Raw genomic sequence first — 116,498 nt, forward strand, 5'->3', positions numbered from 1 at the left:
TATTTACTCTGTGCACTTGAAGTATAAATCTCTAATTACATGGTGGATGGGTGGGAGTGTTTTTGCTTGCTTGTTTGTTTGTTTTTTTTGTTTGTTTCTTGTTGTATTATTTATGTTACAGACAGAATGTGACCTCACGTCATGTCCTGATTTATTTCATGTGACAAGTTGTCCAAATCACAAATACAAATGCTAAACATGCTTAAAATACTTTTTGAACCTGATTTTTGTTATTTCATGTATTTTACTTGTTCATAATACCAGTTCTTAATGGACTAGATCTTTTTTTTATATGAAATCTACTTTTTTTTAATGAATATTATCTATGTTTCATATTGTTTATTAAAGAAATTTCTCTGTATTGTAGTTCTTTGTGACTAGTTGATTTCACTAATCCTTTTGATTTTTCATTCCAGTATGCTTTGTTCATGTGTTACAATTTCTAATTTTTAAGGAAAGACAGATTTACACTAAACTGATAGATAAATGCGTATATTGCAATGAATGTACATGGGTAAATAGATACATGTACTACAAGGGAGAAAATAGAAAATACAGTATCAAATATCATTTAATGTTAAGGGGAGTAATTCTGACCCATTCTTTTGGGTTCATGGTGTTTTTGTCACCCTAAGTTATGTCACTATTTTAATGGGACCATTATAGTTGAAGTACGTTAGGGACAGATCAAGGAGTTCCATTTTTTTTTAATTAGGTGGGGGATCACAAATGACAACAGAATCTTCCAAAAGTTAAATACTGTCTTATGGTTGTTGTTTTTTTAAATTTAGCAAGGGGTGCCTTCTTAAATGGTAAAATCCCCCATTTAAATGTTCCTATTTTGTATTATTTCTGGCAACTTAAAAGGTGAAATAACAAACATTAAATAGTCATATAAATTCAGAAAACAAAACGACTCACAAAGCAAAACCACGTAACTCCAGAAACACCAAGATGGGATCAGGTCCCAAGGAGAATTAAGTATGCCTTGTCGATCGGACACGCCGACATGAGCCTTATAGATTGATCAGGTAGACGCTATACTTCGTTGTCAAATTTATTAAACTAATTACACCATCACGATGACCAGATTTTTTTTTAAATTCTGACTGCTAAAAACATAAGTATTGCTACAGCCAGACTGACGGTCATTCTTTTAAAAAGTGTGATAAATTTATTGAGTGCATATGTCAAGCTTTCCGAATAGTACAATTCTTTTTTTTTTTTCGACGCAAACTTTTAAATGGACTACTTTTTATGTTGGGTATGCTTTAACATTGTTCCTCAGACTTTTTGCACTTTTTGCTTGAAAAAGAAGATATCCTGGTGGCTGCGAATAAAGCTTTTGCTTTCAGTCGGCTAATAAAATGACATTCTAGAACACCCGTGGACAAAAAATGGACAAAATAATTCAGTCTTTTATGGCAGATACTCTACTGTACTTGCATGTGTGGTGTCAATCCTGAAAAAGGCGACAGTCATTTTAAATTATTATAAACTTTCACGCCTGTATCACATAAACGTACTCAAACCCACATTGGGAGATTCCTTTCGCGTGGTTAGAAACTAAATAATTCAAAACATCACTAGAAACAGTTGAAAAAGCTTGAGTGTGATGTTGTAAAATTTCCGCTGCAACCATTAGGAGTTAACTTGCGTGACCTCAGATACAACGTTTTCGAATGTAATTGATTATTTTATACCTTATTAACGATAAATGCTTGGAAACGAATTAATAAATAATGGTTGTGTTGTTACCTTCCCAACAACATTATTTGAATGAAGGCTGCCGTGCGGTGAGTACGTATCTTAACTTTTATCTGACATTTTCTAAGGAACTACCATGTTTCAATCAAATCCAATTACTTCGGCCCTTAAACCAATTTAAGGAGGGGGTCCTATATTCTCCTTTTAATCAAGGGTTAGTAGTGTAACTTTATTTTGTATGTGAACATACGTTACTTATATTTTATTGTCATTTGTGTATTAATCAGTGTAACCTTTTAATGAAAATATGCAGTTTTAAGCTGAACTGTACAGTGTTAGATGTTTTTCTTCTTTTTTTTTTTTTTTGGAAAATAAGATTATTTATTCATAATTTCTTATTCGTTAATTATTCAACAAGACTGACCTTGAATCTACTCCTACAAGTAAGACCCTTGGATAACGTTCCTACTGTCGCCCAGTCAAAAATTTCTCTCTGTGAACCTGCAGCATGCTGGTGAAACCATATTATGAATCCTGCCTGTTTTTTAAAATGTTATTTTGTGTCATACTATAAAATATATGAAATTTTCCTGCCAGGTAACACATTTGCATATATACATGCTTTCTTTTTTTTTTCTTAATCTTTTTTTGTGGCGAGCATTAATACAATATGTCTTGATTTTTTTGGAGGAGAGGGGGGGGGGGGGTATTTATATTTCAATGTTTTCACGGGTAAGTCAAATATTAATCTATAATTAAATTACCTGTATCTGATGATCAATCAGTAATACCAATGAAGTGAACTAGTGGTATCTATATAATTTATAAGTACACGTACTTCAGACTGATAAATTCTCTATTTACTCTAATCTTGAATTTATGGACATTATTTGTTTTCCCGCGAAATAATGGTTATGAACATCTATGTAGGGTTCATGCAAAATCGATATACAAATATCACTTAAGTATAGATATTTATTGATTTTCTCGTGCTAATCATCTTTTCAAATGCGACAAAACACTCTTTTATATCCCCAATAAAAGACGTATTGTGGTATTTGACAGACAAAACTTTTAAAAAATGAAATTTTGATAGGCGCTTATCGTCCAAAATAAAACAAGATTCCAAAAGCACTTTAAGAACAGTCAAGAAATCAGCCAACATTAAATGGAAGTTCATTGAGACATACGGCACTGGTAATGTTTAAATCGACTTGCTTGACAACGGGACTCGGGGCTTTAACGACAGCAAATCATATGGTTCAGTTGTACAATTCCTGTTTACAATGTAAAAATGGCGACCCTAGCATACTATCGGAAACCTGTGAATGCCATCCCTATGCCCAGGGTGGAATATGCTAACACCGAGACACGGGTAAGTTCCTCCCGACCCCACCCAGAGACAGTGCCCCCGGGGTTAGGTCAGGTCGCTGTTAATTGGCGTTTATTCCATTTATACATAGGTTGGAGACGAGTTGGTGGTCCCGGGGCTTCAGAAAGATCTACAAGCATTCTATGATAAAGCGGAGACTGAAGCAGACCGCTCTAAAGCTTTAGAACTCCTAGCGTCATTTCATCTGGGAGGGAGCGAACCTCCACCCCCGCGCCCCGCCACTGCCTTACCGGCATATGGTAAGATTGATACGTCATAATGATAAGTGAATCGGGATTTTTTCTACTTTTAGGAAGTACATGTGTAAAATAATATTCTTTTATGTTCTTTTTTTTATTTGTCACTCCTATGTAGAAGTATATGTTTCAGAATCCGATGATGATGATAAAATCGAAACTGAAGGTAACTTGTACAGTCATTTAGGGTATTCCGAATCACCCCGCATTTCGCGATACTCGGTAATTTACCTTATCGCTGTATCTTATACGAGACATGCAGACGTGTGACAACTAAATAGTCATTAACAACATGGTTCATGCTTAATACATACAATAAATAAAGAGGTAAACTTAATGCGTTAATTAAAAAAATAATTAATTCATTCGTTAACTTGCTTTCCTTCTCGAAGAAAATTTCCGTGTATAAACGTTGCAGAATATTTCTCATCGATGTCGTGGCGTTGGTGGTGTTTGAAACCTGGCATATTAGGTATTGATAGAACGGCAATTTTATGAGCTTTTATGAGCATTAATAATTTTTTATTACATCTCAAAAATTTGTATGTTACAACCGCATTTGTAGCCCCCTATAATTTGGTGTATTTCGAATCACGTATGTACATAACCGCAACTGAATAAATTGCAGGCTGCATATACTTGTTATATGCCCGATATTTCGAAAACATCGTTTTCTGTACATGCAAGGGACCTATGAAAATTATGAAATGGGAAAGCTGTGAAGAGTAAATGAGTAGCTTGACCAGTGGTTATCCTTTTGTCATAATTTTTTAAATATGGACTTGCACGCATGTACATGTACACATACATATATGTGCACATATGCAGTGATTTATGTCATATTTAATAATTGTGATACATATATCTAAACAGGAGCTAGTTTTTATTCCTTTTCATACATTTTTTATCACCATTATCATTATACATGTATGATTTTTTTTTTCGTAGCCGATTCTTAGAATTATGATATTTTCAATGTTAATTGTTATGCAGCGAAAAAAATATCCCAGGTGCAAAAAAGTGACATAATTATATTTACAGGACAACAATTTACAGTCATGTAATTTCTGAAACCCCTATTTTCTTGGTAATAATTGCTTTTCTGCATGATCCGCCTCTGAAAAGATGTTTTTAGTGCGAATAAAGAGGGGGGTGCTGAAAACTTTCAAATAAACAAGGACAATCAAGAAAATTTTAATTCTTTTTATTCTTGGAGCTTTTTATAAACAATACTAACTAGTTCATCAATTATGATGATGTTATCTGACCGTTTTCAACCCATTTACCTGGTGATTCGAAATACCCGGAAGTGATTCGCAATACACTAAAAAGGTGATCCAAATATAACCCCCGTCAAGGTTGCTGTATTGAAGATAGACTCGTTCTGTAAAGTAGATCTGATTTTTCACTAAATTGGCTTTCCTTTGATACCAAACAACCATGTGAAAAGTTTTTAATAAAAACATCTGCAGTCAAAATGTAAACGGTGATTCGGAATACCCTAAATGACTGTATTAAAGTTCTGTTTAATCATGCCTTGTCCATTAGATTTATGACTCAGTGTGCATTGCATGAAAACAACTTTAACAAATGTAATTTAGATATTAATCTGACGTTTTTAAAAAGTATGGATTAAAGAGTGAGCTTGGGGCATGGTGCATGAATTATACTGCATTGTTTTTGTGTAGAGTGAGAAAAATTAACCATAGATGAAATAGGGATCTGGAGAGTTTTTATACGGGATTGAAAAAGATCGGATAGAGAATACAATGTTCATACACCTACACCCGACAAGTGATATTTTTTTGTGTAAAAAATGTAAGGACAGATTCCTTTTCTGAACCTTTATATGAACAAAATTAGTTCTGCTGTGACTAACATGCTTGTTTTTTTAATGATGTACAATGTACTAGTATTTGCCGTTCTACAAGTTTACCCAGCTTTTACCGCTCATCAAAAAATCGAGAGAATTTCTTACATTTTCATCTCGAAGAATTAATTCAATTCCTTTATTCTACAACCCAATAAATTTACAACCCACTCATAAACCAAACTGTTTGTAAACAAATGTTTACAGCCTTCCCCCAGCTGATTGTAAAATTTTGCAAAGTTAATGATTTCGTTTAAAAACAGCAAGCATAAAAGTATCATTTCTACATACCTTTTTTTAAAAAAAAAGATTAAAACCATTTTCTATTTAATATAAATAAGAAAGTTATAAGCAGAATTACATTTTGGTCTAATTCGTAAATTCTTTGGTAAAAGGGGCCCAGCTGGTGACGTTTGTGATTGTGACGTAAGAGAATTGCCTATTGTGACGTCACAATAGCAGTCTGTTATCACGTCATTAGGTAATGGAGGTTTTTTTTTATTTTAGGTAGGAAAGAAAACTACTACACGATGAATCCATATCAAACCACCTATGGCAGGGACTACCCAGTCAAGGAACCAAAAGACACCATAGCAATCAGGTATTTCTTGCAATATATATCCATACAGCATATATAAAAAACTTAACGATTCCAAAAAATCAGACATAAATGAAGGCATATCTGAAAGAGAATCCACACTTTTGAGATGGTTAAAAATTATTATAATGAAACCCCCTTCTTTATCCTCGGAAGAGTTTCCAATTTGTATTTGACTATAAATAGAAGCGCAAAAATGATCTGATCTTCAAATGACTTGTCCACAAAACAATTTTTCTAATGCAGATTGTGCACATCTTCCCCTAACTGATATGGAGTTGTTAATTTAGGGTGCATCAGTGGTAGAACCCCTTAACCCCCCCCCCCCCCCTCCAAAACTTCACTAAACTATCATGTTAGATGTCCATATCAGATCGCTCAAAAGTCACCCAGAGCCCAGACATAAATATCTGGTCCATCACACTTCCGGTTGAAACATATTTACGGTACAACCTTGCACGGTTTGTGGTGCGTATTGAATGCCATGGACACACATAGAAGACATTTGTTCATTTTCAAAATCTAGTCGCAGCACTTTTTTATGAGGAGAAATAGAAATATTTAATTTCTCTACCATATTAACTCTCCTACCACACGTTTTTATTGTAACTAAATTATGAACAGGATGTCACATTTTTTTCTGGGTTTTTAATGTTTGCAAATTTATAAAGTACACAAATTGAAGGAAACATAGATATTAATTCCTTCTTAAAGTTTAAGCACGATTTTTGGTGCTTTTCTTCATTTAATATTGCAAGCATTAATTCATTATACACAAGTAATGAAATATTATGCTGCATGGTTCGTTAGAACTTTTGTCTATCCAGTGTATTTCTCGATCTTCATTTGTAATCGTATACTATCCATTGAACTTATTTATTTATTTTTTTTTTTTTTTTGCATTCCTATTCCTAATATAAATGTCAACACAGGTCTAAATGAACAAGTCTTTTTAAATGTTTATCTGTATAGGAATTATCAATCTAATATACTTTGTTTTCTCTATACATTGATACATGTGTATTTTAAATTGACCACAGAGATAATGGTGTTTGTTATCCAGATGGCTTTCTAATTTGTTACATTTTTAATGTATTTTATCAAAATGATTTCATGCTACAATTGAAACCATTACCCTCTAATTTTTGCTTACTCTCTAAATTTAAATTATTTTTGCGACCCTTGTACGTATTGAATGCTTATAAAAACTTCATATCAGTACAAATAATTCTCATTGAAAAGGATTTTTTCAAATGTGAACATACACATGTACATGAATTTACTTCAAATGATATACATACATAAACTGTATATTTTTGTAAATTATAAAAATTTCGTTTCCTGTTTTAATATTTCGTTTCGAGTTTTAATACACATATCTATTTACATGTACTTAATTTATTTGGAAAAATGTTAGCTGAACATCAGATAACTTTAGACCATTTATAGTGCATTATTAAAAAAAACTTTTGTACTTTTTAATAGTAACTATAATTATGTGTTTCTTTGCTTACTGAAAAAAGAACGAAAGATGTAGTCCTAGTAAACTAGAAAATTAACCTTAAACATGTATACTTCGTGGGCCAGTCTGAAGATAAAGTTTTCTGTTTAAAATTTTATTCAACAGCTAATACACATGCACATCAAAATTTGTGTTAGTGTGTCATAAAAAAGGTGTTGTATGTTAATACATGCATATGTTGTAATTTGCGAATGAACTGCATATTATTTGTGACCTAAATTTTGGAGGATAGTTATGAATGTTAATTCCAAATATTTGAATAATGATTGAAAAATTGTTCAGGTACGTTCAACAATAACCTTGTTTAAAACCTTTGGTGTGAAATGAATGTCCATTGTAAACCTTTCAAAGGGTCAGTAAATAGAATATCGAATTGAGTGTTTATCAAGCAATTACTCAAAACCTGAAGCTTCTCGTATAACCTACAAACCATAAGAATTATCCCCACTTACATGTTAGATTACTCCACCTAACCAAGTTATAGTCCCCTAATGATACCTATGCGAAGTTTTGAGAGAAAGAGAGAGAGAGACTACATGTAAAAGATACAAGCTATTGTTAAAATCTGTCAAAAATGCTCTAAGATAAGGAATCCCTGTACTATTTAACCTCATATATTTTAAAAGATTTTTTTATTTTAATTGAATTTTGAAAACAAATTAAAGGGATTGATTTTTTTAAATTTGCAATTCGGATGTAAACTTCCATGAAATATAAATATTGCAATCATTTTCCTTTTTGCAGACCCCAGAGTTCACAAGGTTTTACAGCTTCACATCCCCTTGAAGGTCCAATTGGTGAAACACACTACACTGAAGAATTTCATGAGAAGCCCAACAGACCCGCCACACCTATTAGGAGTGGAACAGCATCAGGTGCTAGAAGAAATAAACCACATCCTTTGGAAGTAAGTCGACTAAATCTCATGTATAATTTGAATAAAAATCGTATTAAATGAAAAAAAAAGCCTTCCATTGGTTTACGGATTGTGTAAAATCAAAATTCATGAAAAATAATTTAAAAAACGTTTAACGCTGCGAGCAGGGTTCGAACCTGCGCGGGGAGACCCCATTGGATTTCAAGTCCAACGCCTTAACCACTCGGCCATCACAGCTGTTAATGTGAACATTTAAACTTCCGACAGTAGTGTAAGCAGGAATTTAAATCCATATTAAAGGTAATCCTATTTACCTGAGAAAAAATTAATAAATGCAAATAATGTAAAATAAATGTATACAACATTTATATAATGTTTTAGGCTAAGATTTACTAAAAATGTAAATGCTCATAAATTTATATACACTGTTTATAAGATTAATATTTTATAACATCATAAATAAATATTAATTAAAAAATTATGTACACACAGGAGGGAGGGAGGGAAATTATTTTATTTTTTTAAATTCTAAATTTTAAATTTTTGATAAAAGATACAACAACCCCTGGACACTATATTTCTAATTTTGAATTTAAATTTAAAAAAACTTCAGTCAATAACATTTTAGGGGGCATATTTAAATTTTAATTTATTTACCTGAATACAAAAATAACAACCCCTGGTTTTCTAATTTTGAATTTAAATATTAACTTCAGACATTTTAGATATTTAAGAATTTATTTACCTGAATTAAATTCGTTCGTTGATCTTATTTAAGAATTTGGGGAAGAAATTGTATATAATATTTTTTTTACAAAGAAAAACAATAATTTTTTACTTCTGAAATAACACATTTTTAAAAGGTATATAAAATTACAAACTGTACCATGTCTCTGCTAGTATCAATAAATAGTAATAGAGATTAAAGAAATCGTAATGCCTATTTTTAAATATCGATTAATAATTAAAGGGACATGCTGGGGAAAGATTAAATCTAAAATTCGGCACCTCTTCCTAGATTCAAGACCCTCCGCGGTGTAGGAAGAGAAAATGAAAACCAAACATCTCAAATAAATTGATTTTCTTTTTTCACTGAGCAACGAATCATTGGTTTGAAGTAGAGTTTATTGGTTTTTATACCATAATCCAGAGAGATAAGAGCCTCTTAAGGAAACAATGGATTTCTTTTTCAGTCTTTTCTAGTCTGGCGGTTTCCGTCCAATGCTAAGGGTGAGCAGCAATCTAGTCCCTGGTCCGAGGAGTTGACGGACGAGATGATAGGTCAGGTCCATAAACGACTGTGTCAGTCCACCTACCAGAACGACTACCTAGGGATACCGCAAGGTAGGTCATCCGATTATTACATATTTGTACCATTTCTTCATTTTGTCTTGTGGAAATAAATTGTATGAAGTAGTGTTGGATTCTCTAAATTTGGTCGCAAACAGCGGCCAAAATGTACATACTCTCCTATTCTGGAGAGGAGCTATGTGCGGACTCCGAACCGTGGCTTGAGACGATCAGTGCTGATGTATTTGCATTTACATATGTATAAATCTCATCTTAATATTGATGAGGAAAATTAATGCAAAGACAACGAGGGGATAATAGTTTTTTATTCAACGTTAAAAGACCCCTTTCCCTTCACACTTCACCAAAAATGTCAAGAAAAAACAACATTATTTTGTTAATTTGACTTCCAATGATTACCTGTTAGACGATTTTTTTTACAAAAATGTTTCAGTACATTAATTATATATTTTTCATTTTATTATATTTTTGTACTTTAAAAAAACTATAACAAACGTAGAAAGAGATTTGCTTTATTATCAGATTTAGGAGTAAGAGTTATCTTTCTTTTATCTGTTTCATTTCCCTAGGCTTTCAAGTGAAGCGGGCTTACACGCTGCCCCCGGACTGGAAGGCTAACGTTCCCTACACCCTGGACACCGTGGCCAGGTACTCGTACCAGAAACCCAACCAACAGGAGGAACTACAGGTCCCCATCAACAGATACGGGAGTAATAGGAAAAAGCCAGTAGCCGCTACAGGCACAAGTAAGGCCTTTTAATATTTGTATTGTAAAGTCTAATAATAGTTTTTGAATTATAACCTTGGTTGCCATGGAAACGGGATTCAAACTTTCTTATTTTCATAAATCTTTGAAAAAACATATCTATGTATTTTAATTGCCTTGAATATAACTAATTTATATAATTACTTATTAATCATTAAATTGTTTCAAATTGTGTAGTTTTCAAGAAAAAAAATTGTCCAATTCTAATTTCATTTTTTTAACATCTAGTACCTACCGCTTCAACACGATTTTACCATATCAAAGGAAGAACAACATATGATCGTCATTTTAACGACAACGCCGAAAATGTCGTCTCACAGATCAAGGAAGTGGGTCAAAAACTGGAACACGAAGCACTGCAGAAATATATGGAAAAAGCTGAAAGTCAAGGTCGGTATCTTAGCAACGCTACTGTGTGGTGATGTGGTATTGCCAGCAATTTTAAAACTGTTTGCACCTTGCAATATGCAAGAATTAAACAATTTTTCTGCCAAATTTCTGAAACATTGAAAACTTACGGCAAAAATACTTATTTTGTTTCAATATCTGTCAGCTTCCTATATACAGTTAAGAAAATTAAGATAGATTGTTGGTCAGTCGTAATTGACATGACTTTTTGTGCAAGCCAATTGAAATGCCACCATTTCTTCTTTGTCAATGTACCTTTGAAACTTGTGGTATCACAAAATCAGTTTCAAGTTATGAATTAAAACATATAATGGTGATATTTCTGGAGATAATTGATGATGTATTTTCTACCAAAAAAATGAAATGGGAGGAAGGGAAATTGCGCTATTGGAACACCGATTTTTGTAGATTACTTGGTAGTAAAGATAGACTATGATACGCTGATTTTCCCCCTATATTTTGTCGTTTGGATTTCAAGGCTGAAAATTACATTAAATTTTCGTGATAAATTTCTTTTAGCACTGCAATTCAGCATTTTTGCACGTTTTCTGCATGATGCAAAGATTTGAAGCACTTCTAGTGCACCATACATTTTGTAGCAGTTACTGAACACACTTTTATAAGCATGGTAATGTTTAGCATCATTCGTCAAAAATCTTCATAAATAAATACAAACACCTTTAAATAAATATATTAGTTGCTGTGATCCAAAAGACGTCATTCATTTAAAGAGGTGTGATTCATTATCATAAAAAAATCGCACGTAAATTTAGTGTAGTTTGAATTTTTAACCTATCTACACTCGATCTATTTAGCGCGTGTCAATGACCTAAATTGAAATACTTCCAGTAGTATATATAGAAATGTATATTAAAGAATTAGTTTATTATAATATTCAGTCAATAATCGAGGTTTAAATTGACTATTGATTGGCATCTGTTTACTTACTATGTAAAATCATAAATTTTCTCTGCAAGGGCGTAGAAAGTAATTAAAAAATGATAAATTGTTTTTCCGCTTTCATAATATTTTTCCTCTCTGCGTATGTCCTTGGTAACTGAAAATTATGAATTGTATTCACATGTTATCTAACTGTTCCGCGTCATATCAGCAATATTTTCAATGATTTAGAAACTATAGAAATGTAAAATTGATTGTGTTGCTAGAATTTGCTAACCTCTTTAGTTGTTTGATTTTTGTCTATTTTGCTTTCGATCATTTTATTTCAGAAAAGGACACAATAAACCGACTTCTGAACGCGTACCAGAAGGGTGACGGGATCACCCCTCGTCCCCCTTCACGCATGAACATGCGCTCAGAAGTCCCACCCGTTAGCACACCTTCCTCATTTGCTAGTAAAAACCTTCCTCGCACTCCAAGTTCTGTGCGGTCGGACACAAAACCTCCCACCCATCCACTGTACAAACAGCCGAAACACATACCAGTAAACAAACCACGTGGAAAGTACCCGGATCTAAGGCATCCAGCACGATCTCCGTCAGCCACAGCAGCAACGCCTGTGACGTCATTCAAGTACACCAAACGAGAGTCTACCTCCTCCACGGGAATAAAGACGCCGCCCCAAATCACAGACTTTGATATTGATGTTGCTTTACACACGCTTCAGAACCCGGATACACCAAAATCATTGCCTCTCAACTGTTATTCCCCTGGATACAATCTCTCTTAAAAAGCACCTTGCACAAAAAACTCTCTTCATTTAATAGAACACTCTTATTTGAATACTCCTTAGGGGCAATACACAAATTCATTCAATTTCATTTTATTCAAGATTGTTTTTTGTTGGTTTGTATAGAGCTATGAAATTTGTAGTTGAAGCTTGCATATTTTTTTATTTAAAGAATTGGTGCCAATTTTTACATCTGTGATATATATTATACAACATGTACAAATATGAAGGAGATATATTTATTGTGAATAAATAACGTTTTAATTTTCAATGACATTTCATCTTTAAAAATGTTCTTTCAAAAGTATCCTACGTCTGAACTTATTCGAATTACTCTTGATATTCAAATGCTTTTATGAGACACTATGTTTTTGCAGAACATATCAAGAACATCAATTCTGAATTTCCCGCTCATCTGCAGAGGTCCCGAACATCTTTTCCACGACTTACCCATAGGAATAAGTCCGCTCACCTTAAACGGGTGACCACATGGTCTGGACCAGACCACATATCTGCTTAGTTATTCCGAATTAGCTCTGCCTTCTCTGTTTTCGTTGCTTTGTTATTGAGAGGGAAAATGTCATTTTGATTATTGTCATTTTTACGAGAATCATTAGTGTAATTTTCAAGAATTTTGGGATAATTTAAGGGTCCATATTCAGCAATCTAATGTTGCATTTAGGAAACTAGTCTGCATTTAGTTACAAAGTTGACAGTTTATATAGATATATCTAGAACATGACACTCTTATATGCTGCTGTATTCATGTCTTTTGTCTCATTCATTTAAGTATTTAATTGCTTACAGTATTATAAAAATCTAAATATTGCTCAATAATTTAAGGGCTTATAATGGGAATGTTTTGGATCTATGACATATATATTTATGGGTACAAAAGAAGTACATGTACGCAAAACACAGAAATAAATTTACCTTGAATCTTGTTTGTTTTCTGTGTATGGAGTTATGCGTATTTACATTAGACTTCGACGCCAATTAAGTCAATCTTTCCAAAACTATGGGAAAGTTGCCTCCCTTGTTCAATCTGATCGAAAAATATATTTGTAAATTACTAGTATGCTCATTTTTATTAAGTTTATTAACAAGTATGAAAAACATATTTTTGAATTCCTGTTTGGTTTTAAAATCATCACTGTAAAGTGGTCTTGTACGCAGTGAAAAAAAAATGAAAGCTCCACTCCGCGTTTATCAAAGAGTGAGTACATTTCAAATATTCAAGGTGTATATTGAGAGCGATAGACATGTATCTCTCTCGTAAGTAAGGACCATAATGCCGGTATTCAAACTTTCCACGAGATTTCATGAACAATTTATAAATTGATAATCCAAAAAAAAGTAGTTTATATTCACGTTGGGAGTGTCAAAGTAGTTTTGAAGTATGGAACAAAACATTAGTAAATCCAAATAGACACACAAAGTCGTGCAAAAATTCCAGTTTATATCATGATACTTATTTCGTTCTAAAACTACCTTTTTTTAAAATCATATACTCCTTAAAAAAATACAAACGCAAATTAATTTGTCACTGGGATTCAGGAAACGGACTTACATTTATACCACCCTTCTCTGTTTTGTACTGAGTCTTTCTCTGACTCGTATAAGATATACGCTGCTATCGTTTCAACTTTGTCAGGTAAATAACCGCTGGTAAGTCACCAATTGTAAATAAACAACAAAACCACCGTGCGAGCAAATGTAACATCAACAACATTCCAAAATTAATTATTTTTCCTCGACCTATAACAATACTCTCCCTGAATAACACTAATGTCCCTTCAAGACCACCATCAACAGGGTCAACTTTGACCAAAAGCTTTATTCCGAGGCGACCATTTTCCCCAAAGAAATTCCAGATGTGCATTTGCTTTCCTTGATAAGCTTGTTGCATCAAAGCGTCTGTAAGATAAAGGAAGAAAGGGAGAGAGACGCTTGTTGCTTTCGCCTCCGTCTTGGGTTACCGTTGGTGCCTTATTTGTAGCGCATGACGTAGGGCAACAATTCTCAAAAAATATCATGGCGGAAAGGTACATGTTATGGTTTTCGAAGAAAAAAATATTGAAATTATAACATGTAGCTATTTATTATAAAAATCTTCATGTCGTGGGATTAAACATGTGACTTTTATTTTGAACGAAAAATCTGTTTCACAGTTTGCATTGCCATGGTGATTAGGCTAACGTGAACTTTACTATGCAGCAAAATGTGATTTACTAAAATTTTCCCGTAAACCACAAGTTTTTGTTGATTTTAAAATCTTGAACGTTTGCTATATGCTTAATGGAATATTGCTGTTAATTCTGTGATGTTAATGAAAACCATCTCCAATGGGATTTATGCGGCCGGACCCCTGCGATTTTCTTACCAGCAGTAACAGTAAGTACCCCTGTACTATATCACTAGCTATACTGACGTATACAGATCAATTGATATTATATTATAGCAAAATCTGAGTTATATATGACGGTGTTTACGTAAATACGACTGACAAAAAGACTAGACCTATAATTTAATTGGGGGAATAATACTTTTATGAAGCACTGACCCAACAAGCCAACAACTGGACACAACTTTGGTCATTCAAAGCAAATGCAAAAGGATGGGACACAATTCTGGAAAACTGCAGGAAAATGACACTGGGAGCATTAGTTGGATATATGCGGAAGTAAAATGGCGCTCACATTCCAGGCGAACCTAAGATGTCTCTGCAGTAGAGAATTCGCTGGAAAATGCAACCTGTTGGAAGTAAGGACATAAAGCGGGGTTATAAATGTAATGTTTATATCGCTATAGATGTCATTGAGCCGAAAAACCTTCAGGAGTATTAGTAGCACCATGGATACCCTTGCACTTCTTTTTTGATGCAGAGGATCAAGGAAAATCAAAAATTGCGGACATAGAGATGCAATATTCCTTTGCCCATTAATAAAACAATGAATTACTTGATATCATGGCAATATGTAAGATTCTCTCTCTCTCTCTCTCTCTCTCTCTTGCGTTCCTGCCAACACTTTGCCTTGACTGTTAGGAAGCCTACTTCGATGACTCATCGGTTGTCTGTAGTTCTGTAAAACCAATATAGAAAACTTACATTCCGCCGCCCCAGCAGTTTTTTAACTTTTAAAAAAGTCTTGTCATGATCTCTACATTATCTTAGTTTCAGTCTTGCTTTCGTTCAACTTTTTGAATCATTTTTCATGATTTTAAACACCTTTTGAAAGAGGGTAATCCGAATAATCCAAAAAATGCATAATATAATTATATTTATACATTCAGTGACTTATTTTCTTAAGTGCAAATAAAAAAAAAAAACATTGATTGCGAGCAAGATATAAAGATCAAAAAAGTCTATGCATGCGTGTGCCCTTAGTTTCAAATTTCAGGATCAAAGGTTCAAACATGCACATGCCAATTACATTTAATGTAGTACTTAACATTTCTATTTTATAATAGGGAATGATTAATTAGAAAATGATTAATTAGAAAATGTGCAAACATTGAAATCCTAAATATATTCTTCCATGATTGCAAAAATTCTTAGTACATGTATGTGATTGTATTTGCATAATATATTAATACTGAAAATGAATCGTATTGATTGTTCATTAAAAGGTCCTTAGCAACAAGAAATAAAAGGTTGCACTTCTAAATATACGTTATTAATAATTAAAAAAACATGTATTGTTTCATATCTAGGATCATGTGATATTAAAACAAGCTAAAGATCTGTAAAAGCATAGAAATTTGGGCTGTTCTTAAATTTAAAAAAAAAAAGCAACAGATCGATTAAATACTGAGTATTTCTTTCAATTAAAATTCTTTCTAGGGTAAAAATCAAACGGATTCTAAGAAACAATCTATTGCATGGGGTTATATATGGGGAATTCCCCTGTAACTGTTCCTCCGCGTGTAAGAATGATAATATCTGTTGTATGATTTCCAAAATACCTGACATTTGTCAGTGATAACAATGTGTACTACTCATGCGGTAGTAAATTCTTGTGCATGAACCGAGCGCTAACTAGAGTTCCATCTCGGTATGCCTGCTATTACTGAGCTATAGTTACGAAGAATAAATTGATATACAATTATCTCCCCCTCTTTTCTTGATCATAAAATCCTTAGGGTGTAAATTCTAGTGAGTTACTGATACGATCAAAATATTAATATAAGAGACATGATATTATTTTTAAGTGCTTAATGATATAAAAATAAAATCCAAAAAGCTTTCAGCGCAGTTTCTCCTTTTTTTAAAAATGCACATTAAACTGTGTGACGGTTAAAATTTAAGGGCAAAAGAAAGTTATAATCGAAGCAGGTTCTTTCTGGTAAATTGTTCAGTGGAGACACGTGACTTGCTGGAGAGATTTAGTCTGTTTGATGACGCAGGTGTTGCTATGGATATTTGTAGTAATTAGCCGAGAGTGCAAGAGTAATTGTAAGTTTCTTTCGTGGATTATCGTCCTGTGTAACAATTATTTACAGCAGCTTAAAGCACGCGCAAAACGAGATAATCCGTAGCAACTATCGTTTCAGCGGTTGTGTTGGCGAGCAAAACATGCAAAATGCAGGTTTTATTTGTATGCAGGATCTTTAAATAGAATGGGAGGAATAATCCCCAGGTGAAGCAGCTGTCAATGGTCATGATGAGAGCTATCTGTGTACAGAAAAGAATCTATTGTTTATATTCTTTATTTATTTTATAGCGAATGTTGCCGTTAAAAATAGCAGCAAATCTTTTCCAGCGAGACCCGTATGACGTCATTGGTGCCTGATGCTCAAAACTCAGAATTGAATAACCTTAGTATAGGTGGACAGGTTCCACGTGTTCACAACATTATTTGCTTAAACCATACAAAGACAAATCACTTGAAATGATCTGCTAAATCTCATTCTCTCTCTGTTACCTTTATGCACTCAAGAGTTTTGTTTTTGAAATGTTCAATTTTTCGTTCTTGGTTGGTCTCGAAAACCTCTTGCACGCCACTTGATATGGTTTTATTGTAAAAGATAATATGTGCGGCACACGGTTACGATGTAACCTGCCAATAATATGTCACGATGCATTCTGTTCAAGAGTTTCCTTGTCAATAAAACCTGTTTACGCCGAACCTGTCACTTTCCGCACTGTTGTATGCATATCAAATTGACGGCGCACGCGAAACACATCGCAATTTTCTCATGTTTTTAAATACCAATAGACATTTGTGGTTCCAAATTCCAAATTTTACTACTGTGTGGATGTAATATATTTATCAGATGAAAAAAAGACTATCTGGCGACAAAGTTCTGAAGACTACTGCGTATATGTACATGAGACTTCGATTGTTGCTCTAGCTTCTGTATGCGCGAGTGATGAGCATAATCCCCCCCATTAGATTTGGATAATTTCATTTTTAAAATGCGATATTCAGAAAACTTATTGATTGAAATTTTGAAGTATTTAAACTCATTTTGACAATTCATCGACAGTGATATATATGCAAATACCCCATATATCGAGAAGCGTCCCATAAAATGCGACATCCATGAGACTGTATAACACCTGATCAGGACAGTTGACAAGAAAACATATGCAAATATATTTTTTAAATGTTCTTGATTTTTGGATCCATTCAATTGCTAAGTTTTTTTTTTAAAGAAAAAAGTTTAATATTCTACAAATATGTCATCTGATTGAAGATGAGCTCGGAATGAACGACGCATAAAGCTGTTATCTCGCAATATTCATTCATAAAAATCGGTTAATAATAGGTCCCTGTGTTATTAATCACAGAGGTTGTATTGAAGCCCTACAATCAAATGATGCACCCCGTCAAAATTTATCAAGGCAGATTCGCCTGAGAAACACGATCGGCCGATTAGATTCTGCGACTGCACAAACCGACAGAAAAGTACTTGCTGCACTTCACGAGTATATACAGTATATAAAATCAAATTCTTTTTATTGCATCAAAAATATAAGAATTATAAAACAAAATGTCATAATGTTATGTAATTTTAGACTAAGGCCGCATAAATTAATTTAAGTTTTTTTGTCATGGTATACGTTTGAGTCATAAAGTTGTCATGAGGCTGTCAAAAAGACAGTTCCTGCAGGTATTGTCTGGTGAAATATAGTTTATGGTTTTTTCAGTTGATGGTCGAACTGTTCGGCAGTGAAAGTTTATTGAGTGCAATTATATCAATACTTTGTTCTAAAGAGCGTTTGAGTTTTATCCTTATTACAAATTATATCTGTTTTTTTTAAAATAAAATTTCATTTTTAATAAACTGTTGATGCTGTTTTTAAATTCAAAATAGCCAAATTAATTTTTACTATACATGTATTTTAATTTCCTGAATCGTACGTAAAAAAAAAATCATATGTCGTCGGATCTGTTGGTGACCCATGAGTTACAATGACACAGTCGTCATGTGTTTGTAATCCAGGACACGCCCACTTCTCTCTCCTCCTCAGGGTTACTGATGTTTATCTTGTATGTGACGTCGGACGGACTGAACCGTGTGCCCCATTAAACCAAAAATATCGAAAGGCCAATGACACCGAATATATTATAAAGTCTCGGTTTTCTTCATTATAAATATGGATGTATGTGTAGGTAGAATAGCATTCCAGAAGACTTCATCCTGGATTATAATGTAGTAAAGTATTGTTTTAATTGGTGACTTTGCAAAAATAACTTGGTCTGGAATGGTCACGAGTTTATAGAGAGTTCCTGTTTCTTAAGTAGATAATCTTCACATCGTGAAAGTCCTGCATGGTATATTTGGGTTAAAAATGCACATGAATAAGGCTGGTTTCTGTGTTAATTCACGATCATCTCTTCATAACACAGAAATGCAGGTGCTCTGTGTTAGTGCTCTGTGACGACCTCTAAATGCCCTCATATTACAATAATACATACAGTATCCTAGTGATCGACGCTTTTTCTTCCAGCTTCTAGGGTTGGTTGACGTATTACTTTCTCTTCTCATTTTTCTAACTTGTACATCACCGATTATGTCGCAATTACTGTCCTCATTCAAAGACTCCGCCATTTTGTTTCTTTTGAGGAAGCGTCCGAAGCCATTTTTAAAGAATTAAAAAAAGTCAAACTTTTTTTTTACCTTTTAGAATTGGATGTCTTTAACTTAAAGACCTCAAATTCTAATAGGTAGATGATATAAGGTTATAAGATGGCGCCAATATGATGTTCCGGTCGAATATTGTGCTAGAATTACCCCGTCCATCAATCATGCGTTGCTCAATCATGCGTATTATTTCCGGACACGGTGGAGTTATCAAGTATACAGCTAGTGGACAGTTAGGGTGTAAATTTTCTAACAAGCAGACGAATTTTTATGACTTCACGGTGACGTATGCTCCTTTGATCCTCACCTCGAGAAAACATTGTAGCATGTCGTCATTTACTCAGATCATAAACTGTATGATAAAAGTAACCAAAAAATTAATATATACAGAATATAAGGGAAAAAAATGTTAAGCTCAAAGATAATAAAAACTTTTACATTTCAATTCACAAAAAATGTTCTACCAGTGTCTTTCATAAACTGACTTTAATAATTAAAATAAAAGGTTTTTCATGGAAATTTACAAAAAGAGAGAGAGAGAGGGAGATTTAAAGTAAATTTTTAAAAATGGCAATTTTATAAAGTAATGATCGTTCAAGTAGTTTATTATACAATTTATTTTTAATCTTATTTTTTGTTTCTAAATAAGGTGCAAGCTGAATTTAAATGCGTATACTCTCTCTTGCTTCTAGGATATGAACCTTATCTGATATGACACTTTCTTTTCTTTCAACCACTTGAACGATCATTGCTGTATAAAGTTGTCACTTTTTAATTTACTTTAAATCTTTTTGTTAATTTCTCGTGAAAATAAAAAATACTTTAATTGTACTAAGTTCAGTGTAAAGGAAAGTCACTTATAGGGCATTCACAGTGAACTTAAATGTACATCTTGTTGAGCAAAACGATTTTAACTAATAAATTATTAATTAATTGGAATATTCACAACATGGTAATAGAAATCTTGTTAAATTTTGTTTTACCTCCATCCATATTTTACGCTTTGATAGATAGCACTCGTGTCGTGTACATAAAACTTGTGTCTTTTGTGGTTGTGTAATTGTGGCAAAAGTATAACCCATTAGGAGTTTAAAATTGAATTCATTTACATTTTTTGGAAGAAAACATATTACACATTTAGACAAAAAATTAATTTATATAAATTCATATCACGTATGAATTTAGACTTGTTTAAGACATCAAAAACAAAATCAATGTGTCCTTTTCGTAAATGCCCTCTCAACTTCTTTTCACCAAATGGTCAAAATAACATTTATTCTTTCATCAAATAAAGAAATATTTATCACCAAAGCAAAAAAAAGTTGATGATTAATGTAGTTTTTAATATTGAAATGTTACGGAAAAGGTTAAGCTACTTTTTAACAAAGAAAAAGTTTCAATTACTACAGTAGATCGTCTTTAAAAACTCTATTCGTTTTGTACAATTAATTAAATTAAACCTTTCTTTTCTTTTACTCTTTAAAAATGGCAATTAAAGAAAGCCAGGTCTAATAAATTATTCATGACCAGAGCACGGCTTTATTTTTGTTCAACATTCATTTAGGAGACGTTAGGCGACACTTCATTAATTAATACCACACCGAAAATAGCCTGTAAAATAAGTAGATGCTCTAAGTGTATTCAGAAAATGTAAAATTATGCATGAATTCTTTTAAAAAATTCTTTACTTCAGTTTCCGACATTCAAATTATGAATAGATGAAATATTATATTATTTCTTTTCCTTATTGATCTATATTATACAGTACATGTATTGGTATTTGGTAGGGGTTACGATTTTTAACGGTCTGTTGATTGCAAACAACAAATTTCAAATTAATTCAATTATCCCTTAATTGACTATTAATTACACAATCCATGAAAAAAGCTTCCGCCAGAAGAAGGTGAGAATGGAATGTGATAGGTGGCCGGGAGAGATCAGCGGAAAAAAGCGGTCCTCGCTTTGTACATACAGTTGTTAGAATCGGCCATCAATAGATAATAATTGTCCAGAACGATGAATGTCTGTGAGATTTTTCTACTGTTCTGTTTTGTTTGCAAACACTGGTTTACATCACTATGATCTGTTTTGTCCTGTTGACAATCTATTGTGCCGGACTCTAATCGGATCACAGAATTCCGGACATGGTTCGTTTAATCTGTGGCGGTCGGATTTAGGTTGGGATTGGGTTTTGTATAAAGAAAGTTTCAATAGGGAAAATGATACAGGTGGTACGAATTCCCTCGTCTTACATACGGCAGACAAACTCAATTAGTGGACTAGTTACACCAGACTCTGCCCCCACACAATTATCAAACATAGGTTTTATTTATCAGAAACAATTAAAACATCTGTCTGACTTGATTACTATGTCTCCAGCATTTGATATAAACAGATAAGCAAAAGCAAATTTGTTTATTTTCATATTTCTTTTTTTTTCTTTCTAAATCTACTCCTAATTTCTAATACCCCCTTATGATATAAGTTGCTGAAACTTTGGCACTCATGTCAATTTATTCTAATATATTTATGTTGTTTTCATTTCTGTCATATTTACTCCACATAAGAACCTTTTTGTCAGTTCTTTCTATAGCAAAGTGTTAAGTAGCTTTTTATGTCAACAAAGATAAAAATCTAACAGAGTAGAAATAATTTCTTTCCCTACGGGGTTCCACAAAATCCAGCGGACCTGAAACAAGATACCTGTTTATTGCCCTATAATGACTCGATTCGGTTGGTTGATCCGCTGTGACAGGCCCGTTTCACAGCTTGGCGCGGTAACTCCGCCCACCAAAAATAAACCACTTGTCGCTCCATATACGAGAGAAATTATCTGTACTTCATATGTAGGTCGAATAGGGACCACTATCGGTTGGGGATATTATTTACATAGTTAAAATTTTGTGTACAAACCATATACTGGATTTTACTTATTTACATTTTGTGTATTGACTTTTTCAACGCAAGGAATAATGTCTCAAGGATTGCTTTACTAAAATTCGTTTTTTTAAAAAAAAGATTTATGTGCACATGTTGTAAATTATATTAAAAGATTGGAAGAGACATAGGAAGACTGCTGAGGGCTCATGTGTAAGTGAAAGCAAAAATGACAGTCCACGGGCAGTGGTCGAGTGCCCAAAACAAAATGAAGATGCTACCCTCCAATCAAAACGGGTACATGAACTCAGCAGCGTACCCCCAGGACTCTCAACTGAGTGTGAGTAGGTCCTGGAATGGACTCGTCTTCCAAGTATCCCCCATCAGAAATGGATACACAAATGGACATACAATGGTCTCTCCATTGGTGTGCCAGGAAAACGGCTCAGATTCGCCAAGGTCTGGGATGTCCACCCCGGATAAAATGTTGGACTCTCCATTCGTTCCAGTTTCCAAACCCCGGTTTTCCATAGGATCAGACGATGTTGAGGAAGCTTCCTATTATTCCCAGTTTGATTATTTAGAACCAGAACAGGAATATGTGACTTTGGACAATAACTACCTCGTGACTACCACTAGTACGCCAGCATATACAAGACATCTTTCCATGCTGGACTTCAAAAGAAATCAGCTGAACAATTCTACGAGATCGGATAAATCCCGACAAGTTCCTTTTAGTGCTCACAATCAAGTGTTCATTGACAAAAACCTAGATCAATCTTATAGCAAACAGAAATCCCTTAAAAGAAAAAGTCTTAAGAAAATAGCGGAGAACATTGGGTCAGTGCTAAGTTTGTCCCCCAGAAAAGATGGAAATCCAAAGTTGTTTTCTCCCCGTGAGGAGACAGTTTGTGTCAAGAGGGAGAGAAGTAAATCAGTGGGGGACCTAGAAATGTTTGAGGACCTAATGGGACAGAGGACTGTGGGTCAGGAGGGTGGGGACGGGGAGGGACTGGGACATTATAGTGATGACGATGTGGACGGTGATGATTATGGATTTCTTAGTTACCCATTTTCTTCCTCCTCCTATCTTTCTGTAGCAATGAACAAGACGAAATCCCCCACACCCTCCCACCGTATCCTGCCGCGGATACGGAGAAGCAAGACCAAGCCTCTCCCTGGGGCCCAGCACGCATGCATGTGGAGCTCACAGGTGAGTCAAACTATTCTAATATTTGCATTAACATTTCATATTTGCTGTGTGCGCATTTGCATCTTTGCATAGAAAACGCGTTCTATTTGACATCCCAGAAAATATGCAATCGATTTACGTTGGACATAAGACAGCTAAAAATATCAGGTTTGGTAATAAATTAAATTTCTGTACATAATTTATTGATGAGGTTTAACAGATGTTTAGATATATATCTTGTCACAATTTCCATAGCAAATTAATAGATCAAGTTGTTTTACGTAAGATGTAGATGATGACGACATGATATTGGGACTTCTCGTGTCTCGCATTACGCCCTCACCTTAACGGTTACATCCGAAAAGTGCACTAGGGGGTAAACGGTTTTCGTAACTGACTATTTTCCACTAGGGGGCCGGGGTCAGTCTAAGTTAAAAATTCACGTTACACATGTAAGGGACATCTTTATCTATAGTAATGCTCTCTACAACATTACATTTATGGCCAGGTGAACTATATTTAATTTCTTTGGAACGCGGATAATGTTTGTGATTATGGTAGTATAAATCATAATCGCCCCTATTTAGCCTAAGCCTCTCGTATACACAGGCCCAATTTCGGGATTTGGGGAAATAGACCAAACTGTTTATTTATTTCATGCCAAGAGAGTTTAGATGTAGCAACTATTGGACCGGAATTAAGTCATTCCTTGCATGACGAAGGGGATTACATTCTGATTAATTCAATTTTTGTCTCTTGGAATTCTTCGCAATCTATCTTCTCCTACCGTGACCTCAATTATTTCATCATTTGTCGTTAATTCGTTGGGGGTTTATCTAACCTGTGTCAATATTAGAATTTGTCAACTGTTGACAAGAGACTCTACAACTGTTTACAGTTTTATCTACAGCTCTGGGTTTTCTATTGTTAATATGTAACATCCTCCTTCGCTATTACTTCAATAGAACTTATTCAACAAGTGAATCAAGATACCGTCTCCATGTCGGGAACGTCAAACTGAAGGTGTCAGATCTGGTTCAATCTTTTTGTTTCCTCACCTCATGGCTCTGGTCGCGTGGGCAACTGCAAATCGATCTATTCTTTGAATATATTCTGTTTGTAATTGAAAATATCTCAGCTTATTCATTTCCAGAAACGCACTTCTGCACCCTTCATAATTTATCTTTTTATTCTTAGTTGTAATGTGAATGTCTTCGTCCCACCCGTATTCGTATTAATGGTCAATGTAGCGTGGAATATTTCTCACAAATCTTTGAAAAACTGTGTCACCCTTGCATCGTCTTTAGTTTCCAGTAGGCTTCAGGAGCCCATGAGCTTCTTTGTGAGATGATAAACGAGTATTTTATCTTTGTGTTTGATCTTAGACATCTTTGTTTTTACACTGTTGAACAAAAAGGGGTGTTGTTAGCAGGTTACCTTGGCGTAAACCGGGATAAAACAATCTCCCTGTTAAGATCAACATTTCCCCTCTCATTTCATGTTGACAAAGTTGTCTAAGAATGATAAAGAATTAGTTTAAATCTTTAAGGTTGGGCTTTATATCAGAGGACTCCTAGCAGATGTGCTGTAAACGGTCTTTAAATAGGACTTGAAGTAGATGTCCCCCCATCTCTCTACATGTTTGTTGACACAAAAGAGACACACCAGCCGAAAACCAACACTCCTCTGCCTTTAAAGTTAATTTTCGGTGTGAATTTTCGAGGACCGTAACTTATTTAGGTGTTTCATGTCTATAAAAGGTTAAAATACTAAATGATGTTTACTTAAATTAACTGCCAAGATGCCAGCCATGTCATAAACTAACATTCAAGGCCAGATTCCGGCCAGGGCTTGTTTGGGTCGGGCTACAGGATGAATGGGAATCCATTAATCTTAGAAGGAAATTAAAGGTGTGTTACACTAATTAGTTCTCATAAATATTACCCTTGTCCCGCACCGAACAAATTGGAATATTAAAAGGTCAACTGACCGTAGCCAGTGCAGGTTCAATCTTGTCCAAATGATTAGACCCACACCGCAAAAGAGATTTTCGTTTAAATTTTTCTTTTTGGGCTGAATAACTTTTATTTATTCAAAATTTAAGCATGCGGCATGAAACGGTACTGTATGCAACGCATGTAAATGTATTTTTGGAATCATTAGTGTGCACGAATAATAGTAACATGACATATGCAATCTGCTTAAATTGTTGGAAGGAAACGTTAAGAAAGATTTATGAGATTTATGAGCATAAATTTAGGTTTCAAAAGAAGATAGAAACATTGACCGAAAGATTGTTTGTTCTGTATTGAAATGCAAAGTACCTGGGGTTCAAAAACCCAGGAATACAAACGACTTGAATAACGCTTTAGAACAACATTTATATAGGGATGAGAGTGGGGGCCAACACACCTGTTTTTCCAGAGAAAAGAAAGCTAGAACTGAGAGAGAGATTCTTCTAGCAAAGAAGTACTCTCCTTTGGTCCTCTAAAGGGTAGATGGGAATATTGTATAGGGACCATAGAGTATAGGGACCATAGATTCCTCTAGTGAAGAAGTACTCTCCTTTGGTCTTCTTCAGGGTAGCTGTGAACATTGTAGGAACCATAGATTCTTCTAGTAAAGGGACTACTCTCATTAGGTCCTCGGAAGGGTAGCTGTGAACATTGCAGGGACCATAGCACACCTGCCTGTATTGGATAACATGTCGAAATCTGTCTCCAAGCGTCAGCTTGCCTCTGGTGGCAATTGTAACCTAATACACAATGACTGGGTTGGTTTCTGGATACTAAGTAGCTAATTCTAACAGGGGGCATTCTTATGTTAATTGTCAAAACCTTAATTATTTATGTCGATCCAATAAATTAAAAACTGACTTTCTCAACCACAGTGATATCGTTCTCACAGATGGTGTTCGAGGTGGAAAATTGGAATCGAATCCCAATATCCTACATCTATACCAGCGGCATTTGATATGTATGACTTAAAATTAAGCATTATTAGGTGGTGTCGTGTTCTCTATTATCTTCGAATAATCAAATATCGTTTTATAATTCCAAAACAGAGGAATTAACACATAATTACACGCGACCATGAAACTGAAAGCCTTGACTCAACAACTGGGTATATCGTTTAGAATTTTTCAAGTTTATCGAGGGGGCAATCTTAAATCATTTTCTCACGCACGTGGTAAAATATAGCAATACACATTCTACAACCAATAGTCATTCCACGCGATAAGGCACCCAGCACCTCTTTCTGGAATCCCGGCTTTGGAATGAGTTCACCCTTTGTCACCGATATCGAGGGTATTTATCGCGATACGAAGGGGGGTCCCTCTGATCTCGTTAAACATTCAGTTCCTATTGAAATACCTGACAAGAAGATTGGGGCTCAAATTATACGAAATTTACAAACACTATAATTGCAAATCACCATTTCATGCGAATTAAGTTACGATCCCGCCTTTTATTTGGAGGTTAATATCTCTTTCCAATTTACTTATCTTTACTTATCTAAAACAGCAGGGATAGGGGAGAAAATATTCCCGGATTACGTGGTCTTGTGTTGTGTATCGCCATCTACATCTTGACCAAAGGGACATGTTAAGGTCCGATTATTAGGGTGACATTCTAGACAGATATTTGGATAATTGTGTAATCTTCGCGTCTGTTTCATAACCCTATACTGTACAGCTCAATGATCATCAATGTTACTAGACAATAAAAAGGTGTCTGGTTTGTAAATAGATTTAACGATATAGGCAACAAACATTTTTGTGTTTTTTTGGTATAAAAATGATTTCCACAGGTTTAGAGTTATTGTAGAAAGAAATGAGAGGTCGTTCATCAAATTTCGTGATACAGTTCACACGCAATCAATCAACAGGTTGTATTATCATGCAAAAAAAGAAATCTTAAAAATGTTTGAGTTACTTGGATCGTTTTCATATATCACAACACCTGTTTTTAATGAATTTTTCTTCTACGAAAACAAAAAGGGAAGATGTAAGATGTCAGTTATTTTTTTTGATGAATTTATGAAAACAAATTTCTTGACAACCGTGCATATTAAAATGAATGCTGGATGTGTCTCATGACAAAAAATGGCCACCGGTAAGGCACGCCAGATCATGCTTTACTCCCTGGGACTGGTTCATTTATTTAATGACTAAGTGGGTCATCTAAGATTCAGGGACGTGTGTTCTATCAAATACCACAAAAAAGCTCGAGTAGGAACATAGTCAAAAGAAATCCTTAGGTCCATGCATGAGTAAACGGTCAATTTTCCCCCGGGGTTAACTTATTTTCCCGCGAAATTGTAGCGTGAGTAATCAAGCATGGATTGCTCTGAGATGGAAAGTTACAAATTGCCCAGGCAATTTTGTGCTTGGTGCGTTCTGATCAGATGACTGTTGTTACTACACAAAATTCAGATCATACAGATCTATTACAATGTGAATCCACAATATCATCACTAATAGAAGGATTGTATAAAATATCTTCACGATTTGGAAGGCCACTAGTAAACGGATTATCAGAATAAATACAAAAATAATAAATGTAACAATTCAAAATATGTTTAAAAGAAAACAGAATATTTTACGTGATACACTAATTAAGTATAGTTGTGCAGTAGCATAATATCGTGACAAAGGTGTAAAGCAGGGAATGTCGATATGTGCATTACTGTCCCTGTTAACAATGACTTAATGGAGTGATGTAACATATGTCGTGTTTGAATAATATCGCATTCAACACATAAATATGCCATACTTACACATGTCATTGCTGTGGGGTCAGGCCAAATGAGATTCTTGGTGTCTGCGCCCTTGTCCAGCTGTCTGTTAGAATCATTAGAAAATGTGCATGAACATAATGAATTATTATTGATACATTTATCATTAACAGTTGGGAAATTCCCTTCTGATGAGCACAGACCCCCTGCTTAGAAAAATAACTTTTTGTGGTTAACATAATTGTATAACAGCCATGTCTTTAACTGAATTATCTGCATTTGGTATGAATTGGATTTTTTCTTTGTATAATTTTCTGATATCTGACCAATACACAGAGTCAGTGAAACACCCGGAAAGAAAATATTCGTGTTATATGGTTCCCTCGGGCAATGCTTGGCTTATTTGTGGCAGAACACACTTGTTTCTGAATGTTTGCGGGATTCCTATCAAAATTAGTATGCAGTTAGATCAATCTGCCTTGTGGCTGTCCTTGCTGGTCGTGTATTGCGATCAAGGGCCTTGTATGTAATACTGTGTATTTAAAAATTATATGTATCACAGAACAAATGGTGGCAGAGGTGGGAGGGGGAAAGGATAAATTTGAAATAAATCAGAGGGGGGGAATTAAATGAGGAAGAGAGGGAGAGATGAAGTATTAAGGAATATATAGATAGAGGGGAAGGATAGAATAGGGTTAATCTTTAAATAAATCAGAGGGAGATCGGAGAAAGGTGAGGAGAGACAGAAATATAGCTAGAGGAATCGGTGCTCTCAATTTTGGTAGTAAAGGATAAATTGACTTTACTTTGGGTCAATCAGTCCTCTAATTCTCTAAAGATGTCAAATTTTATTACAAAGTCGTGTTAATTTACAACATTGCAAGAATTATTAAAGTCTCAAATTCAACAACACAGTTTATCATATATGCATAGGAAATTCAAGATGACACACTGAATTCAACTTGTAATGGAACACACTGTACCCAATGTATTAAGAAGATAATCTCTGGAACATTAATTTATCCTTGTCCAAGGGCATATTATAGCAAAGACTGTTTGAAGGGTATTCAGAAATAGAGCACTGTCATTCGTTGCCCGAGCATTCTCTTCAAGGTCGACATCTGAGCTGTCAAATCCGAATCGTATTTAACGATGAAATAAAAGAAAGCAAAGAAAACTGTCTCTAGTGAAAACTGAACCATGCAGGGGTCGCGTATGAATACTAATGATGTACAATGGCTGAAATGACAAAAGAAAAAAAGTACCTGGCGACAGGAGTTTAGCAGCGAACAAGAAAACTCCGAGGTCATTAAGAATTGTGAAATATGGGCTAAAAATTATCTGCGCAGTGTTAATTGCACGAGTGACTAGGTAATAAATGAAAAAAAAGAAATGGAATAGAATTTTTTGGAACCTCTTGTAAAATATGGGCGGTTGCTCAAGAGGCAATAAAAGAATTAAGTTTAAGTACTTGTTGAAAGTTCTACTCTAGCATTAACACTGAAAACCTCGATCAATTTCATTCAATGATTGTCTACTACTAGTTGAGAGCACCCTGACTCCATTTACAATACTTGTTTGTGTGTGAAATAATTCATATTTTCCCATCTACGTACCACCAAGGGAGACATCCTTTCTAATGTTTCTTTGTCTCCGGGTCAATATTTCAGAACTAGGTTTAATAGCGACCCGCTCTCCTACCCATAATGCCAGCTTCAATGTAAAATGATAGATAGCCTGCTCTCAATAGTTCTCATTTCATTTATAAAGAATTTTTATAGAATTTAATGTAAATTTTATACGAACTTAAAGAAAATGTAAACATATTTTTAACTGATCTTATCTGATACCCCAAAAACATATTTATTATGTGGAGCAAATAAAAAGTTGTATTATTTTGCATTGCCATGCAGAGCTCAAATTATGCCCTTTAAAGCGAAGGAGACTCAGAGATAATAAGATCCGTGGGTACCAAGCCTCCGTCTCCCCGTGTACCAAAATCTCCATACAATGCATCCATTTTACGACACATGACTCGTCAATGGATTTTTATGACAGTCTGTCAGAAAAAAAAAATTCTCGAAGATTTATAACTTTATGAATCCCTGGTTTTATTTTTATGGTTTATGGACTTTCTAACAGTAATCAGGCACAGAAGAGGCACTTTGACATGCAGTGCCTTTGTATAGAACAGAGATAAAGTCTTTATGAGAACTACTGTCAATATGACCTGTTTAGCAGTTTTATTGCATGCTTTGCAGTTTTAATTCATCCATTATACAAATAAATATTGAGCAAAAATAACCGTCACTTTTGAAAAAGGAACGATAAAATTAGTAACAACGAAGGGGGTGCTTTCCTCCTTTACTGCCGCAAAAATTTCCCAGGATTAGGCTCCGGACAATGCATGTTTTTATTGCAGATTTTTCATTTGATTCCTCGGGGAAGGTTTTTTCATAAGACCGAGACAAGGCGCCAGTCGTCTTAGCTTCCACTGTCCAAGATAAACAATCAGGGGATAATCCCATGCATCCACTGTCATATTTTACATGCCGCATGATGTGTTTTGCCATTTATTTAACTAAATATGTTACATCATATAAAATTCGCTATTGAAATATTTAATACATAACACAGGTCAAGATTTAATTGTTTGGATAAAAGTTAAAACACATTTTTTTAGTATTTTACACGTGATTTTTTGACTGTTGCAGGGACATTGCACGTGGACCAGTTTGAGTGGCCGTCGGGTGGAACTTCGGCCGTTCTGTCTTCTACAGATTACGGATGCTGAGAGGCACGTTTTACATAAAATCGCCTTATCTCGACTACAGGCGCTCAACCTAGGCTGTCCAATAGTTATCCCAAAAGGTAAAAACTCTCACGCTACTTTGTGCTCTTTCCAAAGAGATGTCTACCCCACCAAAAGAATGTAATTTTTCGTTTGTTAGATGTTTCAGGGTTATATAAGTGGTTCCTCCATTTCCATCTTTATTTAACCATAAGACTCAAGTAAAGAAATTCAACATTTCTCTAGTTAATAATTTAATAAAAATACATTTTAGTCAGTATTTTGTTGAAAATGAAAAGTTCTTATTATAAGAAAAAACTGCAAAATATGGTTTTTATTAAGGCTAGGGTTCAATGGTTCGTATAAGTTATACCTGTAAATCTTGCAATTTTTTCGGCCATCAAAAGTCTGTCACATCTTGGATGTAATTTCCCCCCAAATTTTGTTGGCTATTCAACATAGGTGTGGTTTGATAGAACCTCTTTGAAGCATTTTCGAATAATCAAGTGTGAAATTCCACGTAATGAACTTAAACTGACCTTAATGAAGGTTTATAGACAACAATTCTGAACTATATCGGGGTATGAACTTTTGGTTTGAAATTTAAGGAGACATAGAGATACAAGGCGTCTGCAAAAACAAATTAACTTTAAAAGAACTCCATTTTCGCACAATTGTAGTCGGTCGTGTTTCAAATGAACGATCAAATGAGTTGAACATGCCTTCTCATAATCACATCGTAAATTATTTAGCGTCTTCAGCTTTAATGCTCATTTTTCGTACGTTTGTCGGAGCAGAACTGGTTTCAGATGAATAAGATGATTTCTAAGGAATTCCATTGTAAGACCCGGTAAAGGGGTAGAATCTTTTACACAGAAACATGAATGGCCCCAGATAATTCGGAGGAATATTTTTTCATCCTAACCACACAGAAACAAAACCTAGATGCAATGAACTGTGCTACTCTATGAAAAATCGGTCAATGGTAATATCAAGGAACAAAAAGTTAAGATTTTTATCGTGAGATACGATCGACCTTTAAATATTTTTGTTGTTTAGAAAACAAATAAATATAACAATTATCTAAATTAACATAATTTGGGATAGGTGTTTTTCTATCATTTTAAAGTTTAAAGGCATTTCTCTGACTAAAATCTATTTGTTTTCAAATGTGCTTAGATTTAAAATTTTCGCATTTAAATTAACACGACGTCGTGGATTCTAGTTTATTTTCGGGTTCATATCTTATTCTGTACGAAATCTGTCTAAATCAATATATTCTACACACAGGTGTTTCATACACAAATTGATTTTAGTAATGACATTTTGTCACCGTGATATATTGCTGCAAGTATTATGGTAATTTAAACAGAAATATGTTCACAACACAAATATTCCAAATGATCCAAACAGTCAGAAATGGCAATATTTTACAAGGACACGTTAGACCAATATCTGTTTATTTTCACTTATTGTCAGATAGCGATTGTTTTGCTGTCCGATTCTTGTTATGTTGTAAGGCTATGAAATAGATAGTCTAATCACCCACCAAAACTACAGTCATAAAATTCGACATAAAAACGTGGACAGTCCCACAAGATTAGTGTGTAGACAGTGGCCTTAGACCGCATATCGGGAATCCCTGGGCCATAAAAAATCGACAGGCCCGTGAGGCCGAAGGGGGGTAGTGACTCCCACGTGTCCAAGTCCACATGGAACCCACAAAACACAAAATTTTAAGACTCTGAAAACTACAGATCTTAAAAGAGATATTCAAACTTTTAATATTTTCCTAATGATAATGAGATGCTTGGAATTTTTCCATTCTTCCCAGGGGTTAATTGCATTAGCTAATTTACGGATTTTTCAAGTCCGTCCGAGCGATAACTGGGACTAGAATGCCTTTCATGAACCCGAAGTTGTCCAAACAATGAACATAATTTGCAATATTCTTCCAAGTTAAATATGTATTGTACCAATTGAATTTCGAGTTATCGCGTTCTGGCATATTTTAAGAAGAAAATCGTAGCATGAGTCATTGACTAAACATTCCAAAATTAGTAATTAAGCCGGGAAAGATTTGCTTAAGATTATTTGCTATAATATGCTTATTAAATAAACTATGGAATATTATATGCATTGTCTGAACAGGCGATTCAACTCTAAACTGTTTACTTTTACATGATTATGAATGGAGAACTTTTAAGAATGGTGACCATGGAACGTTGTTATGTCATCACATAGTACGGTCAGCGTTAATGCCAACAAAAGATTCAATTAAATGACCACAACAAAGACTGCTCGAAGTGTACAATAAACTAAGTCAAAATTCAAAAATTGGTCCCATTCATAATTCTGTATTAAATCTAGAATGTAATCATGCACTTTATTGCGTTAAAACTTGATAGATTTGTGTACATGTACTTTTGTGCAAAACTAGCATGCACAGGTTTCTTGTTTTTGATCCTATTCCCGGCAAAGATTTTATTTCAGGCTGAATTTGTCCAAAGATGGGATACCCCCGCTGAAAAAAAAGATTCTATTTCTAATTGACAGTCCATTAAAATAATAAAGGTATAAATAATGGAAATAAAAATCATTAACGTTTAGTGCTATACCTATAATTTTTAACAATATACCATGTACGTGTGAGGTAAAACCCCGAAAAAAAGAAACTATATGTCCGTAATGATGGAAAATACCCTTTAAAATTTAATGACATATTCGTTTCTTATTGAGAAGCATATAAGCTATAAAAGCGGGAGATGGTATCAAAATGATATTGCATTAAAATAATTTTTCATGATTTCGATCAAAGGGAAAAAAATAAACATTCCTCCAGCAATTGGGGCGCATCTTGTTATTTCCGGAACGAAAGGGAACCCCTCATCCATCACGTTACAGTACATTCCAAAGTTACTAATGACGCCAACTCACTAGGGTGACGACGTAGCCACCTAATTATCTCATTCATATCGTGATCTACATAATTTGATATCAGTTGCCAACATTTTTTTATTTATATCAGCATCACGGAAGTTGACATCGTCTGTCGCCCACAAAAATATTTTTTCACCACCCAATGCCCATAAATAACATTATTTATAAAATTTTACAATGTATATCATTAATAAACTTGCATTTCTGATGAGATGTCATATATTTAATTTATTCATTGTATACATCAATTTAAAATAATACATATTTGTCATTTATAGTGTATTTTAATTGCAAAAATGGATGTTTATTAATGTTTTATGTCAATTTATGTTTCTTCCAGAATCTACTGACTGTCGGCGACCAAAACGACAAATCTTGTCGTTTAAAAGGAGTAAATCTGCAAACTTAGCTTCCATCATCGACAAGGTCAAATCAGATGGTGATAACAAAGGTAAAACACCGTTAAAGATCTCGGTCTTTTATTTTGGGGCAATATTTTAAAAGAATGTCAGAAGTAGATTTTGGCCAAAAAAAAATTCTAGAAACAATTACGGTTCTTAAAAGTGATAACGCATGATGTCTTCTAGCATAAATTCAATTGTTTTATTTTAATAAATGTCTGTTGCCTATTTTCAATGAACTAGCTACATGCATGCATTAAAATGTTTTTCCCTTCACTAACCCCTATTTTATTCTTTGTAGAGCATCAACCCGTCGGATTGGTTTTCGGAATACCTTTGGCGAAATGCATTGCAAACGATATTGACTTGCAGAAGAAAAGAAGTGCTAAAAATGAAAACAATGACGTCATTATTCATCGTAGAGAACCAAGGTATGCCACTTCAATTTAAAATATCAATATATATACAAATACATATACATTTTAGTAATTCAAATCTATTTTTAAATACTTATCTGAAAATGTTTTACATATATATACATGTGTAATTTCAGGAAATCCAGTAGTTCGTCACAGGGTTCCACAGATAACTTGAATCAAAATGGAAATACTCTGTCACCCGCGTCAATAAGCAAGGTGCGCTATTAAATATCAATTCTGAAACCAAGGAATAAATGGAGTCGTTCTTGTAGTTTGTCTACACCAATGCTGAATCTTAAATAGAAATTTGCAATAGTTTATGTATACACCATTGCTTCACTTTGAGTTTAAACGATGGCATTCTTGTTTTCAGAGAGTCCCTAGTACCGATTCTTTGTCGGAGTCCGACTGTAGTCGACACACGACAAATTCTAGTCTTGTCGATGCGCTGTCGCTATCGACACGTCCGGAGAGTCTGAAGAATGACCAGCTCTCTTCTTATCCCTCAAGCCAGCCACGTGTTCCAAAAATAGTGCAGACCTGTTTTAAATATCTTGAGGCTTATGGTACGTATATTCCTAATTGCATACCATACTTCTTACAAACTATTTGTATTTCATAAAAAAAATGAATTTAAAAAATGCTAGTACAACAGGTTAATTAGAGATTTCAAATATTCAAAGATGTTTTGTTAAGAAAATCTCGTTCCTCTTTTTCCAGGACTTCAAGTTCTAGGAATTTTTCGTGTTGGGGCATCCAAAAAAAGAGTAAAACAGGTATGACAAAAACTTTTCCATTAAAAGAATTTTAAATAGATGTAAAAATATATTTTGAATGACTTGCTTGAAGAATGTCTTTTATTGTATTTTTACATGGTTAAATGCGTTAATTATGGCATGGTAGATGATTTATAACGATTCAAATATACTCTGTTATTGTCTTGGATATTCCTAAAATAAATGATCTCTTCCTAAAATAGATCACTAAACTCACAAGAACTTCTGTGAATGTAAACAATTGTGCGTTTTGCAAGAAATCTTATTTCTGTAAAGTCATAGCCCTTATTACAATAAATGATATTACAGGGAAAATGTATTTTAAAAAGGGACACAATGTACACATGTAATTTAGTTTCATTATATACCGGTATATATACTGTATATTAAATAAAATGAGTTGACTAATACGTACATGTCCCATGGGGAATAAGAATCATGTTTTAATTACTAATACGATTTTGCTTTATTGCAGCTGAGAGATGAGTTTGATAGCGGCAAAGATGTGAACCTAGACGAATCACAAAACTGTCATGATGTAGGTGCTCTGCTTAAAGAGTACTTCCGGGACCTTCCGGAAGCACTTCTTACACGTGATCTGTATTCAGCATTTGTGGCTACTCGAAGTAAGTGTTTCCTTTCACTCACCTTAAATATTTACTGTCCTCTATGAAAAAATGGATAACTTGACGATAATAGAAATAACTTTTTTGTAAAAATTATTTTTTTTATTTTCAGAATTGCCAAGTAAAGAGGCACGATTAGAGGCTCTTAGTTACCTTGTTTCTCTACTTCCGGTCTCAAACAGAGACACTCTCTGGGCACTTCTCAACTTCCTGTCCACAGTAGATCAACATTCCATGGATAAAGTCGGAGAAGATGGACAAACTGTAAGTTGAATAGAAAAAATATTCAATGAATATTAATTGCAAATGTTTTCTATTGTAAAATTGTTATTTTTTGAATTTGTTTATTAATTGAAATTTTAACCATCAGTTGCCAGGAAACAAAATGGATTCCAACAATCTCGCCACTTTGTTTGGGCCAAACATTCTACACAAGGTGAAAGCTTCTGAAAAAGAATATCAGGTGGAGAGTCTGGAGCGTGCAGAAGAACGGAAAGATGTCATTGACGTCATCAAAGACATGATTGAAAATTACAATCAAATATTCCAGGTGAGGACTCTATCAGATTTCTGAACACCTGCACTTAATGTATTTAATTTTTGTAATTGTTTGTTATTTCTGTTTGAATTCTGATGATTGGTTTGGGTTTTTATAGGTTCGACCGGAAGTGCATGATGAAGTGATTAAATTGTTGGTGGAAACAGACCCTGAAACTGCCGACGATTTGCTCAAGGCTATGTCAAATGACATGGGGTATGTAGGATTTAAATTAGTTTTGAATTTTATAGATATCTCATTATAATGAAATACCTTAAACTGCATGGAGACAACAACATACTATAGTACTCAATATCAATATAACTCAATGTACTCAAAGTATTTTCTTTCTTTTACAGAATTGAACCTGATCCTGACACTACTTCAAGTAGCATTTTTGAGGACAGCGATACAGCCTCACTGCCACGTTCACCCTGTAGTGAAGGGGACTTTAATGCATCTGCAACAAGAGATAGTGCTCTACATCCGCCTCTAAGGAATACTCATAGTGAGGATATAATGACTCCTAAAACGAGGCGGAGATTCTTTTTTTCTAGTAGTGATAGTGACAAAAGTAAAAATAAAACTGACAATAACAATACGGAGAAGGAACGTCCCAAGTTCCGGTTACGCATGGACCGGAGTCCAAGTCCCGGAAATAGAACGAAAATGAGGCCACCGAAGGTGAAAATCTCCTCAGACAGTTCAAGTCCAGAAATTTCAGTCCGTCGTTCTCGCTCAGAATACGTAGATAGACCTCGATCCGAAAACTATTCGAACAGTCTTGCCATTCCAAAACCAAACTACGTCAGACAGAATAGTGCCACAAGTTTTGGTAGTTATGCTAATACCTCATCTAGTGACAGTGTGCCCGACCCCGAGGTATCAGGACAATATTTACTGCCAACGCCTGTATCCACAGATAACTCGCCTTTGTCTAAGAGAATATCCCCGTCCCAGCGCAGGCCGTTAGGGGTGCGGCGTAATGCGTACTCCGGTTGGGAACGTGAGCGGTGGCGGCAATGGGAAATGTTAGCGGCGGAGGGAGGGGACGAGGGGTTTGAGAAAGAGACTCTTGTATGATCCATACTGAACTATGCAATTTATAAACGTTTAGTATGCGTGATAAGTGGAAATATTTATACATTTTGCATTAAACGGGTAAATATCTATGTTCAAATCAGTGCTCTGCAATATATTTGGAAATTATTTCCTGTGCAATATGCATTTGGATTGATGCAATACGATTAGTTTTTGTATTTTATGTTTCTCATTTTGTTCACCCCATGCATTTAGATGTCTCTTCATTGTCTTCCATAATACATTGTTGAAGTTTGAGATTTTTGTCTATGCAAATAAATAGATAAAACTGTTAAGGAAATTTGAACGTGTTCGGATAAAATGTCACATACAAATATGGTTCCTAAATACCAGGAAATGATATATTGTCTTTTTGCAGAAGAGAGATATCAGATGTTCTTTATATTCATTGTTATATTGTTTATGCTTAGTACTTGTTTATAAAATCACAAAATAAATTATTTTACATACGGAAAAAAATGTTCACTATTTTATTGGGACTCTTCAATTTCACACACGTCAACAAAACTAGTATATTTTGTCGAAACAAGGCGGGTAAATATTGAGTAAAAGTACACTCATTTATATGTTAATGGAAAGGAAATCAATTAACTTTCAATCCGATTTTGTCGTAAAATCAGCGTGAAATTATATAGTCCTTTGATGTGGTGGTTACTTCATGCCGGAATATTGAATATTTTGTTTCGGTTGAGTGTTACCTATACAAAACTCTGATGTAGGTTGTACAACTGTGTATCATTACTCCGTTAGATCCCGTTACACTAGAGCTACATACCAAAAACATCTCCGGGGTATTTTCATATCTGTACATCACAACTATTTACAGGAGAGAAATATTTTATAGAGGAAGGTCACAGTGACACAGTTATAAATACTTGTGCATAATTTGTACAAACATTACCTAGAAAAGGTGTAAGAATGTTTTTTTTTTTATTAAGGGTACTAGTATTTGAATTCGTGTACGAATATCAAAACAATTTTAACAAATCAACCCAGATTAAGTAAATGTTTCCACATTATTAAATTAAAGAGGCCATATTTTTGTGTAACAATTTTTAAATACAATTCAAATAAGAATACCCACATTTAAAGAAAGTCATTTTCTTACAATCATAATCTTTAAATATTTGAATGTTTGGTTTTGCACGGTGTTTCTGAACGTCCCTTCGAGAATATTGACATCACCAGTGTCTTGTGGAAGATTGTATTTACATTTGTAGTGCGATTATAATACGCAACGATTCAATTCTAGTAGTTTTTGGCCTGGGGGGGGGGGGGTAAATGTAAAAGACACGTTTCTTTTTTTTTTTTTTACTTTTCCTAGAATGTTAAATATTACACTATTCAGCAAGAAGAAAGAGTAACCGACGGTGAACATACTATAAAGTGCAATTAGTGCACCCACGGGTTTACCAAATGATGTGACATTAATACATTACTTATGTTTTATAACGTGTTCAAAACTGCCTATACGATATATTTTTTTAAAATGTCAAAAATTGTCAGCATGTACATTATGTCATTCAAACCAAGGTAAAAACAAAACTATTTATTATCACAACGAACAACAATGATGGTGCTTGGTACGCGAGTTATCTAATAATTACGACTCTAGAAATACGACGTTTGTCAATATTTTTAGTTAAAGGAATGATAATGGAAAATGGCATCTCCAAAAGTAACAGTTTACATTTGTACATATAGTGACTTAAGCCGCACCTTAAGAAAATTTTTGACAGGTCTTTTCATAAACCATTTACACACTGTACAATAAATATTTATAATTCTATTGTTTATGCAATGTACCCCTAATGATTTGAAATACATGTAGTAGCATACTGGTAATTATTTTTCAATATCAATTAAAGCATTCTTTAAAATATAATTTTGAATCTGTTGGAAATTCGATGGGAACTTTAAATAATTTTGACAGATGGAATGACTTCAGCTTCTCCATCGCGTAGTTATGAGCATCACCTGCATATATGGTGTTTGATCTCCCAAATGATTCGACATTGTTTGCAAACACAACCTTTAGTTTGGATCGTATTTTGTCATAGTAACTATGTAGACAGTCATTGTTTTATATTAACTACTACAAATTACTCTACCTATCTGATCAATGCCTAAGGCCCGCGGCAGGTTACCGATCGACAGGGGATGGTTATTCCTTCTAGGCACCTGATCCCATTCCCAGTGTTTCCAAGGGTCTACATTTTCCCTTGTTCAGATTTGTTTTCTTTACTAAATTTATTAACTTGATCATCATTTGTTATATTTAACATTTACAAGATGTATGTTATGACTAGATACTTTATTTGAATGTATTTCCAGTTTTCTACTGTAATTTTTAGTATACTAAGTACTTAACTTTTCAACATATTTACTGGGAGTAAATGCTTGGTATTTTATGTTGAAAATACAATAGATTATCTTATCATTTACATTCCTATTCAAATTAATTTTTCTCAAAGATTCCAAACTTTTCCTTTCGTGAAATCAGGACCCTTTAATCTTTCAGTTATATTATATACTGTAGTCTTAATTGAAGTCTCTTTTCAATTTGTTGAAACCTATAACAAAACAATGGATGGTGAAATAGTAGATAGGAGAGTACAAATATTCTTTGATCTTCATCCTAAATATACATTATTCAGGATCACTAAACATTTTCGTCAAAACAAAACGTGTGGATTGAGCAAATTATAGAGGAGGGTGCGATTAACTCCTGATAAACAGTCCTGGACAGAGAAAAAAGGACAGTCTTGAAAAAAAGTCAGAGTTTGCATTCTACCACACAATTATACATTTTTTTTTAAGTTTTAAAGCAATCATTATCGTAGAATTCTTTGATTTATTCTTCTTTTTAAATCCTGCAAAATACTTATTTTATTTTATAATATTATCTTAGATGTAGCTTTCCTAGTTCTTATAAAAAGTTTTCAATGGTTTTAAATCAATGGTTACGTCTGAACCGGAGTAAGGCTTCTGTACAATAATACGCAAGTTCAATCAAAGAGAGATAACTCTTATTCATAGCCATTCTTCAAAACATCTGTATGTTTAACGTCCTTTCGAAAATATCACACTTACCAGTGGGGATAATTGTAGAACTGCAGTTAGGCCGAGGACTGCAAATTTAGACCTGTGCTCGGCACTTGGGGACTTTCAGCAGTAATGGATATTTTTCGTGCCAGCACCTATTGCGACAAGGGATTTCGTTTTACACTGCCCCATCCGTAGGACCGGTCCCCATGTCCCGTAGCGACCGTTTGTGTATAAATTTGACTATATGTTCAAACAGAACCTTCAAAGACATTTAAAATGTATATATTTAGGTAAAAGTTGGGATCTCTATCGTGGAAACACACTCAAAGTTCAAACTTTTTCCCAACAGTCCTATTCCATTTTTCTGCTTCAAACAAGTGATCTGATATCACCTTAACTTGACAAGTATAATAAGACCAAGTTGGAATTAACCATAGGTAAATCTTCACCTAATAGCTCATTAATTCAACAGATGTAGAAATGATGCACATCCATTTCAGTCCATCTATGAAAACCCCACCTCCCCTTTTTTCTACCTCATCAAATTTCATACACTGTGGCAAACCAAGAGAACGTTCTCTCTTTGTTCCACATTTGATTACTCTAAAGCAGGCATCTTTCACCTGGATATCTACTAATTCTTTACTTCAACCACACTGAACCCTCTTTACCTGAAGATGCAATGTTGAAAGGGTCAACAGGCATATACAAAGATGTTCTGCTCATGAATGCTAATAAAAAGAACAGAAAAATGTGGCATCTAAAAATTGTGATATTTATTTACAATTCAATAACAGAGAAGTGAAAAAATATCCATAAAATAGGTCTTTTTCATTGAAACAACTGGTAACAAACAGATAATAAATCCAAAATAGAAGTGCTGGTTCAACACATATCTCATTATATTGTTAGCAAATGAACAGCTCATTTCACTGTCAAATAACAATACAGATTAATAATGTTACTTCTACATAGGGTTTAAGTTAACCTGACAAAAAATAAAGCAATGCCTACCAATGTTAAAATAAAGAATGCTGGGTTAAACTGAACAGGGTTCTAGAGGTACAATAGTTGTAAAGGAACTAAGGTACACAGTGAACAAGTGGTCATTTTCCACAAATCTGAACAAAATCATCCTATAATTCATCACCCACAATGGCAAGAGAAAAATTTGGACTACTGCAATTGCACCTGCATGTAAAACATTTAAATACCTGCAAATAAATCATTGCAAAACAGGTGTAAGACACCAATGATACACTATGCATTAATTAAATAAGCAAATTTATAAGCATAAATTAGAAACAGACAGAAACATTAAGATAGTATAAAATAGTGAATATACATGTAATTTAATTTCAGTATGAATAAATCTGCATCACAGAAAAACATGATGAGATTCAATTAATGAATTGCAGTAGTACATCTACAAAAATTAGCTAATACATTTTCCCTGGAACTATGCTATAGACTATGATAAAATGAGTGATATTGGTCACCCTGTGGGAAAAGGAAAGTGAAACTAGAGGACAATTAACAATTAAACCCTGGAGTGGGACTAAGGAATGTAGGAAAACACAGGGACAAATTCATCTTAATAAAAGGATTTTCTGTTGGGGAAAGTCAAAGTGGAAAAATCTGTTACTCAGGGATGAAGATAAAGCAAAGCTATAATCAGCATAAAAAGCATGTGAAACATGGTAGGAATGTTGCAAATCTCCATTTCTTTGAAATAACACAAAACAAAAACTTATGAACACAAATGATTGTCTACACTACTACAAAGCCAAGAGTTGTATAGAAACTGTCTCCATTTAACAGCATAATAATGGAATATTTTACAAATAAATTGTGTTCTGCGACACTATGCTTGCCCTGACTGGCGTGCCAACAGAACTCATTATCTGACGATTTTGGCACAAAAGTCATCTGTCTCACTGACTGAATGAAGCATTTTTATCCAAACACAATTATATCCCAACTTTACCAAGAATAAAGCTTTTTTAATACATAGCCTAAGTTAATGTCTATTGTCTAATAACAACATAGTATGTCAAATTACTTGTGCATTTGTGAGTCTAATACAGTATGTGACATATACAATGACAAATTGACTTACAATCACATGTGACTTGAAGTCAGAGAAGAAAAATAAATAAAAGCTCACACCTGGAAGTTCTCTGTGAAGTGGTATGCTGAACTATATTTAGTTTCACTGACATTTAAAAATATACTGTAAATGATGAACGGATAAGACTCCACTGAAAAAGAGGGGCTGAAAACTGGAGGTGTCCTTCAGCTTGGCATATCAATACACAACTATGACCAGAATCAGTTGAAAAATAATATCAGTGGCAGTAAAAATATTTTTTTTTCTATACAAAGGAGTTTTCCATTAGTACTTCCATATTTTTTTTTCTATGTTTGAAGATAAATATCTTGTATTGCATTTTTAAGTATATCTAAGTTTAAGATACAGTAAACTTTGCACAAACACTAAAAATTAAATATATCTAAATTGAGAAAAAAATTTTTTAGGTACCTATCTAGTGATTTTTTCATTTCCTTATCATTTGTTGACATAATTCTGCTGAATAATATATATGTTTGAAAAATTGAGCATTACCTTGGTAGTACCAATCAGATGAAGTATATCAAATTATCAATAAAATTAATCAAAAAATAAATTTGCATAAATATTGTTATTACATGCTGAACTTTATACATATTCTCTAATATATTACTGGTCATGACTTCCTTCAAGATACTTAATAGATGAACATCAAATGTTTAACATCAGTAATGACAACTGAAACTGGAATAAAACAATTCCTACATAGATTTACAAAAACTAAGAAATCTTGTTTGTACAATAAAATTATAAATGGCCTTAACGAAATGAAAACAAAGTTCAACCATGATAAAGTATGGATTATAAACCATATGAAATACAGGGAAAAAAAGAACAAAAATAAGGCCTCAATGCTTAAGAACCATTTAATCCATAAATGTCTTTATCAATTGCAAAAACTGTATGAAAAAAGCACATGAAAAGCACAGTGAAATAGATTTTAGAAATCTGTTTTAATGTTAAAAGAAATAAAGTGGCACAACACTGTTAGGATTATCTCCCTTCTTTCACATGACCTTCGATTTGACCCTATTCCTTGCAATCATGGGGAAAATATATGACACAACATTTTATGTATGTGTTAATATTTTTTTACCACCGACCTTTCACAGAAACCCATTTATTTGTAGACCTAGATAAACATATCACATCACAGCTTGCCCTTCTATGCCTTTTTCTTCTTGAACAGTTTGAGAAACTGATTTCGTTTTTTCTTGTTTTCTTGTCTCTCCTTGTCCTCGCCTTTGCCACCGTCTACACTAATAGATGTCAACATTAGTTTCTTTATGTTGAGTTCTGACTGGGACTTGGGCATTAGCACGGGACTGGAGTTTTGGGTGATTAGTTTTGTGCTGGGGGGTAGGGAGAAGTTCCCCCCACTGTCCCTCTCGTGGGTGTCTGACCTCTGCCGACTTACGACCCCTCCTCCGTTCATTATGGGAGGGTGGCTGTGTCTGGTCCCTTTGGAGTCCGAGTCGGAATCCTCTGTACGTGTGAGAGTGAGGTCTGTAGATCTGTCCATCTCAGACGATGATGGCGACTCTGATGAACTACAAGAAAGATTTTTTTTGTCAGTCGAACATCTATTTTAGAGCAAATAAAATTAGTAAATTGGTTCAATGAACATCAAACATTTAAAAAATGCTCTTTTTTAAATTTTAAATACCATTTCTAAAAATTTTATTTCTATGGTGAGAGGACAATAACACAGCCAAAAGTAAATAAACACACATTTAATATTAAAATTTGAATTACAATAATAAAGCTCAAAATATTACCCCCCAACTAACCACCACAATGTCCATTTTCAGTTTTTTGTAAATGATTGGTCTATTTTTCAGTCCCATTAGTTTTTGGTTTAATCTAACTCCTACCTCTCATCCAGGCTAAAGAGAGGTCTGTCGGAATCAGAAATGACACTGGTCGTCTCTGATAGTGGAGATACAGGACTCTCTGCTATCCTGTTGTTTACATGCCCTGGTCTGCCCAGAGAGTTAGTGCTGCCAGAAAATCCTACCCGAGCCAGCGAGGAACTGCTCCCCACCAGGGCTTTAGGTCGTTGTCGAACCTGCATGTTGTACCCTGAAATCACACAAATATAAACCAGTGAGAAATGATGCAAGATTGTATACGATTTTACCTTATTAAAGGGCTTAACTTACTTATGAAGAATGTACCTGTAGTAAATAATAACATTCAACATGTAAATTTTAGGCCATGACATTTTACTAAAATTTAATTACATGTATATCTACAGGTGTATATTCAACCCCACTTCAAATTCACCAAAACTGTCTTTCCATTAAAACAATTTGTCCCCATCCTTTTACCTTCATTGTGACCATTACCTATACTCTAAATCATTGATATTATATCCTTAACTTGGGCAAGAAACTAAAAAATTCAAAATGTGTTCTTAATTGAGTCTGTATTGTCATAGTGCAGGAGAAAAAGAGATGGAAAGGCAGTACCCAGATTACCCTGCAAAAATAGCTGCATAGGCAAAAAAAATTGAAAACTACACTAAAAGCAACAATAAGTATGGTAGCCAACAAAGCCATAAAATTCCAGAAACAAAAAATTATTTTTAAACCACAAGTACAGTCCAACCTTGATATCTCAAACTTCATTAAAGTTTGAGATACTGTAAACCAACTTTTATCTACGTGTGAGAAATTTTAGCAAGAGCCTCAACATCGCGAATATTTCTCGCTGTGAACCGATCCTTAAAATCATAAGAAAGGCTTGATTGTGAAAATTAAAGGTGGCAAACTAGTTTACCCCCAGAAAACACTGAAGTAAAGTCATTGCAAATCAAAGTTGGTTTACAGCGTATAAGGATTCAAGTTAAAGAAAGTAAAAGACATAAAAGAAATTGGTTGGGACTACCAACTTACTTTAAGACATCACTGAGATTTTAGATACCCGGTATGGGTGTTCAAGATAATGAAGTTCAACCATATATGTACCCGCGTTGCATAATATTTGGAATTTCTTGTCTTTGAAATATTATGCCGATTAAAAATCATGAATCAGAAATTAGTATATAAATCTATATATTAATATGCAATATATCACCATACACTATAGATATGGCCCGACGTTTTCACAAAAATTAATATAATTTTTAAGTCAGTCTGAAGAAAAGAAGTAAAAAGAGAAAGATTTTGTTTTCACAAATATCCCAATAATCTCAGATTCACAAGACGTTGTTCAAGTTCAAGTTCAGTTTATTCTCCCAAACCAAAATATTGGTACATGGGGTACAGTAAAACATATATACATTTTAAACAAACTGGTTGTGAACATACATGTATATATAGATAGTCTCGTTGTAGTTATTCAACACAGTATACACTGAATAGTAATGAATACATTTTATGAAAATTTCACAATTCTAAGTCTTCATTTCAAAACAATTTATTTAACAATTTTCAATCACATTTATAAAATTATTGTACCTATCTTATCAGAAAATGCAATCTGATGACTGATAAATGATTCTTCATTGAACAAATCTTTGTACAGTGTACTGAAAAGTTTGTATTTCAAAAGGAAATCAAATTTAGATACTGGGCAGTGTTCCCAACCAATGTTTCAATTTAATCTTCAATAAATTATCAATTTACAGACCATGATTACCAGTGTACGAAATTCCCGTCCGCCCGCACGCCCGAGACGTACTAAATTGGGAGCGGACGTATAAACCTTACTATGCATCAGCCCGCTTGGACGCACTAATTTTACCCCATCCCCTCCATTTCTGCAGATAAATGTTTTGAGAAGGTAAAGACTAAATATATAAACGTTCATACAAGGCATTATTCCCTGGGACAGCAAAATATAAACAATAACTGATCAATAAATCTGTAAACATATGAATCACACAAACATCGTCTTTTAATCTGAATTTCCTCTGTTTTCACGCATAAAACGATATTTTCAACTGTCCACTGGTATATTGTGCTTTTTTTTACTAAAAATATCAGAAAGAAATTAAACACATTCAGTATGTTTATCTATAAGAATTAATTAGTATAAATATTTGTATAATGATAATGCCGTTTATATAAGACAAAGCTAGTGTACTAAATTATTCTACACTGTTCAATTGCTTACAATATATACTTTCATTTATAAGGATAACATGCACTGCGTTTATTCAATGTTTTTTCAAACTAATTTTGTTTTTATTAATTAAAAAAACACTTACTTGATTTTAATTTACATCACAATATTTTAACCCTTTTAAAATTCTAATTATGAATTAATTATAATAAGTGTTAAAATTGCTCTTAAGTACTGAAATTAGAAATTTGTATTTTTTTCTTTTCAATTAAAATCAAACAAACTCATTATATCTAAAATGTACATGTGAATATACCTATAAACATTTATATTATTAAATATTATCATGACCATACATATGCATCTATGATAATCTTAAAATCAATATGTTTCAAATGCAATTAACAATTAGAAGAAAAAAAACAAGCATTTCAGATTAGCAATTATCATTTTTCCTATAACTTTATTATGAAATCAACAATGACTGCATGAATGAATAAAATTTTAATCTTAGTAATTACTGTAAACATGAAAATGAAGTGGATGTGAAAAAATGTACAAGTCTGAGTGTGCATACCCTAATATTGAACTTTATTATGCGGGCTCGCTAATTTTCAGCAGGGCTGACAAACTTTTTGAGTAGTCAGCCCTGCTGGTCCACCTGATTTTTTTCCGAGTTTCGTACACTGTGATTACTAGTCAAAATTCCTAAAGACACAGAACAAAAAGATACATCTTATACATATCATAAATATAGGATCTCCCATGATTTGTAGTTGCATAGATATGATTTCATACATGTGATTCTTCCGGCGGGAGGCAAAATCTCCCGATTTTTAACCCCCCTTCCGTCCCTCCCGATTAATTTTTAAATCTTCCGTGCTTAAAATAATTCTTCAAATTAAATATATTTTGCATTACTTTTTATCATGTTTCTTATAATTGCTTAGAATGACAATACCTTGAGATAACAACGGCAGTGCAATAAATTTTCACAGCAGTAGGCTTCGTAGTAATCAACATGAGGTCGTATAATTCGGTTGTAAAAATTAGTGATATGTCAACTTGATAAATGATCATCGATGTTTTATTGCTGAATTGCTGAATGCAGAACATTGTAATTAGTTGCTAAAATACCCAATTGCCATCTTCTAATGCTGCGGTGGTCATTAAAAGATACATGCAGTTATAATACGGGTTACACTTTAGTTAAAAATAGATCAAAATACAGGGTGTTGCTAAAAATTATACCTGACTCTACTTTCACTTTTTTGTATTTTTAGAGAAATTAATTTCACTTTATATTCTATTTAAAAAAATACTGACATAAAATATGTTACATAAGACCTATATACATATATGTTTTACTTCAATTACTGCTAAAAAATATACTTCACTCTACTTTGTTGTATTTTTAGAGAAGTTAATTTTATCTATTCATATTCTATTTAAAAACAAATTACTGACATAAAATATGTTACATAAGATCTATGCATATTTTACTTCACTTACTGGTTGATGTACCAAATCAAAAATAAAATTTTATTCAATGTTTTAATGATGATGTTAACTCTTAATTAATTTCAATGAATTAATTTAATTTTGATTTAATTTCACTTCTGATCATTTGACTAAAAATTTAAACATATTTTTTTAAAGCTAACCTTTATGAAATAAAAATTATTTTAAGTAGTAAAGAGGGAGATAGCATTTTCTAGGGAGTTGGATGGTCTTTCGCGATTTGAAAAAATGTCGATAAAAAATCTCCAGCTTTGAGACCCAAACTCCAGCTGAAAAATTTCAAATCTCCAGTTGTGATTGTTCAGTTCTGTCACATGTATGTGATTTTTATCCCCAAGCCTTGGCGAGGGGATAAAAACACACAAGGAGTTGGATAAAAGTCATATCTATCTACAAATCATGTGAGATTCTTTTTATCCCATGTTAATACTTCACAATTAATGCTTTACAATGTTTTATATTAGGACTCGATGATCCACTTTATCTTACTTCATCACACAAACTATAAACCATTGTAATGTCACAATTTTAAAGGGTAAACATAGGATGAATGCTAATGCTGATCAAAAATGCTCATCCAAAATTTCAACTTGGCTAGATTTAAATATTTAACATCAAACACAGCCAATCCTCAAACTTTATAATGCAATGGTGGTTGCCAAGGGCAGTAACTCTTTTTCAACCACTTGTATGGTAGACATGTGTACTGGTTACTAGTACTGTCCAATGCTAATAAAATTGTCGCCATTAAAATCATTACATTCAAATACCATTGCCCTTAGAAATGAAGGAAAACAAAGGAAGCTTTTTTGTCTTCTTAAAATAAACTCCAGTCTGATACATGCAGACATTCTTGCATTCATCAACAAATCCATTCAACAAGTAAATTAGCTTACGAATCAAAATTATTTAGATCTTTGATAGATTTAATTTTAAGAAATGAAGATAAATATTTGTTGCTCTATCATGTTAAAATTTGTTCACAAGAAATAATAGCTAATGTTAGTATGCATGTGAGCATATGAGCCATTATGGGAGTATTCATTAGTAAATTCAAGATATCATTCTTAAAACATACAGGAATATGTCGTTCAAGAGATGTGTTAGATCAATCCAGTTCAAAGTTTAAAGAAAAAAAACAGTGGGAGAAAACAGCTGGACAAAGAACTCTCAAGTGCAGATATGTAGATCTACTCTTGTGCAACAATGAATGGAACCAAACTACCAAAATTTCACTGCCCACATGTATAGGGTTATGACCTCAACAACAAACTTCTGGTTCCAAAGCTTGACTTTACTAAGACCTTGTTAAAATGATTCAATAAACATTCATATTGTCTGCTTTGTTTTTCATGTTAAAATGACACATGGATATTTTACAGATAAACACTTGTACATCAAAATGTTTCTCCATCCTAGTTTTTCACTATTAAATAGAAAGAGAAAATACAAACAAAAGCATGTTTAAAGTACATACTGGTATTTACATTCTTCAAGTGGACTTGAATTTGAAATTTGGTTTTTACACATAAAGCAAAGCAAAACTTGCAAAAAAAAGAGATATATACCTACTGGGTACATACATGTACTACACTAAATAAGTGTTCAGAAGCAATTTATTTATCTCAGAGTAAGGCATAATTCAATCTTAAAATACAGCAGTTTGTACATGTATACCTGGAATAACACAAATTAAAATTCATACAACATAAATACCAAAAAATAAGCAGCAACAAATTTTAATTTCTGCAATTAATGTAATGCCCCATCTCCAATTTCTATGCCTAGCTATCGCAAATATTTTGACAAAAAGGGTGATCTGGAATAAAAATACAAATATTAACAGTGCAAGAAGCTTTTACAGGCAGGAAGAGTGGGGGTAGACAAGGCATACATATAACCACATGCTGCTACATCCACGTGTATTCACAGTGAGAAAAATCCTACCTGTGTACAGGGATGGTCGCGTATAACCATTTGACATCGTAGACGAATAATACAAGGCTGCCAGGGAAGAAAAACAGACCCAAGATTGACATTTAAAGATTTACTTAGAAAAAATCATTTATTTTACCTGACAGCTGTACCATTTTCTATATTTCTCTTTAAAATTTTCAAAGTATAAGATCATTTTATGCATTAATTCATTGGATGAATAGAAGAAGGGTGTTTTGGATTATCTGGATTTTGGAGAGTAATTTTCAAGCAAAGCTGCTGTGCTTTATTTGGAAATGAATTTAGAGAAGACATTAACTCTTTTCCCCTTAGACCTTTCCCTCCTTTACCCCTTAATGACGACTTTTGACGCCTAGCCCCCAACCCTTAATGACGACTTTTGACGCATGTGTATTTCATCGTTGATTTGACCTGAAATTACCGCTTGTATACTAATTATTTGAGCACAGGTGGCCACCTGCAGGTTAACAATAGATGATTGCATCATACTACAGTCAGAAATCACGTGATTTACCTGTGTAAACAAACAATGGAATCTTGGAAAGTCCCACCAAAATTCAAAATGGCGGGCGGTTACATACGATGTTTTTTGAGCAAATAACTCAGTCAATAGGCAATATTTTCTCATCCAGTAAAGCATTACATGAAATTCAAGCTATAAACTACCTATTTCTTGAAAAGTTTGAAAATTTTAATGATTTATATGTGTTTTATACTCCAACATAACTTACGAAAAAATGAAGTTCGGGACCGCGCAGTGCCGATTTTGTTACCTGTTTCTCACAAATTCATAACATACCTTCCATTTTACACATATTTATAAATGTTAGGGTGTAGGCAATAATTATTTTAATAAAATTTGACCATTTAAGTGTCCAAAAACGTCCATAAATCCAGTTTTAGCACACGAGTCTAAAAAATTGTCGGCGAGATTGACATTGAAGTAGCAATTGGAATTATTGATTTCTGAGGAATTAAACTTATAAAATTGATAATAAATGATAATTAAAGCATCAAATATATCATTACACATAATGTTTATTTTTTATACAGACAGTTTTGGCTTGTTAAAGCCGTTTTACATGTTGAAAATATCTATTTTGTGATTTACACCTGCTTTCACCTGAATTATTTATTTACAGATAACTCCAATTAAAATTTTGCAAAAAGATATTAAAACTTCAATTTATTACAAATTTAATGATATATAATACATAGCATAAATAAATTATTTTGACCCCTATTAGTTGAGTTTTAAACAGCACTCCAATTCAACTAAAACGCTCTAAGGGGCAGCCAGGCAAACACTCTAGGGATATGGCCAGTGCGTCAAATCGTGGCATTAAGGGGTAAAGAGTTAAAAGGCATTTAAAAGGGGAGTTAATTCTTGCAATCACTCAAATGCATTAGAACATTAATTAAATGTAGTGCAACTATTATAATTATGATTTGTGTTAATGCCTTAAGCAACATAATCTTGGATGAACTTTGGGGGTGGGGGCACTGGTTTAAATTGAGAGGATTCCAAGCCACAAAAGTGAAGTTGCAAATGTGTTACAGATCAAAGTACCATGGTATAGAAGTTTAAACTATATTTATTAAGGATCACCAAGTAAAAAAATTCTGGTTTGAGAAGTGACAACTTTTCATAAAATGAAAGTCTGAACAATATTTTGAAGTGCAATCAATTTCAAATTATCTTAATTTTCAAACTGAACTCCAGAAATTGTATTGCATGATTTTTCCTCCAATGAGCCACAACCTGATTATCACAAGCACAGTGATGATGTGTCCAGGAAAAACAAATTAATCTTAATTTAGGGATTAACACTGCACCCCAGACCAAAAAACAAACAATATATATCACCTGCTGACTTGGACCGAGGTGAGCCTAAAATATAAACGGTGATCTTTTTTATACTTAGCAGTGACAAAAACATATTTACTCTAAAGCGGTCTACAAGAACTGAGAAACACAGAGGGTTGGGTTGTTAATGCTATCCAGTTTGTTATAGACAAATTAGTACATGTAGGCAGCACTCAGATGGGTGATAAAATATATCTGTCTTTAGATGTGATTAGGCTTTGATGACATTGAAGTTTTGCATTTAATAGTGTACAAAATGAAAATTTAGGAGGGTTTTAGGTTTTTAATTATTAGGCAATAGTTATTAGTTTAACATTACAAAGGGACAGGGAATTATACAATAATAACATTTAGAGAAATGGTAAGGTTTAAATTAAGTCAAGTTAACATATTAAGCATCTTCGGCAATAGAAATGTACCTGGATACCACAGTTTATGACATATGCATGAATGCCAGGCCGATTAACATGGCGTGAGTATTTCACATAGCTTGCATTGTGTCATTACATTGATATTGCAGCAAGACCGTTCTAGACTACCTGCCTCTGTTACCATAACCATGCAGTTCTGTTAACAGTTCCAGAAATCAGCTGCCCTATATAGACTTATCTATCTGTACTAGCCACAGAGAATGCTTACCATACTGTGCGTCTTCATCCAGCTCTGCTGCATCCACATCTAAGCTGCCTAGAGCTGAGGAAAAGTTATTTCCACCTACAATAAAACAAATACATTATTGTGTATTCTCTAAACTGCCTACAGCAAAGGAAAAGCTATTTCCACCAACAATCAAACAATGTCTTCTTGTTTATTATTTATGTAAATCTATATGACTATAAATAGGTTCTAACTGAATTTTAATGCTATTTTATTTATACTGACCTTCATCATAATTATTTTATACAAATTTTGTATTGAATCAATACAATACAAATTTCAAACACAAATCATAATTTTTATCAGTATTATTTTTTAGAAGGCAAACAAGACTTTAAAAACTTTACAAATTTATTTTCTTTTACTGTAAAATCACCGTTTCGTTCATCCATATTTAAAACTTTTTTATGACTTCACCTGTGGTAGTATCTAGAAATAATTTCTGTATAAGATGCTCTTTCCCCGGGTTATTGATGATGGGAAAGCCACATAACATTTCTATATTATGCCACCTCTGGGATTTCTCTGTTAAACATTTTCTAACTTCATCCAGGGCCTGCCTAAAAAGACATGAAAACTCCAAATCATACTTTATTCAGTCTAAACCTACCTGTAAATATAATAATAAAACTTCTTTGTCTGAGTTTCTCATCATTTCCTTTACAGAACAAATGCAACATCATCCGTTCAATTTTTTCTGATCACTCTAAACAATGGCATATAATGTACTTTCATGTACAAATCAGTCGTTATCTAGTTTGTTTAAAGTTCACTTGTGAAATTCCTTGCATAAACAATATGCAAAGACACTCTAAGCATTTATGGATACAAGTAATAATATACATTGTTCTTTTGTGTCCTGAATGCATAAACATCTTAAATCCCTATATACTATATAGAAGGTCCAGATATGTACCTTTTTCAACTATAGAGTCAGTATCATCTAAATTTAGTTTGTGATCAAACACACAGACAAAAATATTACTCTATTCTTTAATTTTTAATCTTTAATGGAGTATAACAATACCTGGCACTCTCTATCTTATTATCAAACTGGTCAATGGAGTTTGTTGGAGCCATCCTAAGAGGTCCAAATAATGCCCCTCTTTTCTTCTGAATTCTTCTGCACTGTAATATATAAAGAGTAAATCTCAAAAATAAAGTCTTTGCAAGTGCTTTAAACAGTCTGCTGCTTCAGTTTAATTTCTATTCAATTGAGTTAAATATCTAGACACAAAATCCTATTCTTATTGAGTACAAGTACTAACTGAATAACTTACAATTCAAAGCATTTTTTTATTTTTATCGGAACTATATCAATTCCATTTTTTTCCCTACAGAAACAGTAAAACAGTGACAGCGCTGCATATTTCCTCCTCTCCATATTGTGTAAATATTCCTTTTTAACTAACCTCCTCTCTGGCCTGCTCCAGCTGTTTCTCAGCCTCTCTCTTGTGGATGTTGAAGTACATCTGTTCCGTTTCATACGTCAGTTGAAGCCATTCTTGGAGTTCTTGTGGAACAGAGTGAACCTTCTTCCCCAGTTCCTTTTCTGCCCCCCTGAGAGCTGCTCTCACCTTAACAAAAAATTTGCCAAAAATTTCAAACATTTTTAAAACAGGAAGCCATATGTAATGAAAGAGGCACCTTCTGCAAGTTTAAGATGATCATATGTACTGACAGTATAAAACATTCCTTGTACTAGAGCAGGACACCCTTGAGCCACACTACCCAACTGAGTTGCCCAGTCTCTTGTTCTTTGAGATGAAAAAAAAATCCCCTCAAGTGAAGATTCCTACATGATTTTTCCCCCCTCTTTACTTGCATGAAAAACTGAACCCCAAAGAAAGACATTTCTTACATATTCTCAGTCCACTTTAGAATTCCCGTTTTAGTTATTCTTTGATCTTACCTGTTCTAACTCCCTTTCTGCCAGAGTAAGAGCTGAATTCTCCACCTGTTTTCCTGCCTCCCTTTCCTTTCTTAGTTTTTCTGCCTCTCTCTTAAATATACAGATTACAAAATATGCATTCATGTATATGAATCATTGTCAAATGAACAATTACTGTAAATGTATAACATTTGGCAGTGTATCCTATTTAGCGCCGTAAGGGGAAAGCAGCCAAATCACATATATCACTATAAGGTCTTGTACGTACATGTTCATGTACAGTACATTTAGTAACAAACTAATTTTTACCTTACTTACTTACCTAATTTTTACCTTGGCCAGATCAATTTCTGGTATTTTTTACCTTGGCCAGATCAATTTCTGGTATTTTTTTTTACCTGGGCCAGATCAATTTCTGGTAATTTTTTTTACCTTGACTAGATCAATATCTGTTTTTTTTTACCTTGGGCAGATCAATTTCTGGTAATTTTTTTTACCTTGGCTAGATCAATTTCTGGTATTTTTTACCTTGGCAAGATCAATTTCTGGTATTTTTTTTACCTTGGCCAGATCAATTTCCGTTTTTTTTTTTTACCTTGGCCAGATCAATTTCTGGTATTTTTTTTACCTTGGCCAGATCAATTTCTGGTAATTTTTTTTTTTACCTTGGCCATATCGATTTCGTCCTGGTATCTCATCTCCAGGGTTTTTTTCTCCTGATAAGCTGACTTCTGTTTCTCTTCTGCTGTATTCAGTCTGAAAAAAGACAGTAATTTGTCAGCTGATCTATATTTAAAGACAATCACTACATTGAAATTAGACAACCATTTTTGTAAAGCATGGTCTGATAAATTAAAATGATCAACTTTGCTTAACTTTGCTGTAAACATTAATTCATTAGAAATGAGATTTCTATAATCATAATTTACTATTTTACCAATTTCTCTTTGTCGAAATTTTCACGAGCTCACTGTCTCCCATAATTACGCGAAAATAAAATTCTTGTGAATAAAAAATGATTTACAGTATATGTTATAAATCTAAAATGGATAAAGGAAATGAAAAATAAATGTTCTAATATTTTTATGCTTATGACCTACTTTTTCTGAAGTTGGTTCAAAGAGTTTTCAGCCTTCTGTAAATTTTCCATCTCCTCCATGACCTTCTTCATCTGGACTTTGGAGGATTTGTGGAATGTGTAGGCAATGCCACACCCCAGGAGGGCAGTTATAAGGGAGGTCATTAGAATCAGGTCCTTCACAAAATTATGTTTCTCTGTAAGATGCCAAAAGGTTCCTTATTATCAAAGCAAATATACAGAACAATGTATGAAGAACGCAACCCAACAAAATTCTTACATTTTTTTTTTTAAATTTAACACATTTTATTCATTCAAGAAAAAATTTCATAGAATCCTATATAAAAGAAAACTAATGTTTCATACACTCAAGTAAGTAGCAAATTAAGTGTCAAGGGTAGGGCAGTGGTTAGTTTTGTCACTTATCACTCCTGCTACCCAAGTTCAAACCCTGTGATTGACATGTTGTATGGGAGAAGATAGAGTGGTTATCCACTCAGAAATTCCAGTCTGACCCCCCCCCCCCCCTTGCATTGATGTATATATGTATATAACATATGTTTGAACCAAATAGAATGTTTATTTATTTACTTTAATGTACATTGTACTTATTACTTTAAAAAAAAAAAGGATTAATTCTGTAGGTTAACCTTTAGGGGGACCAAACAAGATGAGGTCCATGGCCTTCACGGAGATCTTCTGTCGGTGAATGGCATTCTTTATTTTTAGGACATTCTTTGTGAAATTGTTATTCTGTATGGCAATGCTGAAAAATATATAAGAATTTAAGCATTCTTGAAGGTTTTAGCACTGGAAGTAAGATCATTACAAAAATATGTGTCAATTGTCCCTGAGTGGATTTTTTCTTTAAACACAAGGTTTTCTTCACAACAAACTTCCTGCTTTTAAATCAGAAAAAAAAATTATTACATGTACCAGTAATGCTTTGTGGAAAATAGTTATGTACCAAACAAACTTTCAATTTCCTTAAACCAGTGGGAAAATTTTATATCCTATGAACTGTTGAATTATCTATCCTTTCATCAAGCACTCTAAACTAGATTAATAAAGCCTCAACTTCAAACAGAACTCTGACAAAATGACCATTTTTTTATGTTCACAGATTTTTATGAAATGCTTCAGTTTGAAAAATTCTTCTACCCTTCAAACTAATCCAAAAATCGAAGAGGGAAATAAAGAACATTTGCTTCTTATACAAGAGGCCTAAGGGCCTTGAATCGCTCTTCTGATAAATTGTACAATCTATCTCTTCTATTTAAGGCCTCTAACCCTAAGTATCCTAGACTCAAGTTGCATCAACTGACAAAATTTGATGATTCTTAGCCAATTCGGACTGAAGATATTTTTGATAATAAAGCTATAAAAAACCATAAGTATGTCACCGTGACCTAAGATTGAAGTTTTCTGAGGACTCATGATACATTAATAGACAAAGATTGAAGATCCTAAGCCAATAAGTATTTGAGATATTTAAAAGTAAGTCACCATGACCTACTTTTTTGACTACATTTTTTGAAAACCCAAGATACATCAACTGACAAAGTTTGATGATTATAAGCCAATAAGTACCTGAGATATTCAAAAGTAGGGCACCCTGACCTACTTTTTGGTTGACATTCTCTGAAAACCAAAGATGCCTCAACTGACAAAGTTTAACAATTCTAGGTCAACCAGTACTTGAGATATTAAAATATATAGCCATAAAATGTCAAAAGTGGGTCAAGGTAATGTAATTTTTGGATTGCGATCCCCGAAAACTCAATATGCATCAACTGACAAAGTTTGATGAATCTAAGCCAATATGTACCTGATGTACATAAATATAGCCATAAAATGCCAAAAATAGGTCACCATGACCTACTTTTTTGTCTACATCCTTGGAAAACCCAAAATGCATCTAGTGGCAAAGTTTGATTATTCTAAGCCAATAAGTACTCAAGTTACTTAAATATAGCAATATTCTGTCAAAAGTAGGTCTCAGCAACTTAATTTTTGTAGAAGTTTTTTGAAAACCCAAGATACATCAACAAACAAAGTTTGATGATTATAAGCCAATAAGTACCTGAGATATTCAAAAGTAGGTCACCATGACCTACTTTTTGGTCGGCATTCTCTAAAAACTCAAGATGCATCAACAAACAAAGTTTGATGATTCTAAACCAGTTAGTACCGTAGATAATTAAATAAAGCCATAAAATGTCAAAAATTAGGTCACTGTGACCTACTTCTTGGTTGACATTCTCTAAAAACCCAAAATGCATCAACTGATAAAGTTTGATGATTGTAAGCCAATAAGTAATGTAGATACTTAAATAAAGCCATAAAATGTCAAAAGTAGGTCACCATGACCTACTTTTTGGTCGTCATTCTCCGAAAACTTAAGACGCATCAACTCACAATGTTTGATGATTCTAAGTCAATAAATACCTAAGATACTTAAATAAAGCCATAAAATGTCGAAAGTAGGTCACAGTGACCTACTTTTTGGACATCATTCTCCGAAAACCCAAGATGCATCAACTTACATACTTTGATGATTCTAAGCCAATAAGTACTGTAGATACTTAAATAAAGCCATAAAATGTCAAAAGTAGGTCACCATGACCTACTTTTTGGTTGTTCTTCTCTGAAAACCAAAGATGCATCAACTCACAAAGTTTGATGATTCTAAGCCAATAAATAACTAAGATATTAGGACTGGGACGATACAACTTTTTCTGAGCAACGATAAGACCGCAGAACATTAACTGGCAAAATTGGAAATATACAGCTTACGTCATTTCTATCTGTTACAATCAAAACATTCAGTGATAGACAACGAAATGGGCGGGTACAATTCGACGCGGATGTTTGGAAAACATCGGATTGAAATTGCAGATCAAAATTCATTTTCAATCCACCTGAGCTGTTTTCAACGCAAAGAGTGAATGTATGATCCAACCAGAAGTCTCTGTCGAGACTGAAGCTCTACTGGTTTGTACTTATAGCAAAGGAAGAGAAAAGTACTTAAGCAGTTGGAAATTGAAACTTTTCAACAGCAATAAATAGAATAATGATCCTTGATTAAGTCTCTTTATGTTCTTAGTGTAGTCTACTTGCATGCCACATTATATTATAACCAGACTAAAACTGTTATTTGGAGTAGCATTTTGAGAGTATTTAACAGAAATTTCTATTTTTAGTAACCACGGCAACACCGTTCATCGAAATCAAAAACCGATATACAGAATTATGTATCTTAGTATAGCCTACTTGTGTGCCAAGTTATATTGAAATCAGACCAAAACTGTAGGAGGAGTAGCATTTTGAAAGAATTTCACAGAAATTTCTATTTTTAGTAACCACGGCAACACCATTCATCGAAATCAAAAACCGATACACAGAATTATGTATCTTAGTGTAGTCTACTTGTGTGCCAAGTTATATTGAAATCAGACCAAAACTGTAGGAGGAGTAGCATTTTGAAAGAATTTCACAGAAATTTCTATTTTTAGTAACCACGGCAACACCGTTCATCTAAATCAAAAACCGATACACAGAATTATGTATCTTAGTGTAGTCTACTTGTGTGCCAAGTTATATTGAAATCAGGCCAAAACTGTAGGAGGAGTAGCATTTTGAAAGAATTTCACAGAAATTTCTATTTTTAGTAACCACGGCAACACCGTTCATCGAAATCAAAAACCGATACACAGAATTATGTATCTTAGTGTAGTCTACTTGTGTGCCAAGTTATATTGAAATCAGACCAAAACTGTAGGAGGAGTAGCATTTTGAAAAATTGTTTACAGACAGACAGACAGACGGACAGCTAGACAGACAGACAGACAGACAGACGGATGGACGACGGACGCATTACTATCGCATAAGCTCTTCTGGTCTCTGACCAGTAGAGCTAAAAATCAACTATATTTCAACTCCCAAATACATATTGTTTGAAGTTCACATAATATGAGTTTTAGCTTATAATTTTAAGAACGCGAAAGATAATAAAAGTCAAAGATTATTTTTCTGAAGATATTTGATTTTAGAAGGGGGGGGGGGGGGGGGGGGTAAAAATTGTCGAGTCAGGTCATGGCTTAACATGACAATATATTTTATTTCTAGGATTACAAGAGTGCATGAGTTTTATACTTATTCTCACTGAAAACTGTTGGACAAATTTATTTAAAAATCGTTCAACCCCAGTCCCCCCCCCCCCCACCACCACCACCATAAAGATATACATATATTTACCAAACAAAAATGAAATATTTGTCCCTTAAATATATATTCATTTAATAGCCATTCTCTGTAACCACTTAAACTTTGTTGCCACGCATGGTCACCAATTTTGATGAAACTTCACCCATGCTTAGTACTTGACATCAGAAACAAATATCAAACAAAATTTCGTTGCTATGTGTCTCGGTTGCTATGGCAACAGCCAGAAAAGTTTGAAAAATCGAGATTTTCAGCTACTTTAAATCTTGACCGTGGCTTAATAAAAACTAGAAAAAGCATACAAACCATTCTCACAAAAACATGACACCTAGATGTCACTTATACTGTAAAGAAACTGTTTTGAATATATCTCTAAGTAAGTGGTAACCAAGGGTACATTTGGAATACATTTAAAATGCTGAAATATGCTGCAAAACACTCCGTATTCACTAATGGTAGGTGTTACATGCTCAAATTCAATCAACGACTTAAGAAAAACAATGAAAATGTTTGACCTTAAGTATATAAGTATGAGCAATATTATTCTATAAATAACTTTTATGGTTGCCATGGTAACACAGTGTAACCATGCAAAACCAGTAACTAAGATTGGGTTAATGCTACTGTCTTGAGGAAAAACATGAAAATTCAAGATTGGCAAATATGCATCCTTAGGACCTTGTAATACCAAAACCATAAGAAAAATTGGGTATAAATGCTACTTTGCAGTGTTACCATGGAAACAAAGTACCAGTGCTTAAAAGTGAATTATTTTTCGCTGCATTAAGAATTAAATTGCCATTTAATCAAGAAACAAATTAAAGGACTCAGCTTGAAAAGTACTTATATGTTAGAACTGAAGTTGAATATCATATATTGATAAAATTGGATGAATAAAACAACACTGTTGCTATGGTTACCAAGAAGGGAAAATGTTCGATTTTGTGAACTTTATATCAATATTAAACCCTGTGTGCCAACTTCTTGCATCCACTTAGAGATTGGATGACAGTCAAAATTAAAAGTCAAGTTAGCTGTTTATAAATATCAATCATAAAAGTTTTGGGAATCTACATTTAAGGGTACGTATCCAAGGAAAGAAAATATTTTTCAGGTTTTTAAGCATATTTTTTCTACTTATTTCCATAGCAACGCTCTATTTAAAGAATCTAATCTGAATTTTTTTCAAATGGGAAAACTTGGAGCACACCAACATCTTATAAAATTGATCATTAGTTATGAGGAAATGTGCTTTTTTTTTAAAGATAGGATCAGATTTAAACATACAGAGTGTTACTTTGAAGGCTCCCTGTGGTATAAAAACCTTGGCAACCATTGCCAACCAAAATGAAATATCATATTTTGTTCTTGGTATATGTTTCAAGGCTTTTTTTCTATTATTTGGTCAGATTTCATCCTATAATTGCTTTTTATTTTTACGTGTATGACTTTATAATATTCAATGAATATTTTTTTAACTTTTGAATACTTTGTTACCATAGTAACGTATGTAATAGTTGATTTACCAAACATGTTCATCATGCATTTGAGACATCTGACCTTCAACTTTTGGAAACAGTCACTGCCAATTGTTTGCTTTGCAGCAAATGTTAACTGTGGGGCTCTAAACATGTTAAAAAATGCCATTTTCCGAACTTTAAGACATGTTGCCATGGTAACTATAAAACATAGCAACCAATTTTTGCCTGATTTCAGTTTAGGGTATCAATGACTTTTATCATAGAGAGTTTGGAGAAATTCTGAGACTATGCGTGCCACAGCTCCTATATAAAATTTCAAATCATTACAGAGAATGGCTCTTAAAACACTGGACCAAAAAAATTCAAACCGTACCAAAATTGAAATTATTTGTCTTCTGGGTCAATTAGTAATAATGTGCCTTCTAGCGTAGCTGAGGTGGATTGAAAATGAATTTCGATCTGCAGTTTCAATCCCATTGTCTTTCTGACAAGTCATAATGCATATTTTTATTGATGAATAGAAAGTATGTCAGAAAGACACTATGTTTTCCAAACGTCCGCGTCGAATTGTACCTGCCCACATCACTGAATGTTTTTATTGTAACTGATAGAAATGACGTAAGCTGTATATTTCCAATTTTGCCAGTTAATGTTCCGCGGTCTTATGATATGTATCACGATATGTTTGATTGCTGATAAATTCTTTTTTTGCATTGATATAAACAAATTATTTCTTTGCAAATAAGAATAATTCATTCAAAATAATTTTTTATATACAGATGTATATTGTAAAACAAAAATATTTTACTCAAGTGGTGTTAATTATTATTTATTTCATATATAGATAGCTTATCTATTTTATATAATGAACCCCAAATGTTAAATAAACAAAGAAAAACAGAAGTAAGATTTTTTGGGGCGATATTCCGATATTTCTTCATATGTATCGATATGCGTATCGTTCTTACACGTATCACGATACATCGATATCTCGTCCCAGCCCTATAAAATATAGCCATAAAATGTTGAAAGTAGGTCATCGTGACCTACATTTAGGGTGACATTTTTCAAAGTGCCAAGATGCATCTGCTGACCAAGTTTGATGATCCTAGGTAATCAAAATATGCCTTTTAAACAATTCGAAAACAAATGCCTGGAAAATTCAAAAAGTAGGTCACTGTGACCTACTTTTTCATAAATATGTTTTAAGGCCCCAAGATGCATCAACTTACAAGATTTGATGAATCTAAACCTCTCAGTATCTGAAATAATTGGATTAAATGTTTTAAAAATAATTAGTCATAAAGTTCAAAACTTAGGTCAAGGTGACCTACTTTTAAGTTGACTTTGTTAAAGGACCCAAGATGCATCAACTGACAAAGTTTGATGATCATAGGCCTTAAAGTGTCCAAAATATGCCTTCAAATCAATTTGAAAACAAATGCCTGCAAAATTTAACAAGAGGCCCATGGGCCACATCGCTTACCTGAGCACTAAGGGTAGGATAAAGTAGAAAATGGCTTTTTATTGTAAAGTTTAAATCCAAAAGTAGTCCCATGACCAATCATGGATTTGCTATTTTTAAAAAAATGATTTTTAAAGAATTTTCCTATATCATCTTTAAAAACTTTGGTCGGCCATTTTGGCCCCTTCCTACCCCCCGGGGTAATGATTTGAACAAACTTGAATCTACACTACCTGAGCATGCTTCCATATAAATATGATGAATAATGCCTTTTTCATTCTTGAGAAGAAGATTTTTAAAGAATTTTCCTATATATTTCTTTGTAAAAGTTTGGTCGGCCATTTTGGCCCCACCCTACCCACGGGGGTCATGATTTGAACAAACTTGAATCTACACTACCTGAGCATGCTTCCATATAAATATGATGAATAATGGCTCTGTCATTCTTCAGAAGAAGATTTTTAAAGAATTTTCCTATAAATTTCTATGTAAAAGTTTGATCGACCATTTTGGCCCCGCCCTAACTTGGGGGGGGGGGGGGGGGGTCATGATTTTAACAAACTTGAATCTACACTACCTGAGCATGCTTCCATATAAATATAATGAATAATGCCTTTGTCATTCTTGAAAAGAAGATTTTTAAAGAATTTTCCTATATATTTTATGTAAAAGTTTGGTCGGCCATTTTGGCCCCGCCCTACACACAGGGGTCATGATTTGAACAAACTTGAATCTACACTACCTGAGCATGCTTCCATATAAATATGATGAATAATGGCTTTGTCATTCTTGAGAAGAAGATTTTTAAAGAATTTTCCTATATATTTCTATGTAAAAGTTTGGTCGGCCATTTTGGCCCCGCCCTACACACGGGGGTCATGATTTGAACAAACTTGAATCTACACTACCTGAGCATGCTTCCATATAAATATGATGAATAATGGCTTTGTCATTCTTGAGAAGAAGATTTTTAAAGAATTTTCCTATATATTTCTATGTTAAAGTTTGGTCTGCCATTTTGGCCCCGCCCTACACATGGGGGTCATGATTTGAACAAACTTGAATCTACACTACCTGAGCATGCTTCCATATAAATATGATGAATAATGGCTTTGTCATTCTTGAGAAGAAGATTTTTAAAGAATTTTCCTATATATTTCTATGTAAAACTTAGGTCGGCCATATTGGCCCCGCCCTACCCCCGGGGGTCATGATTTGAACAAACTACACTACCTGAGCATGCTTCCATATAAGTTTCATCTTTCCTGGCACAGTGGTTCTTGAGAAGAAGATTTTTAAAATATGCCACTAAATTTTCATTAATTCCCAATTATCTCCCCTTGAATGAGGGCGTGGCCCATCATTTGAACAAACTTGAATTCCCCTCACCCAAGGATACTTTGTGGCAAGTTTATGGAAGGGAATTACTGCCAAAAGTCTATGTATCTTGCTTTTATTCTTATTCTGCCTACTTCTTTATGCTTTGTTATTATTGTAATTATATGTCACTTTATTGTTTTCATATTCGTCTTTATTACATTTCACTTTGACTTTTATCATTCTTCATTTTGTCTTTACTTCTATGTTGCTTTATTCTTGTAAATTCATTCTACTTTCTTTTAATCTTAAACAGTTTCTTTAATAAATTATTAGCATTATCTCTACTACGAATGTTAATTCAATCACGCTAACAATGAAGCATATTCAATGAAGACGAATGGAAGTTGTCAAACCGTCAAAATTTAGTGCGGCATTATAACGCTAGGTGGCGTGGTGTTCGCTACAAGTGTTGGTAAAACTAGGTAAGCAAACCCGGGTCGGGTTATTTGAGATTCTTTAATACGCCTTAATACTTTATCAATCGAACTTCTGAAGGCCGGATCCGATCTCCCGATCCAATGATGGAAACTCCATATTTATTTTCTCTGGGCACACAGGAATAACGGCTTCTTTTTTTCAGACACAACTTTATACTATACTATGTTCATTTAAAGTCCGACCCACTTTTTTTAAGAGTAAGGGTCAAATAAGTAAATGTACGTATAGTAGGAAGAAAATTTAAATTCGATTCTAAAGAAGAAATTGAATCTAACTCAAAACCCACCCCGCCCCCGAAATAGGATTTCATTTGCATCGGAAGCTAATTGAAAGTTGGGGGGGGGAGTATATAAGAATTTTTTTAGACCTTCAAAAAAAAAAAACCTGTCACACACACACACACACACAAAAAAAAAAAAAAAAAAAAAAAACAACTGACCATTTCCCAACCACAAACAATTCTATTTCGTGAGGAGGGGTGGGGTGGGGGTGGGTTGAAGGTTCGAACTCCAGTGCCAAAGTTTTTTTCCCAAATACCACTACTTTCCCCATTTTATACCTTTACTGCATCGTGTCCATGGAAAGTGGGGGGGGGGCTAAAGCTATGCAGGAATGTTCATTGTCTATATACTAAGTCTATCTTTGGAAAGAAGTGGGGGCTAACCCCCCCCCCCCCCCCTTCCCCGGTTCCGACGCCTATGTATTTTCAAGTTTGGACAATTTCCTGGGGTTTATTTTGCGCTTGTCAAGTTGTTTTCAGCCGGGTAGCTTGAATATTTATTCTCTTGTTGCCCCCCTCCCCACTTTCAAAAACGATGCTACGTCACTGTTCTCTAGCGTGAAAAATATAACTCTACTAAAGTTATTTTTTGGATATTTGAATTACAGTTTAATTGTTATAAAAATGTTAAGGATTTTGAAACTAGTTAACCCTGATTAATTGGGTTGTTTTCCAGAACCTTCCACTGAACTGAACTTTATTTCACGACAGATAGTAAGTGCTGATGCGCGTGATTCTAGGGACAGGGCTTTGCAAAGGAGTGAGGAGCGTTATGGGTAGGCAGGCGCGGATCCAGAATTTTTTTCCAGTGGGGGGCAACCCAGTCAAGAAAAATCCAATCCCAGAAATTTCTTGACAAGCATAAAAAGAAGAAAATAACATAAACTTGCTCAAACGTCAAAATTCTATTTCATGGGGGGGGGGTAACTTTTTTTCCTTGTTTTAGTAACCTTGTTAATTCGAAGGGGTCCTAATCCCCCCCCCCCCCCCCATCTAGATCCGCGCATGGAAGGCGAAGTCGGAACCAGACTACATGCACCCAGGCATACTAGAAACACCTCGGTCTTTTTTCCTGCGTTAATATTTTATACTAAAATAGCACTTTTCAATGAAGAAAGAAATATCTTTAGTCCGCACCGTGTTTGTCATCAACCGGGAGAGCTAAAAAAAAACTTTAAACTTGAAAATTCTATTTGGTGGTGATGAAAGGGGGGGGGGGTCGTCAACTTTTTTCAGTAATAAATTTTACTGATATGCCACTAAGTAGATGACTTTTAATATATAAATTGACTATTAGTACTGCAACAAAAAGTTTAAGGGATGGGGGCAACAAGCCTTTTGCTGAACTTTTCCAGAAGTAAAAAGTTACGTTTAGGTAAATGTTTCGTGGCCACCCTCCCCTCTACCGATGAAACTTACCCCACCCGGAAGTCAGTATATATATTGAGACTTTGGTGGTGAGATTGTACATTGTATAATTTCCTGTTCGAGAATTTTTCACTCAAAAGGAGAAGCCACCTCTTGCCGGTGGAGAGCTGCAAATTTGTCCTACGAGGCACTTATAGCCATTGAGCAGTGAGGGATCTTTTTTCGTGCCAGCACCTACTGCGACACGGGACCTCGGATAATACGGTCTAGGTCTTATCCGAAGGACCGAACTCCACATCCTACACTGTATGGTGGGATTCGAACCCACGACGTATTGGTCGACTCCTTACTATACTGTACTTTGTGACATTATAAAGAACAGACGCCGTAACCACAGTGCCACGCTGGTGACTGCATCCAAGGGGAGAGAGAGAGAGAGAGAGAGAGAGAGAGAGAGAGAGAGAGAGAGAGAGAGAGAGAGAGTCATTATCCATATGTACTCGTGAAGATTATCTATGTTTAACTAAATGGTTAAAATGATTTAATTATAAAACACTATTAAAATGATATTATTTAAATATTTATTCATACAGAACCAGGGACCTATATACTAGTATATAGGTCTCTGATAGAACGGATAACATTTCTTCAAAAACTGAAAACGTTAGTATATATAAACATTGTTTTACGGTTTAAAAATCTATTCGGGGTAGGGGTTGCTAGGAAGGGGCGAATTGCTATATATAGCTAGATTTCCCGCGGAAGACTATATTGAAACTTCCCCGGGGGGAGTCCCAATGTATAGTCTTCCGGCATCAGTCTTTTAAAAATTTAAGTTTGATTAATAAAGTATTAGGACAGAAAATTGAAAAAACACGAATAATCCCGGCCCGGGTTTGCTTACCTAATTTTACCAACACTCTTAGCGAACACCCCTGCCACCTAGCGTTATAATGCGGCACTAAATTCGGACAACTTGTATTCGTCTTCATTGAATATGCTTCATTGTTTGCGTGATTGAGTTAACGTTCGTAATAGTTATAATCATTTAAGAAACTGTATCAATTTAAAAGAAAGTAAAATGAATTTACAAGAATAAAGTAACATAGAAGTAAGGGCAAAATGAAGAAGGATAAAAGTCAAAGTGAAATGTAATGAAGACGAATATGAAAACAATAAAGTGACATATAATTACAATAATAACAAAGCATAAAGAAGTAGGCAGAATAAGAATAAAAGCAAGATACATAGACTTTTGGCGGTAATTCCCTTCCATACAAGTTTGGTTGAAATTGGCCCTGTGACAAATTTGAAAATGATTGGCCAAGGAGTTTTTGAATTATGGCCCATATTCTAAAAAGTTAACGCACACTGCACGACGCACACCGCACAAATGGCCATAGCATTAAAGGCTCAGAAGAGCTAAAAAGGACAAACAAATAGTTACGCTGAAATTTATTGATGAACAAGCTAGTCTAGGGTCCTTTGGTTTCTTCCTTGGGTGACATTCAGAATAATGCAGTTTTAAAATTAAAATTTAAGTGATGGCATATACAAGTAGTAAAAGTCACAAAAAAGTCAGGGCCTTGTTAAATTTCCAAAATTCCTCAATTTTTGGTGTATTTTTCCACATTCATAAAATATCAAATTTTAAAGTACAGCATATCTATTTATAGCTTCAGACAACCTGCCAGCAGTACCAGCTTAAATAAAGCAATCTGTGAAATCTTGAATTCTTTTAAATATTTTAAGCACAATTACAAGATACAAAATTGAATTGGACTAATTAAATGTAGTCTTGTTTGATATAATGCTTTTTATATTCCAAACAAATACATTTTCTGAAAAATTCAATGAAAAAAAAAACAAGTTTGGAAGTTTGGATAATGATTCTAATATTCATCTTATTATGACCTCTGTGTGAATGTTATAATTCATTACGACACTGCACTGAGTTTGGAAGTGTCATTCATCTTAGAAACTAAGCAAATTCTCACAATATTAGCTACATTTTTTTTTTACTGACAGCCAGTCACACAATGCTCTCTGTCTTATATTTGCCACACATACCAATGTTTGCTGGAATAAATCCAAAACTGAAATATGACTGCCCTATACGCCAAAGGCATCATAGACAGTAAGTAAGAAAGTAAGAACCAACCTATTATCCAAGAAAGACAAAAATACAACTTAATATACTGTACCTATATTTATCACTAATCCACCAATTTCATGCAATTAAAAAATTGAAATTATTACAAATTGCTGCTACCATTTTTGTACTCAAATTTTAGGAAAAAAACAATGTTTCAAAGTTTTCCCTAGAAATATACTTGTAACTCAATTTTATAATCTACAGTACAAAAATAGCATGGACATGACACATGAAATACAAAGTTACAAAGTTCATGTACATGTTTTTGAATTTGTAAACATGTTTGGTTATATTTAGCGTGACTTTATTGCTAGGCAAAAGAAACCTTTGATATGGAAACCGATAGTATGTTTTAGTAAATGTCATTGATGCATGAAACAAAATACTAGAAGGATGGTCAGCAACTTAAAAAACAAAACAATTCACCATGCACTTGGGCAGCAAAATCATAAGGTACCATGGTATATACTGTAAATTGATTGATTGGGACACAAACCTACCTACCGACTTTTGCCATGGCTCCAAGTAATTAATACTCTACCAAAATAAAACTGTATAGCTAAAAACTTTGGTTTCTTGTAGAAACTTTCATTATTAGTATTAAATATGCTACTGATTTATTGTACACTGGGCTAAATTTTCACATGTAATGTACAAGTGTACATACACAAACATATTACAATCCTGATCCTGATCTATACAAACTGTTGACTTTAATTTTACAGTACTTTTACCTTCACATCAGATTAAGATAAAAATGTGACGGTAACTTTAAACTTTCTGGCGTACGTGGTTACCTTGGTAACATGGTGCCATCAATCTTGGCCTGCTGGAAAGTGGACACATATTGACCAAGCTCTACGTGTTTTGCTAGCCACTCTGTGACCTCCTCTATAGTCCAGTTGTAAACTGTCAAAAGTAAAACATCAGATGTAATGGTCAGTTGACGCAAGTACAATTCATAGTTTTGCACAAACTAGCAAATGTGTCATTGTCAAGACCTAACTTAAAGATTTTTTTTAGATATTTCAAGGAGTTATCTCCCTTCTATGGGATCTCCAAAAAAATTTTACAACTAGAAAAAAATCTTTTATTTCAAGCGACATGGTTTACATGTACAAATCTAAGTAGTATAACAGATGACAACACAGATCCAAATCATCATAATTTTTTGTTCAATTTACACAATTTGTTCAAGTTACAAGTTTACAGAATATATTTTAGTTAAATGGGGCAATGTGCATAGTTATTTATATGAGAAGACCACAAGCAGGGTAACATAAACAAGTCAACAAAGATATTTGTGATTCATAACTCCTAAAATTCTTACTTTTTTCAGTTCAAATAAGTCAAGTGTTTATTTATGAATAATTGATGAGATATACCTGGAGTGAATAATATATATGTATGAGAAATTTACTTGGCTATGTGTGAATCTATCAATGAATCACACCGCTTGCTTCTAGAGTAATCTTGAAAATCTGATGTGTCGTACTAAGAATTTTTTTTGTTACAATATTGATGCATTTTGTCACTTGGCTAGATCAAATGATGTTTCCAATCCATAAAATTAGTCCAAATTCTGAAGTTTATTGATTCTAACAGATATATAATCTCTACTTGTCTTGCGATTGACACTCTTTTCCCTCTGTCATTTCGTAATAATATCACACTTTCTTCACAAAGTATTAAAAACGTGATCTGTTTTCAGGGTGCATAACACTTTTCAGAGATTTTAAAGCTTTGATGAACGAGTATATTTGACTTGACTAAATCAATATCTCATTCCATTTCCATCTAGATAAAATCCATATATGTTTGTATTACTTGATTTGTTTTGAAATATGATGCATTAAAGACACTATGAATTAATTATTCCTACCAAAATCTGCCTATAAACTGAAATTCTCTTATTTTAAGAATTATCCACTTTTTACTATTTTGTAAAAGTTTTCAAAAACTTACTACTTTATCAAAACAAGTATGTGTTTTTCACTATTATCAACAAATTTTAGAGAGCAATTTTTAGCAAATAACAAAGGTCACAGAATTGTCCTTGAAAAATTTAAAAGAACTTGATAAGTGGAGTAGGCATACCAAATATGGTCTTATCTTTACGGTACAGTAGTTTTCTGAAAGTTCGAAAAAAGCTATTTTAAGAAAATAGGTCACAGTCAAGGTCACAAGGTCATTGAACTAGGTTTCAGTTGAAAGTGAATTTTGAGTATGCATACCAAATATGAAGTCTCTATCTTTCACATTCAAAAGTTATGGCAAAGGTTAATGTTGACAACAGACAGCAAAAAATAAACAGACAGACAGGCAAAAAAATAACATGCATCATAAATTTGGGTGCATAAAAATGACAAAAAATAAATGGTTTGTTTTTCACGTTTTCTAGTCTTTGAATGATAACGAATTTCATACTGGAGAGTGCAAAAAATTAAATTTCACAAAGTAAAGATACTGTAAATGTCAATATTTGAGTAATTTGAAACAAGAACATATGATTGTGTGGGTTATTTCTATAATACTGGGATTGTATGTTATTAAAACTGAATATATCTAAAAGCATTGGTGCACATGCAGGGTGATGAGAAAGCTTTCTTATAATAATTTTTTTTCATTTTTTACCCCTACAATTTAATTTTCATATTTTAGAGGGTCTAATTTGACTAGCTTTAACAGTTTACACCACGCAAAAAAGAAACATACATCATACAGTAAGAAACATGTTTGAAAAAGCTCTAGTTGGCAATTGCAATGTTTATGAAATCATGATTTGCATCTTAAAACTTTTAGTTCAAATTGATACAGTTTTCCTTCTAAAAACATCAGTCAGCAATGTTTATCAAATCGTGATTTGCATCTTAATAGCAACTCTCATTTTAAATGCCCATGTAAAGATCTATATTCTACATACATTGTAATTGATTTGACTCACTTCAGGTGGTTTCCTAAGTTACAGCTTTCCATTATCAAGTTCTCTATTTTAACTTGTGGAGGCGAAAAATTTAACCTTGGGATTAATTTTCATTTAATATGCAATGACGTGTTTGTTTCCCTTGAATAATACAAATACTCTGTACTGTGCATGCCTCATATAGATAATTCCCTATATATAATGTATTCAATTAAATAATGGCTTAATAAATTACATTGGGCATCCAAAAATAACCTCCTATATCCAGCCTTCCCTATTAATGAATGATTTTACTATGGGAAATTTCCTCATTTACATTTCCATTGTAAGATAAAAGAATTTCAAGTTTAGGGAAGGTAGCAGTATTCCAATGGCTGATTCCCATTTGTTTAATCCCTCTGGGCTGTCAAGTGCACACAATATACACATACTTTTAAACATGTTCACTAAGTTACTCTATATTACTACTTTACATCATGAGTTTGTGCCCCTAGCTACATAGTATTAGCGCTTCATGTCTACTATCTGTTTGAGTATAAATTCATTACCCAGTATTGGTGTTGTACATATACCCCTATTAGCCTAGTACTGAATATTTACCCTTTATCTGAGTATATTTTTATTATCAGTGCTATACATATACTATACATATATATACTATACATATACCCCTACATACACAAAATCAGTACTAAACATGTGCCTATAAGACTGTATTAGTTCTGTAGTTACAAAGTATAAATACTAAATGTGCACTTTGTTTCCCAAAATCAGAACTGTACACTACATGAACTGTACCTCTGTACTGTATATACATGTATTATCGCCGCTGAAAAAGCTTCCTTGTTTTGCAGAATCAACAACGAGCATGCTCTGTTATTCATTATATGGTATCAGCACTGAACTTTCAGTATCAGTACTGCCTGAATATACTCCCTAAGTAATTACTCAGTACTGAATAGGCTTCTTTACATTTAGCTATACAATGTCAATACTAATGAGCATGCTGCCAAAGTGATTTCTTAGTTTACTGACTTAAAGACCATAAACTGAAAACATGCTTCAGTCAAAATTTCAAAAAATTTAACTTCTGAAATAATTTTTATATCCAATCAAAATAATCGCATATTTTAAATTGAATAATATATGGAATTCTTAAAACTTGAAAGGTACAAAAAAAAACCTCAAGGTATTCAGAATGAAAATTTGGACTCAAGTCTGTTCTTAGTTTATGGGTCACTTGTGGCCTGAACATGCTTTCTTTATAGCTACACAGCCATTAGTACTGAACATATGTACTATCAGCACTACTTCCTTCTAAATCTCTTGTCAAACCTATCCCGGCTGTCACCGTTTAGCGTACCTTGTGACTTCTTCCAAGCATGCCACAAATCCTCCACACTTATTAACTTATCGTTGCCATGGAAAATCGACAGCCTCTCATTTGACCCATCTTTGTACTGAAGTTCATCTCTCATAAACTGAAAAATAATAATCAATGCTTTATTTGAATGAAATACTAATCCTGGTATACAATTTTTTATTTCAGTAGAAAAATCTGCATGAAATATTAGCATAAGACAAAAGGAAAAAAATCCAATTGATAAAACTTATGTTTGTAATAAAATGAATTGCATGACAGCTTTGTAAGCCACAGATGGAAATGTAATAGTCTTTGCATGATGAATGAAGCAAAGTCGTCAAGATAAGATGACACCACTGACATCTTACTTCACTGAAAAACCCATGACATGAAAACCAATACAAATGTGACTTGAGAGTTCCTCTGTAATAATGTACTTTCATACAGCTGTGAAATGCTAGACTTATGCTATACAGGTCCATCTACCATAAGTCACCAGGTAAAGTGTTCCATGTCAGTTTTGTGGCACCTGGTCTTAGTTTATGTGTTTCTGGTCAGTACAGGTGTGTCATTTTGTACCTGGACTTTGTAAACAAGGTGTTTTAATACACACAGAAAGTTCTACAACTCTGTCTCTGATGTAGCAAGGGTGACAAATGTCACCACCTAAATATTAATCAAAGTTGGCCACACATGCAGTGTAACTAACTGCTCAATTATCAGTTGTTTATTCAAGTTACATGACTGAGTTTCTAAAGAATTCTTAGTTTTACTGGATGTTATATATATCATTGTCCATTAGATTTATAGTCACAGTATATATGCACTGATTACAGTGGAAACATGTGTTAATAAAATGCCAGTAAATGTAATATGTTTTTGGCACTTAGTCTGATCTGATGCATAGGAGCCAATGCTAAGATAGATTTATCTCATAACGCAGGCAATAAGGAACAAAGAAGAAAAACAGGGCTGAAAGCAAATGACTGGTCAAGCCAAGAACGCATCCCAAAGTGACCTTGGTTAATTCCTTCTAACCCGACCAGAGAATGGTCAAGGTCTTTCATAACGTGCATTCTTGGTGCAATATCTAGATATCGGTGTTGCATAAAACTAACACCTCGTGAAGCTGTGTACTTTAGATGCTAGAGATCTACCTCTGTAAGTTCTAACCCTGGGGGCTAGTGTAATTAAAGTTTCCTGATAAGAATCACATTTGACATATGAAGTGTACAGGTAAATGCTTTCAAAATACTCTGTGGGTATAGCTGTAAGCTTTCTGTGTCCCACAATGAGATCTTTTGTTTATTCAAAAAAAAAATTTCACCTGAACTAAACCCATGTTTAAACCGATCTGCCAGGTCGGTCATTATATGTCAACAACCCAGTGCCCTAAAGACTTTTATAAGTTTGAGATATCAGCTACCAAGTAAGGATCAAATTAGTTGTAATGGGATAAGAATGGCTTTGGTCAGAAAAACAAACATAGCTCTAGTGTGATAAATCAGTTTGAAGTTCTTGGCTTCCTATTGGTCCCTTGAGCCTTCTTCAGTGTGATCTGATTGGTCTATACAGAATTTTTTTTATGTTATACACGATTTTTTGAGAACCACTGCATGACTTTTCCTGGTGTGTCATAACATACCTCATCGCTCTCTAACTGGTCAACATTGCCATTTTGATCGTCATCTATGAGGCGATGGATTTCATAGACAGCTTCGAGACTTATGTTGTCTCTCTTGCACACAATGTCCTTCTCATCGCAAACTGAAAAAAACAAAACAATGTGCACAATAAAATGTGAGACTTAGTAAAACTGCACCATATAATTCGAAATTCATATTTTATCTAGAAAGTTTGTCTTGCTAATTTTGTTATAAAAAGCAAAGCAAAATATTAACATGCCATTTAATTACCACACAGCAAATGCATTGCAATTATGCAGTTGTTGAATTAATAGCCTTTGTTACCTGTCTTGGCTTTTTTCTTACCTTTGCAGTATATATCTAATTATATGACCATCCTTTAAAATCTCTTATCATATATTTTTTTAATAATATGTTAAAGTATATGTACCATGTTAGCAGACATGAATCAGAAAAAAGCAATATGCACCAACAACATTTAGGATATTGAGTGTTTATTATAATATGTTTTATGAAAAAAAGAGGGGGTTCTTATAAGGACAAGGACATTTCTAATTCTTAGAAAATCTTCATTTTACTGCAACATACAGTGTAGCTCAGTAAAGTACACAGACCATATACCGTTATATATAAGGAAAATGTAAGGGTCAGAGCACTTACTGATCAGACTCATATTAAAAATTACCCTTTTGTACTAATGTACACAATAATAACATGCTTGGTGAGTTCATTTTCCTATTTTTATTAAACATGTATACATTTAATCTTCATCCACATTAAATTGGAGGAAAACTGTATTACATCTCTGTATCTGACATATCTCGTTAATTAGCATCCCCAGACTTAGCTCAGCTGATCAACGTTTACAATCAAGCAATCAATAGGAACAGCTGATCAGCTGACTGAGTCGCTTTATACAGGACAGGTTGATGGAGAAGTTTGTAAACTAACAAATGACTTAGGTAAACATGTCTAGTCTGTGAATCTCGGGTATAGTAGTTCACTATGGGCTTTAAGGTGGTTTGTCACTCTTGAGAGGAATTATAAAATAGAACAGCTGTAACATACATGTGATTTGTTTGTGGCATTCACTGGGGAATGAAAAATATATAATGATGTAAAAATGTTTACATTCATTCATGATATTGGAATGTGACAATGATATGTACAGAAAACATGATTGATCTCAACAATAAATTTTGGGTCCCAAATCATTTATAACTATAAAACAGAATACTGAATGAATTACAATACACAAAAAATAAATTTTATCATATATACATTGGCTAGAAAAGAGAGAAAAGAAACTTGGAATTTTTCAGTGTCACAATAATTTGGGACATTATAATTACAGTGTCAGAACTACAAAGTTAAAAAAAATATATATACTTTGAAGCAGATATTGTTATTCAGTGTACTGTATAAAATAAAAATACACAAAGTACAGGATATGATTCAGGATCTTTGTTCCCCAGTAGAAAAAAAAATGAATAAACATGTACATGCATCAACATTTAGTCACTTTTCCTAGCACTAAGAGGAGGTTTGTTGTACATGCCAAAGTACTCCTTACAATAAAACTTGGTGTTGGCCATAGATACCAAGAATAATTGACATATTTGCCTTAGTATGTATCTATCAGATGCAACCACCTAGCCATGAAAAGATCAAGCACCTCTTCCATACAATCATCATGGGATACCCACGGGTGATCTCTATGGAAGGGAATTACCGCCAAAAGTCTATGTATCTTGCTTTTATTCTTATTCTGACTACTTCTTTATGCTTTGTTATTATTGTAATTATATGTCACTTTATTGTTTTCATATTCGTCTTTATTACATTTCACTTTGACTTAAATCCTTCTTCATTTTGCCCTTACTTCTATGTTGCTTTATTCTTGTAAATTCATTTTACTTTCTTTTAAATTGATACAGTTTCTTAAATGATTATCTCTATTACGAACGTAAATTCAATCACACAAAGAAAAGCATATTCAATGAAGACGAATACAAGTTGTCAAAATTTAGTGCCGCATTATAACGCTAGGTGGCAGGGGTGTTCGCTACGAGCGTTGGTAAAACTAGGTAAGCAAACCCGGGCCGGGGTAATTCGAGATTTTTCAATTTTTATCAATCGAACTTTGAAGATATCAGCTACCAATATGGACTCCATATTTATTTTCTTTGGGCACACAGGAATGGCTTTTTCAGATATAACTTTATATAACACTGAATATGTCATGAAGGGCCGACCCACTTTTTGTAAGGGTAAGGGTCAAATAAGGTTAATGTAGTATAGTAGGGAAAAATTTAAATTTGATACTATAGAAGAAGTTGAATTTAAAAACCCACCCCCGCCCCCATAGGATTTCAATGGTGTGACAAAGTGAAGGTCATCGCTCTCTAACTGGTCAACATTGAAATATTTTTTAGACCTTCAAAAAAAAACTTGACAAGCCAATAAAAAAAAGGAATGTCCACTGTCCTAACACAAAAATCCTATTTCGTGGAGGAGGGGGGGGGAACTTCAGTGCCAATTTTCTCTTGCAAAACACACCACTTTCCCCATTTTAAACCTATACTGCATCGTGTCCATGGAAAAAAACAGCAATGTTCAATCTATACTTGTCTATCAAGAAAATGTGAGACTTAGTCCCCCTCCCCGGTTCCGACGCCTGTGTATTTTCAAGTTTGGACAATTTCCTTGTTCTCTCGCCTGAAAAAATATAACTCTATTAAAGTTATTTGTTGGATAATTGATTTCCAGTTCAATTGATATAAAAATGTTAAAAATATTTTGATACTAGTTACCCCTTATAAATGAAGTTGTTTTTCAGGACCTTCCATAACTGAACTTTATTTCACGACAAATAGTAACTGCTCATGCGTGTGATTCTAGGGATGGGGCTTTGCAAAGGAGTGAGGAGCGTTTGGGTAGGCGAATATACCAGGCTACACCCCATGCATATAGAAACTCCTTTCTTTTCTGCTATAATATTTTATATTGAAATATACTTTTCAATAAAGAAAAGAAATATATGTACGCACCGTATTTTACATCAGCCAGGAGAGCTAAAAAAATCTTAAAACTTGGAAATTCTATTTGGTGGTGTTGAAAATTGACTTTTTTCAGTACCAAATATTTTCACTAAGTACATGACTTTTAAAATATAAATTGACTATTAGTGCTGCAACAAAAAGTGTAAAGGACATTAGCCTTTCTGAACTTTGCCAGTAGTAAAAAGTCTGTTACGTTTAAGAAAATGTTTATGGCCACCCTCCCCTCTACCGGTGCATAGCTCAGAAATTTTTTTTCAGGCCATATACCCATTATATATAAGGAAAATGTTGGGGGTGGGGGTGGGGGTGGGGGGTGTAGTCTATGACTTCTATTGCATCAAATCCTTCACTTTTCATTCCCATTTCACACATATTCATGTTTACCGGGGGGGGGGGGGTCCAAGGTAATTTTTTATTTTTAGTATATACATTTCTTAACCTTGTAAATTTAATCTTCATCCACATTAAATCCGCGCATGCGGTGAAACTTACCCCATAGGAGGTTGTACTGTCAGTATATATATTGAGACTTAGGGGTGTGATTGTACATTGTATAACGTCCCTTTAAATTGGAGAATTTTTAATCAAATGGAGAAGCCACCTCTTGACGGTGGAGAGCTGCAAATTTGTCCTATATACCCGGCACTTATAGCCATTGAGCAGTGAGGGATCTTTTGTCGGGCCAGCACCTACTGCGATACGGGACCTCGGATAATGTCTAGATCTCATCCGGAGGACCGAACTCCACGTCCCATAGTGGGACTATGATTCGAACCCACGACGTATTGTCGACTCCTTACTACTGTGTTTCGTGACTCTAGAGCAGACGCCGTAACCACAGTGCCACGCGGGCGACTGCACCGCGGGGGGGGGGGGGGATTTGGGAGGCTGCATCCAGGGGGGGAAGGAAGTCATTATCCATATAAATGATTAAAATGATTTAATTATTAACCACTATTAAAATGATATCATTTAAACATTTATTCATATAGGACGGATAACTTTTCTTCAAAAACTGAAAACGTTAGTATATAAACATTGTTTAACGATTAAAAAAAACTATTCGGGGGAGGGGTTGCTATACACAAAACGAATTGCTATATATACGATATTTCCCACGGAAGAGAGATATATTAAAACCTCCCCGGGGGAAGTCTGGAATTTTTCGAAGGAAGCATCACTATATAGTCAGTCTTCCATGAAATAATCCCATCTTTCGAGGGAATGGCATTATCGGGTACATACCTGAACTTATAAAAACATCATTTGAAAATTTAAGTTCGATTGATAAAGTATTAAGGCAGAAAATTGAAAAATACACATAACCCCGGGCCGGGTATGATTCTAGTTTTACCAACGCTCGTAGCGAACACCCCTGCCACCTAGCGTTATAATGCGGCACTAAATTTTGACAACCTGTATTCGTCTTCATTGAATATGCTTCATTCTTCATGTTCTTTATGTGATTGAATTCATGTTTGTAATAGAGATAATCATTTAAGAAACTGTATCAATTTAAAAGAAAGTAAAATGAATTTACAAGAATAAAGCAACATAGAAGTAAGGGCAAAATGAAGAAGGATAAAAGTCAAAGTGAAATGTAATAAAGACGAATATGAAAACAATAAAGTGACATATAATTACAATAATAACAAAGCATAAAGAAGTAGTCAGAATAAGAATAAAAGCAAGATACATAGACTTTTGGCGGTAATTCCCTTCCATAGATCTCATCACTGTAAGACTGACTGCGAGTTTCCAACAATGCTATATATGATATGACTTTTAAAGTCTATTCAATCAATGCCAGTATTTTTATCATCTTGAGAGATATCAAAGAGGACAAAAGTACATTTGAATAAAAATTGCAATAATGCAAGTGTTCTTCTCCTCTTAAAATGCCCTAAGCTCCTTGGACCCTATATAACTAAGGTGAATATTAAAACTGCATGTAGATTATATGGACAGTGCATCTTTAATTTAATGAAAACAATTCCTATAAACATATATTTCTAACCTACAAACATGAAAATGATACGGAAAATAAAATTAACTTCCTGATACATTTGAAGCAATTAATTCTACAGAATCCCATTGCTTATTGCTTTCTGAATTTAACATAATCTGTCATCTAAATTCCAATATACAGGTAACTATATCTACCTGTCCCCTACAAAGTCCAATAAAGAAGGCATTGTTGGTTACTTGTGTATCAACATTTAACCCTGTGTAGATCTTACTGAAACACTCAGCAAAGCAATAAAGGTTCCTCATAAATATTAAAATCAAACACTAGAACACATCCATTTCCATACCTCCTCTTCACAATATTATTTCATGTCTACATGAGCAAGCATGTTGCTTGGTTCTGAACACTCTAAAATACAAGTTTTCAATCTAGCTGTTAGAACAAGTCTCTGTCATTTATATAGAAATCAATTATACCTTCCTCTTTTTGTTGTAATTTTCTTGTACAATTTTTCTTGTGAATCTTCTATTTCAGTTTTCTTTTTCATTAACAAACCCTCTGAAGTCTGTTGTTTTTAAAGTAGAAAGTTGATAAATCTGTCTATTTCAATATTGCCTTTACTTTATATAATGAACAGTGGAAATCTATGATTGAAGTTAGAAGTCAATTAAGAATCCCAGAAAATATTAATTAGCCTTGCTCATGCATGCCAAATTACCAATATTTGATTTTTGCTAGTCTATTAGTATTTCTTTCTCATAGTCATACAGGTATTTATATTATACCATATAAGTGGAAATTTTAGCAAAGATGCAAATTTAGCGTTTTGTCCTAAAAAATAGTGTTTTATTTTTAGAGAGATGCAATTTTAAAATGTTTACTAGAGAAGCTATTACAAAGTAAATGCAATTAATTTTTAGCGATATGAAATTTTAGCAATCTCAACACCCTTGCTAATAATGCCAAAATTAAATCTGTGTTAAAAATTCTGCTTATACGGTATAAATGTTAACTATAACAGGTAATCCTAAAGAAAAATGCACTGGCTGATTCCTCTGAGGACCACCTGTCTTCTAGCAATAGTTGGACTATCTAGATATGTGAACTCATTAAACCTGACAAAAGCAGCTAATAATGCCACAAAAGCAATAATGAATACAATCCCCGACTCCAAAACATAGTAAATTCATTACCATACACCCTCTTATCTGAGGATAATGCTGTGAAATTAACATGTACCTTTAAATATCAACAAAATGCAAAAGATATACGATAAACTGAACCCGAGTTACAAACAAATCAATATGAAACAAAGCCCCTGATTTAGAAACAGTGTGTCGACCACACCAACCTGCACACGCAAACATGCAAGATTCACGTAGGTCTGAATTTGCATAATTTTTTTTTTAAAAACCAGGCAACAAGATACTGTCAATACCATTAATTGATCGCATTATGTGTACAAATGCCATCAGTTCAGTAGCATTAATTGGAAATGTAAACAAGTAATTAACGAGTTGTAAATCTGTCCAGGTTGTCTGCTAGTGTGTGGCCATCAAAAGAGATCAAACATCATCAAAGCTGTTCCCAGGTTTTACAGGGGCCCAATCTGTGCATGTCAGGCAAGCTATGGAATCATGACAAAATTTCAAACTAAACCATAAAAACAATCCTCTTATCTCTCCTCCTGATTTTGATTTTCAACACAGATTGATTTGTATAGCTCCCTCATGTTAAAATACTGACTCCTCCCAATTTATAGGGCTTATATAATCTAATATATTGCAGAGAGACAATGTACAAAGTGCTCATGTGATTTTGTATATTTATAAAGATATATATTTATTATTTACCAAACATATAGTTTTGTATTGCATTGTCAGAATGCCATCTTTCATTGGTTAATGTAAACAATAGAGTGCATCGTTACTAGTTTATGTGAAAATCAACATAGTTTATACTTTCTCAACAGCTTATACAGAACTTGTGTATTTACTTATCAAATCTGTCTTATTCATGTTATTGAAGTTGCTGAAAATAACCAATTCAATCAGTTAAAGTCTACAAGAATCTTCTAACTTTCACTTTCCATGTACTACAGGTAGTGCACACAGGTAGGATATGGGACAGATGGTGTGACATTAATTACTAAATATTCCCAGATGTTACTAATTGTTAAGTAATTTGTAAATGTTCAAAAATATGTCAGTAGTTTTGAGAATGTGAGATAACACTGCATGTTATTACAATAATGAATGTAATGATATATGTCAGAATGTATATATTATATAACTGCCAAACAGGAGTTGAAGAAGTGAAAATGTAGGAAAAGGAAAAGTGAAAATAGGATAAGGATTTTGAATACCATGACTGATACTTTAAGATTCGCACACTGTGATAATGCGATAAACACACATGGTTTTAATTTACAATGGAAAAACTACAAACCAAAGGACTCAAGTAAATGAAAACAATTTACAACTTTTTTTCTGATTCATGAATGCATCTTATATAGGCTATACTTCAGACAAACTGATAAAAATCAATACACTGTTTTGTTCAACACTTTTTTTTTCTTTGATATATTGATGAGGAGTATATCAATTTATCATCTACACATTGAAAGTTATAAAACTTCTTAAGTAATTGGAACTTCACTGTTTTAACATCATTTACATGTTTAAATTGAAAACAAGTATTGAACAAATTCCCTTATAAATGTTCTTACCGATCGCAAACCGTCCGTCCGAACCGTAGGTCTCAAAGGACTTAAGTGGTTCACTTTTGTTTGTTAAATTAGAGGAGTTACCGAGTGCAGAAAAAGCAACGAACGCACACACTGTCGCATACAAGACAGTTGTCATTTTTAGAAGCAAATATAAATATCGCTCCGTTTTCATGTGGACAAGAAGATGTTTTGAAACCAAATTTCATTATTAATCCAAATAAATAAACAGTATCGCATAATGTTCCGTTAAGACATCATGAATAAACTGTTCCCTTTAAACAAGAGGGTCTTCTTCGCCATCACTTCGATCTTTCGTCACCAAATGGGAAGTCGCAGAGAGTTGTCTATCGTTGATTCTTCGGAATTCCTCTGATTTGTTAGTAACAGGGAATGTTATTTATGTCTCTTATGAAACAGTGTCTTTTTCGGATTTAACCTGCATAAAAAAAGAAAATTACACCTTATATCATTAACTTGCAATAATATTATTTGAATAATGAATGATATCACACGTATTATTATGAATGACTACAGTGAGCAAGGGAGGTAATTTGATAAGCAGAAACTTGCAATTTGTTATCATTTGATTGGTTGATTGATGTAGGTCACATGACAAAAAGATGGCTGCGCCCAGGCCTGGTGAGTTGGCCAGTGTAAAACTGTCTTTTTTGCAAAGAATTCATATATATTGTTGCTGAATTTGTCAATAATTCTGTTTCAAGCTTGACACACTGATAAAAAAAATAGTTTTGAAAGTTATACTTTCATACATCTTTACCAAAAAATATATATATAGTTTTTTTTTATAACCAGAAGAAAATAATATGGTGATGCTATGGCATTTATCTATATTGGGTTTGATTTCAACGAAACAAGATATCAGTTGATAGTCCAGACTTCTCAAAAAGACTATTTCTTAGTAATAATAGTACATAAACCCTATAATGACTTCTCAAATCCAGTTGAAAAAACTTAAATTACTGTTTTATTGAGAAAATGACCTACATCATAGAACATGATTTTTTTTTCTTGTAGTTTGTACAGTATTTTTTTTCTTGGTTATCATCTTTAGTTTTGAAAATCAAAGATTTTAAAATCTAGATCCATTCATTCATTGTACATGTTGTAGTTTGTCCATTAAAAAAAGCAAGCTCTAAAATTTTTATTATACAAGTAAGCATCAGTGTTGAATACACTTGCTAAACACGAGCCAAGATATATTCATTAACATTCCAACAATTATTGCCAGATAATATTTACAGTCAAACCCTAGTTGATTGTGGCGGCAGAACTACATGTGTATTTTTTTCCTCAGGAAACACAGAGAGGGGGTGGAATGATCCTCCTGTTTTTGACTATCAGTCCTCTAGTGTCCTCCAGTCTACACACAAAAGGACAAACCTGAATAAGAGAGTTGCCTACCCTTTATCTAAGAAAGAAGATAAAGCAACAAGTGACAGTTCAGGTATGTTTAATTAGAGGAGAGAAAACACAAAGACTCAGACTGGGTATTTCAATTAGTTATTTGAAATAACTAAAAAAAAAAACTTGAAAGCTATTGATATTTTTAGATTGATACTAAGATGATTAAATGTTAAACCGCAAGTGATTTATTGATCTACAATTCAAACTTCATATCTTAAAGGCCAAGAATGCCAAAGATAAATAAGTAGTGTGTTTTTTATTCCAGCCTGAGAAAAAGCTGTGTAGATAGGGAAAACAATTTATTTTTTATTTTAACATTTTATCTGCAAGCACGCTTGTTGTGTTTTCTTGTGGAAATTGCTATTTATGATTAATTTGTATATGATACACATTTTTTCAAACATGTAAATCAATGAGATTTGGATTCCTCATAGTAAAAAAAAACAGAAACTGTTCACTTCTGGAAGGATATGGGTGGATAAATTTTTCAGGGTCAGTTCATATACTTTAGAGATGGGTTGGGGATTTGAAGCAGAAACACACATTATTTATCTAGGCCTTAACTAGAATACTCTTTTCATGTTGTTAAATGTTCTTGCCTTTGTTTATATTTTAAAGTTAAAAGTTGGAATGTTTCATGTTCACTTATATCTATTTAAGGTACCACATTGAATCCATCAGATGGTCCCCCTGTACTTACTCCAGCATCTCTACATGCTACGTCACTAAATCCTTCTGATGGACCCCCAGTATTTATACCAGGAGTGAACCCCTCCCCAGTGCAGCTTCTGCCACCAGTGCCTACCACCTGTGCCCCTGCCCCAGTTCCTCTCCTAATTCCCGGGATGGTAGTGGCACCATCTGCTGTAACTACAGATGTACCAGAAGCCACAAAGGACAGTTTTGCTGGGTATAGCTGTCTAGAGGAGGCTGTGGAGGGACTGAAGCTCCAGAGTCCTACAGAGTTAGTAGATACCATCACAAACTCACTACATGAGGGTCTGGAGAAAGTCAAGTCCTCATTAACAGTAAGGATTAATATTTACCAAAGAATCATAATGCATAAATCTATAAAGTAAAGGAAATTGATTATAAACCTAATTTAATAGTTCCAAAAGTACAGTTTGCTTTTGGCTGTTTAGTGACCATATTGTGAAAACTGTTCTAATTCTACATAAAAATATTTTAGGAGAGGTCTTTTGATGATGTAAAGAAGAAGATCGAAATGTTTGGAGAGTCTTGGGAGAAATTGTCTAACCCTGTGAAATGTAGAATGTGCAGCATGGCAGATGGTACATTAATCTTAGAGAATCTGTTTTGCATAATGCATATACATGTATTAAAGTATAATTTCAACACAAGATTAGCAAACACAAACTCACCTGTTGAATAAATGATTGTATAAATTAATTGAAAAATGCTGCATGGAGCTAGTTTCTTATCATATGGTAAACTGATATTTTGTGTTTTAAATTAACATTCTTCAGTATTTTGTATATTTCATATTTTACACAGCTCTAAAAAAGAACATCTATGATGCAGCATGGTCCATTCATCAGAATCTGATGGTAGACTACACAACAGAGGTGGGTATATTTTTACCTTCCCAAAAGAATGAGAGGGTAATATTAGTTATCCAGGTTCAATCAAGAGTGTACGGGGATTTACCCTGGGTTTTATTCCATACACCCTGAGGCCGAAGGGTGTATGGAATACAACCCGGGGTAAATCCCCGTACACCCTTAATTGGACCTGGATAACAAATTTATTTCCTATGTTCTCAAATAAATTCTTTTTAAACATCAGAGTCTAATCAACTGTGTCTCAACCTACTGATAACTACATACTACAATGCATCGTGACGTCTTGTCATTTGCTTTTCATCAGAGAAAAACTGTGCATTATGACATCACATTTTATTTACCCCCGGCTCAAGTCGGTTGCTCGGAAATTTACACCCGACTCTGTAACCAATCAAATCTCATGTTAGAAGCTATATAGGAACAAATGTTTTTGTCCTTTGTATCTCTCTGTCTGCCCTTTAATAATTTGCTTTATGTTTGAATTATATCAGATAAAATTTCCAAGCTTGGCAGGCATATTCATTTATTTATGTCCTTTGAAAAATACATGTATTACGATTGATTGAACTTGTAAAAGCACCATCGAGTCAGTTGATTTTTTGGAAAATAAATCAAAAATATGAATCATTTGTACGTGTTATTTCTTACTTTAATTTGAGCATATTTAACAACTTTTGTGCAATTCTTTTGTTTAAGTTTGAATGGTGCATTGCATACCCAATTCTGTGAATTTTTAGGTGAATATTTGGATGGTTGGTGTAAAAAAGATCATCCATGAGTTAAAAAATCTCCCAGAACCGTCCCAGGCACCTGCTGAAGATACAGAATCAACTGACAAGAATGACAGTCAAGTGACTCAGTCAGACTCCAATTCTGAGACGGGAACCAGTGTTGATCCTGTACCAGAAAACCAAGGTGTGACAGACAGTGAAACAAACGCACAGGAAGTAGACAAGCAGCCTGACACACAGACAGACAATGATACAGAGGAAAAACCACAAAGCAGCACAGAATAATCTCAATGTGAAAGGTGATAGAGTCACAAAAATATTTGTTTGGGGTCAATGTTTCTGCTGGCTGCTTTCACCCCACTAAAAAAAAGAGTAAAGATGAAAATGTTAGGAAGGAAAGAAAAATATGTAATTTTTGGTGTTGGATAGATAAAAATATGTCATGTAATATCATGATTGGTAAAGGTTCAGAGAAATTGTACATCTGTCATCTGTTTTTGGTAAATATTACAGTACAACACATGTTTTTACAAGAGCTATTTACACAGAAGAAGTATACTAAGTAACAGTTTCAAAAGGAATTTAAAATTTATTTTATACATATGTGTACCATTAGTTGATGCTTATTTTTAATTGTTTTGAGTGGGATCTGAGATCACTTTTTAGTGGCAATACATTGTATTTATCATGTGGTGCTTTTTTCTAGATGAAGTTACTATAATTGTACCAAATACAGGCATTTAAATTTTGGTATCTTGAGTGACATGGGCTTTGTCAACAATATTGCTATCCTGGTCCAGTGTTTGGGCTGTTTTAGTATATATACTATACACTGTATGTGTACTTAAAAAAACTGGCTTCATATTTTAGTGGCTTCCTTGCTGACATTGATTGCACTAATTCATAAATACCACTAGAAGTCTTATATGAATACAATATACTGTGCAGAAGTCTGTGGTGCAAATTCCTGAATACATCAACGACTCAATACCCAGTGATTGGCACTGATTGCACAAAATTTTCAATATGCCAATTTATGTACACAGACAATAAAAAATAAATGATTTGTGAAAACTTTTGTAATGTCAACCTCTCCATGTTGACTACCTACTTATCATATATTCACAGTCCCAACCATAAAATTAACTTGGTATATTTTGAACTTGAGGCAAGTACAGTAATAAACAAAAAGATGAATTGCTAAAAATAGACAACTTACTGACTTTATGTCCATAACATACCAGACCATGTCATTTTTTAACTATGCAACAAAAAAAAAAACAAAAAACAAAAATGGAATGCTGAGTTTAAGCTTTGATTTCTCAGTTATTTTTATATGTTGACATTTTTTCTGAAAGTCGAAGAAATGTTGAGATACTGAAGTTTACCTATATTCCTATAAATGTTTGTACCTTGTGTTATCAAATGAAATGCTTGTTTTGTCTTAATTAGATTTGCACGTTGGGATTTTGTAATTACCAATAGTAACACAAAACTTGAACCAGATAAGTATGTACATGTATATACCGTACCTGATGGAAGATTGAATTTATCTTAATTTTATGTTTAAATGCACACATACTATTTACATATTGCTTAGTCAGCTTCAATATCTAATTGTAATTCTACGGAAATCAAGTTTTGTGTCTTATTCTTATAAATGGCCATCAGTGTATCAATAACGATACATAATTTAATTTTGTTTGTATTCTAGCCTCTCATTGGTTGATTTCCAAAGAGGAACGCAAATTATTTTGTATAATCTGGTTTGGTATGGGGACACACACCCTTGACAACCAGGTGAATCATCTGTATCCATGCAATCCCCTCATTTCCAGCCTCGGGATTCATGGAAAATTCCAGATTTAATAAATGTACCTTTAACTTCAAACAGTAGCTCGATCTTACCTCATGTAAACAAACATTATGACTGCTAGGTCTATGTATCAGTTATTACCTTCCCTTGCTTCAAAATTACTTCCGTTGCTACGGTTGTATTATTGAGTGGCAAATTCGAACTCATAAAAAGCAACACAATTTTACATCCACAGTCGTTTAATTATTCTAAAATTATATTATAAGGAATGACTGTAATTCTTGGCCAAATTATTCGAGTATAACCTGGTTTGGGTCAGTTTACGCTTTTTTCCGCTTTGCGGATTATAAAGCGTAAACTGACCGAAACCAGGTTATATAGAATAGTTTGGCCAAGAATTACAGTCATTAATTTTATATTATTTTGGAATTTAGAATTTGACTTTGGCATTTCAGAGTGAAAACCATGATTGTACATGAATTCAACATTTAAAACTTTTTTTTACATTGTAAAGATTAAGAACACTTTTGCATTTTATACCAAATGTTTTATTCCACACTTTTATTGGTTTACTGGTAGAATTGTATGAGGAGTATGTGATAGAGAATCAAGTGCAATATTGTTTTATTAGATTTGAAGATTGAATTTATTTAAATTACTGACATAAAATGTGCATAGTGGTGTTTATTGTACATGTACATTAACAACGGGTTGTTATGAAATAAAAAAGGTAACAAAAAACATGTTTTCTTTTTCCATATCAGAATTTATTCAGTGGTTTTTAGCTCACCTCAACGAAGTTGGGGGGAGCTTATGTGATACCCTCGGCGTCGGCGTCAGTGTCGGCGTCGGCGTCCCAGGTTAAGGTTAAGTTTTTTGGAGCAGTTTTCTTTTTAATTACTTCTTTGTCCTATACTGATTAGACATGCATGGAAGATGGTTTTAGTGTGTTTTATTGTACCAGACAAAGTTTCAGATGCTGCAATTTCAGCAAAGGAATTACCAGGTTAATGTTTTTGGAGCAGGTTAACATTTTTGGTGCAGTTTTTGGTGTGGGTTTCATTTCCAAGTAACTATAAGCCCTATGTTGACCAAACTTGCATGGATGATACATCTAAGGATGCATACTACCGGGCTTGCTTCGGATGCTGAATCTGACCTACATTTTCCGCTTGAGTGAACAGGTTAAAGTTTTTGGTGTAGGTTTCATTTCCAAGTAACTATAAGCCCTATGTTGACCAAACTTGCATGGATGATACATCTAAGGATGCATACTACCGCTGTCATATAATATATTGAACCCCGCGATATTTTGAACCCGGGTTCAAAATATTGCTGCGAAATATTGAACCCCCCTATAAAATATTGAACCCGGGGTTCAAAATATTATGGCCATAAAATATTGAGTCCCCCTGTCCTTTTAATTGATGAGGGAGGGGGTTCAAAATATTATGGCCATAAAATATTGAGTCCCCCTGCCCTTTAAATTTAAGAGGAAGGGGGTTCAAAATATTATGGCCATAAAATATCGAGTCCCCTGCCCATTTAATTTTACAGGGAGGGGGTTCAAAATATTATGGCCATAAAATATTGAACCCCCTGCCCTTTTTTATTTTGAAGGAAGGGGGGTTCAAAATATTATGGCCATAATATTTTAAACCCCCTCCCTCTAAAATTTTCTATATATTTTATGGCCATAATATTTTAAACCCCCTCCCTCTAAAATTAAAAAGGGCAGGGGGACTCGATATTTTATGGCCATAATATTTTAAACCCCCTCCCTCTAAAATTAAAAAGGGCAGGGGGACTCGATATTTTATGGCCATAATATTTTGAACCCCCTCCCACATAAATTAAAAGGGTAGGGGGACTCAATATTTTATGGCCATAATATTTTGAACCCCCTCCCTCTTAAATCAGAAGGGCAGGGGGGTTCAATATTTTATGGCCATAATATTTTGAACCCCCTCCCTCTAAAATTAAAAAGGGCAGGGGGTTCAATATTTTATGGCCATAATATTTTGAACCCCCTCCCTCATCAATTTAAAGGGTAGGGGGACATGATATTTTATGGCCATAATATTTTGAACCCCACTCCCTCTTAAATCAGAAGGGCAGGGGGGTTCAATATTTTATGGCCATAATATTTTGAACCCCCTCCCACTTAAATTTATGATATTTTATGGCCATAATATTTTGAGATTTAAAGGGCAGGGGCTCAATATTTTATGGCCATAATATTTTGAACCCCCTCCATCATCAATTTAAAGGACATGGGGATTCGATATTTTATTGCCATAATATTTTGAACCCCCCTCCCTGTAAAATTAAATGGGCAGGGGGACTCAATATTTTATGGCCATAATTTTTTGAACCCCCCTTCCTGTAAAATTAAATGGGCAGGGGGACTCAGTATATTATGGCCATAATATTTTGAACCCCTACCTCTTTAATGAAAAAGGTAGGGGTTCAATATTTTATAAGGGGGTTCAATATATCGCAGCAAAAAAGTGAACCCGGGTTCAAAATATTATGCGATATTTCGAACCCGGGTTCAATATATCGCGGTATCAAAATATTATGCTACACCGGGCTTGCTTCGGATGCTGAATCTGACCTACATTTTCCGGTTGAGTGAACAGGTTAAAGTTTTTGGTGCAGGTTTCATTTCCAAGTAACTATAAGCCCTATGTTGACCAAACTTGCATGGATGATACATCTAAGGATGCAGGTCTATTACCAAAAACTAAAGGGCTTATATAACATTGTATAACCCAAACTTGCACAAATGCTGCATTAAGAGATGAAAACTCTCAAGTTTGCTTCAGATGCTGGATTTTCATTACATTTTCATGAAGAAGAAGTAGTTTAAATTTTTTATGTAGGTCTATTTCAAAGTATCAGATCAAAATTGCTTTTAAAAATATTTTCATTTTTGGAATGTATACTTTTTGTTGGTTAATTGTGTGACTTTGCCTTACTTAAAGACAACATTCGTTGAGGTGAGCTCTGTAATCTCTGATTACCTATGTTTGTTCTTTCTACATCTTTTCTTTCTACATCTTTTCTTAATATGTATTGTTTGAGAAAAGGATTCACCACCACAGAAGTGTTAAGAATTACTGCTTTATGTGACCTAAACATAGCTCTGACATTGTACATTTGACCATAGAGACCTTCGGTCAAAGACTGGGGTCATGTTAAAGAACAAGGTACAGTTTCAATAAATCTGGCCCTGTAATTTTCTAAACTTTAGAATAGAAGCAAGAAATTCTAATTCATCCTTTCTGAGTTATTGAAATTCCATACAGTAAAAACATACAAATCATTTTTTAAATATGATCTAAATGTTAATTGAGTGACATCATTAACTTGTGCATTTTCCTATAGCAGAAGACATCAATTTACATGTACATGTATAGTGGAATTTTTTTTCAGAAAACACACAGTGCTTGCATCGCCCACAAAGATTTTGAGACATTGAGATATGTGATTTTTCAACACATTTTACACAATATATCCAAAAATTGAACTAGGTGACAGCTGCAGACATTATTTTCTTTAAAAGGAAAATAAGCACAGAAATGAGTCATTTTGAGGCTTTTCTGGATAAACTTAGAAATGTACCAAATTAATGACGCCTTATTTCCAGAATAGTCCTCCTTCATGCTATATTCTGCAATGATTTACCATATTCATCTACTCAACTCATGTTAAAGCCAATTTCAAAACTTTTTAAGAACATAAAATGCCCAAACTGGACTTTCTTCTTATGGGCAACAACATTCAGCATATGCACCTTTAAGGTGTGATTTTAGCTTTATTGTGCCATATAAATGATCAAAAAGTTTTGAAACTGGCTTAAATATTAGATAAGTATATGACTGAGAAATCAGGAAAGAAAATGGCATGAAGGATTAACATTCTCTAAATATGACATCATTAATGTAATGAATTTCTCTATTATAAACAGAAAAAGCCTCAAAATTGCCCATTTCAAGGGTAATTTTCCTTTAGAAAATGGTGTCCACAGCCATTGCCCACTTTAATATTTTGATATGTTGTGCAAAAGTCAATAAAAAATCACATATCTCGAAATCTTTGTGGGCGATGCCTATGGACAATATTATCTGAAAGAAAATTCCATTGAAAATTGGTGTCTTCGGCAATTTTTAAAGAAAATACAGGAAAATGCACTTTTAAGACGTCACAATTAGCAGGTTGGGGGGAAACGTAAATTCCGCTATAATAGTGGTATTTCACTATTATCGTGAAATTACGCTATATTTCCCGTCGTGGATACCCTCAATTTCACCCGATACCATGCAAGGCGTTTGAACCGCACGTCATGGTGGGTATTACAATGAACAAAAACTGTCATGCTTGCATGTTTTGAATTTTAATAAATTTTCTACCGTTGCGTTTGAAAATGCGAGCACTCTTTTTTTAACGGAAGTTGCATTTTTAACATAGCAACCGATGATTGCAGGGATATATAAGCCTGTTTGAATCTCACTTATTGCTCATTAATGTGCACAAATTAATGTTTGTTACAACTGTCAACTTAAACTGGAAAGGGTTTATTGAATTAAACAAGAAAAAGATTATTTCTGTCTGCATGGTTACGGGTATGGAGCCCCGTTATGGTAAACGGAAAGACCCATTATTATCGACCGCTGCTGCAGCCGATCTTTTTGTACATGGTTGTTAAATAGTGAACATGGGAAATGGAAAGTTATTTTTGTAAAAGTTTAGTATAATAATTCTTCATTGATAACATGTAGAAAATCATCAGTAAAATTTAAAATATTATTGTTATAATGTTTCAATTTCATTGTCATTTCTCATCAAGTTATTTGATAATTTTTGACTATATACTCGTCAAAAGAGTTTACAAAAGGTATTACATATATATAAAAGGAAATTTCGATTTTCCGGTCGCATCATAATGACGTGGTGCATAAAGTGCATGGTTAATAAAAAATCAAAAACTCTTTATCTCGTAAAAATTATTTTGTTATAGCTGCGAATGCTGCCAATGATACAAGAATAATTTCGTTTCCACATTTTGCACAGTGCCTTGCAGCATAGCCTATTTTGCAAAAAAAAAAACATAGGAATTATCACGTGCATGATCAAGATCCAGGGTGCACGTAGTTCGGTCATTTTTTTTCAGACTGTCTTCAAAGCAATACAAATACTTTTTTTTAAATAAGTACGGATACACATATTTTAATGCATTTGCTCATCAGATATATATTCATCGATGTAATAAAGTCCATAGGAGTCTAAAGCAAATTGAAAGGGCGGCTAATTGAAAGTGGGGGGGGGGGTTGGTGGGTTAAACCAACAAAAAAGATAAACCCCAATTTTCAATACAAAGAAAATGTCTATCCTTGCAAGAAATCTAGGCTCCCCTAGCACCCTCAGGTTCTGACGCCTATGAAGTCTATGATAAAAGAATTGATTGTAAATGAAAATATACGCTTCTCAAGATTCTACTTCAGCTTTGAATAATTTAATTTTTTTGTATTCTCGCCTCTCATTGGTTGATTTCCAAAAAGGAACGCATAACATTTTGTATAATCTGGTTTGGTATGGGGACACACCCCCTTGACGACCAGCTTAATCATCATATCCATGCAATCCCCTCATTTCCAGTCCTCGGAATCCATGGAAAATTCCAGATTTAATAAATGTACCTTCAACTTTAAACAATTACTCGTTCTTACCTCATGTAAACAAACATCATGGCTGCAAGATCTATGTATCAGTTATTACCTCCCCTCGCTTCAAATCACTTCCGTTACTACGGTTGTATTATTGCGCGGTAAATTTGAACTTATAAAAAGCAATACAATGTTACATCAAAAGTTGTTTAATTATTTTAAAATTAAATTATAAGGAATGACTTTAATTCTTGGCCATATTATCGAGTATAATCTGGTTTGGGTCAGTTTACGCTTTTTTATAATCCGCTTCGCGGATTATAAAGCGTAAACTGACCCAAACCAGATTATACTCGATAATATGGCCAAGAATTAGAGTCATTCCTTAAATATCTTGCACTTCCATTGCATGGATATGCTTTCAGAATTGTGAAAGTACTTTTTCAAATGCTAAATTGTTTGCGGCTAATTTGATGTTTTACATCAATTTTTAATTGTGGAAAATATGAATTGAGTCGAAGATATTTTAGACACTTCTTATGCTGAGCAGTGATGATTTGTTATTTGGAATTTTCTCGTAGTTTAAACAATAATACAATTAATAGCATAAATCTAAAAGTCTGAAAAATTAATACTTTTAGTGTGATTTTTTTGCTATATACTTTCATTTCATATGAATATAATTAGATATGAATATTTTTTTAAATAACAAGAAAAAAAACTATAGCTATTTCTCTCAAATTTTAAAATTTAATCATCTTTGCCTAAGTGCATAACCATGAAATGTTAAATAAGATACTTTTGTGCGGAGTTAAAAAGATTGTTGAATCATAATTATTTGAACATGTCTTAAAATAAGGTTACAGATACTCTTGTTAAATATTACCGACATCGAAATAAATTGAGTCTTTTTTTCTGAAATAAACAATTAACCAGCCGATATTTAAAATTAGATATATTTTCTGAGATCGTTTATATATGTAATTTTTGGATTATTTATTATCAATTGATTTTGTTAAGAGAAAAGATATCGAGTTTATCAATACACTCTTTTTTCATGTTTGCTATTATGGGTCTTTCCGTTTACCATAACGGGGCTCCATACCCGTAACCATGCAGACAGAAATAATCTTTTTCTTGTTTAATTCAATAAACCCTTTCCAGTTTAAGTTGACAATTGTAACAAACATTAATTTGTGCACATTAATGAGCAATAAGTGAGATTCAAACAGGCTTATATATCCCTGCAATCATCGGTTGCTATGTTAAAAATGCAACTTCCGTTAAAAAAAGAGTGCTCGAATTTTCAAACGCAACGGTAGAAAATTTATTAAAATTCAAAACATGCAAGCATGACAGTTTTTGTTCATTGTAATACCCACCATGACGTGCGGTTCAAACGCCTTGCATGGTATCGGGTGAAATTGAAGGTATCCACGACGGGAAATATGCGTAATTTCACTATAATAGTGAAATACCACTATTATAGCGGAATTGACGTTTCCCCCCAACCTGAGTAGCACTTAAAAACACGTGAGAAAAATTATTTGTATGCTTTTGCTGCATGGAATTTCAATGATTCAGAAAGCTTAGCTTAAGTTTTCATCTTTCACACCAGATTCATCTTTTAGAAAATCACAGGGCAAGATTTGTAAGGAAACCATACCTTGTTCTTTGAAGAAAAAAAATGACTATAGGGAACTTCTGATAATGGCAAAGTATTGCTTTTGAATTTATGTTCTCCTTTTACTAATTTATTACCTTCCATTATATGCAGGCATTTGTACAGTAAAAACTAATCTTAAACCTCTGCAATCTGTTGCACTTTCAATGCCGATTCTTACTTATGCCCTGTTCACACGACAAGTTTAATTCGCAGTAAATTAATGCGAAGTAAACTAATGCGAATCAAACTAATGCGAATTAAATTGCGTTCACACGACAGCTAATGCGAAGTAAACTAATTCGAATTAAAATTTTAATTCGACAGTCAGGCGTGAGGTAGGCTATTATGACGTCATTTGCAAATCACGTCACCTTATGCATAAGCAGATGCATTTGACATAATGTCACATTGTCTGGAGACATATTTTAGTGATTAACACATTTTTTCTTAGTTTTTTACTTAAAAACAGCACAAGAACTAATAGCTGACCACCGACATGACGCATTTGACTTAATTTTGCCATTACGCATGCCTCAAAATTTAATTCGAATTAGCTTCACTTAGCGTTCACACAAAACTAATGCGAAGTAATTTAATGCGCAGTAAACTAATGTGAAGTAAACTAATTCGCATTAAATTCTCCGTGTGAACACTAAGCGAAGCTAATTCGCAGTAAACTTACGTTTAATTCGAATTAAACTCTCCGTGTGAACAGGGCATTAAATTCCCATTTTACCAAGACATGTTAATTTCCTGCCCTGTTCACACGACGAATTTAATTCGCAGTAGATTAATGCGTAGTAAATTAATGCAAATCAAACTAATGCGAAGTAAATTGTGTTCACACGACAGCTAATGCGAAGTAAACTAATGCGAATTAAAATTCTACTTCTACGGCCAGTAAGGCTATTATGACATCATTTTCAAATCACGTCACCTTATGCAAGAGCAGATGCATTTGACATAATGTTACCGTGTCTGTACACACATATTAGTGATTAACACAATTTTCCTTAGTTTTTCTCTCAAAAATGGCACAAATACTTCAAGCTGACCACAGACATGTGGCATTTGACCTAATTTTGCCATTACGCATGCCTCAAAATTTAATTCGAATTAGCTTCGCTTAGCGTTCAGACGGAGCCAATGCGAAGTAATTTAATGCGCAGTAAACTAATTCGCATTAAATTCTCCGTGTGAGCGCTAAGCGAAGCTAATTCGCAGTAACTTTACGTTTGATTCGAATTAAACTCTCCATGTGATCAGGGCATCAGTATATTATTGCCCCATGTTATTTTTCATTCTTTCACACTAGCCGACAATGTTGGCCCATTTAGTATTCTCCTAGTCATAGTTCTATTTAAGAATTTTTTCCATCTTCTCAAATTTGTCCCAATTTGCCCACCTGAGAGTGTGGCAAAAGGAGCAGAAAGTTCCTGTATATACGGTACTATTATTTCCATATATTAGATTCATAATCTGACTGGTTTGATGTCCACTCTATTGCAGTAGCTTTACTCTACTTTCAAACACATGCATGTATTCTCAAATCTGCTGGACTTTTAACATCCATTTAGTTCCTCTAGAATAAAAAAGCCAACAAAATGAAGCCTTCATGACAATTCTATATTTGCACAAAACATGTGTCATTCTTCCCGTATAAAACTTGTATTATTGCTGTATAGATTAAATCAGACGAAACGACATAAGTTGTCTTCCCTTCCTCTTCCCAGGTCTACATGGAGAATGATGAATTAATGTACATACAGAATGTGTGAGAAATGAATGGTAAATATATAAATAAAACAATACAGCAGCCTTCATCTAACAAACTTAGCATTAATAAACATCTAAGGTAAAAACAGCGTAGCCTGAAAACATGGAAGAAAATGACACATACAAGACTGTTAATATCCTAAAATTTTCTCCTTTAGAAAGAGTAATAAATATGTAAAATCATAAATTGAAAATTCATTTTCTCTAGTTATACTGTATTTTTACACCTGTATCTGTACATGACAAAATTTAAAATATAATGGTGAAGGGAAATCATCACATTACTAGGACTGAATTTATTTCATTTTATAGATGGTACGGAACAATTTGATGTTAAGAATTTGTAGATGTTGGCCAATCTGTTAACACATCTATATAATCTATGTATAACAAATATAACAAGATAGACTACTCTGTATAGATAAGACAGTACGCTACGACGAAAAAAATCTGTACAATATAATCTCTGACCAGTAACAACAAACACAGACAGACAAACACACCAAGCCAAAAAATGTACAATCACCAATTTTCTTTTAGTAAAAACGGATAATTTTTAATTTGCAAATATCATTCAAAATATAAAGAATCCATTGAATTACGTGTATATCGTCTCATTATAAATAATTTGTAAAAAAGATGATCTTTCAATGAATTTTGCAAGAGTGTCTATAAATAACCTGGGAAATCCCTTTAACAATAAATAGACTATCGTTCAGATCTGTGCGGTCGACCTCTCTCAGTTTGTTGCTGGGGATGAATACAATGAACTAGAGATTAAGTCAGAAGTGAAGGGCTATGCTGCAGCTGGACAAAAAAATAAAGATCAGCGGTCAAGCTGTCCACTACAAATTCTATAGAACTTCTACACAAATCAACAAAGGCTAAAACAAAACCAACTAGGGAAGAAAACATTGGTATATGAAGAAAACATGAAGTATAAGTAATAAAAAGGAGCCACAGTTAAATTACTCAACAAGACCATAAGTGAAAAGTCTATCAAAGATCACAAATGTACACAAGAAAAAGCTAATATATAATTGTCAACTACTTTTTTTCTATTAAATATGCAAATATGATGGCTGTATATATACTTGTATATGTATATAATGGCAAATGAATTGAGTAACTGATCACTAATCAACAAAGAAAAAAAATAGTACTGAATATTGGTTTTGAAATAATATATATGCATGATTTAATTTATAATTCTTCAAATTATTAACTCACATGTCGATACACTGAATTTACATACAATTTACATATAACAGCCATGCTGCCTAGTGCTGGTGAGATCGTTAGAAGGCCACATACGTCGTCACTGACACACAACTTTTTTCGACACTGACCACAGAAGAATATCCAGTAAGAGTAGCCTGACCCATGTATCGCTCCTCGTGGAATGCAGAGCTGTGATTAGAACACTCTCCTGTTTGTTTTTTTAAAATTCTTGTCAGCATATGACTCCAGCAGCCATAACTCACAAAGAAAAAAAATTGATGATTTTTTTTTTTACAGATGAAAATAAAACACAGGCAAAAACAGCACTTTCTGAAAGTTTGGGATTTCCATTATGATGTATTATACAAAATGTCAACTTCCTGAGGTAGTCCATAATTACAGTACAATCCAAAATCAGTCTCCATACCTAAACGTGCTAAAAAATTACAAAGTACAGTACAATCCAAATTCCAATGCCTAACCGTGCTTTAAATTTGTACAGTGATTTTCTTTATTTTTCTACATATCATGTGCGTTATTTCACAGACTGAAACATTCATTTCTGTTGACTGATTTTTGATTCACACTGACCCACTCTTTATTATGCTTGGTTAATACTAAGCATTAAAAAAAATCTGAGTCTTGTAACATATGAGAGAGATATTTCACAAATCTAAACAACATACATGTATCACTAACATGAATCAAAGTGAAACCACATCAAAGGATAAAAAAAAGCTGTTTGGTAATCAATCAGTTTTGTTTACACAACTTGCATAAGGGATATTGGAATATTCATTTGTACAAATTTATAATACTATTAGCATCATACAAAAACAAAACTGATTTAATTTGATGAATAATATTATATATAATATTTATATAAAAAAAATCAATTGCACTCTTCAACATTCCTGTGAAAAAAAATATCACACACACTTGAGGAATACCTCCTCGATTTACCAGCAATATGTATAAATAATATACACATTCCACACAACACACTTATCAAAAAATCCACAAATAGTTCCGCAGGTCTCCGCTGGAGTCCAACCAATCTCTGTAGAATCACCAGAGTTCCAACCAGGGAGACTGACTACAAATTCATCACAGAACATCAGTAAGATTATTCATATCACACTGGGTCTCCTTATTTGTCATACATGGCTGAATCATATGTCGTACATGGCTGAATCCTAGCCTATTGTTTTTGCGGCCAACAGTGCTATCTATCCTATACACAGACAACCACTCACTTCTCTGTCACATGACCCTGTCTCACTTCAGAGAGTGACAGTACCTGACCGAGGGTTTGTTTGACAAGAGTATTTGAGATCACAGCACTATACCCTCACGAAAGCTTGTTTTCAGTTCATCCACTTTCTACAGTTGGGAGCTCCACAACAACATGGGATCTTGTGCTGCTCATCCTCAAAGTCAAACTTGTAATCGTAAGTCAGCTGAAAACAAGAAAACACTTCATAAAAATCAAACTTTTTAAGAATTTTTAGTTATTGATAAAACAAAAACATTTATCTCAACATCCCCAATGTAGTCCTGGTTTTGACACATCTTTTATGAAATGATGTAAATGAAGATTATTTCTGACATCTGTGCCAAAATTATGCTTGTACAATATCTCCCTTTCCAGTTAGAGGAGCTAAAAATCCAATTTATAATCAAAGAATTAAATGACATGATATCCATAGTAAAACTGTTTAGAATATCTTTCTCTCCGAATAATTATCCATCAACTTCACTTGAAGTCTTCCCCCAATTTTACCTCTTCCCCTGTTGGGATACGTCTGTTGGTGATGATAATGATTTTGCTCTCCTTATCAAATGGTACAACCTCTGCCACACAGTTTGGATTACATGAGTGATTGATGTAGCGAGCAGGTCCTCCTGCCATTGTGGCATCCACAACTGTGTCATTGTCAATACGAAACATGTACACACCACGATTCTGTCAAAATCAATTTCAATATTATAATAAGAAATGTGCAAATCTTTAACTTTTTACTCATCAAAAATTTATTACAGCATCTAAAATTCAAATTCAATTACTTAAAAATTAAAGGAAAATAAATGTAGACACTCTGAATTTTCCTTTACAAAAGCTTACCTGCTCCTCATATGAAATCTCTTTCCTGTTGGCCACCTCATTCCTGATGAGGTACCCTATATATTCTATCACCATTGTGTGCTTCTCCAAGTCATGAGCAGCAAATAAACCCAGACCCTGAAATACCAAAACATTATCTTAATTTTATCACAAATACTATAATACAAAAAGGCAAAATACTAATGTAATATTGAAACCATCTCATTTCTTATTTTTTGCCCTTTTAATCTTGCAAACAATTTTGCCCCGTCTTAAATTCGCCCAGTCACACTTTTGTTTAAGACATTATACTGCACTTTTTTTAAAATTTCACCCTGTTTTAAATTTGCTTAATCGAGGTTAGGTCGAAGGGGTAGAAATAAAATGGGGGCAAAAATTTCCCAGCATACAGTATATTGTTAATTCCCTTTAGTTAAATGTACCTGAATTCTGGATCGGCCGAGATAGACATTTGTCCTCCACTCCGTCTTTAACTTCCTGTACTGGGCAGACTTGGAGTGAACAAACTGCTTCATGTATGGTGAGTTGATGTCTCCCGAGACCCCCGTCACAGTCTGAGGGAGGGACCGCGAGGTGTTGGCCGACTGGAGGGTGTGGGGCCTAAAACATTTTCAAAATTCATATAAAAACACCAAAACCTTAAGGTTATAAGCTATTCTCAAATAAAAGTAGCTTCTAGTGGATATTGTGAAATTTTAGCAGATAAAATTGTATATGATTTACATTTCCTTTGGAATTATTTAGTGTTTCATTACTAAGAGTACTCACTTTCTGAAATGAGTCCTTAGTTTTGGCTCCGTGCGAGCACACCCAGTGGGGTTGATAGTCAGAGGCATTTCAATCCTCAGGGAGCGGGGAAACTTAAAATTATAATTTGTGAGCAGATCTGTTCCAGGAAGCTGTCAAAGAAATAACATTTTGAAAAATAGTGAACACTTCATTTACAGGGATATCAATTAATACAGAGAGAGAAAATGGCCACATCTTAAAATAGAAATAGCCTACCGATTCAAGAACTCTGACAATAGCCTGCTCTGTCAGACCAAACAGTTCCTCCCCACTTGTAAAGGATGGGAATATCTTCACCAGATCTGCATTCCGTCGGAGTTTATCTAATGGCTCCAGAATTTTGTTCCATACAGCTTTTGGTGACACATCTTGTAGGACCACATCCTCCTGCCCAGGTTCCACGATTCTGATCACAAAGCCAGGGTGTCCATCAGTCTCCACAATGCTGCACACATACCGACATCTCTTGTATAATCGCTTCATGCTCCAATAATATCGACTAGATTTGAACCCCACCTGAGATGAGAACATTGAAAATTTGTTAAAATGAAGTTTTATACTCATATACATGTACATGTATACACAAAACACTTAGAAAAGCAAAAGTCGCAAATTAATTGTTCTGGTAGATCAATCATCTAGTGCTTTGAGGCATTGTCAGCTTAGAGATTCCTCATGATTTTTCCCCTCCATAACTGATGTAACTAACAGTCCAGGAATTAGACTTACAGGATAAATGCAGTCCCTGGTGTGGAATTTTCCGGTCTGCAGCTGATGAGGTAGGAGTTGACCCACACTGTGTAATGTCAGGGATCCAATCCTAAGGATATACTGACCCTCCTCTTGTCCATGCACCATACTACAATAAAAAGATAAACTATAACTGTACCCTACCCATTCAGATTAGCATTCACAGAAAGCTGTGCATATCAAACAACTGAGTATTTACATGTATATACTCCAAAGTCCATACATACAGTCTCTAAAACACATACATGTACATGTTTCTCACTAAAAGATTTTTTAAAATTATTTTTTAGGCCCCTTACTTTGCCACTTGTTTATCCTCACTCCTATTGATGTAGACTCTTCTAAAGACAGACAAGGACTCCAGGACATTTTCAGCTCCTTGTTTAGCTGCATGGGAAGGACACAGGATTGTCTACAAATACAGAAGCCCAATGCTCAATACACAAATTCAGCACTATTTTCTCAGAGATCAGACTCTTACTACACATAAATATTTAGAGGAAACTGCAATATTGATTACTGGTATAAAGATTTTATAGATTGAAGATTTTCAGAATTTTGCAATAGAAAACAATTTCCCGTTTTCCTGTCTATCTCTGAATTGAAATGTGACAACAACTTGAATAAATAATCTGCTATAAGTACACAGCTATTACTTGGATACATACCTTATCTTGAAAGAACATGCATCCCACTTTTTTAGCACAACCAAGATGATAATACTTTGGACAACGATTGTTAAAGCAACCCACAGTGGCCCCTTTGATGCCACAGGCAGTACATTCTATTTTTAGCCCACGCTTGTAAGCCAGATCAACGTTCATTAAGGCGCCATTCAGTGTCTCGTACACTTCCGAGGACCACAGAGCACAGTTAAGATGGGCATAGTTATCAATGTCCATATTCAGCAATCTAAAATACAGATACATGTACAAGACTGAGACACATTTCTTGGTGTTATCATATCCTCAATTCTGAATACTTTCAATAAGTTAACTGATTATAATCAGAGGCTATATGTAGTATACTGTAGATTCATGAGGGTTCAAAGTTTGTGGGCTAGCGAAATTTCACTAGTTCATGGAGACTAAGTTTATGGGTTACATGTTTACATGGTAGATTAATGAAATCAAAATGTTTACAAAATAAATTTTTGTAGGGATGTAAATTTGTATGTAAAGGTAACCTAAGAAATCAAAGAAGAATGGTCCACACTGAACAGTACATGATAATAACTAACCTGCCAGGCCCATCCGTTTCTCCGTCTCCGTGCTGCTGACAGAAAACACATTTCCTGGTGTCCTCAGGCAAAGATTTTGGCACAATGATTGTTCCCAGGGCTTTCCACAGCTGAAACAAATAACATAACATGTATATATACAACAACCATTCAACCAATGATTTTCTCAGAATCATTTACTTGTCCTGATACACAAAGTTTAGGTCAGCTGCAAGAGAGTACTTTTGCTACTTAAGACACTGCTACTTACATTTTGTATTTCTTTATCTGGGACGCCTGGTTCATGGGGAAGTGAATCTGTAAATGAAGGCTCCCAGCGTCTGTACCTCACATTCTTGTGCTTCTTCACCAGAGGCTAAAAACATACATAAAGTAATGAGACTAGTTTTCAACAATTCTCATTTCAAAATGACTTACTAAATGATACTGCTGGAAGATTTAATTTAAACAGATATTGCAGGCACTGCCTATATAATAACACTGGAAGATATGTAACACTAATAATTGTGAAACATTGTGAATACCTTTGGAGGCTGAGCATCAATGCTGGCAGTCCGCCGATGCTTTTTGCCCGTTTTATCCTCCATTCGTGGCCTGATGGGGGGACTTGGCTGAACTGGGGTCACTGCTCCTGCAGAATTAGGTGTGGTGGGGGTGAGGGTGAGGGTGGAGTCACTCTTTGTTGGGGTGGTGGGGGTGTGACTACCCATGCTTCTGGGACTGAAGTCTGAGGAGTGATGCTTTGAGAGACTGAAGTTTCTTAATGGGTCCTCAGGAGGGGGTTTGTTTATCTCCTGATAAACAGTGGCAAACTTAGTGTAGCATTTCTCTGTACAAAACGTCACTTCTTCATCATCAAAGTCCTGAAAAACAGCATTACTTACATTTTAATACAAGGTTTTAAAAAAAAGTGCTTTATCCAAGCTATTAAAATGTTATACACAATTCATGTAAAAGCAAACAAGCAAAAATATACCTCTAATTCTTTTTATCACTTTACTGTAAGCAAATGAAATTTTATTCCTTTACCTTGATACTGAAGTAGTCTTCCTTTGCCAGGAATGGTATATCACACTTTCGCTTTCTAAATCCTGAGTCATATACATAGCAGTCGCATAGTCTACAAAACTTAGCCTTGGTTTTGATGAGATGCTGAACATTAACTTTGTCTTCCAAATCTGCAAAACCATTTCATAAATAAGACACTAAATATATGGTTAACAATGAGATATATTCTGCATATGTATAACTGTAATTAAACATGTTTAGCATGTTAGGTAATCTTACGTTTTGAATTGATTTTTCCTTGTTCTGGAGAGGGACTTCGACTGCCCACTTCATAAGAAGGTGGAACTGCAATTTTCAACAATTCTGCAATCTGTGACAAAACTCCCCCAATGTCATCAGCAGCATTGGCTGACAGGGTCAGAGTTACAGAAATGTCTTGATTCAGATTTGCATTCTGGAAAGGTCTAGTTAAAGCTGATAGATTAGGTGGCAGTTTGCCGTTCTCATGCTTTTCAGTTAGGGTCAATTTCTTCTCTGCTATATCAGAATCGGTGACGGCTTTGGGTTTTTCTATGGGTTCAGTCTTGACCTCCGTTGGTGGCTCTTCTTTGGGCTTTGATGGCACAGATTTAATTGCGACTGGTTGTAAGATGGGGACCAATGGGGAAGACCTGTCATCAGCAGCAGAGGGGGGCTCTATGGGTTTTAACATGGGGAATTCTTCATCTAGTTCACCAAATTCATGCTCTGGAGAGGAGGAAGAAACCACTGTACAGGGACTGTCACCTCCCCTGAAAAAATAAATGTACACATTTGTTAATTTACTCCTCATATATTGAGCAAATAATATAATTTTAAGCTACACAACATTTCAATATTCTAGGTGTTTCAATGCTTATGTCAATTACTTCTACCACTTCTGATCAATGCTTTTGTATATACTGATAAATAAAATCCCTTTAATATAGTCCTAAAAGTACATCCAATTTCCAGCCATAAAGAGGTGATGACAATACTTACTTTAAGTACTCCAATCTTGGTTCTATCCGTGGTGAAGAAGGTAGGGATGGCACGGCAGGCTTCTCTCCCCTGCCAAAGAAAGGTGGCAGACCAGGCAGTCCTAATGGGGGGCCTGTTACTGGGAATCTGTCAGGATTCAGCTGGTATCGCTGTGGTTCAGCATGGGATTCTGGAATTGGACATTTCAATACATGTATTAGCCATATATTCTTGTTAAAGCACATTCAAGGCAAAGCAGTGCCAATTTCTATTTTATTCAAAACATTTTTTAAAATAAATTTCATATTGAAAGTTGTCATTATTATGCCCTTGAAGAAAATTTGAAAAGAATGTAACAAATATCAATCAAACCCAGCCTTTAAGTAGAAAACCTTTATATCTTCATTAGATTTCAACCTTCTTTATCCGAGTAGGTACTTAGCCCATCATTAATTCTTGATTACAAAATCAATATTCTAATAAGCCTTCACAAGTACCTTGGCCGCCTTCATCCTGCCCAGCTCTAATGAACTGTCTTCTGGACTCTATATCTCGTGGTTTGGGCATCCTGACAAAGGATCCAAGGGGAGGTAATCCATGCAACAGAGTATTTCCATAAAAGTCAGCTACACCCTCAAGATAACTATTTCCAAAATTTCCTTTCAAACAGTTATCCCCTGCAAAAAAGTCAAAATTGTACAATTATCCAAGCATATTAACCAGAGTAATACCATTACCTGCAGCACATTTACTAAAAGTGGCAAAACAATTCATTAGCATTTACCTGTGAGAACATTTGGACTTCCAGGAACTTGTAAGACGGAAAAGAAATTGCCCACTTTTGGTTCCTGCAGAGCTACTGGTGGAAGTGTCCCCAGCATCTGCAGGAAGTGGCTTGCTTTGGCGTCCAGATCTTCCTCCAGGGACTCTGCCTTCTTTTTACGGGGTCGCTTCTTCGCTGGGGGGCCAGGGGGCATTGCTTGATTGGGATCCATCATCATGGCTGCTGCTGCCTCAGCCTCCTTCTCTTTCCTTTTCCTCTTCTTGCTTTCTGCTGTCTGTTGCTTACGTTTCTGCTTTCGTAGAAGTTCATACTCCTTTCTTCTCTGTTCATATGCCTGCTTCTTCAGTTCTATTAGAATTGGCAATTCATGAATATTAATTTCAAAACAGTTCTCTTTCCTCCTTCCACAATTTAGATTATATAACAGTATTCATAAATCATGTACAGTATTTGGCCCAGTATAATACGCATTGGTGTAAAATATGCACCCCCCTTTTTGAGTCTGAAACTGGGGAAAAAAACGCAGTTCGGATGTATTATACACAACAGAAAAATTTACCAAGCGATGTTCTGAACCATGAAAATCGCGGTAATTTGTTACGAAAATCGGCGCGAGGACTAAGTGTCAAAAATTTACTGAACACACTTTTTTTTAAAATACACACTTTATAACTTGCTCTTAATCCTGACATTCCATAACGCGGCAATCTAAAGAAAATTATTTATTCATTTATTTCAACATAGCACAAGATAATGTTGCGTAAAAGTAGACAGAATTTTTTTAAGCATAGTTACGGTGATTTTGAAATTATGCGTCGCCATATTCTTAGATGAAATAATTTTATTTCAACAAAGCAAGAGATATTGTTGAAAATTTTAACAGTTTTCATATTTAATTTTGGTTCTAGGTAATCATGCTGAAAATTATGTTACAATCCTTTAACAGGACACGAAATTGAAACATCAAAGTATTTATTCCATTAAGAAGACTACGATTTTCCTCTTCTGAATCTTCGCGGCTATCTGATTTTCTAAAGAGCACGAATAAATGATAACACTTAAGTTTTAGCATAATTCATATTTCATTTGTCAACTCTCAATTATTTAAACAAGAGGCCGATATGTATAAGATAAGGTAAAATTACATTTAACAAGTGTTTAATTGTTTAATGTGTCGTAATCAACACATGCTCACACATACGAAAGGTCATAAACCGACCCCCAATTTTTAACAAAGAAAATAATCAAAGCAATTAACAGGACAGTAAATAATCAGTCTCTAACTGTAAAAACATTGCTTTGGAGTTGGTAGACAATTAATTGCCTGGAGGGGTGTTGATAGGTAATTATCATTTGACCAGCGCACGTGTGTCACAACATTGGCTTCCTTTCACTGGGGCGTATGGAGGGGTGTTTATGCTGCAGCAGATTTTCATTGAGTTATTTAAAACCTAAAATAAATTTTTATTTTATTGTATTTCATTAAAAAATGACTTATTACTTTGTCTGGCAGATAAGGTGCATGTGCACTATCATTACGGAAGCACGTGGCATAGGCATGAGTGAACGTCTAAAAATAACATCATTAATGGCGGCCTACTCGGAGACAATCAATATGCAGCTCAAATTACTTTTAACTTGCTTTTTCATGTTGTTTTAGCATCAAAAGATTATGAAAGTGACATTTTTAACAAGCATATCTTCCAACAATAACTTTCCGAAGTTTAAAATATGGCGATAAACAAAAGAAATTGCATATGTCTCTAGGTAATACTACGGTATGTACGTATGATAGCCGTGTTTTACCTGAAAGAAAAACTTATCAAAATCCCATTGTGATGTAAAATACGCATCCCTTTCTCACAGAAATTTATTTTAGGAAAAAAGTGCGTATTATATTTCCCCAAATACGGTAAATGCTATATTTTATCATCCATATGCACTACTGCATATTGACCTACTGACCTAGTAATCTTTCCTTTTCCTCCGGTGTCTTGGCCTCTTGCTCCATCACCAATGGCATGTTCTCTATAAGCTCCAGTTGTTTTCTCTGCTCTGGGGTTAACGCAACTCCATCCTCTGATTCCTATAATACCAAAATGTACATTGATTATTAAACTTGTTCTTAATAGGACCAAAAGTTCTCTCAATAAACTGGTCAAGAAACTCATTCTACAAACCTCAGGTCGTCCTGCTTGTCCTTTCTTTCCAAGAAGTTTTTTCAGTAATGCATTTTGTTCCTCTTGGGTCATTTCTAGAACACATACCATACATGTATTTTAGATATTAAAAAAAATATAATAACTGGAAATAAAAATGCTAATAATAATGGTTTTTATACTATCATTTCATACCTGTTTTCATACAAGAATCTGTTGGTTCTTGTTTAACATGAGTATTCTGAATCATTTCATCCAAAAGCGCTGGATCTACATTGGTTGGAGGTGTTGCTGATATCTTGGGACTAGGTGTAGAGCTGTCATGAGGGGATGGCTGGGGTCCGATTCCTATACTTGGAGGACGGACCTGGGAATGTACACTTGGCATGCTAGGATCAGGTGGCAGTTGACCTGGCATCATTCCTTGGCCTGGGGAGACCATTCCATGCTCTGAGTTATGTGGCATATTAAGAGACATGTGAGGGGGTGGCATCGGACGAGGTGGACGTGGCCCTTTGGGTCTGGGCCCTCTGGGGGGATGTTCAGCACTCGGACCACTAGGAGGCCTCTGTTGGGGACCCATAGCAAATGGCATTCTGTAAAAATCATATGCCTGAGCTCCATCCATAGAAGCTGGAGGCACTGCTGGATTTATGCCTCGTGGACCCATCCCAGGCTGGCCAGGGGGCATCCCTGGTCTGACGTTTTGACCACTGACAGGTGGAACCTGCATTCTTTGAGCTAAAGAAGCCATGGCTTGCATAGAGTTTGGAGACAGTGGTCCTCCATGGGGAGGGGGTAGTCTCTGCATGTGGGGTGGCATTGGGAACCCTTGACCTGGAAATCCAGGCATCCGCATGTGTGGAGGCATCATTCTATGCCCACCCATCCCTGAGAAAGGCACACCTCCTTGGGTCATTCCGGGAGAGTGGTGAGGAAGCATGCCAAATGGGGTCTGCACATAACCCTGTGGTAAAGTTGCCATAGATGTGGGAGGTCCAAATGGAGGAGGCATGCTAGGAGCAGCAGATGATGTGGCGGAAGAGTGGGGAGGTGCAGCTAATCGCTTCTGTGTAGTTTTCTGCTGTTCCCCCTCTGAGGCCCCCTCTCGAGAGGTTTCCTCAGTGTAAGGTGTTTGTGTGACTGCACTTGACACTGCATGTGATGGTTGACTAGATGAGGTTGTTAAAGACTGCATACTGGCTGAAGATTCCGATTGGAAGGGTTGTGTTGTACTGGTTGAAGGAAGTGAGATTTTATCTGCAATGTACAAACCATCTGATAAGTTACAATGATTTTATCTGAAAAAATTTTAAACTACAATTTTTTTTCTATGCTTAATCTTTTTTTTTTTAACATTTAATTCATTTCAAAAAATATTTGTCATTCTTTTATCATATATACCTGAAGTAGAAAATGCTGGTTCTTGAACAAAGCTAGCTGAGGATACAGTGGTTCCTAGTGAAGCCTCTGATTGTGGAGTGGATGGACTTTGACCCACTGATGGAGGTCTACTTGATAGGTCAGCAGATGGTGGACGACTATTTCTTGATGAGGGACGACCGACGGATGGGGGCCGATTTAAGGGAGGTTCTGTAGACATAGGCCGTCCCACTGAAGGAGGTCGATTGGCTGACGATGGTCTTCCTACCGAGGGTGGCCTCCCAGCAGAGGGTGGTCTTCCAGCTGATGGGGGTCTACCAGCAGAGGAAGGGCGATTCAGGGCATCACTTGGTAAATGCGGGGCAGATGTTGATGCTAGTGCCGTTTGTATTCCTGATTGGTTCTGAATCTCTGTACCATTTGTAACAGTAGAATTTATGTCCACTAAATGGCTGCGTGAAACAGGGGCTTCTTGAGCTTGAGAATTCAGCCCCTGTTTACCAGATTCCAGTGGATGCTGAGACAATGGACCATGTGGGTAAGCTTGTCCTGGATGAGGGGGAAATGGATGATGAGGGTTTTTCACTGTATTTGAATTAGCTGGTTGAGAGCCTTCAACACTCATCTGTTGACTAGGTATTGTACTGGCTTGAGACTGGGGAGGTATGCCTTGAGGATGTTGTGGTAACCCAGGAGTCACAGACACACTTGTTGGTTGGGAGGGAGGATGTGCACCTCTGACTGCCTGTTGTTGTTGCTGCTGGGCCTGCTGTTGTGCCTGCTGTGCTTGATGCATTCTAGCAAATACTTGCATTTGTTGAAGTAATTGTGGAGGCATCATGCGAGGATCAGGGTAACGCATTTGCAGCATCCTGATGTTCTCAGGGCTAAAATAAGTGGACATCAATCTAGGATCAAACATTTGCATGGGGCGCATACCCCTGTTGAACTGATCAGGCATCATGCGTGGCCTCATTCCCTGGGGTATTTCTTGCTGGGCCTGACTTGGCCTCTGTTGCCTCCTTGCTCCTGCTTTCTGTGGAATTCTTGGCTGTTTGGTGTCTTGGCTACTTGGGATTTCATTGTGTGGCCTTATATGAGCAGCAGGTGCCCCCTGCTGATGCATGTTCCCTGGGCCTGGTGGATGCATTGGCATGCCACTGTTGGGGTCATACATTGGTCTGTACATTGGCTGGTGATTATACATTGATGTAGATGGAGCATTTGGATGCATCTCAGGTCTAATCCCTGGATGATGCCCTGACAACTGTTGATCATTTGGTGCATGTTCACCAGAATCCATAACATGAGATTTTACTAAACTACTTAGCTGTTCAGAAGCACTAGCAAGAAGAGGATTGTTAGATACCCCATAGTTTGCACTGGTTGGAGTTTGACCCTTCAAATGTGGGTACATTTGTGGGTTGTATGGTTGATTCACTGTCCGTGCACCATAGTTTGTTTGTGTAACATGTTTCGGATTTGTCTGATGCATGTAGTGAGTTGGATGATCATAATTTTGCACAGTATGAGAATCACTTACAGAAGTTTTAGCACTTTCATTTGTATCAAGATCACTAGGTTCATCAGGTGGTATATTATGAGCAACAGAGTTTATAACAGCATCAATGCTACTCATAAAAGGTCCACATGTTGTCACATTTCCATTGTTAGAAGACACTAAATTTGAGCTTTCACTTTTCACTGGCTGAACTTCACTTTTAGTTTTAGGGACACATTTCTCTGACTTTGTTACCTGTATTTCAGTTTTTGGTGGGTTTTCAGTGTGAGGAGTTAAGTCCCGGTGTTTCCCTTTCTCCGTAGGACCGTTCTGGTGTGATCTTGGTTTGTCCACAGTTTCCACAGCAGATGAATCTGCTGAGGTATCAGTAACCTCCATTTTACCCTCATTAATATCACATCTTGGTGATTTTGCGTTATTCACGTGTGCACCATTTTCCTGTGATTTACTTTCTTGGAGCGTTTTTACCTCCAAATTAGGCTCTTTCTCGCTTTTTTCCGTTGACCCATTTTTACTTGTTGGTTCCTGAACAGGCTGAGATTCGGCAACTTTCTCGACCGCTTCCATTGTTGAATGAATTAACAAATACAAACAATTCCAACGATGCAGTTATAAATAATGCAATTTGAAGATACATTTGTTTAGTGCTCCTATCCATTCAAAAATAAATCATGAATCGTTACCATGAAAATATTAATTTCAAAGAAATGTCGCCATCGCGGCGGCCATGTTGTTTATATTTCAACACAAAATAGCAGTATTAAACTGTCCATTTTGCTTTCTAGCCGATTTACACAACAATTCCAATCATCAATTCACATTGTGACCTACTGTTTTTGTCAGCCCTGTTTGACTTCTTGTATACATTTACCGTTCCATTATGTTTCAAGCTTAAACATTGTTAGGTCATCGAACAGGAAGCGAATATGTTACTTCCCTTGTTGGTTTGGCTAAAAAGCGAAAAAAGGAAGGAATGTTCCCCAAAATTCCATTTTGTTTTATTTCGATTAATATATTTTAGACATGTTAGGACATTTCAAAATGATATGAATGTGTTTTATTTCCCAAACAATATCACCGCGAAACGTTATCTAATTTTAGTCATTAAGTTTGGAGAAAATCCCACACCTTTTTTTCCAGGTACTGGAAGTTCATTTTTTATCATTAGTATATTTATTTACTGTTTTGGTCTAAAGATCAAGCATATAAACTCAGCCTTTTGATTTTTAAACATAAAAAATATTTTTATGTGTGTACTTTTATTTAAGAAAGAAAATACTCGTCGGTATTGCCAAAAGGGTTTCTACATAATTCCTTTATGAAATTAAACAATATCCTTTTATTTGAAAAAAAATGGATTACCACATATTAAGAATGTAAATTATCATTTTAAAAAGTTTTCACTTTTGATTGAAACAGGCATTAATTTGACAAAAATCGTAAAGTACATTTTTAACCCTCGAACAGCAGCTTTTTATGCTATTAGTGCAATCCTTTTTATAAATAACAAAAATCGTTTATGATTTTATACCTTTCAGTTTTGTTAAACATTGCAATGCAGACGCGTAGAAATGACTTTTGTATTTTGTCCAGGGCAAATGTATGAATGTATTTTGGGAAATTTGGACACAAACAAAAATATTGAAGAAGCTAAATAGGGTCAGTGGGTGACGCATGCGCGGTTACTGCAAGTACCTGCTTGACTGGGGGTCGATTTGGCAGCATAGTGCCATTGATTTAATGTACCTGGATCTATGTTTTAATCATTAATGTTATGGCAATTTTATAAAATAAAAATTCTTCTTTGTACATTCATTTTTTCAAACAAGTTAATCATAAACATACCATCATAAATAATTTGGGTATCTGAACATTCATAATTTACCTTTACAAAATATGTTTGTACATGTACAGATTAAGGGATCCACAATTTGGAATTTTCCGTCTTTCTAACTGATCTATTAAAAAGAAGACTGTTTTAATCACTCAACGTATGTAAACTCTTTTTCAAAAAGTTGAAGAACTGAGAATAAAATGAGATACAGAAAAAAAGAGTGAAGCATTTTAAAATCACAAAACAATTCCTTTTAATTTTGTTTAAAAAAAATTAACTCACAGAGTTCTGAAACACATAAATAACCGATGTACAATTCAACATTTTAATTCAAGGATGTCCGGGGTGGGGTCTCTATGGAGTTGACATCTGGGAGGTATCCTCTTCCAGAAAATAATCTGGCACCGTATCAAAATCAATGTGATATTTAATTTTAATATAAAACCCTTCCCCCATTCCAGTTATGGATCTTGGTGATGACAATCATTTGGAAATACATTTTATTTTGTCTCTATTCTTACACTGCAATTTCCATTCAGCTTTTTAAAATTTTATTATTTTTATTTGTAATTTTCTAGTAAGATGTATAAACATATTTAATGAAAGCAAGTGAAATAGGATATTTGGACACAAACACCTGGCATATTAATGGCCACTTTATTATTTGTTTCTTAATATACGAGGGTTGTCCCAAAATTTCGTAGACTGAGCTCATATCTTTTAAAGAAATTAATGTATCTTTATAATTTTTTCTGGATGGATAGAACGTGTTATTGGCAGATAAATTGCGAAATTTTATCATGGTTACTTGAAAACAATTCGACTGATAAGATTTAAAGTGTGACCCTTATTATAGTGCAGATTCAATGTGCTATATATTTTATGCATAAAATAGACACAGGTACTTGTGGACACCCCCCCCCCCCGATATTCAACCCCAGGGCTTTTTTGGACATTTTTTTCGCAAATATTATTACAAGTATTCATCATGTTTACCATGGGAAAAAATCGTAACCCCCAAAAATAATCGCCCTACAAAAAAACCCACTATAAATAATGTAAGGTGGGGTATGGAAGGGGGGATAAGCGATTATTTTGGGAGTTTTTCGGGGTAGAATATCGAGGGGGGTTCCTGTCCACAAGAACCTGTAAAAAAAAAAGAATATCAGGTTTTACATGTAAGTGCAATTAAAAAAAAAATATGAGGAAAAAAAACATTACTCACAGAAATACATGTATCTATGTATAAATAAATTTTCTGATGAAACATATTTAATGAAAATAAAGAAAACAAATCCGAAAAGATGAATATGTGTGAAGTAGCAGAAAATGATACTATAGGTTATAAGCAATTAAAAAAAAGTAGGATATAAACAGTAAAAAAGTATTACCTAAGAATAATGGAAAATATGCTGTTTGCAGTGTAGTCTTTATATCTTGAAAAATATATGCTGATCTTAATAATATGTACCAATGCGCTGGAAAACAGTGACAAGCAACATTCAAAGAATTTTGGTCCCCCGCTTTTGGTGTTTTAGTGGATGGGATACCATTATTTATAGCGTATTATGTCAAATATGAACCCCCTATAATATGAAAAAGAAATCACAAATTTTTAAAAAATAAAATCAAACACAAAGGTCAAGGGATTAAATATCTTGTCAACCGAATTTATGAGGAAAGTTAACATATTTGAAAAGTAGGTCAAACTTCAAGGTCTAGGTCACAGGGTAAAAATCATAGTATATTTAGAAAGGCCTTATCACAGGTAATATACATGTGTATGATAAACGCTCTTTCAAAAGTAATGGCCAAATTCAATTAATGTTAATTTTTATGCGCCCGGATCGATAGATCCCGGGCGTATATTGTTTTTGTCCTGTCTGTTTGTCTGTTTATCTGTTTGTCTGTTTGTCTGTTGTCAACTTTAACCTTGGCCATAACTTTTGAACAATAAGAGATAGAGACTTCATATTTGGTATGCATACTCCACTAACAAAGTCCTTTCAATGACATCAAGGTCAATGACCTTGTGACCTTGACTGTGACCTATATGCTAAAAATAGCTTTTTCCACTGTTTGTATACTTTTTAAAATACTTCATGTTTGGGATGCATACTCCACTAATAAAGCCCTTTCAGTTGACAACAAGGTCAATGATCTTGGGACCTTGACTGTGACCTATATGCTAAAAATAGCTTTTTACACTTTTTGCCATAACTTTTGAACCATAGGAGATAGGATCTTCATATTTGGGATGCATACTCCACTGATTAAGTTCTTTCAAATGACACCATGGTCAATGACCTTTTGACCTTGACTGTGACCAATATGCTAAAAATAGCTTTTTACACTTTTTGCCATAACTTTTGAACCAAAAAAATCATATTTGGGATGCATACTCCACTGATTAAGTTCTTTCAAATGACACCATGGAATTATTTTATATGCTAAAAATAGCTTTTTAAATAAAAATCAAGATAAATTAACTCCACTGATTAAGTTCTTTCAAATGACAAACGGTCAATGACCTTGTGACCTTGACTGTGATCAATATGCTAAAAATATATTTTTTGAACTTTGCTGCCGCCGGGCGCATAGTGTTTCACAAACACATCTTGTTCTTTTAAAAATAGGGCGAACTCCAATGTCAAGGTCAATGGATAAAAAATTATAGTGTTCTTGAAAAGGCCTTGCCACAGGTAATGTGCATGTGAAATCTATCTCTTCTCGTTCAAAGGTTATGAACTAAGGTTTAAGTTTTTGGGACAGACAGTCAGACGAATGAGATTTCGTGTCCCCTCCTTTCGCGAAAGCGGGAAAAAGTACCACTACAATACTAGAAGTATACAGTGAGGTCACAGAATGATAACCCCCCTCCCACTGTGTAAAATGGCAAATTCCATTTTTAATTAATATGAAAATAGCTAAAATAAGTGTCCGATCAACATATATACATGTATATAAAGTTAAGTAGGAAGTGCATAATTACACAATATAAAAGTTATTTTGTGAAAGTCTCATCAAAATATTTTTTATAAAGTTGCTGATAACCAAAATATAGAAAACAAATCGAAGTGACCATGCTTTGCTTTTGGGAACTTGTGTCCAATGTAAAATCATAAATACTGCATAGTTCGGTCAAAAAGTTTGTTTGAGAAATTAACTCAAAAGGGGTCACACTATTTTATTGGCACTTCGACCTTTGAGCAGTGGGGAAATTATTAGCACCAGGCAAGGGGCCCCCCCCCCCCCACTTTTTTGCCAACAATACTTTTATTATTGAAAATGTTCTTAGAAAGGCTGGTTGGCCCCCCCACTTTATACTAAAGTAAAGGAACATGAAGGAAATATAGTATTGTAAGCTTAAAAAAATGATGTTGAAAGGAATTGGTAGTGAAAAAAGTTTGCCCTTTGAAATAGGCAGTGAAATTCCCCCTTTTTCTTTTTG

The 116,498-nt window shown here is 34.3% G+C and overlaps 6 protein-coding genes and 1 non-coding gene across 11 annotated transcripts in view; 4 read left to right on the forward strand and 3 right to left on the reverse strand.

Annotated features, from left to right (window-relative positions):
• The window catches only part of LOC134259512 (PGAP2-interacting protein-like), a 7,076-nt gene extending 6,715 nt beyond the window's left edge, over positions 1–361 (forward strand). The window contains exon 15 of the mRNA XM_062742096.1: positions 1–361. This exon is cut by the window's left edge and continues 619 nt beyond it. The gene's annotated coding sequence lies outside the window, so the exon portion shown is untranslated.
• Positions 362–1,562: 1,201 nt separating this feature from the next.
• LOC134259518 (testis-expressed protein 26-like) lies at positions 1,563–12,899 on the forward strand. Of its 3 annotated transcripts, none has more exons than XM_062742105.1 (9): positions 1,563–1,796; positions 3,171–3,339; positions 3,470–3,502; positions 5,714–5,807; positions 8,071–8,233; positions 9,397–9,547; positions 10,084–10,260; positions 10,509–10,670; positions 11,918–12,899. In XM_062742105.1, the coding sequence occupies exons 1-9, from the start codon at positions 1,743–1,745 to the stop codon at positions 12,376–12,378; spliced, it is 1,464 nt and encodes a 487-aa protein (XP_062598089.1). In that variant the 5' UTR covers positions 1,563–1,742; the 3' UTR covers positions 12,379–12,899. The 3 variants fall into 3 exon arrangements, with proteins under 3 accessions (XP_062598089.1, XP_062598088.1, XP_062598090.1); XM_062742104.1 differs by lacking the exon at positions 1,563–1,796 and adding an exon at positions 2,917–3,082; XM_062742106.1 differs by lacking the exons at positions 1,563–1,796; positions 3,470–3,502 and adding an exon at positions 2,922–3,082.
• Trnas-uga (transfer RNA serine (anticodon UGA)) lies at positions 8,359–8,440 on the reverse strand. The gene has a single exon. It is a non-coding gene; the product is annotated as a tRNA-Ser (tRNA).
• A 9,377-nt stretch (positions 12,900–22,276) lies between the features above and the next one.
• LOC134259513 (uncharacterized) lies at positions 22,277–38,317 on the forward strand. The gene is made up of 12 exons (XM_062742097.1): positions 22,277–23,560; positions 30,991–31,147; positions 34,348–34,458; positions 34,710–34,839; positions 34,962–35,043; positions 35,201–35,393; positions 35,548–35,603; positions 36,079–36,229; positions 36,342–36,493; positions 36,600–36,779; positions 36,886–36,983; positions 37,127–38,317. Exons 1-12 carry the CDS (start codon positions 22,577–22,579, stop codon positions 37,848–37,850), a joined length of 3,018 nt encoding a protein of 1,005 aa, XP_062598081.1. The 5' UTR covers positions 22,277–22,576; the 3' UTR covers positions 37,851–38,317.
• A 3,360-nt stretch (positions 38,318–41,677) lies between these two features.
• On the reverse strand, positions 41,678–82,910 carry LOC134259514 (stromal interaction molecule 1-like). Of its 3 annotated transcripts, XM_062742098.1 has the most exons (16): positions 82,568–82,910; positions 74,808–74,929; positions 73,163–73,280; positions 69,674–69,785; positions 56,736–56,851; positions 56,108–56,282; positions 55,673–55,763; positions 55,029–55,118; positions 54,529–54,693; positions 54,144–54,244; positions 53,534–53,676; positions 53,099–53,173; positions 52,460–52,483; positions 50,584–50,640; positions 44,922–45,129; positions 41,678–44,597 (listed from the first exon to the last, which is right to left on the reverse strand). In XM_062742098.1, exons 1-16 carry the CDS (start codon positions 82,737–82,739, stop codon positions 44,213–44,215), a joined length of 2,154 nt encoding a protein of 717 aa, XP_062598082.1. In that variant the 5' UTR covers positions 82,740–82,910; the 3' UTR covers positions 41,678–44,212. The 3 variants fall into 3 exon arrangements, with proteins under 3 accessions (XP_062598082.1, XP_062598083.1, XP_062598084.1); XM_062742099.1 differs by lacking the exon at positions 52,460–52,483 and having other exon boundaries at positions 82,568–82,909; XM_062742100.1 differs by lacking the exons at positions 50,584–50,640; positions 52,460–52,483 and having other exon boundaries at positions 82,568–82,909.
• A 264-nt stretch (positions 82,911–83,174) lies between these two features.
• LOC134259516 (steroid receptor RNA activator 1-like) lies at positions 83,175–88,863 on the forward strand. The gene is made up of 6 exons (XM_062742101.1): positions 83,175–83,206; positions 83,883–84,032; positions 84,653–85,020; positions 85,182–85,284; positions 85,508–85,578; positions 86,313–88,863. Exons 1-6 carry the CDS (start codon positions 83,188–83,190, stop codon positions 86,589–86,591), a joined length of 990 nt encoding a protein of 329 aa, XP_062598085.1. The 5' UTR covers positions 83,175–83,187; the 3' UTR covers positions 86,592–88,863.
• Positions 88,864–97,064: 8,201 nt separating this feature from the next.
• Positions 97,065–112,150, reverse strand: LOC134259517 (histone-lysine N-methyltransferase 2D-like). Its single transcript, XM_062742103.1, has 21 exons — positions 109,713–112,150; positions 108,504–109,568; positions 108,330–108,403; positions 108,115–108,235; positions 106,150–106,497; positions 105,863–106,042; positions 105,387–105,555; positions 104,646–105,157; positions 104,388–104,536; positions 103,883–104,221; positions 103,609–103,713; positions 103,359–103,468; positions 102,787–103,030; positions 102,418–102,530; positions 102,098–102,227; positions 101,585–101,884; positions 101,348–101,478; positions 101,002–101,179; positions 100,580–100,696; positions 100,238–100,420; positions 97,065–99,914 (listed from the first exon to the last, which is right to left on the reverse strand). Exons 1-21 carry the CDS (start codon positions 111,778–111,780, stop codon positions 99,822–99,824), a joined length of 6,729 nt encoding a protein of 2,242 aa, XP_062598087.1. The 5' UTR covers positions 111,781–112,150; the 3' UTR covers positions 97,065–99,821.
• Positions 112,151–116,498: the final 4,348 nt, after the last annotated feature.

The sequence above is a fragment of the Saccostrea cucullata genome, unplaced genomic scaffold (genome assembly GCF_032062105.1).
Source record: "Saccostrea cucullata isolate Sc308-1 unplaced genomic scaffold, CSIRO_AGI_Scuc_v1 ctg573, whole genome shotgun sequence".
Classification (NCBI taxonomy): Eukaryota; Metazoa; Mollusca; class Bivalvia; order Ostreida; family Ostreidae; genus Saccostrea; species Saccostrea cuccullata.

Bases quoted from the DNA above. Each gene is read 5' to 3' on its own strand.
- LOC134259517 (XM_062742103.1), bottom strand. From the start codon at position 111,780: ATGGAAGCGGTCGAGAAAGTTGCCGAATCTCAGCCTGTTCAGGAACCA. The intron at 106,498-108,114 runs GTCAGTAGGTCA...CAATTCTAATAG, and splicing joins GGAAAAGGAAAGATTACTAG to AACTGAAGAAGCAGGCATAT. The intron at 103,714-103,882 runs GTATTCACAATG...GTATGTTTTTAG, and splicing joins TTGATGCTCAGCCTCCAAAG to CCTCTGGTGAAGAAGCACAA.
- LOC134259513 (XM_062742097.1), top strand. From the start codon at position 22,577: ATGACAGTCCACGGGCAGTGGTCGAGTGCCCAAAACAAAATGAAGATG. The intron at 23,561-30,990 runs GTGAGTCAAACT...TGACTGTTGCAG, and splicing joins CATGCATGTGGAGCTCACAG to GGACATTGCACGTGGACCAG. The intron at 36,984-37,126 runs GTATGTAGGATT...TTTCTTTTACAG, and splicing joins GCTATGTCAAATGACATGGG to AATTGAACCTGATCCTGACA.
- LOC134259518 (XM_062742104.1), top strand. From the start codon at position 3,002: ATGGCGACCCTAGCATACTATCGGAAACCTGTGAATGCCATCCCTATG. The intron at 8,234-9,396 runs GTAAGTCGACTA...TTTCTTTTTCAG, and splicing joins ATAAACCACATCCTTTGGAA to TCTTTTCTAGTCTGGCGGTT. The intron at 10,671-11,917 runs GTCGGTATCTTA...ATTTTATTTCAG, and splicing joins GGAAAAAGCTGAAAGTCAAG to AAAAGGACACAATAAACCGA.
- LOC134259514 (XM_062742098.1), bottom strand. From the start codon at position 82,739: ATGAAAACGGAGCGATATTTATATTTGCTTCTAAAAATGACAACTGTC. The intron at 74,930-82,567 runs GTAAGAACATTT...TGTTTTTTTCAG, and splicing joins GGACGGACGGTTTGCGATCG to TTTGCGATGAGAAGGACATT. The intron at 55,119-55,672 runs GTAAAAAAAAAA...TGTATATTTAAG, and splicing joins ACGAAATCGATATGGCCAAG to AGAGAGGCAGAAAAACTAAG.
- LOC134259516 (XM_062742101.1), top strand. The intron at 85,285-85,507 runs GTACATTAATCT...TATTTTACACAG, and splicing joins AATGTGCAGCATGGCAGATG to CTCTAAAAAAGAACATCTAT. The intron at 85,579-86,312 runs GTGGGTATATTT...GTGAATTTTTAG, and splicing joins TGGTAGACTACACAACAGAG to GTGAATATTTGGATGGTTGG.